Below are 144179 nucleotides of genomic sequence, written 5' to 3'. Positions count from 1 at the left end.
TCATTCACATTGATATCTATTAATGGGCATCTCCATAGCCTATTGATACGCTGAGTCAATGTGACCATCTCCTTCTTTTTGTCTCACAACCACCACCACACTCTATTCCACTTATAGTGCTATATCCATGGCTCGCGCTCATGTATTGCGTGATAGTTATAAAAAGTTTGAGAAAGTAAGAGTGCGAAAACAATTACTTGGCCAATTCCGGGGTTGTGCATGATTTACATTAGTTGTGTGAGGATGATGGAGCATAGCCAGACTATATGATTTTGTAGGGATAACTTTCTTTGGCCTTGTTATTTTAAAAGTTCATGATTACTTTGCTAGTTTGCTTGAAGTATTATTGTTTTCATGTCAATATCAAACTATTGTTTTGAATCTTACGGATCTGAACATTCATGCCACGTGAAAGAAGTTTCAAAGGACAACTATGGTAGGTAGAATTCCACCTGAAAAATTCATTCTTTATCACTTCCCTACTTGAGGACGAGCAGGAATTAAGCTTGGGGATGCTTGATACGTCTCCAACATATCTATAATTTTTATGGTTTATGCTATTATCTTATCAAACTTTGGATGTTTTGCATGCCTTTTATTCATTTTCTGGGACTAACTTATTAACTCAGTGCCAAGTGCCAGTTCCTGTTTTTTCCATGTTTTTGACCCCTTTCAGAGGAGATTTTGAAACGGAGTCCAAACGGAAGAAAATCCCCGAAAAGATTTTTTCTGGAACGGAAGAAGATCGGAGGACTTGGGGGCCAAGCGAGAGGAGCACTAGGGGCCCAACAAGCCCCCACCCCGCGGCCAGGGGGGTCGCGCCATCCAGGCTTGTGGGCCCCCTGGAGGTCCCCTGACCTAGATCTTGCGCCTATAAGTTTCCAAATATTCCCAAAAAAATCAGGGGAGCATCGTAATCACTTTTCCGCCACCGCAAGCTTCTGTCTCCGCAATATCCCATTTGGGGCACGCCCTGGTGCCCTGCCGGAGGGGGGATTCGGACACGGAAGGCTTCTCCATCAACACCATGACCTCTCCGATGATGCGTCAGTAGTTCACCATAGACCTACGGGTCCATAGCTAGTAACTAGATGGCTTCTTCTCTCTCTTGGATCTTCAATACAAAGTTCTCCATGATATTCATGGAGATCTATCCGATGTAATCTTCTTTTGCGGTGTGTTTGTCGAGATCCGATGAATTGTGGATTTATGATCAGATTATCTATGAATATTATTTGAGTTTCTTCTGATCTCTCTTATGCATGATTTCATATCCTTGTAATTCTCTTCGAGTTGTGGGTTTTGTTTGGCCAACTAGATCTATGATTCTTGCAATGGGAGAAGTGCTTGGTTTTGGGTTCATACCGTGCGGTGACCTCACCTAGTGACAGAAGGGGTAGCGAGGCACGTATCGTGTTGTTGCCATCAAGGGTAAAAATATGGGGTTTTCATCATTGGTTTAAGATTATCCCTCTACATCATGTCATCTTGCTTAAAGCGTTACTCTGTTCGTCATGAACTCAATACACTAGATGCATGCTGGATAGCGGTCGATGTGTGGAGTAATAGTAGTAGATGCAGAAAGTATCGGTCTACTTGTCTCGGACGTGATGCCTATATGCTAGATCATTGCCTTAGATGTCGTCATGACTTTGCGCGGTTCTATCAATTGCTCGACAGTAATTTGTTCACCCACCATAATACTTGCTATTTTGAGAGAAGCCTCTAGTGAACACTATGGCCCCCAGGGTCTACTCCACACCATATTTTCAGCCTTACACTTTTTACTTCGTTGCACTTTCCGCCTTTAGATCTCACTTTGCAAACAATCTTGAAGGGATTGACAACCCCTTTGAAGCGTTGGGTGCAAGCTTGTTTGTGTTTGCGCAGGCACTCTGGACTTGACGAGACCCTCCTTCTGGATCGATACCTTGGTTCTCAATCTAAGGGAAATACTTACTGCTCCTGTGCTGCATCACCCTTTCCTCTTCAAGGGAAAAACCAACGCAAGCCCAATCTCCGTCAACGTGTCAATTTCTGGCGATGTTGTTTGAGAAGTAGCATGCTCCTGACCTCCTTGGTCCACGACCACCGCCTCATGTCTACACTGCCACGACCTCTGCATCGCCAGTCGTCCAAGGATCACACCACGGCTACCTGCCGGTGCCCTATGCTCCCTACGCCTACGGTCCTACTTCACCCATGCCGTATGCGCACGCGCATGCACCTGTGCCACCAGCTACTCAACATCAGCCAGCCTGGGATCAAGCCGCCTTCATCGTCGCCATGAACGACTTTACACTCAATAACCAAGGTATGGATTGGATATTCGATTCGGGTGCATCTTCGCATATGTCTTCAAATATGGATATTCTGCCAGCTTGTTTACCTTCCGGTTATCCTTCCATCACCATAGGCAATGGCTCTCTTGTTCCCGTTTCTTGCACCGGTCACTCTTCCATACAAAAAGATCATGCCAACTTTTAACTACGCAATATTCTTGTTGTTCCCTATTTAATCAAAAAACTAATTTTGTTCGCCAATTTACCATAGATAATCTTGTCATCCTAGCTTTTGATCCTTTTGGTTTATCTATGAAGGATCTGAGAACGGGGATACTTCTCGCTCTCTACAATAGCACGGACGATCTCTATCCACTTCATGGCGCTCCTACATCCTCTCCTCGTGCCATGCTTGCTTTCGTAGATCTGTGGCATCGTCGGCTCGGTCACCCTAATAAATCAACATTGTCCTCTCTACTACAAGAATTTTCTATTCATAGCACTAGTTTTTCACATGATTCTTATCTTTGTAATGCATGCCAATGTCGACTCTCACCCCAATGATTCGTGTTCAGGGGCAAGTTTTCTTTACTAGCCTTCTGTTGGGTTACGTAGCATAAATTCAAAATTTTCCTACGCCATATTCAGATCTTCCTATGGAGAGACCAGCAACGAGAGAGGGGTGAGTGCATCTTCATACCTTTGAAGATCGCTAAGCGGAAGCGTTGCAAGAACGCGGTTGATGGAGTCGTACTCGCGGCGATTCAGATCGCGGTGTGATTCCGATCTAGTGCCGAACCACGGCACCTTCGCGTTTAACCAAATTATGTATGAACTCCCACTTAAATCGACATCCCTCTAGTCATCTAAGTGATACATAATCCATGTTGACTAACCCGTGTCTGATCATCACGTGAGACGGACCAGCCGTCATGGTGAGCAACTTCATGCTGATCGTATTCAACCATACGACTCATGTTCGACCTTTCGGTCTCTTGTATGCGAGGTCATGTCTGTACATGCTAAGCTCGTCGAGTCAACCTAAGTGTTTCGTGTGTGTAAATCTGGCTTACACCCGTAGTATGCGAACATTAGAATCTATCACACCCGATCATCACGTGGTGCTTCGAGACAACGATCCTTCGCAACGGTGCACACTTAGGGGAATACGTTCTTGAAATTTTTAAGAGGGATCATCTTATTATGCTACCGTCGTTCTAAGCAATAAGATGAAAAACATGATAAACATCACATGCAATCATATAGTGACATGATATGGGCATTATCATCTTTGCTCTTTCGATCTCCATCTTCAGGCATCGCATGATCATCATTATCACCGGCATGACACCATGATCTCCATCATCATGATCTCCATCATCGTGTCTCCATGAAGTCGTCACGCCAACTACTACTACCACTACTACTATAGCTAACCGTTAGTGATACGTCTCCATCGTATCTACTTTTCCAAACTCGTTTGCCCTTGTTTTGGACTCTAATTCGCATGATTTGAATGGAACTAACCTGGACTGACGTTGTTTTAAGCAGAATTGCCATAGTGTTGTTTTTGTGCAGAAATGAAAGTTCTCGGAACGTCCTAAAAATTTACGGGGAATATTTGTGGAAAATATGAAAAATACCTGCGCAAAGATCCACCGGAGGGGATGGGCCAGTGGGCCACAAGCCCTGTAGCCGCCGCCCCCTGGTGGCGGCTAGCAAGCTTGTGGGGCCCACGTGGCTCTGCCGCCCCCAAACTCAGCTCTTTAAATTCACTTTCGTCCCAGAAAAAATCAAGAGAGAAGATTTCGTCGCGTTTGCGATACGGAGGCGCTGCCACATCCTGTTCTTCATTAGGAGGGCAGATCTTGAGTCCGTTTTGGGCTCCGGAGAGGAGAAATTGTCGCCATCGTCATCATCAACCTTCTTCCCTCTCCAATTCCATGAAGCTCTTCATCGTTCGTGAGTAATCTATTCGTAGGCTCGCTGGGCGGTGATGAGTAGGATTAGATCTATCATGTAATCGAGTTAGTTTTGATGGGGATTGATCCCTAGTATCCACTATGTTCTGAGATTGATGTTGCTACTACTTTGCCATGCTTAATGCTTGTCACTAGGGCCCGAGTGCCATGATTTCAGATCTGAAATTATTATGTTGTCACCAATATATGTGTGTTTTAGATCCGATCTTGCAAGTTGTAGTTACCTACTATGTGTTATGATCCGGCAACCCCAGAGTGACAATAACCGGAACCACTCCCGGTGACGACCATAGTTTGAGGAGTTCATGTGTTCACCAAGTGCTAATGCGTTGTTCCGGTTCTTTATTAAAAGGAGAACCTTAATATCCCGTAGTTTCCTTTTGGACCCCGCTGCCACGGGAGGGATGGACAATAGATGTCATGCAAGTTCTTTTCCCTAAGCACGTATGACTACACACGGAATGCATGCCTACATCACATTGACGAACGGGAGCTAGCCACATATCTCTCCATGTTATAACTGTTGCATGATGAATATCATCCAAACGAATCACCGACCCATTGCTTACGAGTTTGTCCCACTGCTGCCGTTACTTGTTTTGCTCTACTATTGTTACTTGTTTTGCTCTGCTGCTGTTACTATTGTTGCTGTTGTTGTTACTTGCTTTGCTCTGCTGCTGTTACTACTGTTGCTACTTGCTACTGCTGTCACTACTGTTGTTCCTTGCCACTGTTGTTACTCGTTACACTGCTGCTACCTGCTACAATACTTGTTCGCACGATGTTGACGGGAAAGAATATTTCTCGTCCACGGGCAACTTCTGGCGCCATTGATACGACAGTTAGGAATAGTGTGCCTTGTCAACAAATCGTTTCTGGCACCGTTGTTATCATACTACTTTGCTTCTGATACTTTGCTTGCAGATACTAATCTTTGAGGTGTGGTTGAATCTCACACATTCAGCTGCTAATACTTGAGAGTATCCTCTCACTTCCTATCCGGCGAACCAACAAATTTGGGTTGAATACTCTACCCTCGAAAACTATCGCGAACCCACGCGCTCGTGGGCCATTGCAAGACAATTGCTAATTGTTGAGCAACTAGGAGCAGTTCTGGCTCTGTTGCCGCGGAGGCATCAAGTCACGAACACGTCAACAACATTTCTCTAGTGTCGTTGCTGGGGACTGCTAGCAGCAGTTAGCAATGAAGTAAAAGTAGTAAACACATGGCGTTGCATCTCATACAATAAACTAAGACAACTCCTATGGCTCCTGCCGGTTGTCATACTCATCGACATGCAAGTCGTGAATCCTATTACAATAACATGATCATCTCATACATCATACATGCAACACCACAACTTTGGCCATATCACATCACATGTCAAACCCTGCAAAAACAAGTTAGACGTCCTCTAATTGTTGTTGCAAGTTTTACGTGGCCGATTTGGGTTTCTAGCAAGAACGCCTTCTTACCTACGTGACAGCCACAATGATGATATGCCAAAGCAATTTACCCTTCATAAGGACCCTTTTCATCAAATCCAATCCGACTAGAGTGGGAGAGACAGACACCCTCTAGCCACCTTTATGCACGGTGTGCATGTCTGTCGGTGGAACCAGTCTCACGTAAGCGTACGTGTAAGGTCGGTCCGGGCCGCTTCATCCCACAATACCGCCGGAAAAGAATAATACTAGTACCGGCAAGCAATTGACAAATCATCGCCCACAACCATTTGTATTCTACTCGTGCATAGAATCTACGCATAGAAAACCTAGCTCGGATGCCACTGTTGGGTAACGTAGCATAAATTCAAAATTTTCCTACGCCATATTCAGATCTTCCTATGGAGATACCAGCAACAAGAGAGGGGTGAGTGCATCTTCATACATTTGAAGATCTCTAAGAGGAAGCGTTGCAAGAACGTGGTTGATGGGGTCGTACTCGCGGCGATTCAGATTGCGGTGTGATTCCGATTTAGTGCCGAACCACGGCACCTCCGCGTTCAACACACGTGCAGCCCGATGACGTTTCCCACACCTTGATCCAGCAAGGAGGAGGGAGAGGTTGGGGAAGATCTCCGGCAGCACGACGGCGTGGTGTCGATGGAGAGACGAGGTCTCCCGGCAGGGCTTCGCCAAGCACCGTGGGAGAAGAGGAAGGAGGGAAGGAGGGCTGCGCCGAGGGAGATGGAAAAATGTGTCCAAAACAGCCCCAAAACCCTCCCTATATATAGGAGGAGGGGAGGGGGTGCACCACCCCTAGGGTTCCCACCCTAGGTGGTGCGGCAGCCCAGATGGGAGAGGGGGGCGGCGGCCAGGGCACGGAAAGGGGGGCGGCGCCCTAGGTGGGCCTTAGGCCTCTCCTGCGCATAGGGTTTCCCCTCCCTCCCTCCCTATCTGGTGCGCATGGGCTGGGTGTGGGGGGCGCACCAGCCCACCTAGGGGCTGGTTCCCTCCCGCACTTGGCCCATGTAGCCCTCCGGGGCTTGTGGCCCCTCCCGGTGGGCCTCCGGAACCCTTTCGGTGGTCCCGGCACTTTGTCGGTGGTGCCCGAAACATTTCCGACGTCCAAACCCATCCATCCTATATATCAATCTTTACCTCCGGGCCATTCCAGAGCTCCTCGTGACATCTGGGATCTCATCCGGGACTCCGAACATCCTTCGGTAACCTCGTATAACAATTCCCTATAACCCTAGCGTCATCGAACCTTAAGTGTGTAGACCCTACAGGTTCGGGAGGCATGCAGACATGACCAGACACTCTCCGGCCAATAACCATCAACGGGATCTGGATACCCATGGTGGCTCCCACATGTTCCACGATGATCTCATCGGATGAACCACGATGTCAAGGATTCAATCAATCCCGTATACAATTCCCTTTGTTTGTCGATATCAAATTTGCCCGAGATTCGATCGTCGGTATGCCTATACCTTGTTCAAACTCGTTATCGGTAAGTCTCTTTACTCGTTCCATAGCACGTCATCCTGTGACTAACTCATTAGTCACATTGAGCTCATGATGATGTTCTACAGAGTGGGCCTAGAGATACCTCTCCGTCACACGGAGTGAAAAATCCCGATCTCGATTCGTACCAACCCAACAAACACTTTCGGAGGTACCCGTAGTGCACCTTTATAGTCACCCAGTTACGTTGTGATGTTTGATACACCCAAAGCACCCCTACGGTATCCAGGAGTTGCACAATCTCATGGTCGAAGGAAAAGACACTTGACATTAGGAAAGCTTTAGCATACAAACAATACGATCTAGTGCTATGCTTAGGATTTGGTCTTGTCCATCACATCATTCTCCCAGTGATGTGATCCCGTTATCAATGGCGTCTAATGCCCATCAGGAAACCCTGATCATCTATTGATCAACAAGCTAGCCAACTAGAGGCTTGCTAGGGACACATTGTGATCTATTTATTCACACATGTATTACTGTTTCCTGTTAATACAATTATAGAATGAACAATAGACGATTATCATGAACAAGGAAATATGATAATAACCATTTTATTATTGCCTCTAGGGCATATTTCCAACACCTTCAACCTTCTTTCCAATACCAATGCTTGTCTTAACTTTGTTGCTTTTACATCTCAGAGCGCAAGCAAAGAAAAGGAAAACTAGCGGCTCATCTTCTGCTCCTAAGGCAACTGAAGTATTTGGTATGAGCGGCCATGTCCCGGAATTTGGTGCAGAACCAGCGGCGACTCATGATGACCTTGCGAATGATTTTCCTGATGTCCGGATTGATCCTTCAAGCCCTCTGAAGGAAGCAACTGAAAATGTTAACCCGCCAAGCACTTCCAAGGCGGCTGAAGACCCGGATACCATAGTTGTTACTGGTATTGGTTACCCTAAGCCTGCAACTGCGGTGTTAACAAAACATGCATCCAAAGAGACCCATTCTTGTGCAGAACAAGACATCACCAAGCTGAAGATTCCCAATTATGAAAAACTTGAATTTGAGCAACACTACTCTGGTTTCGTAAGTCGCCTAGAAACAAGCTATGAAAGGGAAAAGAGCTTGGCCAATATGATGCGGATCAAACATGAGGTACGTCCTTTGTTATTTGTATTTCCACCCATTAGCCTTCCAGAAGACTAGTTTTGTTTGATGAATTGTATTTTTTGCGTTATGTGTGAGACCCATATCTGCATGTAGCCCCCAAGGGGTGGGTCATCTTTTGAAAGATGAGCCGGGTCTTGAATCTGTAGCCCCCAAGGGAAGGTTCATCTTTTGAAAGACGAGCCGGGTCTTGAATTTAGTAAAAAACTTCAACCTGTAGCCCCAAGGGCCGGGTCATCTTTTGAAAGATGAGCCAGGTCTTGAATTTAGTAAAAAACTTCAACCTATAGCCCCCAAGGGCCAGTCATCTTTTGAAAGATGAGTCGGGTCTTGAGTTTAGTAAAAAACTTCAACATGTAGCCCCCAAGGGTCGGGTCATCTTTTGAAAGATGAGCCAGGTCTTGAATTTAGTAAAAAAAAACTTCAACATGTAGCCCCCAAGGGCTGGGTCATCTTTTGAAAGATGAGCCGGGTCTTGAATTTAGTATGACTTGAAAAGAATCATACATTAGCCCCCAAGTGTCAAGGATATTGCTTGCAATAATTCTGAAACTTGCTTCCCCAAAATTTATTTGCAGGAATCCTTGACTCGGGCCGACTCAACCTTGGCCAGTTTGAAAGAAAACTTAGCCGAACAGCAGAATGCTCGAGCTAAGTCGGAAGAGAAATACCTCCTAGCCCTTGCTGACATGGAGAAGATGAAAGCTGAACATCAAAAATTTGAAAAGAAAGCCAATGCTGATCAAGCCACCATCATGAAGCGGGCGGTACAAGCCGAAGAAAAGCTAGAAGCCGCTCTGCAAGAACTCTCCGGCTTAAAACAGCATATCTGCAACATGACTCAAGCCATCTTTGGTAAGGATCAAGTCCCCTCATCTAAAAAGGGTTGCAAAGTGTTTCAAATGCTAATCATCTCATTCTGTCCTTTGTAGGTCCGCGAGCCGCCCATCTGCAGAATGACTGCATTTTAAAGCTGAAGACGATTTATGTTGGGGAACGTCGCATGGGAAACAAAAAATTTCCTACGCGCACGAAGACCTATCATGGTGATGTCCATCTACGAGAGGGGATTTCCGATCTACGTACCCTTGTAGATCGCACAGCAGAAGCGTTAAGAAACGCGGTTGATGTAGTGGAACGTCCTCACGTACCTCGATCCGCCCCGCGAACCGTCCCACGAACCGTCCCGCGATCCGTCCCACGATCCGCTCCGATCTAGTGCCGAACGGACGGCACCTCCGCGTTCAGCACACGTACAGCTCGACGATGATCTCGGCCTTCTTGATCCAGCAAGAGAGATGGAGAGGTAGATGAGTTCTTTGGCAGCGTGATGGCGCTCCGGAGGTTGGTGGTGATCTAATCTCAGCAGGGCTCCATCCGAGCTCCGCAGAACCGCGATCTAGAGGTAAAAACGTGGAGGTATGTGGTCGGGCTGCCGTGGCAAAAGTTGTCTCAAATCAGCCCTAAAACCTCCGTATATATAGGGGGAAGAGGGGGAGCCTTGCCTTGGGGTCCAAGGACCCCCAAGGGGTTCGGCCGAGCCAAGGGGGGGAGTCCTCCCCTTCCAAACCGAATCCAACTAGGTTTGGAAGGAGGAGTCCTTCCCCCGTTTCTTTTCTCTTTGATTTTCTTCCTATGGCGCATAGGACCTTCTTGGGTTGTCCCACCAGCCCACTAAGGGCTGGTGCGCCACCCCCAAGGCCTATGGGCTTCCCCGGGGTGGGTTGCCCCCCCCCCCCCGGGTGAACACCCGGAACCCATTCGTCATTCCCGGTACATTCCCGGTAACTCCGAAAACCTTCCGGTAATCAAATGAGGTCATCCTATATATCAATCTTCGTTTCCGGACCATTCCAGAAACCCTCATGACGTCCGTGATCTCATCCGGGACTCCGAACAACATTCGGTAACCAACCATATAACTCAAATACGCATAAAACAACGTCGAACCTTAAGTGTGCAGACCCTGCGGGTTCGAGAACTATGCAGACATGACCCGAGTGACTCCTCGGTCAATATCCAATAGCGGGACCTGGATGCCCATATTGGATCCCACATATTCTACGAAGATCTTATCGTTTGAACCTCAGTGCCAAGGATTCATATAATCCCGTATGTCATTCCCTTTGTCCTTCGGTATGTTACTTGCCCGAGATTCGATCGTCATCCGCATACCTATTTCAATCTCGTTTACCGGCAAGTCTCTTTACTCGTTCCGTAATACAAGATCCCACAACTTACACTAAGTCACATTGCTTGCAAGGCTTGTGTGTCATGTTGTATTACCGAGTGGGCCCCGAGATACCTCTCCATCACACGGAGTGACAAATCCCAGTCTTGATGCATACTAACTCAACGAACACCTTCGGAGATACCTGTAGAGCATCTTTATAGTCACCCAGTTACGTTGCGACGTTTGATACACACAAAGCATTCCTCTGGTGTCAGTGAGTTATATGATCTCATGGTCATAGGAACAAATACTTGACACGCAGAAAACAATAGCAACAAAATGACACGATCAACATGCTACGTCTATTAGTTTGGGTCTAGTCCATCACATGATTCTCCTAATGATGTGATCCCGTTATCAAGTAACAACACTTGCCTATGGTCAGGAAACCTTGACCATCTTTGATCAACAAGCTAGTCAACTAGAGGCTTACTAGGGACAGTGTTTTGTCTATGTATCCACACATGCACTGTGTTTCCAATCAATACAATTATAGCATGGATAATAAACGATTATCATGAACAAAGAAATATAATAATAACTAATTTATTATTTCCTCTAGGGCATATTTCCAACAATTTACACGTTCACAGAGGAGTTGTATACGGGCGGCATGATGACCCCGAAGGCTGTGATGGGCAACAAAGAGCCCATAAAGTCCATAAAACACATGCTGGGTTGTCTATCAACATTGCGGCCACAAGTGGAAGAGTTGAAAAGATCAGCCGCCCGAAAAGGAGCACTCACCACTTTAAGCCAGTGTCTGGCATATGCTCCGAACTTAAGCCAGAGGAAGTAGCCGTTGGCTTTCCAGAATTGAAGGATGACGAGTCGGAGTTCACCGAACAGGACTACCACCAATGTGTGAAAGCTTCTCATACTGCAGCGACTCGGCTAGCAGCCAGCCTGGACTTAGGAAAATACCATGCTGCTTATGATGAGAGCAATAAAAAGGTGACTCCTCCTTCGTACGAAATCACCAGCCTGACTCATCAATGCCATAAGAATCCCTTTGACTTTGATGTCGATCTGTTTGTCATCTTGAGCGATGAAGACGAGTTCGTCGCCTTGACCAATTGCAATTGGAAACTCGGCGACTTACAGATCGAAGATGGAGAAAGCTCAAAGCAGGGTGACTCGAGGGCCGCTTGAACTGACTGAGCACGAAGTCAACTCTCCAAGAATATGGTGATCGGGAGATGACTCCCGATTGGCCTAATGAGCCATGTAATAGTCTTAGGTATCTGGAAAACAATGTCACAACCATACCTTATGTTGTTTGGAAGTTTTAACTTTCAGTAATATGAATCGCCCTTTCCAAGCCTCTGTCATAGTTTGACAAAAAATAATATTTAACCTGTTTACCAGGGGAAACCTCATAAGGTGACTCAAATGAGTCACGGCAAGCAATAAACCGGCCCAGTGGGTCATGGCGAGTTATAAACAAGGAGCCGGCTCAGTGAGTCATGACAATTTATAAAAAAAGGAGCCGGGTCCGTGAGTCGCGGCGAGTTATAAAAATGTTTTATGAAACCTTGCGGCAATGCCATGAAGATAGTCATAAAATTTTGTCGGATCGATGAGTTGCGACAGGGTAGGACGAGTTTGCAAAACTCTAGTGCTACCCGAGGAAGGCTTTTGCAACAGCCCAAGTTATTTAGTCCGGCTGATCAGGCGCGAGTCAAGCTTCGGTGAAGCAGGTTTAGTGAACCAATGATTTGTCTATTTCCAATGTGTTGGTTCTTGCCGGTACCTTTCATGTTTTAACCAAGGCAAGTTCAGGGCCCAAAAAGTGGATTGACTCGCCAAGAGTACATGGGTCCATAGGGCGATTCGTCCAGCACATAGTCCAGTATAACCATTTGTAATGCGGTAATTTTTCGCTAGCCAAGAGGGTATTCAGGCTGAACTCAATGAATGGAAGCCCCCAAGTGACCTATGATTAGGGGGGAAACCAGACATAGGATTGCAGAAGCGTATTCGCTCTTACTACAAAATGACTTGGGAGCTAGTAGCCCCCAAGTAAGCTGGATTAGTTCTCGAAATCATATAAGGCGCCCATGTTTGAACCGTGTAACGTGGCAACATTGGTCCTCTTTGGCTTACCAGTATCCAGTTTTGAAATAAGTGCAGCATGGTGACTTATGCTCTTTGATACTAATAGCGTCCATGCTTGGACGTCTTATGGAACAATAAAGACTCATGCTTTCAAGAAGCTGAAACGGCAAAGGACCCCGAAGTTCGTGGGTGCCGGCTTTATTGCTTTATAAATAAAAGATTACAAATTTGAAATTGTAAAAATAAGGAGCCCGTGGCTCTAAGTGTAGTATGGCCGCAAGTGGGCGATGTTCCATGGGTGAGTTGTCTCAACCTCTCTCGTTGGCCTATCCGGGCGAAGATCCACTGATGTCCCACAAGCGTATGGGATCGCAGCAGTTTTCGAGGGTAGAGTATTCAACCCAAATTTATTGATTCGCTCACAGGGGGAAGCTAAAGGATATTCTCAAGTATTAGTAGCTGAGTTGTCAATTCAACCACACCTAAAAGATTAGTGTCTGCAAGCAAAGTATCAATAGCAAGGTAGTATGATAGCAATGGCACCAGAAAAAGCTTTGGCAATTCCCAGCAATGGCGCCAGAAAAAGGCACGTTGATGGGATGTTAGCGCCAACAAAGTCTTGCAACAAGTAACAGCGGAGTAGCAAGGAACGGTAGTAGCAGCAGCAGCAAAGTAACAACTAATAGCAGTAGCAACAGCAGCAGCAAAGTAACAACAATAGTGACACCAACAAAGTGGCCCAAACCCTCTTGTAGCAAGGGACAAGCCTAGGCAAAGTAACGTAGCGAGGACCAGTAGTAAAAGACTCGTAGGCAGTGGATCGGTGATGGATGAGTGTGACGGATGTGATTCATCATGTAACAGCTATAACATGGAGAGATATGTGGCTAGCTCCCGTTCATCAATCTAATGTAGGCATGTATTCCGTATGTAGTCATACGTGCTTAGGGAAAAGAACTTGCATGACATCTATTGTCCATCCCTCCCGTGGCAGCGGGATCCTAATGGAATCTACAGGATATTAAGGTTCTCCTTTTAATAAAGAACCGGACCAACGCATTAACACGCGGTGAATACATGAACTCCTCATACTATGGTCATCTCCGGGAGTGGTTCCGGCTATTATCACTCCGGGGTTGCCAGGTCATAACACATAGTAGGCGACTACAACTTGCAAGATAGGATCTAAAACACACATATATTGGTGACAACATAATAGGTTCAGATCTGAAATCATGGCACTCGGGCCCTAGTGACAAGCATTAAGCATAGCCAAGTAGTAGCAACATCAATCTAGAACATAGTGGATACTAGGGATCAATCCCAGTCAAGAACTAACTCGATTACATGATAGATCTCATCCAACTCATCACCGTCCAGCAAGCCTACGATGAGATTACTCACGAACGATGAAGAGCATCATGGAATTGTCGAAGGAGAAAGGTTGATGATGACAATGACGACGATTTCCCCTCTCCGGAGCCCGAAACGGACTTCAGATCTGCCCTCTAGATGAAGAACAGGATGTTGCGGCGCCTCCGTATCGTAAAACGCGATGAAACCTTCTCCCTGATTTTTTTTCCAGACGAAATGGAAGATATAGGACTGAGATTGGGGGCGGTGGTGCCACGTGGGCCCCACAAGCCTGCATGGCGCGGCCTAGGGGGTGGCCGCGTCGTGTGGGCTTGTGGCCCACTGGCACAGCCCCTCACGTGGAACTTTGCCCAGGTATTTTTCTTTTATTTCAGAAAAACATCTCCGTAAATTTTCAGGACGTTCCGAGAACTTTCATTTCTGCACAAAAACAGCACCATGGCAATTCTGCTGAAAACAGCGTCAGTCCGGGTTAGTTCCATTCAAATCATGCAAATTAGAGTCCAAAACAAGGGCAAAAGAGTTCAGAAAAGTAGATACGACGGAGATGTATCATCCACCAAGTAATATGAACCGTTCCGGAGATTCTTGCTGATGACAAACGGTCCTTCCCATGGCGGGGATAACTTGTGCATACCAGTGTGGTCTTGAATCAACCGGAGCACTAAGTCACCCTCTTGAAAAGTTTGGCTCTTGACGCGGTGGTTGTGATAGCTTCGCAAGTCTTGCTGATAGATCGCCGATCGTGATGCGGCCAAGTCTCGCTCCTCCTCCAAAGCATCCAACGATTATTGACGTGCTAACTCGTTGTCTTGTTCCACATACGCAGCGACTCGTGGTGAATCGTGTCTGATGTCACTTGGTAATACTGCCTCTGCCCCGTAGACCAGAAAAAGGGAGTAAAACCCGTAGAGCGATTTGGGGTGGTTCTGATGCTCCATAAAACTCAGGGCAGTTCTTCAAGCCAACATCTCGCGGTACGTTCCAAAGGTACCATAAGCCGGGGCTTGATTCCTCGCAATATTTCTTGATTCACCATCTCTTCCTGTCCATTATATTGGGCGTGTGCGAATGCAAAAACGTCAAGCCGGATATGCTCCCTTCTGCAAAACTCTTGCATTGCACCCTTTGATAAATTAGTACCATTATCAGTAATGATACTATGAGGATATCCGAAGCGGGAGATCAACTTTTTCAAGAATTTGACTGTCGTGTCTTCATCACAGCTACTAACCGGCTCTGCTTCAACCCACTTGGTAAACTTGTCAACGCTACCAATAGGTGAGTCTTTTTGTTGGACGAAATTTTGAAAGGACCAACCATGTCCAGCCCCCAGACCGCAAACGACCATGTGATTGGAATCATCCGTAACTCCTGAGCCGGCACATGCATCTGACGCCCAAATTTTTGGCAACCATCACATCAGCAAACTATATCTTCAGCATCTGCATGAGCCGTCAGCCAATAAAACCCATGCCTAAAAGCTTTGGAAACCAGGGAGCGTGACCCGGCATGATGACCACAGTCGCCTGCATGAATTTCATTGAGAATCGTACATCCTTCCTCGGAAGAGACACACCTTTGAAATACTCCTGAAGTGCTTCGCTTATGCAACTCGCCATTCTGTATGACCATGGACTTCCATCGATGGACGATTTGGCGGGCCAACAACACATCAGTGGGTAACTCACCTCGTGCGAGATACGCCATGTAGGGAACTGCCCAATCCGGGGTAGCACGAAGAGCCGCCACAAGTTGAAACTCACGGTTTGGCACCGCCAAATCTTCCTCTGAAGGCAGCCTTACCGACGGGTTATGTAACATATCCAAAAATACATTAGGGGGAACCAGCTTACGTTCTGAACCAAGACGTGAAAGGGCATCTGCCGCTTCATTAAGTTGACGATCAATGTGATCCACCTGATAACCATGAAAATGACCCGCCACGTCCGACACAGCTCGCCTGTAAGCCGACATCAAGGGATCTCTGGAATCCCAAGTGCCAGAAACGTGTTGTGCCACTAGATCTGAGTCGCCCAAACATCTGACTCGGGTGAGATTCATCTCCTTGGCGAGTCGCAACCCATGGAGCAGAGCTTCATATTCTGCTGCATTGTTGGTACATGGAAACATGAGTCGGAGGACATAGCAGAATTTGTCACCTTGAGGCGAAGTCAACACCACGCCAGCCCCCGAGCCTTCCAACTGCCTAGACCCGTCAAAATGGATGGTCAAGTATGTGTGATCAAGCATGTCTTCTGGAATCTGCAACTCGGTCCAGTCGTTGATGAAATCCATTAGTGCTTGAGACTTAATGGCCGCACGAGGGGTTATATCGTACATGGTGAGGTTCTAACTCGATGGCCCACTTAGCAATCCGTCCAGTCGCTTCTCGATTCTATATAATATCACCGAGGGGCCAGAACTGACCACCGTGATGGGATGCTCTTGAAAGTAGTGTTTCAGCTTTCGGCTCGCCATAAACACCCCAAAGACCAGCTTCTGCCAATGTGGGTAGCGTTGTTTGGAGAGGGTCAGGACTTCGCTGATAAAATATATTGGTCGTTGAACCGGATATTCTTTTGCTTCTTCTTTTCGCTTGACGATCACTGTCATGCTCACTGCTTTAGAATTGTCCACGATGTACAAGAGCATAGGCTCCTTGTCAGTCGGAGCAGCCAAGATGGGAGGCTTAGCGAGTTGTTGCTTTACGGCTTCTAAGGCTTCATCCGTCCAAACAAAACGATCAGTTTTCTTGAGCAACTGATAAAGAGGGATGACTTTCTCCCCAAGGCGACTTATAAAACGACTTAGAGTCGCGATGCGACCCGCCATGCGCTGAACCTGATTGATATTGGTCGGCTTGCCTAATGAAGTGATCGCTTCAATTTTATCCGGGTTAGCTTCAATGCCTCGCTCTGACACCAGAAAACCCAATAACTTTCGTGCGGGAACACCAAAAACACACTTGGTAGGGTTAAGTCTCATCTGGTATACGCGTAAATTGTCAAAAGTCTCCCTGAGGTCCTCCAAAAGTGATTCCTTCTTGTGGGATCTGACTACGATATTGTCAACGTAGGCGTGAACATTGCGTCCGATCTGGCCATGCAAGCAATTCTGGATGCAACGTTGATAAGTCGCCCCGCACTCTTGAGCCCAAATGGCATGGACACGTAACAGAAGGCTCCAAAGGGGGTCATGAAGGACGTTTTCTCCTGGTCTGCCACGGCCATATTGATCTGGTGGTATCCTGAGTAAGCATCCAAAAAACACAAACGCTCGCAACCCTCGTCGAGTCAATGATTTGATCAATGCAGTTAAGGGCGAAGGGATCCGTTGGACAGGCTTTGTTGAGGTCGGTGTAGTCGATGCACATGCGGTATGTGCCATTATTTTTTAGCACCAGGACCGGGTTAGCCAACCATTCAGGATGAAAAACCTCAATGATGAACCCCGCGGCCAAAAGCCGGGCGACTTCCTCTCCAAATTGCCTTACACCGTTCTTCATTAAACCGGCGAAGATACTGCCGAACCGGCTTTACTTTGGGGTCAATATTAAGATGGTGCTCAGCGAATTCTCTCAGCACATCCGACATGTCTCAAGGTTTCCATGCAAAGATGTCCCGATTCTCACGGATGAATTCGTTGAGAGCGCACTTTCCTATTTGGGATCCAGACCCGTCCCAATGGTGAACTGCTTGGTTGAGTCGCCTGGCGTGAAGTCTATCACTTTTGTGTCATCCGTGGGTTTAAACTTGAGGGGCGGCTCTAAGTCGATTGTTGGTCTCTTGAGGGGCGTCATATCTGCCGGGTCAACATTGGCTTGGTGAAACTTGAGCTCCTCGGCCACGCAAGCCGTCTCGGCATAAGTTGTGTCTCCTTCCTTGCATTCTTGGGCTATTTTCCTGTCCCCATTGATTGTGATAGTTCCCCTAGGACCACGCATACTGAGCTTGAGGTAAACATAACATGGGCGGGCCATGAACCGAGTGTAAGCTGGCCTTCCAAACAATGTGTGGTAAAGGCTCTTGATCTTGACCACCTCAAACATGAGGGACTCGCTCCTGTAATTGGACTATGTGCCAAAAGCTACGTTAAGTTTGATCCGCCCAACGAGGTATGCCAACTTACCTGGAACAATATCGTGGAAAGCCGTGGAAGATGGCATCAAGTCTTTCTCTGAGAAATTCATCCTTCGAAAGGTATCGAAATGTAAGATGTTTATGCTGCTGCCACCATCCATAAGGACTTTGGAAAGGGTGTAACCTCCGACCTGGGGAGCCACGACCAAAGCTAAGTCGCCAGGGTTATCAACTCGGGGCGGGTGATCTTCCCTACTCCAGGTGATGGGCTGCTCACACCAATTGAGGTACCTAGGGAGCGCCGGCTCAACCACGCTAAAAGTTCTATGTTTCACCTTTTGGTCCCGTTTGCAAGTGTTGGTGGTGAACACGTGATATTGTCCACTGTTCAACTGCTTAGGATTATTCTGAAAGCCGCCATTGTCATCCTGCCGCTGGGGATCTCCTTGCGGGGGTGGTTGCTGAAACACGCCATGTGGGTTGTACCACTGTTGATTGTGAACTTGGTACTTTCCGGCATTAGACTGTGACACGCCCTACGGGCCCGGGTTAGGGAACTCACCAAACGGGTTTCGGTGTGACCCGGGCGTGCTGAATTGTTCCTGTCGCCCGCCTTGATCACCTCCTTGACCTTTCTTGAGCGCCTCAGCTCGGAACTCCTGCATCACGTAGCAATCCTCCCAAGAGTGGGTAGACGGTCCTTCGGCGGGGGCGTGCTGTGGGCAGGGGCCTTTGAGCATCTCGTGATAGTTGTGTGGCTTCTTCCCGCTGAAGCCCCGTTTCTTCTGGTGTTGTTTCCCGTTGCCGGCATTTGTATTGGCGATGAAGTCTGTGGCACCTTCTTGTTGTCTCCTCTTACTTTGCCCGGCGTGGTTGTGGTTGCCCCGCCCCTAGAACTGGGAGTGACCTTTTGATGACTCGCCTCTCCTGGCGGTGCTAACCTTGTCATCATCTTCCCCGGTATCCTTAGTGTCCTTGACTCGGCATTCATGGTCAGGGTGTCCATCAACTCACCCATGTCCTGCACCTTACGCTTGAGTCGCCCAAGCTTCAGCACCAAAGGCTCGTAATGACATTTTTTCTCCACAATTAGCACTGCCTGAGCCGCCGAGATGCCATCTGATGAATGAATGACCTCTGCAACCCGCCGTGTCCAATGATGGGCCGAATAGTTCGATCGTTGGATGCAGTGTTGTAGGTCAATGATGGTCATCGGGCGTTTGCAAGTTCCTCGGAAATTCTTGATGAAACATTCCTTAACCTCTGCCCAAGTGTTGATGGATTTGGGCGGCAGGTTTTTCAACCATGTGTGCGCCATTCCTTCGAGCATCATGGTAAAATACTTGGCGCACACCGCCTCATTCACATTGAGCATATCCATTGCAAGCTCGTAACTCTCGATCCATGACCCTGGCTCGAGATCTGGTGTGTAATTGGGTACCTTTCTCGGTCCCTTGAAATCCTTTGGCATACGTTCGTTGCGGAGAGTGGGCATGAGACAGGGCACCCCAACGTGCCTGCCGCCTGTATCGATTGATGCGGGAGGGGACTGGGTATAAGCCGGATAGCCTTGACCCGCCGCAGCTGCCATCTCCCTCAGGCGGGCGGCTTGTGCCGCATCCACAAGGTCTTGGGCTCGGGTATTGTGCATCCCGGGCGGGTTGGTCTACGGTAGACGTCGTTGCTCGTTGGTCACTGCAGGCAGATCGTCATGGCAACTCCTGGTGTGACTCACCTGGCCCGTGGAGTGTAGCCGGTCACGGCTATGCGAATATTGTGTTGGAAATATGCCCTAGAGGCAATAATAAAATGTTTATTATCATATTTCCTTGTTCATGATAATCCTCTATTGTTCATGCTATAATTGTATTAACAGGAAACAGTAATACATGTGTGAATAAATAGATCACAATGTGTCCCTAGCAAGCCTCTAGTTAGCTAGCTCGTTAGTCAATAGATGATCATGGTTTCCTGATCATGGGCATTAGATGTCATTGATGACGGGATCACATCATTGGAAAATGATGTGATGGACAAGACCCAACCATAAGCATAGCACTAGATCGTATTGTTCGTATGCTAAAGCTTTTCTAATGTCAAGTGTCTTTTCCTTTGACCGTGAGATTGTGCAACTCCCGGATACCGTAGGAGTGCTTTGGGTGTATCAAACGTCACAACGTAACTGGGTGACTATAAAGGTGCACTACGGGTATCTCTGAAAGTGTCTGTTGGGTTGGTACGAATCGAGATCGGGATTTGTCACTCCGTGTGACGGAGAGGTATATCTAGGCCCACTCCGCAGAACATCATCATGAGCTCAATGTGACTAAGGAGTTAGTCACATGATGACGTGCTACGGAACGAGTAAAGAGACTTACCGGTAACGAGATTGAACAAGGTATAGGTATACCGACGATCGAATCTCGGGCAAGTTCTATACCGACAGACAAAGGGAATCGCATACGGGATTGATTGAATCCTTGACATCGTGGTTCATCCTATGAGATCATCGTGGAGCAAGTGGGATCCACCATGGGTATCCAGACCCCGCTGATGGTTATTGGCCGGAGAGGCATCTCGGTCATGTCTGCATGTCTCCCGAACCCGTAGGGTCTACACACTTAAGGTTCGATGACGCTAGGGTTATAGGGAATTGTTATACGAGGTTACCGAAAGTTGTTTGGAGTCCCGGATGAGATCCCGGACGTCACGAGGAGCTCCGGAATGGTCCGGAGGTAAAGATTGATATATAGGACGGATGGTTTTGGACACCGGAAGTGTTTCGGGCGTCACCGGTAACGTACCGGGACCACCAAGACCACCGGAGGTGGCCCCGGGAGTCCACCGAAGGGGGGCAACGACCCAAAAAGGCTAGATGGGCCTAGTGCGGGAGGGAACCAGCCCCTAGGTGCTGGCCTCTCCATAGGAAGATCTGAATATGCGTAAGAAAATTTTGAATTTATGCTACGTCACCCAACAGTGGCATTTGAGCCAGGTTTTCTATGCGTAGATTCTATGCACGAGTAGAACACAAAAGTTGTGGGCAATGATTTGTCAATTTGCTTGCTGCTACTAGTCTTATTCTTTTCCGGCGGTATTGTGGGATAAAGCGTCCCGGACCGACTTTACACGTACGCTTACGTGAGACTGGTTCCACCGACAGACATGCACACCGTGCATAAAGCTGGCTAGCGGGTGTCTGTCTCTCCTACACTAGTAGGATTGGATTTGATGAAAAGGGTCCTTATGAAGGGTAAATAGCTTTGGCATATCATCGTTGTGGTTGTCATGTAGGTAAGAAGGCGTTCTTGCTAGAAACCCAAATCAGCCACGTAAAAATTGCAACAACAATTAGAGGACGTCTAACTTGTTTTTGCAGGGTTTGACATGTGATGTGATATGGCCAAAGTTGTGATGTTGCATGTATCATGTATGAGATGATCATGTTATTGTAATAGGTTTCACGACTTGCATGTCGATGATTATGACAACCGGCAGGAGCCATAGGAGTTGTCTTAATTTATTGTATGAGATGCAACGCCATGTGCTTACTACTTTTACTTCATTGCTAACGGTTAGCTATAGTAGTAGTGATAGTAGTAGTTGGCGTGACGACTTCACGGAGGCACGATGATGGAGATCATGATGATGGAGATCATGGTGTCACGCCGGTGACAATGATGATCATGCGATGCCTGAAGATGGAGATCGAAAGGGCGAAGATGATAATGGCCATATCATGTCACTATATGATTGCATTGTGATGTTTATCATGTTTTTCATCTTATTGCTTAGAACGACGGTAGCATAATAAGATGATCCCTCTTAAAATTTTGAGAACGTATTCCCCTAAGTGTGCACCGTTGCGAAGTTTCGTTGTCTCGAAGCACCACGTGATGATCGGGTGTGATAGATTCTAACGTTCGCATTGACGGGTGTAAGCCAGAATTACACACGCGAAACACCTAGGTTGACTCGACGAGCTTAGCATGTACAGACATGACCTCGAATACAAGAGACTGAAAGGTCGAACATGAGTCGTATGGTTGAATACGATCAGCATGAAGTTGCTCACCATGGTGACTAGTCCGTCTCACGTGATGATCGGACACGGGTTAGTCAACATGGATCATGTATCACTTAGATGACTAGAGGGATGTAGATTTAAGTGGGAGTTCATACTTAATATGATTAGATGAACTTAATTGTCATGAACTTAGTCTAAAAGGTTTGTCTTTATAAATATTGTAGATGGCCAACGTCAACCTCAATTTCAATGCATTCCTAGAGAAAAACAAGCTGAAAGATGATGGTAGCAACTATGCGGACTGGGTTCGCAACTTGAAGCTCATCCTTGAAGCAGCTAAAAAGGCTTATGTCCTTGATGCGCCGCTAGGTGACCCTCCCGCTCCCGCAGCAGCCCAGGACATTCTGAACGTCTGGCAAACGCGGAGTGATGACTACTCTCTGGTTAGGTGTGGCATGTTATACAGTTTAGAAATGGGGCTCCAAAGGCGTTTTGAGCAACACGGAGCATATGAGATGTTCCAAGAGCTGAAGCTAGTTTTTCAAGCTAATGCCCGTGTCGAGAGATATGAAGTCTCCGACAAGTTCTTTAGCTGTAAGATGGAGGAGAACACTTCTGTCAGTGAGCACATACTCAAAATGTCTGGGTTACACGGTCGCCTGACTTCACTTGGAGTCGAACTTCCAGATGATGCTATAATTGACAGAATCCTCGAGTCTCTCCCACCAAGCTACAAAGGTTTTGTGCTTAACTACAACATTGTTAGAGCATATATCTCCATATGTGGTTTTGGTAATTGATGACAATTCCTATGGACTAATGGTTGCCTTAAGTTACATTTATAGGATTTGTCCATAGGCACTTCTTGAAGTCCATCTGTTGGGTTCAAGGAGTTTATATGATGACCAAGATGGTATTCAAGGTATTATCCAAAGAATGGTCATAGAGACACATGGTTGATCAAGATCTCAGACAAATAGTAAATCAAGATGATCAACACACAAAGCGTACAAGATGTACCGAGAGGGATCAAGTGATCCCATGGTATGGTAAGCATTGTCCATTACGTGTTTGTGTACTAACCCATGGTCTTTGTGAGAGTTCTATGTGGGGGTTAGGTGTGTTTCCATGGGCTTGCGTCAAAGCGAAGATCTCATACAACCCATGAAGTATGACGTCAAGTTGTGATCGTCATCAAGATTGCGATGTGCAAGTTCAAGTGGATTAGCACGAAGATATCATGCTTGAAGCTTGCCGTCCATTGTGGTGGCAATGGACTTGTAAAGATATGCTGAAGAGTGGCTCACCCATAGTGGGTATGGGGGAGCAATCAACTAGTCTTCATCAAGCCAACGCAATCAAGAAAGGTAGTCCATCTTGAGGAAGCCAAGATCATCATCATCTAGCTCAAGAGGACGAGGTGCAAGGTATAGGTTTGCCCTTGATAGGTTTTCTGTTTAGGATAGATTGTTGTACTATCAAGGGGGGCTCTCCAGTGAGTAGCTTGATCATATCGTTCGTTGAGAGCTCAAACCATTTGCATCCTTGCATCATACTTCTTGGTTCTTGTTTGGTGTTTCTCTTTGTGAGTTTTATAGCTTATGGTCATCTTCGTGACAAGCTCGAGTTCATCGAAAACGGAGTCCATATGCATCTACTATGATGTTTTCGATGTTGGAGTTTTTGCCGGTTCTTCATTCATAGAGGACTCGCATCTCTATATCATTGGCATTTCCATAGCTGTTTGGATAGCTCTTGTCGTCCTGAATCCAACAAGCTTGGGTTTGCTCGATTCGGAGCTCGTATGCGAAAGTTATGGCTGTTTCAGTGGCGAGCGGTAGTACCGCTGGACCTAGCGGTGGTACCGCTAGAGTTGGCGGTAGTACCGCTAGCCCTAGCGGTAGTACCGCTAGAGCTGGCGGTAGTACCGCTGTCCCAGCGGTAGTACCGCCCCTGGTCAGCGGTAGTACCGCTCCAAGATTTTAGTACCGTCATCTTTGCGGTTGTACTGCGTCGGACATTTTTGCGAAGACTTTCTTGGCGGTGGTTGGCCCGGTAGTATATTTGCGCTACCATGGGCTCAGCCGTAGTACCGCTGCAGCCAGCGGTAGTACTGCCGGAGGGTCAGCGGTAGTACCGCTGGAGCCAGCGGTAGTACCGATGTGCTCGGGCTGTAAGTGGGGGTAACGGTCTGATTCCTTCCCCCCACTATATAAAGGGGGTCTTCTTCCCCCTTGGTCTGATCTATCCGTTGAGCTCTTGTTCTACCTCCATTGTTGACATTCTTAGAGCTTGCTTACTCTCAATCCCTCCAATGATTCTTGCTTGTTCTTGAGGGAAAAGAGAGAGGAGATCTAGATCCACATCTCCACCAATCACTTTCTCCTCTATGTGAGGGGAACCCCTTGGATCTAGATCTTGGAGTTCTTTGTGAGCTCCTTGTTCTTCCTCTCATATTTCTTCATAGCTTTCGTTGTTGTGGAGGGATTTGAGTGTGAGGGACTTGACCACTTCGTGTGTTCTTGCCATTGCATTGGTTGCATCGGTTTGAGTTCTCCACGGTGATACGTGGAAGTGAAGTTTGAGAAGCTTATTACCTTTGGTACTTAGTACCCTAGATATTGTTCTTCATGGATGCTTTGGCGTCCTAGAAGCTTGGTGGTGTCTCGGAGCTCAATCATTGTGGTGTGAAGCTCCGGGCAAGCGTCGGGGTCTCCAATTAGGTTGTGGAGATTGCTCCGAGCAATTTGTACGGGTACCGTTAACCGCCCCCAAGGGTTGCCATGTGTACGGGTTAGGTGACCGCCCCCAAGGTTTGCCATTTGTACGGGTTCGGTGACCGCCCTCAAGGGTCCCTTAGTGGAATCACGGCATCTTGCATTGTGCGAGGGCGTGAGGAGATTACGGTGGCCTTAGTGGCATCTTGGGGAGCATTGTGCCTCCACACCGCTCCAACGGAGATTTGCATCCGCAAGGGTGTGAACTTCGGGATACATCATCGTCTCCGCATACCTCAGTTATCTCTTACCCAAACCCTTTACTTATGCACTTTACTTTGTGATAGCCATATTGTCTCTTGTCATATATCTAGCTATCACTTAGTTGTTTAGCTTGCTTAGCATAAGTTGTTGGTGCACATAGGTGAGCCTAGTTGTTTGAGGTTTTGTGCTTGACATATTAAACGTTAGTTTTATTCCGCATTTGTTCAAGCCTAAACCTTAATTATTTTAAAGCGCCTATTCACCCCCCTCTAGGCGACATCCACGTCCTTTCAAACATGCAAGGGATGGAGAAGACCATTCCCGAGTTGTACTCGATGCTCAAGTCTGCAGAAGTAGAAATCAAGAAAGAGCGTCAAGTGTTGATGGTCAACAAGACCACTAGTTTCAAGAAGGGCAAGGGTAAGAAGAACTTCAATAAAGACGTCAAAGTTGTTGCCACGCCCGGTAAGCCAGATGTCAGAAAGAAGAAAAAGAATGGACCCAAGCCTGAGACTGAGTGCTTCTATTGCAAGGGAAAGGGTCACTGGAAGCGGAACTGCCCCAAATACTTAGCGGACAAGAAGGTTGGCAACGTTAAAGGTATATGTGATATACATGTTATTGATGTGTACCTTACCAGCGCTCGTAGTAGCTCCTGGGTATTTGACACTGGTGCTGTTGCTCACATTTGCAACTCAAAGCAGGAACTGCGGAATAAGCGGAGACTGGCCAAGGACGAGGTGACGATGCGCGTCGGGAATGGTTCAAAGGTCGATGTGATCACTGTCGGCATGCTACCTCTACATCTACCGTCGGGATTAGTCTTAAACCTTAATAATTGTTATTTAGTACCAGCTTTAAGCATGAACATTGTATCAGGGTCTTGCTTAATGCGAGACGGCTACTCATTTAAGTCAGAGAATAATGGTTGTTCTATTTATATGAGTGATATGTTTTATGGTCATGCTCCGCTGGTGAATGGTTTATTCTTGATGAATCTCAATCGTGATGTTACACATATTCATAGTGTGAGTACCAAAAGATGTAAAGTTGATAATGACAGTCCCACATACTTGTGGCACTGCCGCCTTGGTCATATCGGCGTTAAGCGCATGAAGAAGCTCCATTCTGATGGACTATTAGAGTCTCTTGACTTTGAATCATTTGACACATGCGAACCGTGCCTCATGGGAAAGATGACTAAGACTCCATTCTCACGAATAATGGAGAGAGCAACCGACTTATTGGAAATAATACATACTGATGTGTGTGGTCCAATGAACGTTGAAGCTCGCGGTGGTTATCGTTATGTTCTCACTCTCACCGATGATTTGAGTAGGTATGGGTATATCTACTTGATGAAGCACAAATCTGAGACATTTGAAAAGTTCAAGGAATTTCAGAGTGAGGTCGAGAATCAACGTGACAGAAAAATCAAGTGTCTACGATCTGATCGTGGAGGAGAATATTTGAGTCACGAGTTTGGCACACACCTAAGGATGTGTGGAATCGTTTCACAACTGACGCCGCCTGGCACACCGCAACGCAACAGAGTGTCTGAACATCGTAATCGCACTTTATTAGATATGGTACGATCTATGATGTCTCTTACCGACTTACCGCTATCATTTTGGGGATACGCATTAGAAACTGCAGGATTCACTTTAAATAGGGCACCGTCTAAATCCGTTGAGACGACAATGTATGAACTATGGTTTGGCAAGAAACCTAAGTTGTCGTTTCTTAAAGTTTGGGGCTGCGATGCTTATGTGAAGAAACTTCAACCAAAAAAGCTCGAACCCAAAGCGGAGAAATGCGTATTCATAGGATACCCTAAGGAAACTATTGGGTATACCTTCTATCTTAGATCCGAAGGTAAAATCTTTGTTGCCAAGAACGGATCCTTTCTAGTGAAAGAGTTTCTCTCGAAAGAAGTAAGTGGGAGGAAGGTAGAACTTGATGAGGTAATTACACCCCCTCTCGAACAGGATAGTAGCGCAGCGTGGGAAGTTGTTCCTGTGGCGCCTACACCAACTGAAGAGGAAGTTATTGATAATGATCACGAAGCTTCAGATCAAGTTACTACTGAACAGCGAAGTTCCACGAGGGCACGCTCCGCACCAGAGTCGTACGGCAACCCTGTGATGGAAATCATGTTGTTAGACAACGGTGAACCTTCGAACTATGAAGAAGCGTTGGCGGGCCCGGATTCCAACAAATGGCTTGAAGCTATGAAATCCGAGATAGGATCCATGTATGAGAACAAAGAATGGACTTTGGTGGACTTACTCGATGACCGGCGAGCCATAGAAAATAAATTGATCTTCAATGAAAGGATCGATATGGTTGACTAGAGGGGGGTGAAAAGGCAACGACCACTTTTTAATTAATCTTAGCAAGTTAAGGTAAACAACATATGGGTTCACAAATAATACAACAATGGGGTGAACCCTAACGAAGCTAATAACGAGAGTTACTAAGACAAGTAAGAGATAGACGACAACATAAGCATACACAAAGTAAAGGTTAGAGATAACCACAAGTGGAACCGATGGAGACGAGGATGTGTTACCGAAGTTCCTTCCCTTTGACAGGAAGTACGTCTCCGTTGGAGCGGTGTGGAGGCACAATGCTCCCCAATAAGCCACTAAGGCCACCGTATTCTCCTCACACCCTCGCACGATGCAAGGTACCGTGATTCCACTATAGGTGCCCTTGAAGGCAGCGACCGAACCTTTACAAACAAGGTTGGGGCAATCTCCACACAAAGCTTGGAGGCTCCCAACAAGACCACGAAGCTTCACCACAATGGAATGTGGCTTCGAGGTGACTCCAGCGGTACTACCGCTAGGGGACCATTTGCAAAGAAGAAAGAAACACCAAGGCGGGAGCCACTCCAAAGTTGCCGGCAAGGGGGAAAAGAGGTGAAGTGTGCGTGTGCAAGATTGATTCCACCCAAACCTTTCCACTACGGTTCTCCTCTTAATAGTATGGCTTTCCTATGACTCAAATAAAGAGAATCGTAGAGAACGCCGGCCTTCTGTTCCACGAACGAGGGGGCGAGTCGTCTTGTGCCGTTGACGTGTGTTATCTGAAATCTTAATCACGCACACGGTTAGTCCTTTGCGGTATTGTCATCAATTACCAAAATTACTTAGGCATAACTATGCCCCAACAATCTCCCCCTTTTTTGTGGATTGATGACAATACCGGATTTGCACAGAGGATAATATGAGAACTAAAAGATAGAGATATATGACAATAAGGAGCATATGACTCACAACATATGATGGAAATAAATCTCACATAAGTTCATGTCTCACAAAATATAGAAAAATAGAAGCAAACCATGTTCGAAGCAAAACACGAAAGATAAGCAAAGCAAAGCGCAAAGCAAAGCAAAGTTCGACTCTCAAAGCAAATCTCCTAGACTCTCTCCCCCTTTGGCACAAGACACCAAAAAGGGGCACACCTAACGCCACAGGTGGTTACTCCTCATCCTCAGCATCGCCAGACTCGTCCGTACCCTCCGGATCAACCTGCTCCTCCTCTTCCTCCTCAGCGCCAGACCACTGGTACCCTTGAGCCCGCATCCAAGTAGCCTCTGGAGTTATGTCGTCCTCTGATCCGCTGGAGATGTCAACATCAAGAGTCCTTAGGACACGCTTGTGCCTCTGACGGTTCTCCTTCTGAGCCACGTGCGTCTGGTACTGGCCCTTAGCCTGCATACAGAAGAGAGTCTTCATCTTATCCTGCAGTTTGATGGCCCAAGATGGCATGGCAGAAGGGCGGGACTGAGAGGCGGTTCCTCTGTCAGCAGCAATCTCTGTGTTAGTGTCCATGTGCTGAGAGGAAGTTGATGGGTTGGCCCATTTATCCTTGACGCGAATCTTGACAGGATCGTGCATAATGTAGTCAGCCTGAATGTATAACTCCTCCTGCGGATAGGTGTCTTGCCACTTCTAACGGATATAAGCAAACAGATAGGGCCCGTAGATGGGAACCTTGCGCATCATGATGCAGTTCCAGAGCTCAATGAACATCACATCAGAAATATCAAGAGGGGCAGACTCCTTAGTCATAGCCTCCTCACAGAGCAGTGGCATCTCAGCCAGAGAGCCATGTACCTCGTCGAAGTTGCCAATGCGAGGAAAGAGGGTGTTGCGGAAGATCCGATGCATGATGTCCAGATGCTTGGGGAGCACACCCTTCTTCACATAGAGTAGCTGCAATCTGTCCTTGGCGGGGGCCCTATCAGTGGAAGCTGCAGCATGAGGACGCGACCCAAGTGGAGTGTCAGCTCCCTGGAACTCAACCTTGAGGAATGCCATGAATTCACGCCAGGAACCGGTCATCTTCTGAGTCCCAGTCATCCACACCATGGAGCGCTCGTCATCAGGAGAGAAGTGAACCGTGACATAGAACTGGGCAACAACATTGGGGTCAAAGTCTGTCTTGAAAGAGATGATGTCCTTGATGCCCAGTTTGTCAATCAGAGAGAGAGCATCACCAAAGTAGTCCATGTTCCGTTGAAGGTGAGTCAGGTCAATCCACTGAACGGGGACAAAGTTCTTCTTGAAATGGTTGATGATACCACGGTAGATCCTGCAGTGATCCCTTGTCCACACATGCTCGACATTCTTGATCACAGCCCGCTCTTGGAGATAGTGGTTTTTGATGCGGAACCGCAGAAAATCCTTAGGGGGCATGGTGCGAACGTTGAGCCCCTTGTCCTTGTGAGCGGTCTTCTTGAAGGCCTGCTTTTTGGGTTGCAGACCTGAAGTGGCGGAACCCTCTGGAGCCTCTGGATTGCGAAACTGCTTTGACTGTGTGTCCCGTGGGGGGTTCGAGCGGTGAGCACCACCTGTGACACAAAACGCACACCGAAAAAGAGCGACAAAAAGAGTCAAGGCAATGAACAAGAGAAGGCAGAAAAGTAAACACACATTGCCAAGCATATGAAAAGAATACACAGAGAATCCTTCTGGCGGTAGTACTGCTACCCCTGGCGGTAGTACCGCTGGGGTTTGATTTTCAGATCTATAATAAAAATAGACCCCATAGATATGGCTACACGGATTTTACGAGGGGCATGGGCTGTGTATGAACACTAAGAACTCCACCACAACCCTAATCACATGAGGAACACAAGTACCATCTAAATAAGCACATGCCTAGTCAAGAGAGAGCAAGTTTTAGATCTAATCCAAACATAGTTCAAGTGCTTGATCTAAAACATGTAAATCCTAGGGCATGGCAAAATAAACAGCAACGATTCATAAGACCTACACTCCCCTCAAATATCTCCTTCATGCCATCCAAGAACAAGGCAAAGACATGGATCCAAACCACCAATGCTCCTAACCCTAGAACAAGAACATCAACCAAGAGAAGAAGGAGAGGAGCTTTACCGCGGTCCATGGCACTTGGAGGAGGAAGGAGAAGTGAAGCAAACCCTCCAACTCAACGGAGAGAAGGGGCTCCACGAATAGAGATCGAAATAGGAGGAGTTCGGGGTTGGGGAGGGAGGAGACGCAAGGAAGAAGAAAGAGGCGGCAAAAAAATGGGCTCCCCTCCTTTATATAGCCCAAGGGGTACGGGCCAGCGGTAGTACCGCTATGGTCCTGGCGGTAGTACCGCTACCTGGCGGTAGTACCGCTCCCCCTGAGACAGCCCTAAAAATTTCCTAGTTAGGTCGTGGTAGATTGGGATCCTGGCGGTAGTACCGCTATCCCTAGCGGTAGTACCGCTGGGGTCCTGGCGGTAGTACCGCTACCCCTGGCGGTAGTACCGCTGCAAATGTCACAACGGGACCTACGAGAAGAGAAGAACGTGGGAAAATGACAAGTAAGTGGAAAAAGAAGATAGCACCAGAAATATATACTAACTTGTCATTTTATATCCTTTCTTCGATATGAGAGAAAGGTGGGGGGCGGTGGCCGAGGCCACCTATGTTTGAGACAAAGGTATGACACCGCGAAGAATTATCCTTGGGTTCATGACCAATGCTCGTCTTTGAAGCACAAGTGCCATTTGACGATGGCTAAAGTGAAAAACTAGATCGATTTATGCATAATGGGGGGAGGAAAAGTTCATTGAGAGAACAACACTCCCCCTATGTCCATGCCTACATCTAGACCAAGATAGAATGCATAGTGAGGTGCAACATGCCTAGCTTCAATCCACATTACTTGAATCAATGATATTTAGCTCATGCCTTAACTCCCGGAACCTTGCTTCATCTAGAGGCTTAGTGAAAATATCTGCAAGTTGCTCTTCAGTGTGGATGAAGTGAACCTCAATATCACCTAGCTTGATATGTTCACGAATGAAGTGATGACGAATATCAATATGCTTGGTTTTGCTATGTTGCACTGGGTTGAGGGAAATCTTGATAGCACTTTGATTGTCACATAGAAGAGGCACTTTGTCACAAGTGACACCGTAATCCTTTAAAGTTTGCCTCATCCATAGAAATTGTGCACAACAACTTGCAGCTACCACATACTCAGCTTCGGTGGATGATAGAGAGACACAATTCTGCTTCTTTGAAGACCAACTTACCAATGAGCGACCAAGGAATTGGCATCCTCCAGAAGTTGACTTCCTCTGCACACAATCTCCTGCCCAATCTGAGTCAGAATAGCCAACTACATTGAAGTTTGCTCCTTTGGGATACCAAAGACCAAAGTTTGGGGTATGAGCCAAATATCAAAAGATTCGCTTAACAGCCATATAATGACTTTCTTTTGGTGCGGATTGAAACCGTGCACATATCCCTACACTCAACATAATACCCGGTCTAGATGCACAAAGGTAAAGGAGGGATCCAATCATGGAGCGATATACCTTTTGATCCACTGCTTTACCATTGGGATCACTGTCAAGCTTGCATCTTGTTGGCATGGGGAACTTGACCGGTTTGACATCTTCGAGCTCGAACCGTTTGAGCATGTCTTGAGTGTACTTGGCTTGTTTTATGAAGGTCCCTTCTAGGCCTTGTTTAATCTTGAACCCGAGGAAGAACTTCAACTCTCCCATCATGGACATCTCAAATTTCTCAGTCATTAGTGCAGCAAATTCTTCATTGAAGGAAATGTTAGGAGAGCCAAAGATAATATCATCAACATATAGTTGGCATATAAACAAATCCCCTTTAACCCTCTTAGTAAAAAGAGTGGGATCTATCTTCCCAATTTCAAACCCACGATCTTGTAACAACTCAGTAAGATACTCATACCACGCACGTGGGGCTTGTTTAAGGCCATAGAGTGCCTTATTAAGTTTGTACACATGATTGGGGAGCTTGGGATGTTCGAATCGCGGGGGTTGTTAGACATAGACCAACTCATTTAAAGGACCATTAAGAAAGGCACTTTTCACATCCATTTATTGTAATTTGAAGTTATGATGAGAAGCAAATGCAAGCAACATGCGAATAGATTCTAGACGAGCAACAGGGGCAAAGGTTTCACCATAGTCGATACCCTCGACTTGGGAGTAGCCTTGAGCCACCAGTCTTGCCTTGTTTCGAATCACAATCCCATTGGCATCTTGCTTGTTCTTGAATATTCATTTGGTCCCGATGACATTATGTTCCTCCGTTGGCCTAGGCACTAAATCCCAGACTTGGTTGCGCTCGAAGTTGTTAAGTTCTTCATGCATGGCCATAAGCCAATCCTCATCATCGAGCGCTTCCTGTACCTGTTGAGGTTCACAATACGAAACAAACGCGTGATGCTCACAATAATTCCAAATCTTTTGACGGGTGGATACTCCCCTTTTCAAACTGCCAAGTACGTTCTTCATAAGATGTGACTTGACTCTCAGCTTGTTCGCAATCTTGGCTGCTGGACGCTCCAAGAGTTCTTCATTGGATAACAGGGGAGCATCGACTTGTTTACTTTGCTTGCCCTTGCGTCTTGATCCTCCCTTGGCACCGGCTGTTGGTGCTGCAGAAGGGAATTGTGAGACAGTATCCTGATCATCTTGTCCTTCGACTTGAGCAGGTTCACTAGTTTGTTCTTGTATTTGTGGTTGCTCTTGATCTTGATCTTGTGCTTCTACTTGGTCTGGATCTCGTGGTTGCACTTGATCTTGATCATGAGCAGGTTCGGAGTCTTGGGAGAGTGCTTGAATATCATGAGACACATCATCATTGTTGGGCAATTTATCTTGACCTTGAGCTTGTTCATTTTGTTGAGAGTCTTCTCTTTGTTCATCGGAAGCGTGTGGGGCTTGTGGAGGTGATGGCTCCACTTGAGTAGAGCATTGTCCTTCTCCTTCGGCCACAAGGGGTTCCTCAACGGGGAGTATTTGACCAATCCCCATTCTTATTATGGCTTGGGGAGGAATTTCATCACCTACATCACAAAGACCACTTTGCTCCACTTGGGAGCCATTATTTTCATCAAACTCCACGTTACATGTCTCCTCAATGAGTCCGGTGGACTTGTTGAGGACACGGTAAGCATGAGAGTTTGTAGCATAACCAACAAAGATGCCCTCATATGCTCTAGAATCAAATTTAGCTAAACGTGCACCTTTCTTGAGAATGAAACACTTACAACCGAATACCCGGAAGTACTTGAGATTGGGTTTGTTTCCAGTTAGAATCTCATACGGAATCTTGTTCAAGCCTTTGCGGATATAGAGCCGATTGGATGCATGACATGCTGTGTTGATGGCTTCTGCCCAAAAGTTATATGGAGATTTGAATTCTGCCATCATTGTCCTTGCAGCGTCTATCAAGGTCCGGTTCTTCCTTTCTGCCATGCCGTTTTGTTGAGGGGTATATGGTGCAGAATATTGGTGTTTTATTCCCTCATCACCTAGAAACTCATCCAAGGTGTAGTTCTTGAACTCGGTGCCATTTTCACTTCTAATCATCAAGATCTTTGCTTCATGTTGACGTTGGGCTGCATTAGCAAAGTTGATGACAGTTTGTTGAGTTTCACTCTTCTTTTTGAAGAAATATACCCAGGTATATCTTGAGTAGTCGTCAACAATCACCAAGCAATACTTTCTGCCTCCAAGACTATCAAATGATGGAGGGCCAAACAGATCCATATGGAGAAGCTCCAATGGCCTCTTGGTGTAGATAAGAGTCGTTGGACAATGAGCAGTTTCATGAATCTTTCCTTCAATGCAGGCACTGCAAACGCGATCTTTAGCAAAACTCACATTTGTTAGTCCACGAATATGGTCCCCTATCAGAAGACTTTGCAAAGATCTCATATTGACATGAGCTAAACGGCGATGCCAAAGCCAGCCCACATCAACTTTAGCCATTAAACATGTCGCGGTCTTAGGGGGTCGCTTTGAGAAGTTCACCACATAAAGACCATTTTCGACATATCCAACATAGGCTACTTTAAGAGTCTTGCTCCTCAGGAGGACCACATTATCAAGATTAAAGAATGTGGAAAAACCCATAATTGCAAGTTGACGAACCGAAAGTAAATTGTAGGCAAGTGACTCAACAAGCATGACCTTCTCAATAGATAACTCTTGAGAGATGACCACCTTACCAAATCCCAATACCTTTGACGAGGATGCATCGGCGAATTGGATATGGATGGGCATAGATGGAGAAGGATGCACATCCACCACTAAGTCCTTGCTTCCGGTCATATGATTTGTTGCTCCACTATCGAGCAACCATGACACCCCACCGGAAGCAAACTCCTGCAATAGATCAATGCTTGGTTTTAGGTACCCATTTTTTAATGGGCCCTTTCATGTTAGAGACAAGGGTCTTAGGAACCCAGATAGCCCATTCAATATACTCATCGTAGGAACCAACAAATCTGGCATAAACATGCCCATCACTAGCACAACATAAGACATAAGAAGAATTGAGTTTGTTGGCTGTGTTAGTAGGAATGGTTTTGCCCTTCTTGAGGTTTCCATAGTCCACCTTGTTCCTATTCACCTTCTGAGTCCCCTCACCCTCTTTGACAAAGATGTCCATGAGGGTAGGAGATCGTTTGTTCCTGTTCCTCCTTTTACCTTTTGACTTGGAGGTAAGTCCAAGTCCCTCCTTTCCTACAACACCCTTTTGAGTGCTCAAGAGGTCGTTCAGGCTCTTCTCACCTTGTACGCATGCCACAAGGCCCTTCTCAAGTTTCTCCTTTAACTTGGCATTTTTCTCCACAAGATGTACATGCTCACAACAGGGATTAGTTGCACAAGCATTATCAATTAACACAAAGGGAGGACAAGTAGAGATCTCCTTGGTAAGCTTTGCTTGGAGTTGATCATGAGACTCTTTCAGAGAGAAATGAACACCTTTCAAGACCTTGTGGGCCTTGTCAAGTGTGTCAAACTCCTCTTTGAGTCTGTCATGGCCAACCCCAAGAGCATACTTTTCATACTTAAGCATACGAGTAAGAACAACATCATGATCTAGTTTCTTTTGCATTTTAGCGCAGTCATTGTTATATGACTCCTCAAGAGCCAAACGAAGAGTGCGCTCCTTTTCTAGAGCATTAGATAATTCAGCAATTTCATCGGCATAGTCACGACTGTGTCCCTGAAGCTCGGAGATGGTCTCCTCATGAGACTCAATGAGGTCAGTGGCCTCACCTAGTTGTTCCAAGAGAGCAACAAAGTGCTTCTTGGGTTCTCCCTTAATAGTGCACAGAAACTTGTCAAGATCATGCTCATTAAGTTCCCCAACATCACTATCTTCAACACAATTTAACAATGAAGGAGCAGTAGCGATGTTGGTCTTAATGATGGGAGTTACCTGATTGATACCTTTTGCCATGAGGCACTTGGTGATGTTGTTCTCGTTGGGGGCGTTGAAGAGAGACACCTTCTGGGGAGAGGTAGTGGCAATAGCAACAGTTGCCGTTGCCACTGTATCATCATCATCGAAAGGGTACTCTTCAAGGGCCACCATCCCTTTTGGGTGGGGTTTCTTCACAAAGTTGTTATTGATTGGAAATGATTTGGTTTTGTCTTTGTGAATGAGCTTGCCCCCGTTGTCTTCCCTTTTCTCATAGGGACATTCGGCCACGAAGTGACTCACGTTACCACAGTTATAACATGTCCTTACTCGTTGTTTGGGTTTGAATCCACTCGAGTTGTTCTTGGTGAAGGTGGGTCTTGAGTTCCTCTTGTTGCCCCAGAATTGCCTTGATGCAAGAGCCATGTGCTCATGATAGGCATACTTTGTGTCTTCAGGGCAGCTCTCCTCTTCATCATCCTATTCTTCTTCTTCAAGCATTGCTTTTGCTTTCAATGCAAGGTTGGGTGAAGTTGTCTTTGAGCGAACACGAGCAAGTGCATTGTCGGTTGTTTCGTTCATGATTGACATTGCAATGAATTCATCCAACACCTCACTGGAAGACAAGGAGTGGAAGTCTGGCCGCTGACGAATGACAGATGACATGGCTTTGTTGAAAGGCATGATGGCTTTGAGAAACTTGCGCTTGACCCATGTATCATCCACATCCTTGCTCCCATGATCCTTGAGTGCCACAGCAATAGCAGTCACCCTCCGATAGAGATCACGAGGGTCCTCGTCTTCCTTCATCACAAACTCATCGGCCTTATCAAGTATCACTTCATAGTTGGATCGTTGAATGCTTGAGCTTCCCTTGTACAACACCATAATATGCTCCCAACAATCCTTGGCCAATGTGAAGGGACGCAAGTGAGGAAGATCTTCAGGTGGCACTGCGGACTGGAGAATAAACAAAGCGGAGTGATTGTATTGATTGTCTGCATCTTCTCTTGGAGTGAGGTTGCTTGGATCATGGGGATAATATCCTTGCTCGATGATTCTCCACAAGTTTGTTGAGCTGTGATTCAAATGAGACTTAATAGAAAATACCCAGTTAGCAAAGTCACCTTTTACAAGCTTAGGAGGAGGACCAACAGGATTAAGACGCGGTGCGGGAACGGATCCTCCATAGGCCATGGGGGTGGAACTGAGGCATATGTTCCAGTCCCATCCTTTTCGTGAGATGAGGAAGGTCGCATACCTTTAGTCGCTTCCTTAGAGGAGTTGGCCTCCGAATCGGTGACGGTGGGTTTAACCACTATAGCCGGTTCGGGAGAACTTTTAAATCCCTCAATTAACTCTTTAAGCATGGTCTTGACTTCGTTCGTCAAGGACGTCTTGAGGGCGGCCATAGCCGTATTCAAGTTGTCCCTTGTGACCGAAGTCAAGTCCATGGCCTCGGGTTGCCCATGGTTAATTCCCTCTTCGCCTTCCATACTCTTCGGGTGGTTAAACCCTTAATAAAGAGACGTGGCTCTGATACCAATTGAAAGGATCAATATGGTTGACTAGAGAGGGGGTGAATAGGCAACGACCACTTTTAAATTAATCTTAGCAAGTTAAGGTAAACAACATATGGGTTCACAAATAATACAACAATGGGGTGAACCCTAATGAAGCTAATAACGAGAGTTACTAAGACAAGTAAGAGATAGACGACAACATAAGCATACACAAAGTAAAGGTTAGAGATAACCACAAGTGGAACCGATGGAGACGAGGATGTGTTACCGAAGTTCCTTCCCTTTGACAGGAAGTACGTCTCCGTTGGAGCGGTGTGGAGGCACAATGCTCCCCAATAAGCCACTAAGGCCACCGTATTCTCCTCACGCCCTCGTACGATGCAAGGTACCGTGATTCCACTATAGGTGCCCTTGAAGGCGGCGACCGAACCTTTACAAACAAGGTTGGGGCAATCTCCACACAAAGCTTGGAGGCTCCCAACAAGACCACGAAGCTTCACCACAATGGAATGTGGCTTCGAGGTGACCTCAACCGTCTAGGATGCTCAAACACCCAAGAGTAACAAGATCCGCAAGGGATTGGTGGGGGAATCAACTTTTCTCTTGGTGGAAGTGTGGATCTAGGCCTTCTCAACCAACCCCTAAAGAATCAACAAGTTTGATTGGCTAGGGAGAGAGATCGGGCACTTTTGAGCTTAGGGAGCAACAATGGAGCTTAGGAGGGGAAGAGATAAGGTTCCACAGCTAGAAGAACCCTTTATATAGTGGGGGGAAAGTCCAACTGTTTTCCCCACTCTCTGCCCGAGTCTAGCGGTACTACCGCTGGCACTCCAACGGTACTACCGCTGGCTGCAGCTGTACTACCGCTGGCCCCCTGGTAGTGCATAAGAACTACCACCGCCAAGAAAGTCTTCGCAAAAAGGTCCATCCACGTACGACCGCTAGGCAGGCGGTACTAAGCTCCTGGAGCGGTACTACCGCTGACCAGGGGTGGTACTACCGCCAGCTAGCGGAACTACCGCTGTCTGCAGCGGTACTACCGCTAGGACTCCAGCGGTACTACCGCTAGGGCTAGCGGTACTACCGCTAGGCCCAGCGGTACTACCGCTGGGGGACCATTTGCAAAGAAGAAAGAAACACCAAGGCGGGAGCCACTCCAAAGTTGCCGGCAAGGGGGAAAAGAGGTGAAGTGTGCGTGTGCAAGATTGATTCCACCCAAACCTTTCCACTACGGTTCTCCTCTTAATAGTATGGCTTTCCTATGACTCAAATAAAGAGAATCGTAGAGAACGCCGGCCTTCTGTTCCACGAACGAGGGGGCGAGTCGTCTTGTGCCTTTGACGTGTGTTATCTGAAATCTTAATCACACACACGGTTAGTCCTTTGCGGTACTGTCATCAATCACCAAAATTACTTAGGCATAAACTATGCCCCAACATTCAAGAAGAAGACTGATGCAAATGGTAATGTAACCGTTTATAAAGCTCAACTTGTCGCAAAGGGTTTTCGACAAATTCAAGGAGTTGACTACGAAGAGACTTTCTCTCCCGTAGCGAAGCTGAAATCAGTCTGAATCATGTTAGCAATTGCCGCCTTTTATGATTATGAAATTTGGCAAATGGACGTCAAAACAACGTTCCTTAACGGGAACCTTAAGGAAGAGTTGTATCTGATGCAACCAGAAGGTTTTGTCGACCCTAAGGGTGCTAACAAAGTGTGCAAGCTCCAGCGCTCCATCTATGGGCTGGTGCAAGCATCTCGGAGTTGGAACATTCTCTTTAATGAGGTGATTAAAGCGTTTGGGTTCATACAGGTTTACGGAGAAGCCTGTCTGTACAAGAAAGTGAGTGGGAGCTCTGTAGCTTTCCTCATACTGTATGTGGATGACATATTATTGATGGGGAATAATATATAGATGTTGGAGAGCATAAAGGCCTATTTGAACAAGAGTTTTTCAATGAAGGACCTTGGAGAAGCTGCATACATATTAGGCATCAAGATCTATAGAGATAGATCAAGACGCCTCATAGGTCTTTCGCAAAGTACATACCTTGACAAGATATTGAAGAACTTCAATATGGAAAACTCAAAGAAAGGGTTCTTGCGAGTTTTGCAAGGTATGAGATTGAGTAAGACTCAGTCGCCGACCACGGCAGCAGATAGAGAGAAGGTGAGTTATGTCCCCTACGCTTCAGCCGTAGGCTCTCTAATGTATGCCATGCTGTGTACTAGACCTGATATAAACCTTGCCATAAGTTTGGTAGGGAGGTACCAAAGTGATCCCGGTATGGAACACTGGACAACGGTCAAGAATATCCTTAAGTACCTGAAAAAGACTTAAGGAAATGTTTCTCGTTTATGGAGGTGAGGAAGAGCTCGTCGTAAAGGGTTACACCGACGCTAGCTTCGACACAGATCCGGATGACTCTAAGTCACAGAACGGATATGTATATGTTTTGAATGGTGGGGCAGTGAGTTGGTGCAGCAGCAAGCAAGAAGTCATGGCAGCATCTACATGTGAAGCGGAGTACATAGCTGCTTCAGAAGCGGCTCATAAAGGAATTTGGATGAAGGAGCTCATCACCGACCTTGGAGTGGTTCCAAGCGCGTCGGGTCCAATGACACTCTTCTGTGATAACACTCGGGCCATTGCCATAGCCAAGGAGCCCAGGTTTCACCGGAAGATGAAGCACATCAAACGCCGCTACAACTCCATCCAGGACCATGTCCAGAGTGGAGTAATAGATATTTGTAAAGTACAAACGGATCTGAATATTGCAGACCCGTTGACTAAACCTATTCCACGAGCAAAACATGATCAACACCATACTGCTATGGGTGTTCGATACATCACAATGTAACTAGATTATTGACTGTAGTGCAAGTGGGAGACTGTTGAAATATGCCCTAGAGGCAATAATAAAATGGTTATTATCATATTTCCTTGTTCATGATAATCGTCTATTGTTCATGCTATAATTGTATTAACAAGAAACAGTAATACATCTGTGAATAAATAGATCACAATGTGTCCCTAGCAAGCCCCTAGTTAGCTAGCTCGTTAGTCAATAGATGATCATGGGCATTAGATGTCATTGATGACGGGATCACATCATTGGAGAGTGATGTGATGGACAAGACCCAATCCTAAGCATAGCACTAGATCGTATTGTTCGTATGCTAAAGCTTTTCTAATGTCAAGTGTCTTTTCCTTCGACCGTGAGATTGTGCAACTCCCGGATACCGTAGGAGTGCTTTGGGTGTATCAAACGTCACAACGTAACTGGGTGACTATAAAGGTGCACTACGGGTATCTCTGAAAGTGTCTGTTGGGTTGGTACGAATCGAGATCGGGATTTGTCACTCCGTGTGATGGAGAGGTATCTCTGGGCCCACTCGGTATAACATCATCATGAGCTCAATGTGACTAAGGAGTTAGTCACACGATGACGTGCTACGGAACGAGTAAAGAGACTTACCGATAACGAGATTGAACAAGGTATAGGTATACCGACGATCGAATCTCGGGCAAGTTCTATACCGACAGACAAAGGGAATCGTATACGGGATTGATTGAATCCTTGACATCGTGGTTCATCCGATGAGATCATCATGGAGCAAGTGGGAGCCACCATGGGTATCCAGACCCCGCTGATGGTTATTGGCCGGAGAGGCGTCTCGGTCATGTCTGCCTGTCTCCCAAACCCGTAGGGTCTACACACTTAAGGTTCGATGACGCTAGGGTTATAGGGAATTGTTATACGAGGTTACCGAAAGTTGTTCGGAGTCCCGGATGAGATCCCGGACGTCACGAGGAGCTCCGGAATGGTCCGGAGGTAAAGATTGATATATAGGACGGATGGTTTTGGACACCGGAAGTGTTTCGGGCGTCACCGGTAACGTATCGGGTCCACCGAAGGGGGCAACGACCCCAAAAGGCTAGATGGGCCTAGTGCGGGAGGGAACCATCCCCTAGGTGGGCTGGTGCGCCTCCCACACCCAGCCCAATGCGCAAGTGGTGGGGAGAGGGGGCAACCCTAGGCACAGGTGGGCCTTAGGCCCACCAGGTGGTGCGCCACCCCCTCCCACCCTAGCCGCCGCCCCCCTTTCCCATATGGTGGCTGCCGCACCACCTAGGGGGGAACCCTAGGGGTGGCGCACCCCCCTCCCCCTCCTCCTATAAATAGAGAGGGGTTTTGGCCCTTGGGAGATAGACTTCTCCCTCTCCCTCGACGCAGCCCTGCCCTTCTTCCTCCTCCTCTCTGCCGGTGCTTGGCGAAGCCCTGCCGGGAGACCTCGTCTCTCCATCGACACCACGCCGTCGTGCCGCTGGAGTTCTTCCCCAACCTCTCCCTCCTCCTTGCTGGATCAAGGTGCGGGAGACGTCACCGGGTTTCACGTGTGTTGAACGCGGAGGTGTCGTAGTTCGGCACTAGATCGGAATCGCTGCGAGTACGACTCCATCAACCGCGTTCTAGCAATGCTTCCGCTTAGTGATCTTCAAAGGTACGAAGATGCTCTTACCCCTCTCTCGTTGCTGGTCTCTCCATAGGAAGATCTGAATATGCGTAGGAAAATTTTGAATTTATGCTACGTCACCCAACATACTGCGCATGTTGGACCACCGCCGTTTTCAGCATCTCGATGGCGTTTCTCGCCTCCACTTCGGCCGAGAGTTTCCGTAAATTGGGAGAGACTCCAAGTGGCTGGTTGCCGCCAGCACGTTATCCACGGGATTCGAGAAGTGGCCCCGTGGTGTGTGGAAGCGAGGCGCGTGGGCCTCCGTTGGCTGAGGTGGTGGCGGGTTAGGCGGTGGGTGAGCCGGACCATCCCCTCGAGCGGTGTGTCAAGGCCAATCGGGTCCCATCCCGGTGGTGTGCGGGCTATCGAAGAGTCGAGTCGGATTTAGATCAGCTGGGAGGCGACCATGATGTCTCCTCTGGTGGATAGCATTGGGCGCACGCTGTTGTCGCTCGAGCCGCCAGCCTTCGGTGTTCACCCGCTTTGTCTCCGTGGTGATCCGGGCCTGCTGTGTCGCCATCCTGGCGGCTTCCGCTTCCACGCCCCGCTGAGTCTTGGCCATCTCCTCCCGCAGCTTTGCCAGTTCAGCATTGATTGTTTCCTGATTCTCTGTCGTTACAACGATCGCCATGAGTTTGGATGTCTCCGCCGCCAAGTCCGCCATGACCTGAGCCGGAGCTTTCGACGACCCGCCAGTCTCATTCTTGCCCGCCGGGTTTGGCTGAGGCGGTGCCGCCCCCGCTATGTAGATGGCAACTTGTCGATGGGGTCCCGCAAAGTCCTCGGAGTTTGCCGCCCGCGGCAACCCTCCAAGTTGTCCCTCGTAGAGAGGGTGAATTGAATTTGTGTCGCCCATAGATGACTCGTCGTTAGAGTTGACGGGGTGATCTCCTGGACCACCGGTTCGTCGTGTAGGCTGGCTCCCTACGTAAAGCTGACGAAAACGTGGCGTCCCCTGTCCTGATGTGTGGTGGGGTGGGCGTACCGGTCCGGCTCTACGATGTCGGTGAAGGTGTCCGGCTCAGGTACGGGCGCCCCAAACATGCCGATGAAGACGTGGATCTTGCCTAAGGGGACCCTGTAACCAGATTCGACTGAATCGGCTTCAAGCCCCCACTGCGAGTTGTCGATGTAGTATTTTCCACAACGGCTTTTCGTCATGATGCCGACCGCATAGCTTCCTGACCCTCGAAGGGCTCCCTTTGAGAACTCAACTCCACCGTGCGCTAGCCCCACGATGGGCGCAAACTGTCGTGGTTTTGTCACGGCAGATGTCCTCGTGAAAGGACTTAGTGAAGGAGCCATCGCACCTTGGTGGTGACTCAAAGGGGGTGAGCGGAAGCGAGACTCAGATTAACCCAGGTTCGGCCCCTTGTGTGGAGGTAAAGGCCTACATACTGCTTTGTGTATATTGATGATGGATTCAATTACAAGGGGGGTCGTAACTCGCCTGACCTAGCTCTCGATGATTTCTAACTTGATCTATCTGCCCCAGAGACTCGCCTTTATATATAGGTCGAGGTCCTAGGGTTTACAAGAGTCCTAGCCACGTTACAGATCGTGGTCTTCCATATCTCTAAGTCGCCGTGTTTTCCAAGCCTGGAAACCTCCTTGGCGGCTTATCTTCTTCATCAATCCTGAACCGCCATCCGGTTCATGGGCCCCTGTGCCAAGGCTTACATTAACCATGTATGAGTCGCCGCTTTTCTGACCCGACCCAATTAGGGCGGGTTACACCGCAGGTAATATCCCCAACAGAACTCGTGATTGCTGGATTGAGAGGTGGACAAGAGTGGTGGTGATGAGTCGAGATTTTAGTGTTTCAAGGAGTCACATAGGACGTAGGAGGAGTGAAAAGTTGGTGGTTACGTGGCTATGAGTTATGGACCATTTAGGGAATAAGGGATTTAGGGTCGGCCATAGTAGTTGGATGTTGAGCCCACATGTCATAGGAGTTATTCCCGTTTATGGAAAATTTATGTTCCCCATTGAGTTACTCATTGGTTTAATTTCATAGTCATTTCCAATCCATATAGTTTGTGAGTATCGATACTCATTCCACGTGGGTCTAAAATGTCACCAACTCTTGCCCATGCCCGTTGTTTTCCCATGGAAAAGCTCTTGTTCGTACTTTGTCTTCATACCTTTGCAACCATTTTAATTTCTCATGTTTCAAAATTCTGGCCAGTAGTTCTCTAAGCTCTTTCTGTTCTTTTCTATCACAAGCAGAAATGACATATTCTCAGCATTTTTATCGATATTGTCTATTTGGTCAGGATTTAAAGTTTATTTTTTATACAAAGCATCAACATTTTATTCCATCCCCTGACCTTTTTTTCCTCGAGATTCCCAGTCTTTTTTGCCATTTGTCTAGGTAGATCCAAAGTAGTCATCACTCCAAATTTTGGTGAAAAATTCTCTAGAACCATCCCTCATCAGCCAAGCATTTTCAAATTTGAAAATAGGTTGAGCAGTAAAATGGTTTCCATATTCCAAAAGCGGAGTATTGTCAGAGACTTTCCTACCAAAAGCATGTAAAACAGACAAAGTGTAATGTTCCTCCCATTCCGGGAAAAAGAGAACCATGTCCAACTTTTCAAAATTAGGACCCTCTAGGTTACTAGACTAAGTGAAATTTCTAACATGAAGTAGCATTTATCTCAACCCAGCATGTTCAATAATAAGATTGAAAACAAAACTCTAATGATAATTTTCATTGGTTTTTTTCCACAACTTTTCCTTATAATATTGGAATCATGGTCCACTAAACAAGATAAAGGGTATCATGATATACATTGGCCAGTACGGCCGAAAAACTAGCTTTACCCTCCAACTGTGCATCTCCATAAATAATAATAAGATTTCAGCTAAATTTTGCAATTTTGTCAAACAAAATACTTTTTCACTCAAGTTGCATCACATAAAAGACATAATTATTAATGCAAACCAAAATCCGACCATACCTCCCTCTAGGAGGATTCTAGTGCCGCCCAAAATTTCTTCCCCCACAAAGAAACTCGAGTTCATTTTTGGTGAATTGTGTTTTAAAGTTTCCTCTAGACCAATGATGTCCATAATCATTTATCTCACATATATTTTTAACATCTGGCCCCAACCCCCTCATGTTCCAAAAGAAACTCTAATGGCTAAAAATAAAGTATTATGCTTTTATTTTTATTTAAGACCCCAATAGAACATAATTCTTCACATAACTGACTATTAGTGAGTTTTCCATTTTTTACTTTGCCATTAGAGAAGATATTTTTGCAAAAAATAATCTTACTCCAATTCAATATTTGAGTGCTCCATAGCACATCAAAGCTCGTCAACATTTGCATCACCAGCGTCAATAGGACTTGCTGGGCCAATATTTTCCCTTTTATTATTCTTTTTAGATCAACGTTTTCTAGAAAAAAAATGTCCTACTTGCTCCATTTTTTATGATATCTAAATTATGACCAATCATCTCAATGAAACACCCAAATCAACACGAACCAAACCATTCATGTGTAGTAAAGGGGCATTTGAGGAGGAAGGATCAACATTCATATCGTGATTGTCTTTGGCCGCCGCACGGTCCTTAGCAAGACCATCAACCCACAAGTCCTCCTTACTCTATAGATGAGGACATCTTATAGGAACCCTTTTAGTCTCACCACCTTGTTCATCAACAGGGCACCCCAGATAGAAGTAACATAGTTGTTGTATTCACCACAAAAAAACCAAGGATTCTCTCTATAGAGATATGTGTGTCGCAGTTGTCATAGACACACAAAAATAGTGCACAAAATGGGCCATAGAAAACCCGTTTTCCAATCTTACAAATCTATACACCTCTATATGCAAAGTATGTAAGTACATAATTCTACTTTTTTCTTACAGATCTATCTTTAGCTTCGCTTTAGTACTCTTTCATATTATTTTCTTGGGTAGCTGGGGAGGAGCCCTTAGTGAGCTTCTTATGTAGGGAAGCGACTCTACAAACTATTTGTGTCACCAAGACATGTAGACTTATATAAATATATCCAGGGTGAACGATATCTTTAGTCTCTCAACTAACGCTAAAGTCTCTCTCTCTAAACAAAAAACTATTAACACTAAAGTTTAAATTTGGTCCCTCAAATTTGTATTGAGATATGCCGCAAAAAAATTGTATTGAGATATACATTCTTGGTCCATGAAGTGTCAAAACCCTCACATAACTTGAATAGAGAGCCCTGTTTTAATGATGGTGAGGTGGCAGTTTAGCACACATGACAGCCCAATCATCGCATAACTAATACTAATCACATAAATGGAAAATAAAAAGAATTGAAAAAAAACCTAAGTTTCCCATATTTTTTTTGCAAAAATTACTCATAGTTATTATTGAAAATCGATGGGTTTCGATAAAAAAATAAAAAAGCATCATTTCCAACATTCCGAATTGATTTATCTTATGAATTTGTAGGTTCTTAAGTTACAGCTATGAAATTGTCCTATTTAAAATTCATGTTTCTTGTACGTCCTTTCAAGAATATTATTATTTTAGTCTTCCATGAAAAGTTTTGTTCCAAATTTTCTTATCAATTTGGTTATCTAAAATAATTATCTTCCCATATGTAATTTTTAAAAACTCGTTATTTTTGTGCGAAAAGGGCAAATTTCATATATATGAAGTACCACAAAGACACTCATACATAAGTTGAAAAAATACATCTGAATCCTGAACATGCGTAAACCTTCTTCCTCCTGCATCCACCTACGGTGCACCGTCAGCAAAGCGTGTTGCAAGCTCTGGGTCTCCGTTTCTGTGGAGCAAACTTGTTAAAACCCATAAGCTTGTAGAAGCAAGAGTCGAGAAGTCATCATTGTATACCGGAACAACCGACAACCAAGATCTTCATAGCAAATCACTACTTTGGAGAAAAAATCGTGGGATGATGTGTGTAGACTGCCTCAGTTCTGGACAAGCGGAGTTGTGAAATATGAAGTCTCACATGCTCCTCAACAAGGCCGAGCTTGTCCAACCTTTGTTGATTGGAAATGGAGCTGGAGATTGAGGACGCACAACCATGTTATCCGCTCCAGAGGACAACATGACTGTGAAAAATCTACAAAAACAAGAACACGTACCCAGTATAACTAGATTTGGGGAGGCACCATATTTCACACGTCTCCTCGTGATATACAGAAGTACCACTAAAACAAGGCGTGAGGCAAGAATAATTCATCTCACACCGATGATGGCACCGTCGTATCCTTATCGTTGAATGGGGACAACCCTAAATGTATCCGTAACCATACCACCACCAGACCAAAGCCCTAGTGTCGGGGGGGGGGGGGGGGGGGGCTCCCCTCGCCAGAGCGACGGGCTGAGGGAGAGGGGGACTTCAGACTCCCCAAAGAGTAAGGTATATCAGCCGCGTCCGCCGTCACCTAGATCAGAGAGTAAGAACAAAAAGAACAGCCCATTGGAAAGCTTTAATGATTATATTTTGAAATTTTATACAGATTTTGCAAACTTTTTTTTGGAATGACATGTAGAAAGAAGCGCTCTCGGTTGGGTGAGCGAGTGATTAAATCTAGATTGTTTTGACACTTAAGAAACCAAAAGTGACAAGCATAGAATCAAGAGAGCAAACTTAGAATTTGGCAAAACAAAATTCTGGTATCCTAACAGTGGAGCAATTTAGATATAAATATTTCTATAAGAGAACCAACTAGTGATCGAATGGTTAAGAGGGCATACCTCAACTCACCATGGGTCAAACCACGGGACACATGTTTGAAGCTTTGGTGTCGAGATTATTCTTTTGGTGGGAGACGATGTTCTCATCCATAGTGAGGCTCCCTGATGACTTTGTCAATCTTCAAGCTGCACAACTTCAACTAGTTCTCCACTAGACGATATGTGTGTGTGTAGTGATGCGAGTGTGTGTGTGCGCATCTATATTGAAACGGAGGCAAAAAAATTGCCTCATGCATTAATTAAGAAGAGAAGAGTATGAGTTGTCGATTACATAGCCACACATGCCAAATGCTACAAGATACAAATTGATTACTCTTCTGGGATAATGTTCCGAGATATTTAACTCCTGCTTTTATCCATAATTGTGCCTCTACCTTAATGGATGTAACAACGTGGGTAGGCAAAGATGCCTTATTTTCAAATACCCTAGCATTTCTCTCATTCTAAATTGCCCAACGGATTAACATCTCCAGAGATTTTAAAGCCCTTTTATGTGTGTCGTTAATGAGTCTGTCAACATCCCAACACTTCTCAACAGACGGAAGGTCTGCCCACGCATACCTCAACTAAGAGGTTAAGAGGGCATATATACCTCAACTCACTGTGTGTCAAACCACGCAACACATGTTGAAGCTTTGGTGTCGAGATTATTCTTTCGGTGGGAGACGATGTTCTCATCCATAGTGAGGCTCCCTCATGATTTTATCAATCTTCAAGCTGCACAACTTCAACCCGTTCTCCAGATATGTGTGTGTGTAGTGATACGAGTGTGGGTGTGCGCATCTACATTTCTTCTACTCCATTTATATAGTTTAGAGTCTTGTCATTACAATGAGCAGGCACACATGCCATGTACACGTGAAATGGCACGTACGTGTGACGAAGCTCATTGCGGGTGCACGCGAGCACCCCGCTGTCCGCCAACTGAAACCGCCCCCACGGATCGAACGCAGGAAAAAAGAAAAGAGTGAGAGAAAACGGCTTCTCTTCCTTTTTCCCCGACGCAAAAAGAAACAGATCCGGCCAGCCACGCGGCTCTCAGCCTCTCAGGGCCGGCTATATAAAGACGACGCCCATATGCCCAGCCATCCATCCGCCCCGCAGGAGGAGGACCATCCTATTTCCTAGCAGCTAGCTTCGCTGCACACTTGCAGTTGCACTTCGTCGTCCCCAGCAATCGAGAATCTTTCACAGATCGATCGATCGATCCACCGGCCGGTGCAGCCCACCCCCCAGTTTTAATTCAGGTACTGTAGTCGTGTGTGCGCCACTGCCTCCACCATGAATTTATGGCTTGCTTTTCTTCATGCTGGTTTGCTAGTAATTAGCATGTTTAGGGCTTAATTTGTGCTCATCTTGTTCTCTTCATTTCGTCGGAAAGACTGCTTCCTTGTGTTCGTATGTTAGCTTTGAGCTTATTGATCATCGTTAATTGGTTGGGATTCACCACTGATTTGCTAATTGGCATGCCAGCTTAATTTGTTTCTCATCGATTAATTGGATGTGTTTCTGCTGGTGCAATCGAGCTCACTTCGATTAACTATTTGCTTGCAGTGCTGCGCTTGTAGCATCTACCACTAGCTTTGATAGTACAGCAGCAGAACTAGCAACGTTGGGATCGAGTCTTGCTGGCCGGACCGCCGGAGGCAGCGGCGCACGTACAGTACATGGACGCCTTCGGCTGGAGCACGCAGCCTACTGCGACCGTGCCGAGCTGCCCGAGCGACGACGCCCTCCTCGCCGCCTTCCTGGGCGCGGGCAGCTTCGAGGACCTCCGCTCCGCTGGCGCCGGCGATGGCACCGTGAGCTCGGACGCCTACCACGGCGGCCTCGACCTGACGTCGTGCCACAGCGACCTGAGCCTCCTGCGGTGCCAGGACGGACCCACGCTTCCCTGCCACGGCGACGCCTCGTCCCACGCCTTCCTGGACTCTGTCGGCTGTCTCTTCCCGGCTCTCGCCGGCGCGCACGACGGGCTCCATGACCGGTTCGCGTTCGTCCCCGATGAGGCAGCACGGGCTGCTGGCTCGAACGCCGCCTTCTCCGGTTACAGCACCACCACCGGCGGCGGTGGTGGGAACGTCTCCTCCGGTGAGTCCAACACGTACGGCGGTGGCGGGCACGAAACGGAGGTGGCGTCGCCGCCGTGCGCCGTGTCTCGGCGGGCGCAGCAGATTACTCAGCTTGCCCCGCCTCCGACGAAAAGGAACAAGGTGCCGGAAAAGCACCTGGCACCGGCAGCAAGCTTAACGGCGGCGGTGACGGTGGAGGCCACAGAACGGTGGGGTACGAACCGAGCCGCCTCGCCGACGACCAGCATCGCGTTCGGGCATAGCGGCGGCCGGCGCGGGTACGAGCCGGACACGGAGGCGATAGCGCAGGTGAAGGAGATGATCTACCGCGCGGCGGCGATGCGCCCCTTGCCCAGCCTGACAGGTGCCTCCGCCGGAGATCCGACGCATGAGCCGTCTCCGTCGAAGCCGCGGCGGCGCAAGAACGTGCGGATATCGAGCGACCCGCAGACGGTGGCGGCGCGGCTGCGGCGGGAGAAGGTGAGCGAGCGGCTGCGCGCGCTGCAGAGGCTGGTGCCGGGAGGGAGCAAGATGGACACGGCGTCCATGCTCGACGAGGCGGCCAGCTACCTCAAGTTCCTCAAGTCGCAGCTCGCCGCCCTGGAAGCCCTTGGCGGAGGCGGCGGCGGCAGCGCCGACGACGACGGACGGTACTCGTCACTGCAACGGTACACGGGAAGGAACTTCAACCCTTCGTCCCATGGTATCGGCGGCGCCGGCAGCACCGTGCTCTCCTTCGGAAGAGACGGCGTCGCTGGCTACGTGAAATCCAGTAGGAACATGAACATGCAGTTGTAACAAAAACACAAGTTGCTATGTTGATGTCAGTGTGGTGACATGAGAAGTATATCCATCGAGATGCCTCGATCTGGCGTTTCATGAAGGATTGATTGATTGATTGATATAGTAAAATGTTCAGATTTACCATATGTTGACAGGAATAAAAATGTGTGATTTGGGGACCCTGTGATTTGTACACTTAGGAATCGACGGAAAGCACTGTAACTTGTAATCATGGATGGATTCTAGGTAGGTAGATATATCATATATAGTGTGCGTAGTTACATCTAAGATTGATGGCTTGCTAATCACCTTGTTTCGGATGATGTAAAGCTTAAGAAAAGAAAATGATGGAAAGGTGTGAGCTTTTGTCTATCTGAATTCTGACATCGCCGAACTTTTTTGCATGCATGCTACTCCTACGATGAATGACTGATGCTGCATGCATGCACAGCACAGCACAGCACAGCACAGCACAGAAAGTTTGCTTTTTCTTGTGCAAACTCGAAAACTTTTCTCCATTGCATGCATGCAGAGTAGCATGTGTGCTGCATTGAACTATGCATGATAGGTGTGATGATTAATTAGGCTGGTCATAATGGGGAGGAACTTAGCAGTAACATCACACACTCCAATACAACTTTGCTTATGTGACACGTATTTAGTGAAGAGAGAGGTGTTTGTGGTAACTAGCTAAGTTACCGAAACATCACACACTCCAAGAAACAATGAGTCTATAGCCTAATAAATGCATTGTTGCATGACACTACATACATGTTACTCCCCATTATGAAGGTAGGAACATAGTCTAGAAAAACGTGTAGGTTCCTACCTTATATTACTCTCCGTTGTGACCAGCCTTAGTACTCCTAGCTACTAATGCTAAGCTAAAGCTAATCTCATGCATGAAGACGTGTGTCCTATGACCAGGGCAGGAATTTGAGTCTCTAATTTTTTTGAGCATAACTCAATAAGTAGAACGCGAGAACGCCATGGAAATGTGTAATGCAAAACATTTTCCCTCGCCGAAGAAATACAAATCGTTTTTCAGTTTAGCTAGCTAAAAATTGGGGGGGGGGGGGGGGAATATAATTTGGATCAATGGGTGTTGTTTGGGAAGGAAGAAGGAGGCACGGCGGAGCACTAAGGTCGCTGGCAAGGCCTCGGCCAGGAACGAAACATGGTCGATGGCAAGCTGGCGAAAGCGAGTTTGAAGGTAGGCGGTTCAGGGTGCGAGGGGTGCATGTTTGGTGGAAAATCCGGGTGGTTTGCCAGATCAGAAAGATGGCAGGGGGTGGCACTAGCACGACGGTGAAGGAAGGGGGAGGGACATGTTGTTGAGGCTGACACGGGAGCGCCGCGGGTGGCAGATGCGGGCGATTCAGATGCCGGTGGAATTTTTTAGTGTTTTGACCCTTTTGCAAAAGTTTAGCCGGATTCGACCCCTGCACGAAAATATTTCGGGATCTGATCGTTTTCCAAACGCCAGAGTCAATGGTGGTAAGATATATATGTCTAGCGTCGAGGCATCTCGCGGTAGGCAACTTATCCACGTCAACGCGGCGCATCTCTATCTTCAAATAGGCTTTCGGTAGCATGTGCAACCCTGCTGTCGAGGTGTTCGACGTAGGTGCATACAAGCTCTGTATTTGATCTTTAGAAAAAAAATCCAGTAGAGGTAACATGTGCCTTGATAGTAGGCTGGTATACCCTACCACTATCGATCCGGACGATAGGAAAACGACTACACTTTTGCAATATACTCTCTCCGTCTTAAAATAAGTGTTTCAAATTTAATACAACTTTATATTAAAGCTAGTATAAACTTGAAACACTTATTTTGAGACGAAGGGAGTAGTCAAAACATCAAATTTTGCGGCCGGTGGTCATGGGCGGTTTTGGGGAAACGAACAAAGAGATCCGGAGGTCGAAGAAGGCCATCTAGCCGTTGGTTTTTTATATTATGAATGAATCTACTCGCACAAAAAATCGGTCGAGTACCATGGAGCGGCAAGGCATCACTGTGGCGGCATTGTTGCATTGGTACCACTGCGCACTTTGGGGCTGGCTGGCTGCCCGATGCCAAAAAGACATTCCCTGTGCATGGCCGCCGCCCGCCTCGTTCGGTGCCAAAGTGAGGGCACCACCCTCTGACCGCAGTCGTCCCCGCGTACGTACGTGATTGCCCCTCACATGCGATGCACCCTCTCGATCGTCCTCATCCTCTCTCCCAGTACGTCTCCCCGAACGTTCGCCGGCTTTACGTGGCGGTGGCGGTGCGACTTTCTCACGCCGCCGCCACCGCGTCCGGACTCCGGACGTAACAGACTCGGCCGCCGGTGGCTGCGTCACCCGGGAAGGCCGCCGGAGAAACGAAGGCGTGGCTTGATTTGACCGTGCAGAAAGTCCAGATCGGGGACAGAGGAAGAAGAAGAAGAAGAAAACGATAAGGTCAGATGACGAGTGGGCGTAGGCTGAATTTCTGCTGGGATGGACCGATGGAGTGCACCACATGTCAAACGCCATGTGAGAGGTGACGACGGCGACGGGATGGATCGACCCGGGCGCGCGCAACTTGGCTCGGTGCTTTGGTGACGCGTGCTGAACGGCTTGGGGTATTCACTACACCAACCGAGCCTTACGTTGGCAACTGACTTATATTGATCCATCCATCGATTTTTTTTTTCCCTCTCCTTCTTCTTCTTCTTCTTTTCCTCTCCTTCTTCTTCTTCCTTTGGCGCGTAAGTCCAACCTGATGTATTTGTACGTTCCACTTTCACCCAAGCAATTTTATGAAGTCAGCCCCAAAGGATCTCATTCATTATGGAAAAAAGAAATAATTGCCGAGCTAATTTACAATACTCCCCCCGTCACGTTTTATAATGCGTGCAGACAAATTCTTTAGGACCTAGGTGATTATTAATTGGCTGTGAAATTAGTTAAAAAATAGCATTCACACTACGTATGCATATAGAAGTAGTACAACGATGTACTAATTAGCTGCTAGGAGTAAATGCAACGCGCCTTAATCTTTGACATCTTATTTTAGCTTATTCTAGAAGCTACGAAAAGAACTGGCCCTAAGTAGTTCTTCTTGTTCAGTCATAAAATTTATTTTGAAAGGACTGTCCGTGTATCAATGATTCAAGTTCTTTGGCAAGTTAGTCTGAAGTGTTTGGAATTAAACTTTCAGTTTTTGGTTACAATATCTTTCACGTAATTCATTTAATTTTGAACTCCTACCAACTACAACTACATCCAATTCTCATCTAGAATAAACATTTGCTAATACAAACTAAAGTTCTTCCTCAGGGAGTAGTAACTTATTAGCATAGCTATGGTAGGTATACATGTATACTTGTTGAAAACGTTTATGTGTGCTGCTCCTGGTCATTATATGCATCCACATAGCTCCACACAATTCAAGTTCATATTCTGGATGGATGTTGATCCACCAACCTGGTAGTAATGGTACAGATAAATTGGGTGTTTTACTTCTGTCAGAATAGAATATTTCTAGCAACCATTAGTTGTTATCTTTGTGGGGTTTCACAAAAAAAACTAGAGATAGATAGATAAGTGAAAAACCGTGCTTGTCGATGTGTGTTCATGCTTGATTACATTACCATATGCAAGTTGATTCTTGCTTCTCCTCTGTACCTGTTGTTTGAACCCGTCTAAGTATTATGTGTTGCGAAAATCTTCCTTTGCTGCAAATATTGTCATTGTCCTTCCCATTCTCGAGATAAAGATCTAGGATAAGAATACCAAGGTCAGGGCAATTTTTAAGGATGATAGCAGCACATTGCTTCTTATTATTTTAGGGTCAAGACGAGTGAATGGTATCTGTGATCCATATGGCGGGTTTCACCTTATCAACTTGAGAGATGCATGCACTCACAACCCCATTTATTCATTCTCTAATTTTTTGGACCATTTTCTAAACTTCTGATCGATTAATTTATTTGCATTACATAGTGTCGAGAATACTCAGGGATAAGAAGATAGACATTTTGTTATTGCAAGTGCATCTTATCTATGAAAGCTAACATACCTTTTATTTTCTTACATAGTGTCTCAACCAATCCCGTTGGGTACCGCGAACACCCTCGGTGACACCTAAGTCGCGGCCTACTCGGCCATGAATGTCCATACCTGACGTGGGGATAACCCCGGGGTAGTCCAAACGCAAGGACTCCTCCGGCCTCCCTCCCCTCTGAAAAATATACGCAGGACGGCCGACCCCTCATGAAGGGCGACTATGCCTGGCCGGCTGTGCCTGGCCGGATGCACGGTCGAGACGGCTCAGGCAAGGCGCCCCCCTCCCCAACTCGACTGCGCCCTGCTAGCCGGCGGGTCAGCCCCAGTCGCATCGCCCCGACGAACCATATGAGGGCCATCATCATCAAAGGTACGGCTACAGCATTGCAGACACCGCTGACCTGACCGAGCGAGTCTACAGTGGAGGGGATGTGCCACTGTCCGTCGCCGACTGTGACCAGCCGAGATGGCATAGTGGTGAGCACGCCCCCATCCACTCCATTCCCCGCCCCGGCGTGGGCAACAGTGCAGTCGGTTGTACGATGACCGAAGTCAGCTACGCAAGGCGACGCGCATAACGCGGCGCACGCCGCTGCGTAACAAGCACGCACCAATGGCGACGCCCGACCGGCGGGCCCCAGCGCCAGGCGGGACCTAACAGAAAGCTATGTGTCCGACACTGCATGTGCTAAGCACCCCTAGCGCGCCAACTACTAAACCGACCACGGCTGCGGCCGAGCTGGAGGCGGCCTGCCAGCAGCTGCTCACGGAGGTCAACACTTCAACGTCTGGCAAACGTCGGATGAAGGCAGCACAACGCGAGTACAACTCCGCCTACGACCTCACACCGGCTAGCGACAGACCCAGCCGGCGCGTTGCGGTTCGTAGCCACGGACGCATAGTGGCCGACATCCTCGACGACAAGCTTCCCACCTACAACACCCCTACGGCCAACATGAGGGCTGCCCATGTGGTCTACGAGGAGCTGGCCACCTTGGAGGGCGAGGAACGTGCACAGGAGGAAAGGCAAATCCAAGACCTCCTCACCGGTGCCAACTCGCAGTAAGCTCGCTTTGAGCCGGATTATCCCTGCGGCGAGTCGCCTTCGCGAGGAGGCGAGGACCTGCGGACGGCCTTTGGCCGCCAGCCGGCCCATCACTCTTCATCCCCCGCGGCTCCGACCGATGCACTGACGGGAGCCGTGGCGGACGGACCCGGTGCACCGCGCGAGCAGCCGACAGTCTCCAACCGGCGTTACGACGTCGTCGAGGATGACAACCAGTCGGCTTGTGGCCACACCCCGCCTCGGAGGCGGGAACGAGCACCCCCGGCTGGTTCCTTCCATTCGGTCCGAGCTCATTCGCCGCCTAAGGCAACGCGCCTCCTCGTTCTTACCTTTGTTAAAATTTCTATTTAATGCAATGTGGACTCGTGAGACTATCGTCGGCCTTTGAGGCCAAAATTAATATTTAGTTAGCATTTATTATATTTTTAAAGTATTCATTGTGCTTTTTTTTTCGCTTCATCTAAAAAGAGTCATGTCAGTGTTGGACGCAAGTACCAGCTAAATTCTAAAAGAGGACATAGATGTTCGTCGGATTGAACAAACGAGGGACAAAACACGGTTGAAGTTGCTCTCAAAGATCCAAATGTTTTGATTTGAGCTGCCATGCGCCTCACCGGACATGTAAAAGCTAGAGCCACGTCAGCGATCCCCAAATCTGGAGAACACGACACAGCAGTTCTGAACGAACACCGGGCCCGCGCCCACAGCCCAAATTTTTTCGAGCTGCCGCCACAGCTCCGATCCAGCCCGCCAATCCACCGGTCCAAGCTTTCGGCCAGGTCACCGATCCGCGGCATCTCTCCCCCGGATCGCGGTCTCGACCGTCCACTCCATCCGCATCCAACGGCAGGCAGATGCCTCCTCAACCTCTCGTCCCCTTTAAAACGCCCTTCGCCCCTCTCCCCAAATCACAGCAGCAGTCACCACCACCGTACCTCAGATTCCACATCCGCTCGCTCGCTCGCTCACAGGTCGAGATCGTCAGCCATGTCCGGGCGCGGCAAGGGAGGCAAGGGGCTCGGCAAGGGCGGCGCCAAGCGCCACCGGAAGGTGCTGCGCGACAACATCCAGGGCATCACCAAGCCGGCGATCCGGCGGCTGGCTCGCCGTGGCGGCGTGAAGCGCATCTCGGGGCTCATCTACGAGGAGACCCGCGGCGTGCTCAAGATCTTCCTCGAGAACGTCATCCGCGACGCCGTCACCTACACCGAGCACGCCCGCCGCAAGACCGTCACCGCCATGGACGTCGTCTACGCGCTCAAGCGCCAGGGCCGCACCCTCTACGGATTCGGCGGCTAGGCCACCGGACCACCAGCTAGCTTTGTTTGGCGCACCGCGGTAGTAGTGTTCGTGGCCGGTCCTTGGGTGTAATCGCCGCATCTCGCTGCTGTTTGCCCTGGCCTTGTTTAGTTTGTCGTCTGGATGTGCTAGGATGGAATGGAAACTGTAGCGGTTTGTTTACCCTTGAATTCTTGTGTGATCCGTGTTGCCTGTCGATGTCTGTTCGTGCAAGTGGTCAGATATTAACCGTGTTCTTCAGTTGTCCATATTCCCCCTTTTGAATTTCTGCCCCCCAAATCCGATTCTGTTGGCGCCAGTGTTTTGGAGTAGACTGAACCATTTGTGTTGGCTTCAGTGTTTGGTGGATCGAGGCTGAACAAGAGTTCTTCGCTGCTCCATCCTGGTGTCGAACTTGTGCTGGAATTATTCTCCTAGCTGGAATGTGTTTGGACTATCTGTGGCGTCAAAGTTGTGCGATGTGTGCCTTTGTTGGTCTGTTGAACTGCTTGCTGCTTTGCTGAACATGTGCATCTGAAGTACTGTATTTGTTTTGTTGTGGCTTGTGCGTTATCAAGTTATTAGTATTGCTGGTGATGCCGTGAAATGTTATACAGTAGTACATGTGTTGTTCGTGCTGATTGCTGAGAAAAAATATGTTTTATCAAGTTATGGTGTTGCCGCTGAGTGATGAAGTAGCTCTTGTTCAAGCTTTTATTGCCAATTTATGATATGCACTACCCGTAATTGCTGTAACCCTGCTGGTGAGTGATGGAATTTATTTAAGTTTGTTTGCTGACCGATACAGCAAGGGCAGGTATTCCTGCGGGCAAATTTTACCCACGGGCAGCGGGCTTGCCAGAATTTCCTGCTCGGAACAGGCAAAATTTGGGCTCGCAGGCTCAAGCTCTACCCGTGCCCGACTGCCATCAATCTTCGAGCCTTCTTTCTTTCTTCATTTTTTTTAAAATATAACATTCAATACTGCATAGCAATTTCAGAATCCTGAAGGCATTAGATCTTTCAAATATTTTGTGATTTGCTACATGGCAACTGGCAAGTGTCACTGTACAACACACTCCACACACACACACAAACATCCTGAGTTCAGGCACATGCTGCATTTGAAATGGCTCAGGGGAAGCTCAGCTCTAACGAGCGAACTTGAAGTACAATATGAAGAGGATGGCGAAGACGAGGGTCGCAATGATGCCGCCGACGATCCACTTGTTCCTGTCCATCCTCTTGGACATGGACGCCAGGATCTTCTTGCTCTTGCCGATGTAGTCGTCCACGCCATGCAACTGTGTGAGCAAGAGCAGCAGGATTTCATTAGTACACACCACACAGCAGGTAATGGAAGATGTGATCTATAGCTGACATGAGGATCATTCTCTCAAGTCATAATTAGCAGGGTCCGGTACTAGTTGCTTTTCTTTTACTTGACAAATCCAGGCAAACTTACCCCCAAAATGATGCCAGAGATAAGCTAAACAGCAGGCACACAGGGTCACAGTGTTGTTGTACCCAATGCATAAAAGCTAAAGTTCCACTAGTTTGGGAAATTTTGCCTCTCAAATCAAAAGGTCAAATATTTGTTTCATTGTAACGAGCAGACACGCATGATATGTTTCTTCACCAGAATATCAAAGTGATCAAGTGGGATAAATCTCTTTCTTGATAATGAAAACTGCATATTACCAGTGGGAGAAATGTTCCTTTAACGATTTGGCATCATTAAGTAAATGTCCAAAGAAGCAGGATGCTTGTGCGGTATCCAGATGTAACTCATCTAGCATCAAACCATGGTCTAACTCCTGTAAAAAAGTTCGGATAACTGTATGCTTACAGCTATCACGCCTAGTATACACCTATTTTCGCAGCGAAGGTACCTTTCACTCTTTCACTATTAATACTTCATAAAGAACGTGCCAGTTTCCATTACGCATATAAGTGAAAATGCATCAGGACCAAAATAGAAACTAACCAATGGCATTCTTGTCTATGTAGTTTGCTAGCTAAGGTTGTTGCTGCCAATCAATAACTAAGCCAGAAATGATCAATTCATAAATAATTGGACAAGAGAAGGTAAAAAGAACAAATTAGCTCCAACGATGGCTCAAAGTACCGAATAAAAGGAACTTGAAAGATCAAAGCACATACTGTTGTGTGAGCATGGAGCAGTGATTGTCGTTGATTGTGAAGGTCCTGAAGGATCGACACTCCGATTTCTTCTGTCTCAAACACTGTTCTTTGGCTTTCTCTAATTCTGTCTGAAGATTGGTTTAACCTTTCTGATGTCATCATCAATCTTCCTCTCTGATCAGATGACGCCTGAGCCATGATATAATAATTGCATAAGTACATCAGAAAGGAATTGGTGACATGGTATAAAAAATGCAAACAAGGACGAATAAAAGGAAATGTAATAAAACACAGGAATAATACAACAGATGTAGCGGTATCCAGTGATAAGTTAACATAATACTAATATATATTTCCTCTTAGTATGTCCACTTAAATACGAACCAACTAAATATCTAGAAGATCATATATAGGTTTACTTGAAAATTTATGAAAATGAAGCTTTCCTGCAACGAAAATCATACATATTCAAGAGCAACAACAACAACATATTCAAGAGCAACAGTATCAATTAATAATTAAAGTGATAGATATGATGAAATGAATGTGCTCTGTTATTTTGCTCATACTTTGCACGGCAATACATAATACATCCTAGACTGTTCAACCGGGGACATTAGATTAAAAAAAGTACAACTGCAATCACTTATTGTCAACAAAGTCCAAATGTGGTCCTGAGTTCAAGCACAGCCCGGTTCTGTATTAAGGGCCTGTTCGGCAACTGCCCAGCTCCTGGCTTCTCTGAATCAGTGGGCAAAGCTGGGCTGAACGGGTTAGCTCCCAGAAGCTAGCTTCCCGGATCTAAGGCGGGTTGTAGTGCAAAAACAAGGAGCTGGTGTTTTAGCAACCAGAAATTGCAAAAGGTGGAGTTCAGGTTATCTACAGAGAGATGCCACCCGAAGTGAAAGAAAACGATTCGTACCAGGGAAGAATAGAACGGAGCAACTACCTTCGCTCCCTACCAGGCCAAAATCAAGGTTAATGGGCCAAGCGGCTACCAGCCCAAGACTAGCGATCTGGGATCTGGGAATTCTGTTGCCGAATGGTGTTCTGACCCATGATTTTCGTCGGGAAGCTGGAAGTGAGATCGACAAGCCAGATTTGAGGACTTCTGGGAGCTGGGCAGTTGCCGAACAGGCCCTAACTATTAACATAGCTCTAAACTGCTTAAAAAAGGCATGTATCTAATACTCCCTCCGTCCGAAAATACCTGTCCTAAAAATGGATATAATGAATGTATTTATAACTAAAATCAGTCTAGATTCATCCATTTCTAGGACAAGTATTTCCGGATGGAGGGAGTACTAAGTTTCTGACGATAACCAGAGCACCAGACTTAATAACAGTGGAAAAATTCAAATTACAGATATAACTGAAGTTCATCAAACATTGTTCGACATTATATCTACCGACTAAAGCCGTCAAAATCCATAATAGTAGCAGTGCTCACTTCATGGATATCCATGCCAAACATTTAAAATCAAATAAACGATATCGAACACTTCTTTGGACACCACACTACTACACAGCGTTCTACATACCATGTTTTAGAGGTCCACATTGCACTGTAACCCATTCATTTCCCAATTCAAAGTCTAATAGTGTCAAGCATTCTGATCTCCAAACCCACAATATTTACCCTTTTGCTTGAAAATTTTGCCTTTCCAAGCAAAATTTCATCCCACCTTCCCCGCATAGTGGGATAACCAAGTTAACCAACTAACCACACAACATAATTGAATATCATACCATAACTAACACTATCGGAACCACTATCGTTAACACAAAATTCTAGCATCAAACAGGTCAACAACACCATCAAGTATTCAAATGAATGCGGAAAGTGTGGAATACAAGTACCAATATGGACAATATGGGCTCAACTCACAGCAACAAACCTAACTCAGCCACTTGAAAACAATACAGGTACAAAAGGGGCTAAAAGGAACATGAAACCACAGGGCACCGCAATATATCAAGCAAACAGGTTTCAAACACATAAGCCAGGATGGTAATAATACACTGGGGTCACCCAGACACACTATTTGCTGATGGAACACACGGACACACCACATCAGCAAAATGCGTTAGAAGTCCATGTGAGTACTTAGAATATCAGATAGCATGCCAGAGAGGCGATATACATAAAACGTAAGGTATAGGGAGCTCACCGCGAGCGTGTCCGACATGCCAGACTCGAGGAGCTCCTCCCGGGTGGCCTGTTGGGCATTAGGCGCCGAGACCCTCTTGATCTCACCCTTGACGTTGTTGAGATCAGACTTGTACTCCCGCAGTTTAGCCAGCAGCCCGGCCTTGACGCTCGGCTGCAGGCTCCGCGCCTCCAAATCCATCCTCCTGATCTACGGGAGGCTCAGCCAAACGGAAATTGCAGGCACGATTAGATAACTACACGCACCATAAATCCACCCTCCTTACCTACGGGAAGCACAGCTAGAACTGACAACTGAGCACGGAAGGAAGACTAACAAAGCGAAAAATTGCACGGAGCTCAGTCGGTTTTTACCAGCGATTCAGACTCCTGCACGTCGGCCTGGATCTCGGAGAGCTTCTGCTTCTTCTTCTCTGGCGAAGGGAAGAAGCAGGGAAGAGGGTCAGACCAAGGCGCGGAAGCAACCGGAAACCTGGGGTTCTGGGCGAGAGAGAGAGAGAGAGAGGCGTGCGTACCGCCGTCGAGGGCGGAGGCGGCGGCGCACTTGCGGGAGAGGGCGGCGGAGATCTCGCAGTACTGCCGCTCGTAGCCCTCGAAGACATCGCTCATGGTCGCTCCCCGGCGAATCGGACCAGCGGTCGCGCGAGACAGCCGGACCGGATCGAGGCCCGCGGAGCCTCCGGCGGAATCGAGGGGAGGGGAGGCGAGAGCGAGTTGGTTGGCGAGGGGGAGGAGACGGCGGGTCAGTTGGGGTGCCGTGTCGGGAACCAACCGGTGCACGGAACGCTGACGAGTGATGGATGTGTGTACTCGTGTCCCATGAGGCTGCTGGGTGGGCCCGCCAAATTTGCACCAGGAGTCGAATGATCGTTCTTCCCCCTCGCTACCATAAAAAATGGATTACACGTCAAGAAAAAGAAATTACGCGCACACCACCACCCCCACCGTCACTCTCATCCCTTTTCTTTTTTCCTTTTTAAAGGGAGTGTCCATGAGACGAACCTTTTCTTTTTTCCTTGTTTAACATCGAATCACCGTGATATCAAAGGGGGAAAGACTAGAGTAAAAGCTGGCCAAGTGATAGAAAAATAGAAAAATAAAGTTGAAGCCGTTGGATCCTTAATGGATGCTTCAGATCTGAAATGTCAGACTGGTTGATTCTCTGTACCTTCAGATCCTTTTAATAGCATCAAACAAATTATATTAAGAACGCAGTAACATCCAGCAAGGGTCATCCCTTTGATGACTTCGAATGATCGCTACCGATGAATGCGTTTCATTCAGGAGCTGGTTTTGTACCAAGCGCCAACTATCACCGTTTCTGCAAGTCCCAAGTGGTCTAGGATGTTTTTTTTTGTTTGGGAAAAAGTCTATTCTAAACCCTGAACTGGTAGCGCTCCGACGAAATGGACCCTGATGTCCAAATCTCTGTCGATTGTACCCTAAACTTCTTAATCTTGGTTTAAATCGAACCTTGCAGTGGTTTGAGGCTAACAAGCGCTGATGTGGCGAAAGTCAACCGGTATTCTGACTTGTGGGGCCGTTGCGCTGACCGTTGTCGTCTTTTAACTGCACCACACGCAGGCAGATCGAGCAGAGCAATTGGGGAACGAAATTAGGGTTCATCCCGCCGGTGAGAAAAGCAGAGCAGGGCGGGAGGACAAATCAGAGCGGGGCGGCGGTGGCTGGCGCCGGCGGTAGAGAGGGAGATGTCGTGGTCGTCGAGTACTTCTGTCGCGCCCGGCTTCCGTCGAGCTTCAGGAAGGAGTGGGGCGGATGTGCGCTCGCCGGTCCGCTACCGCGAAGACGCCATGGCGTATGAGCCTGCTAAGTACTGCAGGTGCGACCCTCGTAGGAAGGCGCCTCGTTGGATCTCGTGGAGCCGTCAGAATCCAGGCAGGCGATACTACGCCTGCGTGGATGCACTCGTGAGATTCCATCCGATTCGATTTCTCCCCTTTTAATTGTTGGACTGTTTCTTTCATTTCTTTCTTCTCTGATTGCCTCTCTTCTCATTGCTCTCCTCGAACACCATGGTGGCTGCGGTTATGTTGAGTGGCACGATGGTGAGTTGCCCAAGTTTGTTAGTGACCTCATCGGTGATCTGCGTGATGAGGTGTGGAGGCTTAAAGGGCAAGGCAATGTGGGTCAGGATCATCAGCAAGCTGCAATGGTGGCTCCAAATGAAGATGCTACATCACTGATGCTTGTGTTTGTGCAAGATGATTTGAGAAAGAAAAATGCAGAGATAGCTGCAATGAAGGCCAAGTTTGACAGGCTTGTGTTTTTGTGCATTGTGTTTGTGCTGGGCTTAGTTGCAGGCAAGATGTTAATGTAGTGATGCAATGTAGTTGAACTATGCGTGTGCTGGGTGTGTGTTGGACAAGATGATCACAGTTGTGATGTATCCAGTGTGTTGTTTATGTTCTGATGTATGCATGATGGTAATGCAGTGAGTAGAACTTGCAGTTTGAATAATGGAAGCATAAATATTGCCATAACATCCATAGCATAAATGTCCACAGAGCATAAATATCCAGAGCATAAGATATCATCCATAACATCCATAACCTGATACATGTCTGTATTCAGGATTTCACAAAATAGATGTTTGCAATATAACATTATACATGTTTCAATACTGCAACATCATGTACTAGAGAGGTAGCTGCATCCACAACTAGTAGTTCCCACTACAAGTGAAGTAGCTGTAACTTGGAATTGATGATGCAGCTTTCCTTCTTCCTCTCTTTGCTCCAGTTCCTGTCACTCCAGAAGTAGATGGTCCTGCTTCAGTAGTTGCAGCTCTTTTTCTTGGTGGCTTGAACCTGCTGGCCTTGGTACCAGGAGCAGAAGCTTGTGGAACTATAGTTGTTCTAGCTGATGCAGTTGCAGAACCTGATGAAGTTGCAGAACCAGATGCTTGTGCTTGAGGGGCAGTTCCAGAACCTGATGCTTGCTAGCATTTGTTGAAAACAGAAAATAATTTGGTATATAAGAAATTAGAGTGGCAAATGGTATACAAGCAAATAAATACATGTAAATAGGCAGAGTGGCAATTTAATCATGCAATACCTCATTTCTGCTGTTACTCTATCACTCTCTGATTTAATGAATCTGATACTCCTCTTAGTAACGAGGCCATATCTTCTCAAAGCTTTGCAGAATTGGTTCTTGATTCTAAAAACCATGCTCAATGCAAAATGTGGTATCTCAGTGTCATTGTTATACCTGATGAACTGGCTCTTCCTCTTCACTAACTCTCCATCTGAATCTTCATCATAGCTATAGTCCTCATCAGAAGAATCATACTTCGAGTCATCTTGTTCTGCTGCTATTTGTTGCTCCATGTTGGCAATAAGGTCAATTGGTACTGCACTTGTTGCATCACTTCCAATCCAGCTCTTGCTATCTCTCATTCTTTTCTTGAACTTTCTCGCATGTTTCCTTAGCTCCACAACCTCTGAATCTTCTCCACTGTCATCACTGTGTGGAATGTACACAAAGTCACTGTCTGAATCAGAAGCAGATGTTGGAAATATGCCCTAGAGGCAATAATAATTAGTTATTATTATATTTCTTTGTTCATGATAATCGTTTATTATCCATGCTATAATTGTATTGATTGGAAACACAATACTTGTGTGGATAGATAGACAAAACACTGTCCCTAGTAAGCCTCTAGTTGACTAGCTCGTTGATCAAAGATGGTCAAGGTTTCCTGGCCATAGGCAAGTGTTGTTACTTGATAACGAGATCACATCATTAGGAGAATCATGTGATGGACTAGACCCAAACTAATAGACGTAGCATGTTGATCGTGTCATTTTGTTGCTACTGTTTTCTGCGTGTCAAGTATTTGTTCCTATGACCATGAGATCATATAACTCACTGACACCGGAGGAATGCTTTGTGTGTATCAAACGTCGCAACGTAACTGGGTGACTATAAAGATGCTCTACAAGTATCTCCGAAGGTGTTCGTTGAGTTAGTATGGATCAAGACTGGGATTTGTCACTCCGTATGACGGAGAGGTATCTCGGGGCCCACTCGGTAATACAACATCACACACAAGCCTTGCAAGCAATGTGACTTAGTGTAAGTTGCGGGATCTTGTATTACGGAACGAGTAAAGAGACTTGCCGGTAAACGAGATTGAAATAGGTATGCGGATACTGACGATCGAATCTCAGGCAAGTAACATACCGAAGGACAAAGGGAATGACATACGGGATTATATGAATCCTTGGCACTGAGGTTCAAACGATAAGATCTTCGTAGAATATGTGGGATCCAATATGGGCATCCAGGTCCCGCTATTGGATATTGACCGAGGAGTCACTCGGGTCATGTCTGCATAGTTCTCGAACCCGCAGGGTCTGCACACTTAAGGTTCGACGTTGTTTTATGCGTATTTGAGTTATATGGTTGGTTACCGAATGTTGTTCGGAGTCCCGGATGAGATCACGGACGTCATGAGGGTTTCTGGAATGGTCCGGAAACGAAGATTGATATATAGGATGACCTCATTTGATTACCGGAAGGTTTTCGGAATATGTAGGATCCAATATGGGCATCCAGGTCCCGCTATTGGATATTGACCGAGGAGTCCCTTGGGTCATGTCTACATAGTTCTCGAACCCGCACGGTCTGCACACTTAAGGTTCGACGATGTTTTATGCGTATTTGAGTTATATGGTTGGTTACCAAATGTTGTTCGGAGTCCCGGATGGGATCACGGAAGTCACGAGGGTTTCCGGAATGGTCCGTAAACGAAGATTGATATATAGGATGACCTCATTTGGTTACCGGAAGGTTTTCGTGCATTACCGGAAAAGTTTCGGGCTCATCGGTAGTGTACCGGGAGTGCCGGGAGGGGTGTCACGCCCCAAGGGGTCTCGTGGGCTATGGGAAGAGATAAACCAGCCCCTAGTGGGCTGGAATAAGTTCCCACTAAGGCCCATAAGGTTTGAGAAGGAAAAAACACAAGGTGGAAAGAGTTTCCAAGTGGGAAGGTGGAATCCTACTCCAAGTAGGATTGGAGTAGGACTCCTCCACCTCCAATTTCGACCAAACCTTTAGGTTTTGAGGCTGCCTCCTCCCCTCCCTCCCTCCTATATATACTGAGGTATTAGGGCTGATTTGAGACAACTTTTGCCACGGCAGCCCGACCACATACCTCCACGGTTTTTCCTCTAGACCGCGTTTCTGCGGAGCTCGGGCGGAGCCCTGCTGAGATTAGATCACCACCAACCTCCGGAGCGCCGTCACGCTGCCGGAGAACTCATCTAACTCTCCATCTCTCTTGCTGGATCAAGAAGGCCGAGATCATCGTCGAGCTGTACGTGTGCTGAACGCGGAGGTGCCGTCCGTTCGGCACTAGATCGGAGCGGATCGTGGGATGGATCGCGGGACGGTTTGTGGGACGGTTCGCGGGGCGGATCGAGGGACGTGAGGACGTTCCACTATATCAACCGCGTTTCTTAACGCTTCTGCTGTGCGATCTACGAGGGTACGTAGATCGGAAATCCCCTCTCATAGATGGACATCACCATGATAGGTCTTCGTGCGCGTAGGGAAATTTTTGTTTCCCATGCGACGTTCCCCAACAGTGGCATCATGAGCTAGGTTCATGCGTGGATGTCTTCTCGAGTAGAACACAAAAGTTTTTTGTGGGCGGTGATGTGCGTTTTTCTGCCCTCCTTAGTCTTTTCTTGATTCCGCGGTATTGTTGGATCGAAGCGGCTCAGACCGACATTATTCGTACGCTTACGAGAGACTGGTTTGATCGCTACGAGTAACTCCGTTGCTCAAAGATGACTGGCGGGTGTCGGTTTCTCCAACTTTAGTTGAATCGGAATTGACCGAGGAGGTCCTTGGATGAGGTTAAATAGCAATTCATATATCTCCGTTGTGGTGTTTGCGTAAGTAAGATGCGATCCTACTAGATACCCATGGTCACCACGTAAAACATGCAACAACAATTAGAGGACGTCTAACTTGTTTTTGCAGGGTATGCTTGTGATGTGATATGGCCAACAATGTGATGTGATATATTGGATGTATGAGATGATCATGTTGTAATAGTTAATATCGACTTGCACGTCGATGGTACGGCAACCGGCAGGAGCCATAGGGTTGTCTTTAAACTAACGTTTGTGCTTGCAGATGCGTTTACTATATTGCTAGGACGTAGCTTTAGTAGTAATAGCATGAGTAGCACGACAACCCCGATGGTGACACGTTGATGGAGATCATGATGATGGAGATCATGGTGTGACGCCGGTGACAAGAAGATCGTGCCGGTGCTTTGGTGATGGAGATCAAGAAGCACATGATGATGGCCATACCATGTCACTTATGAATTGCATGTGATGTTAATCCTTTATGCACCTTATCTTGCTTAGAACGACGGTAGCATTATGAGGTGATCTCTCACTAAAATTTCAAGACGAAATTGTGTTCTCCCCGACTGTGCACCATTGCGACAGTTCTTCGTTTCGAGACACCACGTGATGATCGGGTGTGATAGACTCAACGTTCACATACAACGGGTGCAAAACAGCTGCACACGCGGAACACTCGGGTTAAGCTTGACGAGCCTAGCATGTGCAGACATGGCCTCGGAACACATGAGACCGAAAGGTCGAGCATGAATTGTATAGTTGATATGATTAGCATAGAGATGCTTACCACTGAAACTATTCTCGACTCACGTGATGATCGGACTTGAGATAGTGGATTTGGATCATGTACCACTCAAATGACTAGAGAGATGTACTTTTTTGAGTGGGAGTTCTTAAGTAATATGATTAATTGAACTAATTGTCATGAACATAGTCTAAATGGTCTTTGCGAATTACGATGTAGCTTGCGCTATAGCTCTACTATTTTTATATGTTCCTAGAGAAAATTTAGTTGAAAGTTGATAGTAGCAAACTTTGTAGACTGAGTCTGTGAAACCGAGGATTGTCCTCGTTGCTGCGCAAAAGGCTTATGTCCTTAATGCACCACTCAGTGTGCTGCACCTCGAGCGTCGTCTGTAGATGTTGTGAACATCCGACATACACGTTTCTGATGACTACACGATAGTTCAGTACAAAATACTTAATGGCTTAGAAGCAAGGCGCCGAAGACGTTTTGAAACGTCACGGAACATAAGAGATGTTCTAAAGAGATGAAATTGTGATTTCATGCTTGTGCCCTTGTTAAGGGGTATGAGACATTCGACAAGATTCTTTGTCCACGAAGTAAAGGAGAAAAGCTCAATCGTTGAGCGTGTGCTCAGATTATCTGAGTACGTCAATCGCTTGAATCAAGTGGGAGTTGATCTTCCAGATAAGATAGTGATGGTTCTCCAAAATCACTGCCACCAAGCTGTGAGAGATTCTTGATGAACTATAGCATATCAAGGATAGATACAATGATCCTTGAGCGATTCGCGATGTTTGACACTGCGAAAGTAGAAATCAAGAAGGAGCATCAATAGTTGATGGTTAGTAAAACCACTAAGTTTCGAGAAAGGCAGGGGCTAGAAGGGATACTTCGTGAAACGTCAAAGTAGTTGCTGCACTAATGAAGAGACCCCAGATTAAACCCAAGCCCGGGACTAAGTGCTTCTGTTATGAGGGGAACGGTCACTGAGGCGGAGCAACTCTAGATACTTGGTAGATAAGAAGGCTGGCAAAAGTCGAAAGAAGTATATTTGATATACATGATGTTGATGTGTACTTTACTAGTACTCCTAGTAGCACGAGGGTATTGGATACCGGTTCGGTTGCTAAGTGATTAGTAACACGAAATGAAAGCTACAGCATAAACGGAGACTAGCTAAAGGCGAGGTGACGATACGTGTTGGAAGTGTTTCCAAGGTTGATATGATCAAACATCGCACACTCCCTCTACCATCGGGATTGGTGTTAAACCTAAATAATTGTTATTTGGTGTTTGCGTTGAGCATGAACATGATTGGATCGTGTTTGTTGCAATACGATTATTCATTTAAAAGAATAATAGTTATTCTATTTGCTTGAATAATTACCCTCAATGGTTTATTGAATCTCGATCGTAGTGTTACACATGTTCATAATATTAGTGCCAAAAGATAAAAAGTAATAATGATAGTACCACTTAGTTGTGGCACTGCCACTTGAGTCATGTTGGTGTAAAATGCATGAAGAAGCTCCATGCTGATGGATCATTTGGACTCACTTGATTTTGAATCACTTGAGACATGCAAAACATGCCACATGAAACAAGTAGAGTAACTTGTTAGGAGTAATGCATTTTTGATGTGTGCAGTCCAATAAGTGCTAAGGCATGCAGTGGATATCATTATGTTCTTACTTCACTGACGATTTGAGTAGATACAAGAGTATTTACTTGATGAATCACAAGTCTGAAATGTTGAAAAGTTCAAAGCTATTTTAGAGTGAAGATCGTCGTGACAAGAGGATAAAGAGTCTACGATATGATCATAGAGATGAATATCTGAGTTACGAGTTTTGGTACGCAATTAAGACAATGTGGAAATTGTTTCGCAGTTCATGCCACCTTGAACATCATAGTGTGATGATGTGTGTGAACGTCATAGCCACGCACTATTTGGTATGGTGCATGCTATGATGTCTCTTATTGAATTACCACTATCGTTTATGGGTTATGCATTAGAGACAACCACATTCACTTTAAATAGGGCACCGCATGTTTCCGTTGAGATGACACAGTATAGACTGAGGTTTAGAGAAATCTAAACTATCGTTTCTTGAAAGTTTGGGGCTTCGACACTTATGTGAAAAAGTTTCAGTCTGATAAGCTCGAACCCAAAGCGGATAAATGCAACTTCATAGGATATCCAAAACAGTTGGGTACATCGTTAGGTTTTCTCTCTCCTCTCGGCGACGGTGACAATCGCCCTCATCGTAGATATGGATATCCCTCGCAACTTTCACTCCCGATGACAGGCTCTCGGTCGTCGGGGCGGGGCATGCTTGGGAACCTCACAACCCACGAACCAACTCTTCGGGCAAGAGATATCATGGATAAGGGAGCCTTTGGGTCGAGCTCGGTGACAATTGATGTGCTTGTCGTGGGTATAAGTCTGACAGTAGATGTGTAGGGTATGAAAGGATGGGCAGAGCCTTAGCTACGACGAGGTTGTATGAGTTCAAGCCCCTCTACGGTGGAGGTAAAGGCCCTACGTCTCAGTGCTCTTGGGAGCTTGATGTCGAGTGGAATATGGGTTATCGTGAAAAGCCAACCCCTGCACCAGTGGGGAAGGGCGGCTTATATAGAGTGCGCTGCCCTTCACAACGGTTTGGTGCACAGGGATGGAGTAGTGGCGAATAAATGCCTACGTTACAGGTAACGTATGTCTTAAATGCTAATAACGGCACATGAAAACGTATGTCCGTTGCCCTCCTGGGGGGGGGGGGGTTACGATATACAGAGTGGAATCCAGTTGGTAAGTTTGATACGCTTTGAATGCTCATTTCCGACTGGATGATGGAGGAATCGTCACCAACTGGATGATGGGAAGTCCTTAATTCAGTCGGAACTGACTAAGGGCCTTGTTCCTTATGAAGGGTAGTCCTTGGGTAGGACCTATAGGGCAGGCCTATGACCCTACCCTAGGACTATAACCCCATCATTAGTCCCCGAATGGATCGGGGTTGGAACAACGAAGCGATGCTTGGAGTACGGATCCGACTGGTATGGATGCGACTTTGGCGTTGTTTGCCTCGATCCATTTTATCCTCTTGACCAGTGATCCGAGTGGATATATCTGTGAAACAACCGTCAGAGACCGAGTGCTTCCGCAGAATCTTTGACGTGACCAGTCAACTGACAGCGGCGGATTTTCTGGGATCCTCAAATTTCGGTTGCCGCGCGCTCAGCGGGGATGACGACATCGTCATCGAGTAGTTTCTACCGCCTCGATTACCGCGCCTTCATCTCCTCCACTAATATCGCAGCAACCGGTTGGGGGATAAGATTTTGGGGCCACCTGCTAGTGACCCAGTCGGAACCTTATTTAAACCTCCCCAATGAGGGTTTCTCGTTGTGCTCTCCTGATTACTCGCACTCGCCCCGCTTCTCTCGTAGCTCCCTGCGCACTCCACGCCTCCTCCTTCCTCTCCTCCCCTGCAGATCTGCAGCCTCCACCATGACGAAGGGGCAGACGAGCAAGCTCGAGTCGCAGAAGAAGAAGAAGAAGGTGGCGGCTCCTACTCAGCGGCGACAGTGTGCTCTGCCAGCGGGTTGGATCTAGGGGGATTTCCTCCCTTCCACGGTGACGAAGGATGACCTGCTGGAGCTGGTGGAGCAAGGTTTGATCGAAAACAAGTCGTGGAGGCTGCCGGCGGAGGGCGAGACGGAGCCGGCGCCCCAGGAGGGGGAGCGCGTCTTGTTGCTCAGTCACGTGTACCGAGGCTTCTCTCTGCCTCCTCATCCCTTCTTCAGAGGTATCATGAATCACTTCGGGGCGCAGCTCCACCATTTCCCCCCCAACGCAATAGCTCATCTCTCTGCGTTCGTAGTGCTTTGCGAGTGCTTTATCGGTTGTCCTCCCCATTGGGGGCTCTTTAAGTACATCTTCTCCGCTAGATCCCAGACTGTCAAAAAGCTTAGCCAGTCGGATGATAAAACCCATCTCCTCCAGCTCTGCGGGGGCTTAGGCTTCCAAAAGAAAACGAAGAGTAGCTACCCCCCTCTCCAGTTGTCCGAGTCAGTTAGGAACTGGCAGTCGACCTGGTTCTACTGCCAGGACATAGCTTGTCCGAATGTTGCGACTGGGTTGCCGCCCTTTAGTCTAGACCGACCGGCTCCGCCCAGGCAGCTTGCGCTCACGAAGATGGAAAAGATCCAGATCCAACCTCTGGTCGAAGCGCTGATAGATGTCGTCCGCAAGGGAGTCACCGACACGGATCTGCTGGAGACTTTTCTGGGTCGGCGCATCCAGCCTCTGCAAGCTCGACACCACGCCATGTGGCACTACGCGGGGCCTGGGGACTCCACTCGGACTCATCCCGAATGCGTGACCGGGGAGGTTGTGACGGCGTGGGTCCGCGGCATCACAGGCGCCTGCGATAACCCCAGAGGAGCCCGGCGAGTGAAGCCCTTCCGCGCAGACAACCCTCCTCCGAATGAGGTGAGCATATCTTGCCGAGTGTTTACAATTCCCTTAGATTTGCCACTTTTTCTTGCATCACCGTCTGACGTATGATGTTGTCGACTGTATCTCGTGCAGGCGTGGACCAACTGATATTCTCCCGTCTCGAACGGGAATCCGGCTGAGGAAGAGGAAGGCAGCCAGGAGGGCAGCGTGGACAGCGTCGAGTACGTCTCTGACAATGGGGAGACGGAGGAGGAGTCCGAAGAGGGGGAGGGGGGAGATGGGGAGCGGAGCTCGCCACCCCCACCACCAGAGCCTTGAACTAAGCGCCGTCATGAACCCGTGACTCCGTCGGCTCCTCCAGCGGCCCCGAGTGCCCCGCCACCTCCTCCCGTGGTTCCGAGTGCCTTGCCAGCTACTCCCGTGGCTCCGAGTGCTCGGAGCACAAAGAGGACCAGGGACGCTGCCGCTGAGCCCGCAGGCCAACCTCCCAAGGTGGCTAAACCGAGTGGATCCAAGCCTCGGAAGGCTTTGCCTCGGATGAGGATCGCCGTTCCCGTTGCCTCAGCGTAAGTGTCTTGTTCTCCTATCTTCTTTCAATATTTGATTGAACTCATGCTTATTGGTCAAGTGGATTTTACTCGACAGAGCTGCTACCTCCACCACTTCTCCACCACGCCAGGAAGACGATCCCATGGATACGAACAACGTTGCCACATCCCAGCAAGGTACGTCGTGAAGACTCCGAGAGCTTACATTGTTGTTTCGCGAATTCAGTCTTTGATCTTGCCCTTTTTTCTGTGGTCTCACGTCGTTCAGTCGGGCTTCCTTCAGAGATGATTCATCTGGAGGAGGACGACCAGAAGAGGTCCGAGCAAGCTTCGGTGCCTGTCCTTGAGGTTGTTCCATCTGCTACCGCTCCCGCCATGGACGTGCCGCCAACCGAGACGATGCCGTCGACTGAAACGGTGCTCATCGTGGCTGAACCGACTGGAGCAGGCTTGGGATGCCCAAGGAGTCTCTTGTCGCGCCAGGTCCATCAACCGTCCAGTACGATGCCCAACGCCCCCCGGAAGATCAAGTGGGAGCTGCCAAGGAGGCCATGGTGCAGGTGGAGTTGATGGCGGGTGATGCCAAGAGCGCGTACGACTCCATCGCATCTTTGTACAACCGAAGCTTGGAACTCCGGGACGATATCCGAGTAAGTGCGCTAGTAAGTATTTGCTTTTCTCTTGTAACCCAGTGGGTGTTTAAGCGATATACTCGGATACAGTAGGATTATTTTGCAGTGGGTTCACTCTGAGTGAACCCAGTGGGTGTAGTCCCCGAGACTTCTGTCGAGTGCTTGCACCGGCAGTTGTCTTTATATACATTTTCTTTAACTTGATCAGATCAAAACTAATCTGTCCGAATGGTACCAGTGGGAGCACTCCGAATGCACCTTTTGGAAGTAGTCCCCGAGAGTAATTTTACTCAGGTCGGGTAGTAGTAGCCTCGTAGGCTTGTTTTTGTTATGTAGCTCAATAGGGCGGACCTGTTCGAGCTTCATGCCAGTGGGGTCACTCTTAGTGAACCCACTGGGTGTAGTCCCTGAGACCGCTGCCGACTGCTTGCGTCGGCAGGGGTCTGAAGAACTTTGAGCTTTTATTGTTTTCCTTGTTGAATGTGTCTGATCTTCTCTTCGCGCTGATTTGCAGAAGACTTGCGAGATGGGATCAGCGTACAATGCTCTGAAGGACGAAAAGGTTCAGCTTGCTATGGAACTGGAGGCAGCTGTTCATGACTTAACTGGTGTGAAGGGTGCTCTTGCTGAACAAGAGAAGTCCTTGGAGGAGTCCCGTGAGGCAAACAAGGCATTGATGGCCGAAATTGAGAAAATGGGGAAACAAAGAACTGAGCTGATGGGTCAGATGAAGGTGATGAACAGTCGATGCATATCGCAGGAGAAGTACGTCAGTGACTGGGCTAGGAAGATGATTGCGCTGCTCGGTGGTAAGTTTATTCCGAGTGCTTGTTGACTTTGTATTTCATTCTATCCTTACTTTCTGCTCGTCTTGTCTTTGCAGATTTTTGTATGGACGTTGAGGCTGAAGCAGCTGACGTTGAGCGGTCGGTTATTCCGAACGTTCCACTCGGCGATGATGCCAATCGAGACATGCTCCAAGCGCACATTCGCCTTGGCAAAGTGGGACCTTTCATTGGTCGCGTGAGAGAGGTCGTCGGCCGAATCGACAAGGAGCTGTGGCTCGAAGACAAGTCCCGGCGGGAGATAGAAGGGTTGATGACTCGGCTGGAGGACGTCCCGAACCGAGTGCAGGCGTGGAAGAAGTCTGCTGCTCGCTGTGGTGCGGACGTGGCGCTGTCGCTGGTCCGAGTGCACTGCAAGGAAGCTCGCGAAGAGAAGCTGAAAGCGTTGCAGGTCGCCAACACCAAGAAGCTTCGATTCGAAGATTTCATGGAGACCTTCCTTGAGAGCGCCACTCGCATCGCAGACGGGATCGACCTCGACACTTTCGTGGAGCCTGCCAGTCCCAGTGCCAGTCCTGACGACACTTGAAAAACTTAACCTCAGTATGCCGAGTGGTATTTGTATCAAACTTTGGCCACTGCTGTTGGCCGTCACATTCGTGGTTCGGTGTGGATAAGCTTGATCTACACCGAACCGACTATCGTTGAACCAACAATGAATTCGAATCGAATATTTTGCTGTTCTTTCGCCAAGTTTATTTTCTGACACGATTTGAGCCCGTGGTTTTTGTTTGGCGTTTTCTGACACCAAGAAGCTTTTTTACTTAGGCGATTCTGGATCGCAGCTAAGTCCCCGAGTGCGGCATCTCGTGCGCACTCGGAGCGAGTTGATACTCATGTAGTTGTCAGTTGTCTTGACATCCACATGAGTCTCGATGAGGGTCTGCTAAGCCTCCGAGTGGATCTCGAGGATACACTCGAAGGAAGCTTTTTACTTAGGCGATTCTGGATCGCAACTAAGTATCCGAGTGCGGCATCTCGTGCGCACTCGGAGCGAGTTGATACTCATGAAGTTGTCAGTTGTCTTGACATCCACATGAGCCTCGATGAGGCTCTCCTAAGCCTCCGAGTGGATCTCGAGGATACATTTGAAGGAAGCTTTTTACTTAGGCGATTCTGGGTCGCAACTAAGTCCCCGAGTGTGACGTTTAGTGCACACTCGGAGAAAGTTTGTACTTAGGCGATTCTAGATCGCAACTAAGTCCCCGAGTGTGACGTGTAGTGCACACCCGGAGAAAGTTTGTACTTAGGCGATTCTGGATCGCAGCTAAGTCCCCGAGTGTGACGTGTAGTGCACACCCGGAGAAAGTTTGTACTTAGGCGATTCTGGATCGCAGCTAAGTCCCCGAGTGTGACGTGTAGTGCACACTCGGAGAAAGTTTGTACTTAGGCGATTCTGGATCGCAGCTAAGTCCCCGAGTGTGACGTGTAGTGCACACTCGGAGAAAGTTTGTACTTAGGCGATTCTGGATCACAGCTAAGTTTTTTTTGAGACCGGAGTGTGCCTACGCGGAAGAATCTTGAATCTGCAAAAAATCAATCTGCTTTGTATTACTTCAATGATACTTGTCCTTTACATTGCCCCATTTGGCGGTCACGTGTAGAAGCGCTTCAGGAGATCTCCATTCCATGCTCGCGGCTAATCCGTTTCCCTGTCGAGGTTGTAGAGTCGATATGCACCGTTGTTCAGCACCTTGGAGATGATGAAGGGTCCTTCCCAGGCGGGAGCCAACTTGTGAGGTCTCTGCTGATCCACTCGGAGCACTAGGTCGCGTGCTTGGAATGTACGACTCCTGACGTGCCGCGCGTGAAAACGCCGCAGATCTTGTTGATAAATGGTTGAGCGAGTCAGTGCCATCTCGCGCTCTTCTTCTAGAAGATCCACTCCATCTTGCCTGGCTTGCTCTGCTTCGGCTTCGGAGAAGAGTTCGACTCGTGGAGCGTTGTGAAGCAAATCACTCGGAAGGACTGCCTCTGCTCCGTAAACGAGGAAGAACGGTGATCGCCCTGTAGATCTATTTGGGGTTGTGCGGAGACCCCACAACACCGAAGGCAGCTCGGTGACCCATGCGCCAGCAGCATGTCCCACTTCTCACAGGAGTCGAGGCTTCAACCCTTGAAGAATAAGTCCATTCGCCCGCTCTGCTTGCCCGTTTGTTTGGGGATGCGCCACAGATGCAAAACCCACTCGGATACCTTGGCCTGCACAGAAACCTTTGAATCTGTCCGAGTCAAAGTTTGTGCCATTGTCAGTGATTATGCTGTGCGGTACCCCGAATCTGGAGATGATGTCCGTGACAAATTTGATGGCCGTAAGGGCGTCGAGCTTCTTGATGGGCTTGGCTTCAATCCACTTTGTGAACTTGTCGACTGCCACCAACAGATGTGTGAATCCCCCTTGGCCTGTCCTGAATGGACCGACTGTATCCAATCCCCATACCCCAAACGGCCAGACAAGAGGGATTGTCTTCAGCATGGATGTTGGCTTGTGAGACTTGTTCGAGTAGAATTGACAGCCTTCGCATCGGTCGACCATATCCTTCGCCATTTCATTCGCCTGCAACCAGAAGAAACCAGCTCTGAATGCTTTGGCGACGATTGCTCTTGAGGAGGCATGATGACCGCAAGTTCCTGAGTGAATTTCTTCCAGGATTAACTGCCCCTCCTCAGGGGAGATGCATCGTTGAAGGACGCCTGAAACACTTTCTTTGTACAACTGGCCATCAATGACGGTGAACGACTTCGACCTGCGGACGATCTGTCTGGCTTGGACCTCATCTCCTGGTAATTATCGCCTTAGGATGTACGCAATGAACGACACAGTCCAATCGGGGATGATAGCAAGAATCTCCATGATCAGATCAACCACAGCAGGGACCTCGACTTCAGTCGGATCTGTCGAGCTCTTTGGTTGTACTGGTTCCTCTGTGAAGGGATCTTCTTTAACTGAGGGAAGGTGAAGGTGCTCGAGGCAGACATCACTCGGGACTGGTCTCTGAGTGGATCCAAGTTTCGCCAATTCATCAGCTGCTTGGTTTTTCAGTCACGGAACATGGTGGAGTTCCAAACCTTCAAACTTTTTCTCGAGCTTCCTCACCGTGTTGCAGTATGTAGTCATGGTGGGGTTCCTTACGTCCCCACTCCTTCATCACTTGATTAACCACCAAATCTGAATCGCCATAGACCATCAGGCGACGGACGCCGAGTGCGATGGCCATGCGCAATCCATAAAGGAGAGCTTCATACTCTTCCTCGTTGTTGGAGGAATCGAAATGTATTTGCAACACATACTTGAGTTTATCACCCTTTGGCGATATGATCACAACACCAGTGCCGGAGCCATTCAACATCTTGGACCCATCGAAGAATATTGTCCAATGAGCCAAGTAGATGTGAGTCAGTTGCTGTTGTTCTACTCATTCTGCTATGAAGTCAGCCAGAGCTTGAGACTTTATAGCTTTCTTGGCCTCGAACTTGATGTCGCGGTATAACATCTCCATTGCCCACTTCGCCACTCGGCCTGATGCGTCCCGATTGTGGAGGATTTCCGACAACGGAGCATGAGAAACGACAGACACCGAGTGGTCTTGGAAATAATGAGCCACCTTCTTCGCAGTCATGTAAATCCCGTAAATAAGTTTTTGATAGTGGGGATACCTCTGCTTGGAAGGAGTTAGGACTTCGGAAACATAATACACTGGCCGCTGAACCTTGTATGCTTTGCCTTCTTCTTCGCGTTCGACTGTGAGAACAGTGCTGACGACTTGATTTGTAGCCACGATGTACAGAAGAAGGGGTTCTTTACTAAGCGGAGCAGTAAGAACCGACTGGGTGGAAAGTAGGACTTTGAGGTCGTCGAATGCGATTTGGGCTTTGTCTGTCCACTCGAAAGTATCTGATTTCTTCATGAGTCGGTACAGAGGTAGTGCCTTCTCGCCAAGTCGACTGATAAACCTGCTCAAAGCCGCTAGGCAACCTGCGAGCCTTTGAACATCGTGTATTCTGACCGACCGCTCCATTCGGACGATGGTCCCGATCTTTTCGGGGTTGACATCGATCCCTCGTTCGGAAACGAAGAAACCGAGTAACTTTCCGCTGGGAACACCGAACGAACACTTGGCTGGGTTGAGCTTGATATCGTACCTTCGAAGGTTGGCGAATGTTTCTGCCAAGTCAGTCAGCAGGTCGGAACCTTTGCGTGACTTGACTACGATATCATCCATATACGCCTCCACATTTCGACCGATCTGGTCAAGGAGGCATTTTTGGATCATGCGCATAAAAGTTGCTCCTGCATTCTTCAAACTGAAAGGCATAGTGATGTAGCAGAAGCACCCGAATGGGGTGATGAAGGCTGTTTTTAATTCATCGGGGCCATACAGACGGATCTGATGATAGCCCGAGTAGGCATCAAGGAACGACAAACGCTCGCAATCCGCAGTCGAATCGACAATTTGATCAATGCGGGGGAGCGGGAAATGGTCTTTCGGGCAGACCTTATTGAGATGCTTGAAGTCGATGCACATTCGGAGAGACTTGTCCTTCTTGGGCACCATAACAACATTGGCGAGCCACTCGGAGTGGTGTACCTCGCGAATGAAGTTGGCTGCCAAAAGTTTAGCCACCTCCTCTCCGATTGCCTTCCTCTTGTGCGCGGCGGACCGACGCAGGCATTCTCGGACAGGCCGAGCAGCAGGATCCACATGCAGTCGATGCTCAGCCAACTCCCTGGGTACACCTGGCATGTCAGCGGGCTTCCATGCGAAAATGTCCCAGTTCTCACGGAGGAATTGGATGAGCTCGGCTTCCTATTTTGGATCGAGGGTGGTGGAGATGTTCGTCGGGGCAGCGGTATCGTCCGTCGGATGGATGCTGGCCTTCTTCGTTTCTCCCGCCGACTGGAATGTGGACTCGGAAGCTGGCTTCTTCGAACGCATCAAGTCAGCGGGGTCGGCTGTCTTCTTGTACTCGTCGAGCTCGAGGACAGCCATCTGCTGATCGGCGATCCTCGACCCCTGTTGTAGACACTCCTCGACCCGCTGCCGATTGCTGGTGATAGTGATCACACCTTTGGGACCTGGCATCTTCAGCTTCAGGTACACGTAACATGGACGGGCCATGAAACGCGCATACACCGGACGGCCCAGAATCGCGTGGTATGCACTCTCGAAGTCCACCACCTCGAACGTCAGCTTTTCCTTATGGAAGTTCTTGTCGGAGCCGAAAACGACGTCCAACGCGATTTGACCGAGTGATTTGGCCTTTCGTCGAGGGACGACTCCATGTAACTGCATGCTGCTCTCGCTAAGTTTGGACATCGAAATGCCCATCCCCTTGAGAGTGTCGGCGTACATGATGTTCAAGCTGCTGCCGCCGTCCATGAGGACTTTGCGCAGTCGGACTCCTTCCACCACCGGGTCGACGACCAGAGCCTGCCTCCCTGGGGTGGGCACGTGTGTTGGATGATCCGACTGGTCAAAGGTGATCACAGTCTGAGACCATTTGAGGAACGTGGGGTTGGTTGGGGTGGCCATGTTCACCTCCCTGTTCACCAGCTTTAGTCGACTCTTGCTTTCCACGTCAGCAAAAATCATCAGTGTTGCATGGACTTGGGGGAATGGATCCTCCTTGTCCTCCTCATCCTGTTCATTGTCCTTTTCACTCGGCTGCCCTTCGCCGAACCCTTGGATCAGGAGGCGACATTGCCGAGTGGTATGCTTCGGAAATATGGCGTTGCCTTCTTCATCCATCTTCGTGTGGATTGGACATGGCTGATCCAGGATGTGGTTTCCGAAATGCTTCTTCTTGGGGGTGAACTGAGCCTTCCCCTTGCCCTTGAATTTGGCATTGGTAACGGGTGCGGCCTCTGCCTGCGGAGTGGACGGAGCTTTCTGCTTCTGCTTCCGAGTGCTGTTCCCATCTCCATCGGCGACTGCTTTATGCTTGCCGCTACGAATGCGGTCCTCTTCTTCACCATTTGCATAGCGTGCCGCTATCTCCATCATCTTGCTCATGGAGATGTCGCCTGTCCGACCGAACTTCAGGTACAGATCTCTGTACCGCACGCCTGCCTTGAAGGCGCAGACTGCTTGGTGCTCTGTGACATTCTCCACCGTGTGGTAGAGGGTTGTCCAACGCTGGATGAAATCGCGCAGGGGTTCATTCTGCTTCTGGACACAGTGCTGGAGCTCCACGAGACCAGCAGGGCGTTTGCACGTCCCTTCGAAGGTCCTGATGAAGACTCGGGCCAGATCTGCCCAGCTGTAGATGCTTGAAGGGGCTAGCTGGTTCAGCCACGCCCATGCCGAGCCGTCGAGCATCAGGGGGAGATGTTTCATGGCAACCTGGTCATCTCCGCCACCAATCTGGACTGCCACTCGGTAGTCGTCTAGCCACGTTTCTGGCTTGGATTCTCCTGTAAACTTGCTGATCCCCGCCGCCAATCGGAAGTTGGGAGGGATGTCAGCCGAACGGATGGCCCGACTGAAACACTCGGGATCAGAGACGATGGTCCTGCTTCCACTCGGACGGTCTCTATCGTGACCATCACGGTGGGCTCGGCTCCTGTCGACCTTCCTCTGGGCGATGTATCCTCTTGCGTCGGGCCTTGGATCGTAAGTGTCACCGACCGAACGCCGATCATCATGATGTCGGGGCCCGTAGGGCCCACCCCGCGGAGGGGTGCGTGAACGACGACGATCTTCGGGATTCATGGAACGGCTGCCTCCTCTGTGTCGCTGATGAGAATCGGGGCTGAAAACTGACCGATGCGTGTTCGCATGAACAGAACCATTGTGGATCCTGTTGTGCGACTGGGAGACCGCCGAATTCTGCTATTGCGCTGTGTGCAACAAGGCACGGATCTGCTCGATCCCTCTGCCAGCCTCTGAATTAGTCGGCTGGAGGGAATCGGCTATCTTGGCGGCGGCAACCAAGTTGAGGACGGGTGTGCGGAACACCTCCACGTTGCTGTGACGAGTGCGTCGACTAGCAGAACGGCGGGGCTGACGGCGAGCACCAGATGTCTCGCCGACCTCGTGCTTGTTCCGACCAGTTTGGCGGGGACTTTCATGGGAATTGGCCATGTGAACTTCGGCTGCAGGCCCGCGACCCAAGTACTCGGAAGGCAGCTCAGTCGAAACTGAGTCCGAGCGCTGGGACGGCGGCGCAACCACAACCGACTCGAGGACCGCCACTTGAGAGGACGCGTTCTGGCGCGCCTGGGCGTGTTGCACCCAATGCTGGAGCCGTGGACGGCGAGACCGCTTGTTGCGGCGTGTGACGGGAGCGAAGATCGATGCTGGAGCCGACTACTGGAGAAGAAGGATGCCGCGGGCGCCGGCACGGAAGTGCGTAGCCCCGCGACTGAGGAGCGCCTCGACGTCGAGAGGCGCATCCCGAAGCCATGCCGAATCATCGATGATGAAGGAGAGTGCGCCGAAGAGGATCTCACGACCCATGCACAAATCTCCACCGGACGACATGACGAAAGGATGTAGTCGCAAACTCGTCGGAAGTCGCCTAGATGCCTGCCCCACGGTGGGCGCCAACTGTCGTGGGTATAAGTCTGACAATAGATGTGTAGGGTACGAAAGGATGGGCGGAGCCTTAGCTACGGCGAGGTTGTATGAGTTCAGGCCCCTCTACGGTGGAGGTAAAAGCCCTACATCTCAGTGCTCTTGGGAGCTTGATGTCGAGTGGAATATGAGTTATCATGAAAAGCCAACCCCTGCACCAGTGGGGAAGGGCGGCTTATATAGAGTGCACTGCCCTTCACAACGGTTTGGTGCACAGGGGTGGAGTAGTGGCGAATAAATGCCTACGTTACAGGTAACGTATGTCTTAAATGCTAATAACGACACATGAAAACGTATGACCGTTGCCCTCCAGGGGGGGGGTTACGATATACAGAGTGGAATCCAATTGGTAAGTTTGATACGCTCCGAATGCTCATTTTCGACTGGATGATGGAGGAATCGTCACCGACTGGATGATGGGAAGTCCTTAATTCAGTCGTAATTGACTAAGGGCCTTGTCCCTTATGAAGGGTAGTCCTTGGGTACGACCTATAGGGCAGGCCTATGACCCTACCCTGGGACTATAACCCCATCAGTCCTGCTTGCTTGCACACAATTTCTTCCAATTGCTTACTTTCGGCAGGACTCTTGAAGACACTTCTCTCTATAATCCCTTCCAATAAATCGTTTTCTTGCTCAAGTGTAACTTGTCTAAGAGAATCATTAGTGTAATCAAGAGAGCTACTAGCAACAACATCATTTGATCTAGCTTTAGCATTGTTGTTACTAGATGAAGATTTTTTTTGCCTTTGTTTCTAGTGTTCTTAGGTTTAACTTATGGAACAAAAGTAGACAAGAGTAATCGTTTGGATAGATAATAAGAACTCTTCTTTCGAAGATCATCATTTATTGCTTTTAGAAACTCATGCTCTTGCTCTAAATTTAGCTTCTCGAAGCGTAGCTTCTCATGAGTTCTTGCAAGATCTCTATGATCTTCTAGAGTGGTTTCATGATCTAACTTAAGAGTGTTTAATTCTTTAGTTAATCATTCAATCTATTTTTTATCATCATCATTGGATTTCTCTTGACTAGCATGAATATTTCCAAGTTCATTTTCAATGTTATCACTAGTCTTATCAAAGAGAAAATCGTCTTCCCCTAACAAGTCATCCTCATCATTATCAAAGTCAAAATATTCGGGGTGTGATACCTTGGGGCCTTTTACCATGAAACATTTTGCAATCCCTTCATTTGGTGAATCAAATAAGTCAGAGGAGTTGGAGGAAATGAGTGCAATGTCAGCAACACCTTCATCTTGACTATAGTCGGAGTTGGAGTGATAGCTTCTCTCGGATTGGTTGTCACACTCGGAGCCGGAAACCCATTCACCAATGTGAGCTTGCTATCTTCTTCTTGAACTTCTCTTGGTGTACTTGTCCTTCTTCTTTGATTCTTTGCCTCTCCGGGAGTGTCTTTGTTCATAATAATCTTGTCTACTCCTTCTCTCTCTCCTAGGTGACTCATCTCTTGAGCTTCATCTTCTAGGTGACTCTTCTCTTCGTTTCTAGGGAGCCAAGCACTCATTGCAATAGTGTCACGGCTTTCCAGAGTTTAGCAATTTCGATCAGGACTAGACGAACGCTTCTCATCATATCTTGAGCTTGAGCTTCTCTCTTTGCCTCTACTCTTGTAGAACTTGCTGAATTTTCTGACCATGAGGCTGACCTCTTCATTGGTAACAAGGTTGTCACTTCAAGTAGCGGGAGCATTGGTTGAAGCTTTGTAAGTACCGCTTGACTTGTTGTGCAACTCATCTGTGTCTTTGTGAGACATTTCATGAGAAACAATCCTTCCAATGACACCAGTTGGCTTGAGATCCTTGTAGTTTAGCATCATTTGGATTAATGCACACATGGTGTTGTATCTTCCATCCAAGTATCTAAGTATCTTCTTGATGATGAATTTGTCGATCGTCTCCTCACTTCCTAAGCTGACAATCTCATTTGTGATGAGAGCTAGCCTAGAATACATCTCAGCGACTCCTTCACCATCCTTCATCTTGAACTTGTCAAGCGGACTTTGAAGCACATCCAACTTAGTTTCCCTGAAAGAATAGGTTCCTTCGTGCATATCAATCAAAGTATCCCAAATTTCCTTTGCATTCTCAAGGCAACTGATTTTGTTGAATTCTTCGGGACACAAGCAGTTGAACATGATATTGCTAATTCTTGAGCTTACGTTGGTTTTCCCTTGAAGAGGAAAGGGTGATGCAACAAAGTAGATAAGTATTTCCCCTAGTTTGTTGAGAACCAAGGTATCAATCCAGTATGAGGAACAAGCAAGGCCCCAATCTTAGCACCTACACAAACAATCAAACACCTGCACCCAACGCTAAAAAGGGGTTGTCAATCCCTTCAGAGTTATTTGCAAGGATGAGATCTGATAGAGGTAGATAAAAGATTGCTAAAACTAAAAGTAAAACAAAAGTATATAAATGGCAGCAATATATTTTTGGTATTTTTGGTTTATAGATCTGAAACTATAATATGGAAAATAGACCCCGGGGCCATAGGTTTCACTAGAAGCTTCTCTCATGAAGGAAAATAATACGGTGGGTGAACAAATTACCGTCGAGCAATTGATAGAAAAGCGAATAATTATGAAGATATCTAAGGCAATGATTATGCATATAGGCATCACATCCGTGTCAAGTAGACTGAAACGATTCTGCATCTACTACTATTACTCCACACATCGACCGACTCCTGCCTGCATCTAGAGTATTAAGTTCATGAAGAACAGAGTAACGCATTAGGTAAGACGACATGATGTAGAGGGATAAACTCAAGCAATATGATAAAAACTCATCTTTTTATCCTTGATGGAAACAATGCAATACGTGCCTCGCTAACCATACTTTGTCACTGGGTGAGGATACCGCAAGATTGAACCCAAAACTAAGTACTTCTCCCATTGCAAAAATTACCAATCTAGTTGGCGAAACCAAATCAATAACTCAAAGGAACTTGCTGAAAAGACCTCGATGACGCCTAGAGGGGGGGGTGAATAGGCTATTTAAAAACTTCTTCGGATTTGGCTTGAACCTAATGCGGAAATAAACTAAGAGGGTACTTGTCAAGCACAAATCCTAATTGCACTAGGCACTGCAACGTGTATCAACAACACGATCTACCAAGATGGACACAATACAGTTACTGACAAGCACAAGTAAGTTACACAAACTTACTTGAGCTATATCGCACGACAAGTAGGTGAACAACACAAGATACTAGATCACACTATATCAACACAATATATCAAGGGCTGCAAGTATGAACGTGTGAATATAGAGGGTATGCTTGAATGATTAATCTTGTACAAGAAATAGCCAACACAATATAATGAGCACAACCAATATGCAATGTATGTATGCTCAAATAACACAAGTAAACCACAAGTGAGGAGTTAGGGTTAAGGATAACCAAGGTCACTGAGACGAAGATGTATCCCGATGTTCACTTCCTTGGGGGGAAGCTAGTCACCGTTACAGAGGTGGATGTTACCATGAAGGCACACCAACGCCACAAAGGCTCACCCTATTCTACCTTTGAGATAACACCACGAAGGCGTTTCTCAACCACTAGTGGTAAGCCTTTGAGGTGGCTTCCAAACCCTCACAAACTTTTTCGGGGGAAATCACACGAATTGATTCCTCTCCGAAGAACTCCTACCGCCTAGGAGTCTCCAACCTCCAAGAGTAACAAGATCACGGGGAATGCTCAAAACTTGCTCAAATCACAAATAGCTTGGGTTGAGAGAAGGAGAGGGAGACGATCTATCTTTTGATTGGAACAACTCTCAAAGGGGCTCACAAATGCTCTTGGGATCTAAGATTTGGAGTGAGCAAATGTGTGTGAGGTGGAAATGTGTTCTTATGAGGATAAGGCTGTGTTGGGCAGCCCTCTCACGAAGTGGGAGGGGGGTATTTATAGTGGGGAGAGAAATACAGCCGTTGGGGATACTTTAAGTCACACAGGGTCCGGACGTCCGACAGTTGTCGGAAGTCCGGGCGTCCGCGAGGGGTCGGATGTCCGACAGGGGTCGGTCGTCCGAGGCTTGTAGATACGACTGACACTATTTTGAATTACACAGCGACCGGACGTCCGGAGAGGACCATAAATCCGAGTTATACAACTCAACTTCTACTGATGGTAGGTTCCGGATTTCCGACGAGGGTCGGACGTCCGGCCCTCGGACGTCGGGAGGGAGCCGGAAATCCGAGTTATAGAGCTCATGTTCTTCTGGTGCAGGGCTCTGGATTTCCGAAGCGTGTCGGTCGTCCGAGCCTTGACCGGCCCTCGGACGTCCGGAGGGAGCCGGAAGTCCGAGTTATATGGCTCAAGTTTCTCTGGTATAGGATTCCGGATTTCCGAAGCTGTCGGTCGTCCGGCCCTGGGACATCCGGAGGAGGCCGGATGTTCGAGGCACTGGTTCTGTTTTCAGATAACAGCAGAGCAGTGGAGATGTGGTCTGAACAGAAAGTGAAGATGTAGTTTGAGCAAGTTCATCGCAAAACCTGTGATCCCCTCTTAATAGTGCGGGATCCCTAAGGACTCAAGAATCATAAAAGAGTACTGATGATCCATACTTGAGTGTATACTTTTATTCGCTGATCATTACTCCGCACCACTAATGTCAAAGGAACTGATACCTTTGAGTTAGCCCTTTCACCTGAGCTTGATTTGTTGTTCCTTCTTGGCTCAAGTTGAAAGCAAGACATGATGAAGTCTTCAAGTAGCTTTCCCATACACAATGCGGAAAGCCTAGCTTATATATTCATCTTCATTTGTCCACCATGTGAACATCCACAAGAATCAAGCATGAAGTTCTCAAGAATGCTTATCTTGATCTTGTCCTGTCCACCATGTGAACACCCACAAGAATCAAGCATGTAGTGCTCAGGAATGCTTATCTTGATCTTGTCCTTGTTAGCACATGAGGTTGTCCTTGTCAGCACATGATCATTGACAATAGTTTCAATGATATATTCGTGCTGATCCGCTTGAACTTGCACACCACAATCTTGATGACAATCACCACTTGACGTCATCCTTCATGGGTTGTATGAGATCTTCCTTTTGACGCAAGCCCAATGGAAGCACACCTAACCCCCACATAGGAGTCTCACAAAGACCATGGGTTAGTACACAAACACGTAATGGACAATGCTTACCATACCATGGGATCACTTGATCCCTCTCGGTACATCTTGTACGCTTTGTGTGTTGATCATCTTGATTTACTCTTTGTCTGAGATCTTGATCAACCTAGTGTTTCTATGACCATTCTTTGGATAATACCTTGAATAACATCTTGGTCATCATATAAACTCCTTGAACCCAACAGATGGACTTCAAGAAGTGTCTATGGACAAGTCCTATAAATATAACTTAAAGCAACCATTAGTCCATAGGAGTTGTCATCAATTACCAAAACCACATATGGATATATATGCTCTAACACTTGCGAAGATATGAAATCATGCATATAAGAATTCAGAAAAGATTCAAATAATATTCATAGATAATCTGAACATAAACCCACAATTCATCGGATCTCGACAAGCACACCGCAAAAGAGTATTACATCGGATAGATCTCCATGAAGATCATGAAGAACATGGTATTGAAGAAAAACGAGAGAGAATAAGCCATCTAGCTACTAGCTATGGACCCGTAGGTCCGTGGAGAACTACTCACGCTTCATCAGAGGGGCAATGGACTTGATGTAGACGCCCTCCGTGATTGATTCCCTCTCCGGCATATTACCGGAAAAGGATCCCAGATTGGATCTCACGGGAACAGAGGCTCCCGGCAGCGGAAAAGTATTTTTTGATCTCCTTCTGGCATTGGGGGAATATTTGGGAATTTATAGGCCAAGGATTGGGGTTAGAAGAGCTGCAGGGGGCCCACAAGCCAGGGTGGCGCCCCCTAGGGCGTGCCCTGCAGGCTTGTCGTCTCTCGGCAGGTCTCCTGCCCCCTTCTCCAAGTCTGGCACGTGTCTTCTCGTCCAAGAAAAATCCTTCCAGAGATTTTATTCCATTTGGATTCCGTTTAAATTCCTTATTTTGAATACTCAAAAACATGGAAAAACAGAAACTGGCACTAGGCTCTAGATTAATAGGTTAGTCCCAAAAATAATATAAAATAACATATTAATGCATATAAAACATCCAAAACAGATAATATAATAGCATGAAACAATAAAAAATTATAGATACGTTGGAGTCGGATCAATCATCCCCAAGCTTAATTCCTGCTCGTCCTCGAGTAGGTAAATGATAAAAACAGATTTTTTGATGTAGAATGCTACCTAACATATATATCCATGTAATATTCTTTATTGTGGCATGAATATTCAGATCCATAAGATTCAAAGCAAAAGTCTAATATTGAGATAAAAACAATAATACTTCAAGCATACTAACAAGGCAACTGTGTCCTTTCGAAATAAAATGGTCTTAGAAAGTTATCCCTACAAAATCATATGGTCTTGCTATGCTCCATCTTCCCCACACAAAGTATCTAAATCATGCACAACCCCGATGAAAGTCAAGAAAATTTTCACACTTTTTATGTCCCCAAACCTTTTCAACTCTCACGCAATACATGAGCGTGAGCCATGGATATAGCACTATAGGTGGAATAGAATATGATGGAGATTGCAAAAAAGAAAGAGGAGAATATTGTCTCACATCAACTAGGCGTATCAACTAGCAATGGAGATGCCCATCAATAGATATCAATGTGAGTGAGTAGGGATTGCCTTGCAACAAATGCACTAGAGCTATAAGTGTATGAAACCTCAAAAATAAAACTAAGTGGTTGTTCAAAAGACGAAATTCCACTAGTTATATGAAAGTGACAAAATAGGAGACTCTCTATGAAGAACATGGTGCTACTTTGAAGCACAAGTGTGGAAAAAGATAGTAGCATTGTCCCTTCTCTCTTTCTCTCATTTCCCCCTTTTTTGGGGGGCATCTTTGGCTCTTTTATTTTTTTATGGGCTTCGTTGGCCTCTTTTATGTTTTTGTAAAGTCCGGAGACTCACCCCAACTTGTGAGGGAATCATAGCTTCCATCATCCTTTTCTCACACGGGACAATGCTCTAATAATGAAGACCGTCACACTTCTATTTACTTACAACTCAATGATTACAACTCGATATCTAGAACAAAATATGACTCTATGAGCAATATGGAAGTGATGGCGCGTGTCATAAAAAAAGGGACAGTGCTGTTGCATGGCAATATATCTTGGAATGACTATGAAAATGCCATAATAGGTAGGTATGGTGGCTGTTTTGATGAAAGTATATGGTGGCTATTTTGAGGAAGGTGGGTTTAATGTACCGACGAAAGTTGCACGGTACTAGAGAGGCTAGCAAAGGTGGAAGCGTGAGAGTGCGTATAATCCATGAGCTCAACATTAGTCATAAAGAACTCACATACTTATTGCAAAAGCCTATTAGTTATCGAAGCAAAGTATTAGACGCATGCTCCTAGGGGAAGGGTTGGTAGGAGTTAACCATCGCGCGATCCCGACCTCCACACAGAGGTTGACAATCATTAAACAAATTATGCTCCGACTTCATCACATAACGGTTCACCATAAGTGCATGCTACGGGAATCACAAGCTTTAACACAAGTATTTCTTCCAATTCACAATTACTTACTAGCATGACTCTCATATTACCATCTTCATATCTCAAAACTATATGCAAGGAATCAAACTTCTCATCATATTCAATACACTTAATATGAAAGTTTTTATTATACCCCTCTTGGATGCCCATTATATTAGGACTAAATTCATAACCTAAACCAATTACCATGATGTTTAATGACTCTCAAAATAATATAAGTGAGGTACGAGAGTTTAATAATTTCTATAAAATAAAACACCGCCGTGCTCTAAAAGATATAAGTGAAGTACTAGAGCAACATTGCCTAGCTCAAAAGATATAAGTGAAGCACTAGAGCAACATTGCCTAGCTCAAAAGATATAAGTGAAGCACATAGAGTATTCTAATAAATTCACGATTAAGCATGTCTCCCTCAAAAGATGTGTGCAGCAAGGATGATTGTGGCAAACTAAAAAGTAAAGACTCGTATCATATAAGACGCTCCAAGCAAAACACATATCATGTGGTGAATAAAAATATAGCCTCAAGTAAATTTACTGATGGATTGAAGACGAAAGAGGGGATGCCTTCTGGGGCATCCCCAATCTTAGGCTCTTTGGTATCCTTGAATATGGCTTGGGGTTCCTTGGGCATCCCCAAGCTTAGGCTCTTTACACTCCTTTATTCTACAGTCCATCAAATCTTTACCTAAAACTTGAAAACTTCACAACAAAAACTCATGACATCCATTAGTATAAGAAAAATATATCACCACTTTAGGTACTGTTGTGAACTCATTATTTATTTATATTGGTGTAATATTTAATTTATTCCAACTTCTCCATGATTCATACCCCCCGATAAAACCCATATATTCATCAAAATAAGCATCCAGTACAAAGAAAACAGAATATGTCAAAAATAGAAAATTATGTACCAATCTATAAACTTAGAATACTTATGTAACTCCAAAAATTCTGAAAAATTAGGACAATCTGGGCAATTTCTATATAAATCTTGTGTAAAAAATTCAGATCAAAAGCACGTTCGAGTGAAAAAAATTCCTGGACTTAGAGCGAAAGTTTATGTTTTTCAGCAAAATCAACTTGCAAACACCATAGACCATCCCAAAGGTCTTAGTTGGCTCAAACACTAATTAAAACAAAAAAACATAGAGCTAATAATGTGTACAGAACTCAAAAACAGAAGCAAAAACAAAAACATAAGCCTCCCAACAAGCGCTATTGTTTAACGCCCCTAGCTAGGCATAACGATTTCAATGATGCTCGCATAAAGGTAAAGAACTGAAACATAAACAGAGCATCATGAATCACATGGCAAGCATATTTAAGTCTAACCCACTTCCTATGCATAGGTATTTTTCAAGCAACAAATTATGTGAAGAAGAATTAATTAGCATAGGAAGGGAAAACAAATATAACTTCAAAATTTCCAACACATAGAGAAGAAACTTTATATTATTGCAATATGTAAAACCATATGTTCATCTCTGATAGTAATTTTCAGTAGCATAATGAATAAATTCAACAATATAGCTATCACATAAAGCATTATTTTCATGATCCACATGCATAAAAGTCTTACAATCTTCCAAGATAGTGGGATTAACATTAACTAAAGTCATGACCTCTCCAAACCCACTTTTATCAAAAAATTCATAAGATTGAACACTCTCCAAACATGTGGGATTGTTTTTACCTAAAATTGACACTCTTCTGAACCCACTTTCGATATCATATTCATCAAGAGTATTAAATAAATTATCAAGATCATAAGAAGCATTATCACCCCAATCATGATCATTGCAATAAGTAGTGGTCATGGCAAACTCATCAAATATAGCATCCCTAAGCTTGTGGGTTTGCATATCATTAGCAAAATTGATACTAATATAATTTATAACAATATCATTGCAATAATGCTTTTTATTCAAGGAAACATCGTGAATCATTTCATCACAATTTTCAGATTCACAAATCTCAAGCAAAACTTCATGGAAATAATCAAGTACACTCAACTCACTAGCAATTGGTTCATCATAATTGGATATCTTGAAAAGATTAGCAAGTGGATGAGGATCCATATCAATAGTTTTTTAGCAAGCAAAGATGCAATCAAATAGAAGGCACATGGTAACACAAGTAGATAAAAAGAGATCCAGCGAGAAAAAGGCGAATAAAATGACAAATCTTTTTGGTATTTTTTGAAAATTGTTTTAGAAGTGGGAGAGAGGAAAACGAGAGGAAAATGACAAATAAAGTATATGCAAGAGATGAGTTTATGATGGGTACTTGGTAGGCTTGATCTTGCTATGTATCTTCCCCAACAACGGCGCAAGAAATCCTTCTTGCTACTTCTTGAGCTTACGTTGGTTTTCCCTTTAAGAGGAAAGGGTGATGCAGCAAAGTAGATAAGTATTTCCCTTAGTTTGTTGAGAACCAAGGTATCAATACAGTAGGAGGAACAAGCAAGTCCCCGATCTTAGCACCTACACAAACAATCAAACACCTGCACCGAACACTAAAAAGGGGTTGTCAATCCCTTCACAGTTATTTGCAAGGTTGAGATCTGATAGAGATAGATAAAAGATTGCTAAAACTAGAAGTAAAACAAAAGTAAATAAATGGCATCAATATATTTTCGGTATTTTGGTCTATAGATCTGAAAGTCTAATATGGAAAATAGACCCAGGGGCCATAGGTTTCACTAGAAGCTTCTCTCATGAAGGAAAATAATATGGTGGGTGAACAAATTACCGTCGAGGAACTCATAGAAAAGCGAATAATTATGAAGATATCTAAGGAAATGATTATGCATATAGGCATGACGTCGTGTCAAGTAGACCAAAACGATTCTGCATCTACTACTATAACTCCACACATCGACAGACTCCTGCCGGCATCTAGAGTATTAAGTTCATGAAGAACAGAGTAACACATTAGGTAAGATGACATGATGTAGAGGGATAAACTCAAGCAATATGATGAAAAACCCATGTTTTTATCCTCGATGGCAACAATGCAGTACGTGCCTCGCTACCCCTACTTTTTCACTAGGTGAGGACACCGCAAGATTGAACCCAAAACTAAGCACTTCTCCCATTGCAAGAATTACAAATCTAGTTGGCGAAACCAAATCAATAACTCAAAGAGACTTGCAAAGATATGAAATCATGCATATAAGAATTCAGAGAAGATTCAAATAATATTCATAGATAATCTGAACATAAACCCACAATTCATTGGATCTCGACAAACACACCACAAAAGAGTATTACTTCGGATAGATCTCCATGAAGATCATGAAGAACATGGTATTGAAGAACAATGAGAGAGAAGAAGCCATCTTGCTACTAGCTATGGACCCGTAGGTCTATGGTGAACTACTCACGCTTTATCGGAGGGACAATGGAGTTGATGTAGATGCCCCCCGTGACCGATTCCCTCTCCGGCAGATTACTGGAAAGGCTCCTAGATTGGATCTCACGGGAACAGAGGTTCCCGGGGGCAGAAAAGTATTTTTTTGGTCTCCTTCTGGTATTGGGGGAATATTTGGGAAATTATAGGACAAGGATTAGGGTTAGGAGAGCGGCAGGGGGGCCACAAGCCAGGGTGGTGCCCCCCTAGGGCATGCCCTGCAGGCTTGTCGTCTCCGGGCAGGTCTCCTGCCCCCTTCTCCAAGTCTGGCAGGTGTCTTCTAGTCCAAGAAAAATCCTTCCGGAGATTGGACTCTGTTTAATATTTCTTATCTAGCAATACTCAAAAACAGGAAAAAACAAAAACTAGCATTAGGCTCTAGATTAATAGCGTAGTCCCCAAAATAATATAAAATAAAATATTAATGCATATAAAACATCCAAAATAGATAATATAAGAGCATGGAACAATAAAAAATTGTAGATATGTTGGAGACGTATGAGATATCACAGGCTTGAGCATTGTATTGCAACATCTTCACCTCATCCGTTGTCGGATCATGATCCGGTTCTTTTCCTTCTCCGAAGAAATCACCTTGCACACCAATACGAACAACAACCCAAACGACAAGATTATGACCAAGAATATGCATTTTCATCTTATACTTCCAACTACAGAAATTAGTGACATCAAAATATGGACCTCTACGGTGATAATTTCCCTCACCGGATGCCTGCTACTGCAACAGAAGACCTTCCAACGGCGCCAGAAATAGGTGTGTTGACGGCGCCAGGAATCCTTCTGCTACGGCTACGCCTTAAGGGACTTCCTAGGCAAATATGCAAAGGATTTCCCCGTGGCCTTGGAGCCTTGCGTTGGTGTTCCCTCGAAGCGGAAAGGGTGATGTAGCGCAGCGGTGGTAAGTATTTCCCTCAGTTTGAGAACCAAGGTATCGATCCAGTGAAGGAGTATTACAAGAGCCTGCACAAACACAAAAAGCTTGCTCCCAACGCTATGAAGGGGTTGTCAATCCCATATAGATTGTTCGCCAAGTGAGAACTGAAAGCAACAAAGTAACAAAGCAAACTAAAAGCAAAAGTGGAAACGATAGGTGTGAATAGACCCAGGGGCCGTAGTGTTTACTAGTGGCTTCTCTCATGAAAGCAAATAGACGGTGGGTGAACAAATTACTGTCGAGCAATTGATAGAACCGTGCAAAGTCGTGACGTCATCTATGGCAATGATTATATCTATAGGCGTCACGTCCAAAACAAGTAGACCGATACTTTCTGCATCTACTACTATTACTCCACACGTCGACCGCTATCCAGCATGCATCTAGTGTATTAAGTCCAAAAGAACAGAGTAACGCCTTAAGAAAGATGACATGATGTAGATGGACAATCTCATATCTACGACAGAGCCCACCTTGTTACCCTTGATGGCAACTACATGATGTGTGCCTTGCTACCCCTACTGTCACTGGGAAAGGTCACCACACGGTAAGAACCCAAAACCAAGCACTTCCCCTATTGCAAGAATCATAGATCTAGTTGGCCAAACAAAACCCAAGACTCGAAGAGACTTACAAGGATATCAAATCATGCATATAAGAAATCAGCAAAGACTCAAATATATATCATAGATAATATGATCACAAATCCACAGTTCATCGGATCTCGACAAACACACCGCCAGAGAAGATTACATCGGATAGATCTCCATGAAGATCATGGAGAAATTTGTATTGAAGATCCAAGAGAGAGAAGAAGCCATCTAGCTACTAACTACGGACCCGTAGGTCTGAAGTGAACTACTCACGAGTCATTGGAGGGGCGATGATGTTGATGTAGAAGCCCTCCAATTCCAAAGTCCCCTCCGGTAGGGCACCGGGATGGGTCTCCAGATGAGATATTGCGGAAACGGAAGCTTGCGGCGGCGGAAAAGTATTTTGGTGGATCCCTTGAATTTTTTCTGTATTTTAGGGAATATATAGGCGAAAGATCTAGGTCAGGGGGGCGCCAGGGAGGCCACAAGCCTGCCCACCGCCGCCCCCTGGTGGCGGAGTGGGGGCTTGTGGGCTCCCTGTAGCCCTCCTGGCTTGGACCACAAGCCCCCTGATCTTCTTTTGTTCGGGAAAAAATCATTTTGGGGATTTTATTCCGTTTGGACTCCGTTCCAAAATCAGATCTGAAAAGAGCCAAAAACACAAAAAACAGGAACTGGCACTTGGCACTGAATTAATAAGTTAGTCCCAAAAAAGATATAAAAGGTACATAAAACATCCAAAGATGACAAGATAACAACATGAAACCATCAAAAATTATAGATACGTTTGAGACGTATCAATGCCATACTCTCCTAGGTTGTGAAACCAATGCAATGGAGACCAAAGCTCTGATACCACTTGTAGGATCGAACTTATGTCTAGAGGGGGGTGATTAGATTACTTCACAAGATAAAGACTTAGCCTTTTCCCAATTTTAAGTGTGGGCCAGTTTAGCAATTATGACTAGTCAAGTACACCGTACACATACATATCTAAGAGTATAGCAGCGAAAAGTAAAACATGCTAGTGTAAAGTAGAGGGTAAGGTAGGGAGATCAAACGCAAAGGTGACGATTTTTGGCATGATTCCGATAGGTGGCGCTATCGTACATCCATGTTAGTGGAGACTTCAACCCACATAGGGTAATGGCTGCGAGAGTCCATGGAGGGCTCCACCCACAAGGGGTCTACGAAGAAGCGACAATGTTTATTCCACCATAAGACTAGCCTCACTCACCATAGATCTTCACGAAGTAGGCGATCTCCTTGCCCTTACAAACATCTTGGTTCAACTCCACAACACGAAGTAGGAGGCTCCCAAGCGACATCTAACCAATCTAGGAGGCACCACCCTTCAAAAGGTAATAGATGTGGTAGAACAATGAACTCCTTGCTCTTGTGCTTAAAAAGATAGTCTCCTCAACACTCAATCACTCTCTCTCAGATTTGGCAGGGGTAGGAGAGATTGATCTTGTGGAAAGCAACTTGGGGAGGCTAGAAATCAAGGTTCAAATGGTTGGAATGGAATGTCTTGATCTCAACAGATGATTAGGTGGCTCTCTCTCAGAAAAATGGATTTGGCAAGTCTAAGTGTGTTCTGAGTGCTTCCTCTACGAATGAGAGGTAGGTGGATGGGTATATATAGGCATCCCCCAAAATTCAAGGGTTACAACATTTTTGCACAACTCGGTGACACCGAAATGAATCTCGGTAGTACCAAGTTGCACTAAATGTGGCAACTTTTGAATTCACGGTGAGATTGATATATGAATCTTGGTGGTACCGGTACGATGACCTAGACTAGTTTCCAAATCTAGGCGAGACCGATTTCAAACTCAGAAATTCTAATTTGTGAAATCTTCCTTACAGAAAGTTGGTCACTGAATGTTGGTGGCACCGATAGGAATGTTGGTGGTACCGAGATGATAGGGTTTGGCATAGGTTTTGTCAAGTGTAAAATCGGTAGGGCCGAATGGAAATAGTTGGTGGCACCGATTTTGTAGGTAAGGGTTTGGACAGAGATATTTTGTGGGATAATGGCCAAGTATTTTTGGTGTCTATCTCTAAGCACTTGAGCAACCAATTCAGCATAACACCTCATCCCCTTTTAATAGTATTGACTTTCCTATGGACTCAAAGTGATTTCTCACAAAGTATAAAATGAAGAGTCTTCTTGCTTGAAGCTTGAGCCGATCCTATTCCTTCCTTCCTTCATCAAGGGGCATCTCCTCACAATCCTATAGACAAAGAATCTTTGAACTTTTCTGAAATATACTTGAATAAACTCATTAGTCTAATGATGCATATGTTGTGATTAATTACCAAAACCACCTCAGGGAGCAATTATTCTTTGAGTAGAGTTTTGTAGGACAGTAGCAATTTTCCCTCAAGTGGATGACCTAAGGTTTACCAATCCATGGGAGGTATAGGATGAAGATGGTCTCTCTCAAACAACGCTGCAATAAAATACAAAAAATCTCTTGTGTCCCCAACAAACCCAATACAATGGCAAATTGTATAGGTGCACTAGTTCGGCGAACAGATGGTGATACAAGTGTAGTATGATAGTAGATGTAGGTTTTTGTAATATGAAAATATAAAAATAGCAAGGTAGTGATGACCCACAAGTCTAGGGGATCTATCGTAGCCTTTTTGATAAGTAAGAGTGTCGAACCCCACGAGGAGCAGAAGGTACCGACAAGTGATCTTGAGCAAGGAATAACTGCAAGTACTGAAAGGTAACTTTTTATGGGTTTTCTAGTAATAGCAACAAGGAAATAAATGTAAGTAAAGTAAATGGTGCCGAGGTGCAGCAAGTAGCCCAATCCTTTTGAACACAAAGGATAAGCCAAGGGACTAAACTTATAAAGACTAAGGCGTTCCTGAGGACACACGAGAGATAGTCAAGTGCTTTCGCCATATTCTGTCTAGTACTATGTTTTGTATTGATAAGTGTTATGTGGGTGGATCTTAACTAGTGCATCGTCTAGGCTAAGACAAGTGCACTCTTATGATTAATCCCTCTTGCAAGCATCCGCAAATACAAGATATAAATTAAGGCAAAACCTAACCATAGCAATGAACTTTAGGATCCAATACTCCCTCATGCAAAAGTATGCGAATTGGGGTTCAGGTTTCTGTCACTCCGGCAACCCACCATAGGCATTCTTTATACACGATGCATTCCCCTAGGTCCTTAAAAAGGCGAAGTGTTATGTAGTCGACGTTCACATAACACCACTAGAAGAATAACACCGTAACATAAATATCAATCAACTCATATTACTTCAACATCGTATGACTACTAGCATCTAGACTTTTCCCATGTCCTCAAGAACTAACGGAACTAATAACAAGGCATAAAATAGATCATGATCAGAGGTGATGAAAATATGATTAACAATATGGTCATAACAATAATCCTCCAACAAAACTCAATAGCATTCACCACAAAGGAGTAATCAACACCGATATAGTAGAGGGGACGAATAGTGCAAGGTACAACTCCGATTGCAATGGTGAAGTAGATGGGATGAAGGTGGAGATGGTGCTGGTGCTGGTGGTGATGGTGATGATGATATCGATGATGCCCGGGACGATGGTGATGACGATGAGGACGATCTCCCCTTCCGGGAGGAGTTCTCCCTCGCGGAATCTGCCCGCCGGAAAGGTCTTTTCTTCTCTGTAGGTTTCCGCCACGGAGCGGCAGCAGAACTGCGAAAACTCTTCTGTCCCCATAACTTTTAGGTCAAGAGGATGATATAGGACAAAGGAGAGCGTCGGAGGCGGGACCCAGCACCCATGCGGCCTCTGGGCACGGACTAGGGGTGGCCCGTGCCAGCAGGTCGCCTGGGTGACCTGTGGCCCCCCTTCGTCCCTCCTTCGGCCAGTCTTTGAGATATGTTTGGAAATTCCTTCCCTCAAAATTTCAGTGCACTTGGAGATGTTATGATATGGTAACTCTTCGTGCTATTTTCTCCGCTAAATCCTGCGTCTGCTGTTTCGGCATCGGAAAGTTGTAAACTGTGTAAAATAAGCCAAAACACTATAAGTGCATCATCATAATGTGAGATATATTAATAAATAGAGACAAATTATAATACAAAATAGTGATGCATTTTGGACGTATCAGGTAGCAAGTGGAAAACAGTGAACAAAACATTGTATAAATGCTTGGAAATAAGGCCTAGGGTTCATACTTTCACTAGTGCAATCTCTCAACAATGCTAACATAGTAAAATCATATGATCATTCCTCAACGTGCAACAAAGAATCAGTCCAAAGTTCCTATCTAGCAGAGAACAATAAGATGAAATTGGTGTAGGTAGTAGAAGCACCTCAAAGTTATTCTTTCTGATCAATATTTTGAGCTATTCCTGTAAGTGTCACAAACAACCCTAGAGTTTGTACTAGAATAACACCCATGATACATATCAATCAACCCTAATGTCACGTAGATACACCAATGTCACCTGAAGTATCCATGGGTAAATTATGCGACATGCATCAAACAATCTCAGATTTGTCATATTCAATCCAACACAAAGAACTTCAAGGAGCACCCCAAGATTCCTATCAGAGAACATAGTATGAAAACACGCAATCAACCCCTATGCATAGATCCCCAAGGTCACCGGAATCTGCAAGTTGATGCCATAACATATATCAAGTGAATCACTTGAATACCCTAATGTCACTACGGGTATCCGCATGCACCACATACATCAAGTGTTCTCAAACCAAAATATTCAATCCAACATAATGAGATCTTAAAGGGAAAGACTCAATTCATCACAACAAGGTAGCAAAGGAATACCATCATATGATCCAACTAGATTAACAAGGCCCGTGATACATCAAGATCGTGTCATCTAAAGAACACAAGAGAGAGAGAGAGAGAGATTGAACACATAGCTACTGGTACATACCCTTAGCCCCAAGGGTGAACTACTCTCTCCTTGTCATGGCCTCCGCCGGGATGATGAAGATGGCCACCGGAGATGACTTCCCCTCTCCGACAGGGTACTGGAAAGGATCCACATGTTTTTTTGCCAATACGGAGAGTTGCAGCGGCGGAGAGGAAGTTCTCTCTTTATTTCTTGGTTTTTTTGTTAGATATAGGATTTTTTAGTGTTGGAATCATGTCAAACGGAGCACATGGCCCCCACAAGCCATCAAGGCGCGGCCTAGGCGGTCGTCATGTTGGCTTGTGGCCCACAAGTTGCTCCCCTCCGGCTTTTATTCACTCTAATATTGCTTAATTTCCTCCAGAAAAATATAAAAAAGTTTTAGGCGATTCCGAGAACTTTCATTTTCTGCATAAAAACAACACCATGGTAACTCAGTTAAAAATAACTTTAGTCCGGGTTAGTTCTAAATAAATCATATAAAGTGCATAAAAACATATAAAATTATTGTAAACATAGGCAAACATGGCATGAAAACTTCATAAATTATTGATACGTTGGGGACGTATCAGATGGGTACTTCAGACACATAGCACACTGGCTTCTGCACCCGGAGCTTGTGGCCTTCCGTCTATCGTTCAACAATGAGGACTACGCTGATCACTTGGTTGGTGGCCGAGATGTACAAATGCGCTAATATGTGGCGCTGATACGTCCCAAACGTATCTATAATTTTTGCTTGTTCCATGATCTTTTAGGTGACATTGTTATATGTTTTGCTACACTTCTATATCATTTTACACATATTTGGACTAACCTACTCGCACGTTGACGGGAGACTATTCTTGACTTGGTCCTCCCTCGCAACGGCGCCAGAAATTGGCACGTTGACGGGAGACTATTCTTGACTGGATCCTCCCCGGCAACGGCGCCAGAAATTGACACGTTGACAAGAGACTATTATTGACTTGATCCTCCCCAGCAACGGCGCCAGAAATTCTTCTTGCTACCTCTTGAGCTTGTGCTGATTTTCCCTTGAAGAGGAAAGGGTGATGCAGCACAGTAGCGATAAGTATTTCCCTCAGTTTGAGAACCAAGGTATCGATCCAGTAGGAGTATCAAGATGAGGCACCAATGTACCTACGCAAAAACAAACAAACTTGCATCCAATGCTATAAAGGGGTTGTCAATCCCTTCACGATTATTTGCAAGGTGAGAACTGAAGGTGGAAAGTGCAACAAAGTAAAAGTGTAGATCTGAAAATATGATGTGAAGTAGACCCGAGGGCCATAGTGTTCACTAAAGGCTTCTCTCATGATAGCAAGTATTACGGTGGGTGAACGAATTACCGTCGAGCAATTGATAGAATCGCCCAAAGTCATGATGATATCTAAGGCAATGATCATACATATAGGCATCACGTCCGAGACAAGTAGACCGATACTGTCTGCATCTACTACTATTACTCCACACATCGACCGCTATCCAGCATGCATCTAGTGTATTGAGTTCATAACAAACAGAGTAACGCTTTAAGCAAGATGACATGATGTAGAGGGATAAATTCATGCAATATGATATAAACCCCATCTTTTTACCCTTGATGGAAACAACACGATGCGTGCCTCGCTACCCCTTCTGTCACCAGGTGAGGACACCGCACGGTATGAACCCAAAACCAAGCACTTCTCCCGTTGCAAGAATTATAGATCAAGTTGGCCAAACGAAACCCACAACTCGAAGAGAATTACAAGGATACGAAATCATGCATATAAGAGATCAGAGGAGACTCAAATAATATTCATAGATAATCTGATCATAAATCCACAATTCATCGGATCTCGACAAACACACCGCGAAAGAAAGTTACATCGGATAGATCTCCATGAAGATCATGGAGAACTTTGTATTGAAGATCCAAGAGAGAGAAGAGGCCATCTAGCTACTAGCTATGGACCCGAAGGTATGTGGTGAACTACTCACGCATTATCGGAGAGTCAATAGTGTTGATGAAGAAGCCCTTCGTGTCCGAATCCCCCTCTGGCAGGGCACCAGAACGGTCCCCAGATGGGATCTTGCGGAGACAGAAGCTTGCGGCGGCGGAAAAGTATTTTCGTGGCGGAGAAGAGAAACAGCTTCTACCAAAATATTTTCCTCTCTCAAAGCAATTACATGTGGGATCATATTCAAATTCAATAATATAGCTATCCCATAGGATATTCTTTTGATGATTCACATGCATGCAAAGTTGACGCTCTTCAAAAATAGTGGGATTATCATCAAACAAAGTAATGACTTCTCCAATCACACTTTCAATATTGTTGCAAATATCATATTCATCATGAGGTTTGAACAAATTTTCAAGATCATAAGAAAGATCATCACCCCAATCATGATTATTGCAATAAGTAGGGGACATACCAAAACTAGCATCCCCAAGCTTAGGGTTTTGCATAATTTTAGCATGATTGTCACTAATAGAATTTATAGTGAAACCATTGCAATCATGCTTTTCATCCAAGGAGACCTCGTGAATCACTTCATGAATTTCTTCCTCACAATTTTCAGATTCACGCATCTTACGCAAAACTCCAAAGAAATAGGCAATTGCCCTCAACTCACTAGCAATTTGTTCCACACGAGTGGGTCTCTTAAAGAGATTAGCTAGTGGATGATGATCCATATCAATGGATTTTTAGCAAGCAAAGATGCAAGCTAAAGGAAGGCACATGGTAACACAAGCAAACAGAAAGCGAGCGGAAGAAGGGCGAACGGAAAAAGGCAAAGGAGAAAGGCGAATGAAAACGACAAATGTGAAGTGGGGGAGAGGAAAACGAGAGGCAACTGGCAACAAAAGTAAATGCAAGAGAAGAGTTTGTGAGACCTACTTGGATAGATCTTGATTTCTCCTCCCCGGCAATGGCGCCAGAAATACTTCTGATGTTTTGCTGTGTATCCCTTGCAACGGCGCCAGAAATAGTTGTATCGACGGCACCAGGAATCCTTCAGCTACGGCTACGCCTTAAGGGACTTCCTAGGCAAGTATGCAAAGGATTTCCCCCGTGGCCTTGGAGCCTTGCGTTGGTGTTCCCTCGAAGCGGAAAGGGTGATGTAACATAGCGACGGTAAGTATTTCCCTCAGTTTGAGAACCAAGGTATCAATCCGGCGGAAGAGTATCTCAAGATCCTGCACAAACACAAAAGCTTGCACCCAACGCTATGAAGGGGTTGTCAATCCCTTATAGATTGTTTGCCAAGTGAGAACTGAAAGCAACAAAGTAACAAAGCAAAGTAAAAGCGGAGATGTAAACGATGGATGTGAATAGACCCGGGGGCCGTAGTGTTTACTAGTGGCTTCTCTCATGAAAGCAAGTAGACGGTGGGTGAACAAATTACTGTCAAGCAATTGATAGAACCGTGCAGAGTCATGACGATATCTATGCAATGATTATTTCTATATGCATCACGTATGAAACAAGTAGACCGATACTTTCTGCATCTACTACTATTACTCCACACGTCGACCGCTATCTAGCATGCATCTAGTGTATTAAGTCCATAAGAACAGAGTAATGCCTTAAGCAAGATGACATGATGTAGAGGGATAATCTCAAACCAATGATAAAACCCCCATCTTTTTACCCTTGATGGCAACTACTTGATGTGTGCCTTGCTGCCCCTACTGTCACTGGGAAAGGTCACCACATGGTAGAACCCAAAACCAAGCACTTCTCCCATTGCAAGAATCATAGATCTAGTTGGCCAAACAAAACCCAAGACCCGGAGAGACTTACAAGGATATCAAATCATGCATATAAGAAATCAGCAAAGACTCAAATATATATCATAGATAATTTGATCACAAGTCCACAATTCATTGGATCTCGAAAAACACACCGCCAAAGAAGATTACATCGGATAGATCTCCATGAAGATCATGGAGAACGTTGTATTGAAGATCCAAGAGAGAGAAGAAGCCATCTAGCTACTAACTACGGACCCGTAGGTCTGAAGTGAACTACTCACGAGTCATTGGAGGGGCGATGATGATGATGAAGAAGCCCTCCAACTCCAAAGTCCCCTCTGGCAGGGCGCCGGGAAGGGTCTCTAGATGAGATCTCGCGGAAACGGAAGCTTGCGGCGGCGGAAAAGTATTTTCGAGGCTCCCCTGATTTTTTGCGGAATATTTGGGAATTTATAAGCCAAAGACCTAGGTCAGGGGCAGCCAGGGAGGCCACAAGCTTGCTCACCGCCGCCCCCTGGTGGCGTGGTGGGAGCTTGTGGGCTCCCTGGAGCCCACCTGGCTTGGCCCAAAGGCCCCTTGGTCTTCTTCCGTTCGGGAAAAAATCATTTCAGGGTTTTTATTCCGTTTGGACTCTGTTCCAAAATCAGATCTGAAAAAGTCAAAAACACGGAAAAAACAGGAACTGGCACCTGGCACTGAATTAATAAGTTAGTCCCAAAAAGATATAAAAAGGTACATAAAACATACAAAGAAGGCAAGATAACAGTGTAAAACCATCAAAAATTATAGATACGTTTGAGACGTATCGATAGCCCCCTGTCACCACATGAGCGGTTCAGGCATGCAAAACAGATTATTTCTTGAAGGTTTAGAGAGTGGTACATGCAAATTTACTTGGAACGGCAGGTAGATATCACATATAGGTAGGTATGGTGGACTCATATGGAACAACTTTGGGTTTATGGAAGTGGATGCACAAGCAGTATTCCCGCTTAATACAAGTGAAGGCTAGCAAAAGATTGGGAAGCGACCAACTAGAGAGCGACAACAGTCATCAAAATGCATTGAGATTAACCAACATTGAGTGCAAGCATGAGTAGGACATAAATCACCATGAACATGAATATCATAGAGGCTATGTTGATTTTGTTTCAACTACATGCGTGAACATGCGCCAAGTCAAGCCACTTGAAACATTCAAAGGAGGATACCATCCTATCATACTACATCATAATCATCTCAAAATTCATGTTGGCAACCAAGACAAACCATTATAAGCTCCTAGCTAATTAAGCATGGCATCAGAAACTATGATCTCTAAGTTGTCACTGGAAACATGTTTCTCTCACAACAAAGCTGAATCAGGAACGATGAGCTAGTCATATTTACAAAAAAAAAATATATCGAGTTCATACCAGCTTTTCCAGGCTCAGTCACTTCATCATATATCGTCATTATTGCCTTTCACTTGCACGACCGAATGATGTGAACAATAATAAGAGTGCTCGTGCATTGGACTAAGCTGGAATCTGCAGGCAAACACAAAGGAGAAGACAAAGTAATATGGCTCTTTAACAGATAAACAAGTATGCATGCGAGAGCCACTAAACATTGTAACCATGGTCTTCTACCTTGACCCAAAGAAAAAGAAAACTATTTACATGGGAAAGCTCCCAACAAGCAAAAGAAGAAAAAGAAAATCTTTTTGGGTTTTCTCAAACTAGACAGACACACGAAAAGAAAACGAGAAAAAGAAAATAAACTAGCATGGATGATACAATGGCAAAGTGTGAACACCGACAAACAAAGGGAAAGCATAAGCAAGAATGCAAAGTCGGTGATAAACACGTACTCCCCCAAGCTTAGGATTTTGGCCTAAGTTGGTCTACTCCCAAGGAGGGAAATAACTATCTCCGGGGTACTCCGGAGTGGAATGAGGATGCCACTGCTGTATGAGCTCCTCTGGCTCCCACTGATAAACTGGCGTCTCATACTCGACTGGTGGCTCGGGCATGGGCACCTGTGGTTGGGCTAAGCCCCAATATGCGTAGATGTCCGAGGGCATAATAATGTACCTGCCTGCATGAAGATTGAACAAAGAAGGTGCAGGCAAAGTAATAGTCTCACGAGTACCCTGACTAAATACCAGGTTATAAATCATCCTTCTATTTATATCTCTATCAAGAAAGTCATGGCGAACCATGCTATCATAATCTAGATATCTCTCGGGAAGAAGAATCTCTTCTTCCTCGTACAGTATAATAGGTATCTCAAAATGTCTAGCAAGACGGGTAGCATAGATACCTCCATAGACAACGCCTTTAGAACGGTTCGTGTTCAACCGTTGAGCTACTATAGCGCCCAAGCTATAAGTTTTGTCGTTATAAAGGGCTTCGCACAAGACCGCAAGATCTGGGGAGCTAAGGGACCCAACTTTCCCACGGCCAATAAAACATTTTCCCATGAATAATGAGAAGTACCGAAGCACGGGAAAATGTATGCTAGCAACTCTAGCACAAGACACTCCTCTCTCCTCTCCTACAACAATAGTATCGATGAAAGCCTCCAACTCCCGTGGACGAGGTTCATGAATATCCCCAACATAAGGTAATTTGCAAACATTGCAAAAATCCTGGAGTGACATGCGCTAGGGGATATCATATAATTTGAACTCAACCATAGGAGGATTCTTCCTTGGATAGAAGTTAAAGCTTTGCACGAAAATATTAGTGAGGAGGAGGTATTGCACACACTTATCTTCAACGAAGGCGGTAAGGCCTGCATTCTCCACCAAGTGACAAAAGTCCTCATAAAGTCCGGCGGCGCGTAAGAACACATCGCTTGGCCATTCGCATGCTCGAACTTCTGCAACTCGAGGGACCGGATACTTGGGCTTCTTATCACTTCCATCATCCTTGGGGTCACGGCTTGAAGAGCCTCTTAAGAACCTCCTCATCTTTTCCCTTTTCTATCTCTGAAAATTTCTGAAATTTTTAGTGACTCTAAGGAAAAGTGAACAAGGCTCAACAAAACTCATAACAACTACTCCCACAAGTGCCTAGAGGCCATATTACGCATCAAAACTACTTGGGACCAGGTAAAATTAGCATGCAAAGCTCAAGAACAAGGTCACCAAGGTAGAAAAAATACGCGAAGTATAAGGCACTAGAGCAAAAACTAATTGGACCAATGGAGGAGTCACTTACCAAGGAGTAATTTCCCCAAAACAGTTTGGTGAATGGTGCTTTGCACAAGGAGATCGAAAATCCCAGCAACAAGAGCAAGAACACGGGTTTGAGCTGCGAAACAATTTTTTCTGGAGGTAGGAGAAGCAGATGGGAGCTAGAATGAGTGGAGGGGGTGCACGTGGGCCCCACAAGACTGGTAGGCGCGGCCAGGGGGTGCCCGCGCCTCCAGGGCTTGTGGCCCACTAGTGCAGCCCCCAGACTAGCTCTTCGTCTTAGTATTTTTCAAAAATTCCAGAAAAAATCATACTTGATTTTCAGGACGTTCGGAGAACTTATATTTTCAGGGTACTTTTCTACGGCACGCTAAAACAGAAAGAAGGGAAAACTAAACTAAATCTATCATTTTTCTTCTAAGCAACCGAAGGTGAAAGCTTGGAACAGAGGTTTGTGACTCCTCGATTCATCCATCTCATGGTCATCGAAAGAAATCCGTCAATGAGGTTGATCAAGTCTCCTTGACAAACCTTTTCGAATCGCAAAAGAGAACGGAGAATTTTCGAATAGTCACTAGGTTGCCTCAATGGGGATGTGTATCTCCCCAACAAGCAAATCATACTTCATCTTAACAGGAGGAATAGGGCATTCAAAGCTCCCAATAAGAATCGATGAAGTTTTTTCGACAGCATTGATGCAATGTACTCGATATTGTTTCTTTGGAAAGTGCACCGTATGCTCATTACCGTTGACATGGAAAGTGACATTGCCTTTGTTGCAATCTATAACAACCTCTGTAGTGTTAAAAAAGGGTCTTCCAAGGATGACCGCCATGGCATCGTCCTCGGGAATATCCAGAATAACAAAGTCTGTTAAGATAGTGACGTTGGCAACCACAACAGGCACATCCTCGCAAATCCCGATAGGGAAAGCAGTTGATTTGTCAGCCATTTGCAGAGAGATTTTAGTGGGTGTCAACTTATCTAGTTCAAGCCTACGATAAAGAGAGAGAGGCATAACACTAACACCGGCTCCAAGGTCGCATAAAGCAATTCTAACGTAGTTGCCTTTAATGGAGCAAGGTATAGTGGGCACTCCAGGATCACCTAGTTTCTTAGGAGTTCCACCCTTGAAGGTATAATTAGCGAGCATGGTGGAAATCTCAACCTCAGGTATCCTCCTTTTATTAGTCACAATATCTTTCATGTACTTAGCATACGGAGACATTTTGAGCATATCTGTCAAACGCATTTGCAGAAAGACATGTCTGACCATTTCAACAAATCACTCAAAATCCTCATCATCTTTTTCCTTGGATGGTTTGGGAGGAAAGGGCATGGGTTTCTGAACCCATGGTTCCCTTTCTTTACCATGCTTCCTAGCAGCGAAGTCGTTCTTATCGTATCTCTTATTCTTAGGCTATGGGTTATCAAGATCAACAGGTTCAATCTCCACATCCTTATCATTGCTAGGTTGAGCATCATCATGAACATCACTATTGATATTATCATTAGGCTCATGTTCATCACCAGATTGTGTTTCAGCATCAGAGACAGAGACATCGTTTGGACTCTCAGGTGTAGTAGCAACAGGGTTGCTAGCGTGCATGTTCCTATCATCTTTCTTCTTCTTTCTAGGATGACTAGGTGCATCAGTGCTAACTCCTTGAGAATCTTGTTCAATTCTCTTCGGATGACCCTCAGGATACAAAGGTTCCTCGGTCATTCTACCGCCTCTAGTGACCACTCTGATAGAATTGTCATTCAACTCATTGATCAAGTCATTCTAAGCTTTAAGTACTTGTTCTACTTGAGTAGTAACCATAGAGGCATGTTTACTCAAGAGCTTAAGATCATTGATGTTTCTGTCCACACAAACACTTAAATGACTAAGCATACGAGCATTCTGTTCCAATTGTCTGCTAACATAATCATTGAAACTTTTTTGTTTGGCAACAAATTTATCAAATTCATCCAAGCATAAGCTAGCAGGCTTATCAAAAGGAATATCACTCTCATCGAATCTACTAAGAGAATTTACTTCTACTACCTGTATCGGGTTATCAAGACCATGGATCTCTTTGGTAGGTGGTAGATTTTTGACATCTTCAGATTTAATGCCTTTCTCTTTCATAGATTTCTTAGCTTCTTGCATATCTTCGGGACTGAGGAATAGAATACCTCTTTTCTTAGGAGTTGGCTTTGGAGGTGGTTCGAGAATAGTCCAAGCATTCTCATTGCACAAGATGTTATTCAATAGGATCTCAGCTTGTTCTATGGTTCGTTACCTAAAAACACAACCAACACAACTATCTAGGTGGTCTCTAGAAGCTTCGGTAAGTCCATTATAGAAGATATCAAGTATTTCATTATTCTCAAGAGGGTGATCAAGCAAAGCATTCAGTAGCTGTACGAGCCTCCCCCAAGCTTGTGGGAGACTCTCTTCTTCAATTTGTGCAAAGTTGTATATTTCCTGCAAGGCAGTGATACGTCTCCAATGTATCTATAATTTTTGATGGTTTCATGCTATTATCTTGTCAAACTTTGGATCTTTTGTATGCCTTTTATATCTTTTTTTGAGACTAACTTATTAACTTAGTGCCAAGTGCCAGTTCCTATTTTTTTTCATGTTTTTGACCCCTTTCAGAGGAGGATTTTAAGCGGAGTCCAAACGGAACGAAACTGCCAACAAGATTTTTTCCAAAACAGAAAAAGATCGGGAAGCCTAAGAATCAGGGCACGGGGCCACTGCTACGTCGACAGAAACCTTTTGTCTTCTCTTGAGCTTGCGTTGGTTTTTCCCTTGAAGAGGAAAGGATGATGCAGCATAGGAGCAGTAAGTATTTCCCTCAGTTTGAGAACCAAGGTATCGATCCAGAAGGAGGGTCTTGTCAAGTCCAGAGTACCTGCACAAACACAAAGAGCTTGCACCCAACACTATAAAGGGTTGTCAATCCCTTCAAGATTGTTTGCAAAGTGAGATCTGAAGGCGGAAAGTGCAACGAAGTAAAAAGTGTAAGGCTGAAAATATGGTGTGGAGTAGACCCCGGGGCCATAGTGTTCACTAGAGGCTTCTCTCAAAATAGCAAATATCACGGTGGGTGAACAAATTACTGTCGATCAATTGATAAAACCGCGCAAAGTCATGACGATATCTAAGGCAATGATCATACATATAGGCATCACGTCCGAGACAAGTAGACCAATACTTTCTGCATCTACTACTACTAGCAAAAGGCCCGTGCGTTGCAACGGAATGTTTTTCCTAATTCCCAATGGAGATGACCATATTTTATTGCATCACTGAGATACACTATCACTCTTAATGTCGTGAAATCATGAACAGTTTAGAAATCATAACATTTTCTAAAAATCATGAACATATTTAAAATCATGAATATTTTTTATCACTTATAGGTGATATTTGACAATGGGTTAAGGTTGATAATTAAGCGACAATTTTGCGAGATGGCCTTTGTGAAAAAAATAACATGTTAAATTTGAAATTGAGGTTTGAAAGATATGAATATTTTAAAAATACTTTAATCTGTAAAATATTTGAGGTTTGATAAAAGGCTTGAAGAAATGGGGAGTACCTTGGGTGAAACCCAGGTCTCCCGGACGGGATTGATACGGCGTAGCCAATAGACTCGCTAGTGCCCTTGTTGTAGTCAAATGGCAATAACGGTTGATGAACCAGAAGCTAGCGGCGGCGATTTAAGGGAAAAACAAATCATTTTCCACTTATTGGATTGAGGCCCTCCAACGATGCAGGCATGCTTCCCAGGAATGGAACGCTCTTAGGTGTGACCTTGGGACAGCCGGACAGTGAGAGGAGACGGAGCTTGATCCACTCCGCGGATGCCAATGATTATAACACCATAGTCGCGGATGCAGGCATGCTTCCCAATGGAGATGACCGTAACACCATAGTCGCTGACTATGCAGTTTAAAAGATCAAGCTTGGCGAGCTCAGGGCAACTCTCGGAAATGGCAAACAGGCTTGCATCAGTTATCTTACTGCAGCCCTCTAGGCTCAGATGTGCAAGAGAAGTGCTATGAACGTGATTTCACTTTACCTTCATCGTGGTGGAATATGACTCCCTTGCTTTTGTAGACCTTCCTTTCCGAAGCTTGACTCTCAGCTTTCCAATATGAAATACATGGACGGATTTTGATGCGTAGTCATTCCCATTCATTTGGGTGACGACCACCTACAAAGCAGCACATATGCAAGCCTCGATTAATAATATCCAGTAACCTAAGCGCACGGATTTCCTACCACAAAATAACAAGATTGTGCAGTTTACAGCTGGTCCAATGTTAATGCAGTAAAATCATCAACGGTAAAGTGTTTGAAGAAGTTTTATACTGAATTACTGGTAGCCTGTAGGCAAAGAAGATGCATACATACATTGAACTCAATATCTGCCCTTTTCATTAGCGACTCCACATAATGCTCCAGTCTTGAAGCTGTTCAAAGTACACAATAGAGTCAGCCATTACACTTGCTTGTACCCAATACCGATGTCTTACTGTTATAAGGAAGTGTGACAAAACATGCAGTTAAACAAGCAGGGCCATTGGCAGATTGTAGCATGAGGCTAATTCATATAATACCACAACACAAATCAAATGGTGCCTATGCCTTGTCAGGTCAAAATAGATGTTAGTGTTATTAAGGTCTACCAAAAGAAGAAAATCAGTGTGAGGCTCAAATGTAGGAAGAGGATGACTGGCCAAGTTGGAATTATAAATATCAGGTCTGGGATGTGTGGAAGTTTCTAATGCTTGATATTGCACAAAGAAAGCAACAAAGTTATTTTCTGGAAGATATAAATATGTCCAACATCAGTTATTTCCCCCATAATTCGGCAGATAACACATGTTAAAAGAGAAGTGGGGAAATGCCTAACCAGGATTTATAGGGCAGTCTGTCTGAACCGTAACTTTAGCTACTTTCAAAACTATTTCTGCTTGCAACAATTGGCCAACATCAAATGGCTCTGGAGCATAAGTAAGTTTCATTGCACCTGCAGCAGAAAATTAAATACATGAACATATAAATGAAGGAAAACAATGACCCAAAAAGGTATTAGATGTTCTCATTATACATGGTTTAATGCAGAGTTTTTTGCCGGATGAGTCTTTTCCTTTCAATGCTCATGGAAGATGTCTACCAAGCTCTAGGAACTATTTATCAGATTGCATACCCGATATGAGCTCTCTGTTGCCTCCAGAAATTACACGGTACCACTAAGCTGGACAGCTTGAGATGTCTGGAGCACCATCAACTCGATGGACAATACGAAACTGTGATCCAAATGTCCTTGATACCAGTACACTTAACCAAAGAGAGAGCCTTGGACTTTGGGCTGCAGTTCAGGAGGAAAGAAAGGATGCCCGTGAGAGTAACCCTGTTGCATTCCTCAATCTGCAAATTCTCCAAAACCTTGGATGCTTCTGTGAAATCCTTGAGAAGACCATCCGAGATTTGGCTGCACTTCCTGAGGTAAAGCTGCTTCAAGCTCGGGCAGAACTTGGCAATGGAAACAAGTGCCAGCTGGATGACTCCTCGGCAGGAGGTGATGCTCATACATCGAAGCTTCTGCAGGCCAAGGGCGTTTGCCATCACCCAAAAAACCCTCTCGCCGACCGATGACAAGCGAGTGAGGGTGAGGTTTGTGATCGCCTTTCCGTAGTACCCAATCACAGCAAGAGAAGGATCAGTGATGCTCAAACCCTGAAGGCAGACCTTGGCAAGCGAGGCTGTCGTGGAGCAGATGAGACCAGACACTCCCTGGTCACCAACATACGCACAATTCTTGATGTTCACCGCCAGCAGCTTGGAGCACCTGCCAATGGACTTGAGTCCTTCGTTGGCAACGTCAGAGCATGATTCAATGGTGAGCGTCTTCAAATCCGGGCAGCCTTGAGCGACGGCGACGAGGCCCTTGTTGGTGACCAGCGGGCAGCCGACGATGTCGAGCTTCTCGAGGGAGGGGCAGCCGGCGGCGATCTCAGCGAGCCCGGCGTCCGTCACAAGCGGCACGTCCCACAAGGCGAGCGAGCGGAGCGAGGGGCACCCACCAGCGACCGCAGAGATCCCGCTGTCGGTGACGCCGCGCGTCGGGTGGCTCCCACGTACAACGACGCTCTCCAGGCTGCTGCGGAGGCCGTCCGTCGCGATTAGGGCGACGTCCGTGGCGGCCTCGCCCTCGAGGGTCCTCTCGGAGCGGCTCGGGCGCGCGGAGGCTGCCTCGGCCCCGGCCTCGTCCTCATAGACGAAGACCTAGTTGAGGTCCGGCATGGCGAGGGCCTAGGCCCGCTTGATCTTGAAGGCGCGGATGCCGCCGAGAAGCGCGAGCCAGCGATGGGAGATGCAGGAGGAGGCGCCCCACGCGCAGGCGCCCTGCACGTGGCGCAGGACCTCGAAGAGGCACCCGTCCGGGAGCGCATCGAGGGTGTCGGCGCCTCTCTCAGCCTCTGCCTCTTGGCCGTCGGCGCTGCCCAGAGTGCCTCCTCCGCAGCGGAGAAGACGCGGGGGGGTGCACGGCCGTGACGCGCGCACGTTCCCGATGTCGCACGCCGCCGAACAGAGCCGCCGCCGCCGGGTCCAGGACAAGTAGACCGCCATCTACACGAACAAACAAACACACAGAAAATCAACACGCCGAACTAGAAAATACCTCCAGATCTCCAGCGAAACAAGGAACAAACAGGCAGGCGATCCCAATTCAATTCGGGGCCCTTGCTTACCGCGACAATCGTGGAAGGGAGGCATGGCGAGGAAGAGATCGAAGAGCTCCTGCGAGGAAGAGATGGAAGAGCGAGCGAACGAACGAACCCTGTCGAAGGGAAAAATCGGGGGAGGAGGAGCGCGGGGTGGGGTGGTGGGTTGGGGGAAGGAGGGCAGCGGTTGCTTTTGGCCTGTGAACCAGATTTATCGCTTGCCGATTTTGTTTATGTGGGAGGTGGGATCGCTGGGAGCCGATTTTCTTTATGTGGGAAGTGGGATCGCTCGGAGGTCGAACCATCGCTGGTTGAACCATCACGACGGCACATCCTGCTTTAATAGTAGAGATTACTCCACACATCGACCACTATCCAGCATGCATCTAGTGTATTGAGTTCATGACGAACAGAGTAACGCCTTAAGCAAGATGACATGATGTAGAGGGATAATCTCAAACCAATGATGAAAACCCCATCTTTTTACCCTTGATGGCAACAACACGATGCGTGCCTTGCTACCCCTTCTGTCACTGGGTGAGGTCACCGCACGGTATGAACCCAAAACCAAACACTTCTCCCATTGCAAGAATCATAGATCTAGTTGGCCAGACAAAACCCACAACTCGAAGAGAATTACAAGGATATGAAATCATGCATAAGAGAGATCAGAAGAAACTCAAATAAGATTCATAGATAATCTGATCATAAATCCAAAATTCATCGGATCTCGACAAACACACCGCAAAAGAAGATTACATCGGATAGATCTCCATGAAGATCATGGAGAACTTTGTATTGAAGATCCAAGAGAGAGAAGAAGCCATCTAGTTACTAGCTATAGACACGTAGGTCTATGGTGAACTACTCACGCATCATCGGAGAGGTCATGGTGTTGATGAAGAAGCCCTCCGTGTCTGAATCCCCCCTCTAGCAGGGCACCAGAACGTGCCCCAGATGGGATCTTGCGGAGACAGAAGCTTGCGGCGGCGGAAAAGTACTTTCGATGATCTCCTGATTTTTTTTTGATTTTTTGGGAATATATAGGCGCAACCCCTAGGGCAGAGGGTGTCGAGGGGGCCCACAAGCCTGTGGGCCGCAGCCTCCCCCTGGCCGCGGGGTGAGGGCTTGTGGGGCCCCTAGGCCCCCTGCCTTGGATCTCAAGTCTCCTGATCTTCTTCCGTTACGAAAAAATTCTTTTCGGAGATTTTATTCCGTTTGGACTCCGTTTCAAAATCTCCTCTGAAAGGGGTAAAAAACATGGAAAAAACTAGAACTGGCACTTGGCACTGAGTTAATAAGTTAGTCCCAAAAAATATATAAAAGACATGCAAAACATCCAAAGTTTAACAAGATAATAGCATGAAACCATCAAAAATTATAGATACGTTGGGGACATATCAGTACACGCTATAGAAGAAATTAACTCGTTGAGTGCTAAGATGGATGAGTTAATGAATTTGGTTGCTAGTAGAAGTGCTCCTTTAGATCCTAATGATATGCCCTTGTCTTCCTTGATTGAGAGTAGCAACGCTAGCTTGGACGTTAATTTTGTTGGTAGGAAATTCTTTGGCAACAACAATGCTTTTAGAGGAAACTATGTTCCTAGGCCTTTTCCTAGTAACTCCTCTAATAACTTTGGCAACTCCTACAACAATACTCATGGAAATTACAATAGATTACCCTCTGATTTAGAGAGTAATATCAAAGAGTTTATCAACTCGCAAAAGATTTTCAATGCGTCCATAGAGGAAAAACTACTCAAAATTGACGATTTGGCTAAGAGCGTTGATAGAATGTCTAGTGATATTGATGCTTTGAAAGTTAGGTGTGCTCCTCCCAAGATCAATATGGATGAAACTTTGAAAGCTATGCGTGTTTCCATGATTGAGAGCAAAGAAAGAACAACCCAAATTCGTGCTAGACATGAATGGCTTAAAAAGGCGTGTTCTCGTGATAAGAATCGCGAAGATCTTAAAGTGCTTGGTGTGACTTACATTGAATCTTTGTTTTCTTGTGCCAAACCTAATGATGATGGGGCTGGATATGAATCCACTTTGGTTGAAAAATGCCGCAATTATTCGGAGTCCATCTATCTTGATGCTAAAAGCATTGAAAGTGGAGTAGAAGACATTAAAACTTTGAGTAGTAATGAAATTACTACTTTGGATTTCAAGGAATTCAATTATGATAGTTGCTCCTTGATCAAATGCATTTCCTTGATGCAATCCATGCTAAACTCTCCACACGCTTATAGCCAAAACAAGGCCTTTACCGATCATATCGTCGAAGCCATGATAAAATCTCTTGAAGAGAAACTTGAATTGGAAGTCTGTATCACTAGAAAGCTTCATGATGAGTGGGAACCTACTATCAAAATCAAAATCAAAAACTATGAATGCAATGCTTTGTGTGATTTGGGTGCTAGTGTTTCCACGATTCCAAAGTCTTTATGTGATGTTCTCGGTTTTAATGACATTGAAGAGTGTTCTCTTAATTTGCATCTTGCGGATTCTACTGTCAAGAAACCCATGGGAAGGATCAATGATGTTCTTATTATTGCAAATAGGAACTATGTACCCATGGATTTCATTGTGCTTGACATTGATTGCAATCCTACATGCCCTATTATTCTTGGGAGACCTTTCCTAAGGACTATCAGTGCTATCATCGATATGAAGGAAGGGAACATTAGATTTCAATTTCCTTTAAAGAAGGGCATGGAGCACTTTCCTATAAAGAAAATAAGATTGCCTTATGAATCCATGATGAGGGCCACTTATGGTTTGAGCACCAAAGACGACGATACGTGATTCTATCGCCTTATGCCTAGCTAAGGGCGTTAAACAATAACGCTTGTTGGGAGGCAACCCAATGAATTTATTTCTTTTTCTTTCTGTTTTGTTGCGTCCACACCATCATAATTCTGTTATGATTGTGTTTTTTGTGTTTCTTTTTGTGTTTGAGCCAAGCAAAACCTTTATGATTAGTCTTGGTAATGGTTGTTTGATCGTGCTGGAAAAAGACAGAAACTTTTCGCTCACGAGATGATTTTTCATTTTATTCAGAAAGAGCTTTTGAGTTGATTCGTTTTGCTGCTGGTTGATATGCCTTTTGCCCAGGCAGTCGTATTTTTTCAGAATTTTTGAGGTACCAGAAGTATACGAAGTATACAGATTGCTACAGACTGGTCTATTTTTGTTGAGTTGGTTGCTTGTTTTGATGAAACTATGCTTAGTATCGGGGGTACTAGCCATGGAATAGTGAGAATACAGTAGCCCAACACCAATATAAATAGAAATCAAGATTGCTATAGTACCTAAAGAGGTGGTAGTTTGTTTTCTTGTGCTAATGATATCATGAGTTTCTGTTTAAGTTTTGTGTTGTGAAGTTTTCAAGTTTTGGGTGATGTTCTCATGGACAAAGAGATAAGGAGTGGAAAGAGCTCAAGCTTGGGATGCCCAAAGCATCCCAAGCCAAATTCAAGGACACAAAAAATCCTAAGTTTGGGGATGCCCCGGGAAGGCATCCCCTCTTTCTTTTTCAATCCATCGGTAACATTACTTGGAGCTATATTTTTATTCACCACATGATACACGTTTTGCTTGGAGCGTCTTTTATCTTAGGCGTCTTTCCTTTTTGTTGTGTCACAATCATCCTTGCTGCACACCTTTGGACACAGACATGCACTCATCGTGATTTTGCTAGAATGCTCATCGTGCTTCACTTATATCTATTGAGCTAGATAATTTTTCTCTATGTGCTTCACTTAGATCTTTTAGAGCACGGCGGTGCGTGACTTGGTAGTTGGCTTATGCTATGAAAGTAGTCCCAAAGGTGATAGGTACCCAAAGAGGATACAAAATCCTCCATCTTCATGTGCATTGAGTAGAAAGAGAAGTCTTGATTCCTCTCAATTAGTTTTGAGACGTAGATTTGGTAATATTAAGAGTTATGTTAGTAGGGTGTTGTGAATCTAGAAATACTTGTGTTGAAGTTAGTGATTCCAGTAGCATGCATGTATGGTGAACCGCTATGTTAGGAAGTCGGAGCATAATTGATCTATTGATTGTCATCCTTTGTGTTGCGGTCGGGATCGCGTGATGGTTAACACCTACCAACCCTTCCCCTAGGAGTATGCGTTTAGCACTTTGTTTCGATTACTAATAAAAACTTTCGCAACAAGTATGTGAGTTTTTCATGACTAATGTGAGTCCATGGTATAGATGCACTTTCACCTTCCACCATTGCTAGCCTCTCTAGTGCCACACAACTTTCGCCGATACACAAACCCACCATATGCCTTCCTCAAAACAGACACCATACCTACCTACGATGGCATTTTCATAGCCATTCCGAGATATATTGCCATGCAACTCCCACCGTTCCATCTCATGACTTGTGTCGTCTGATACGTCTCCAAAGTATCTACTTTTCCAAACTCTTTTGCCCTTGTTTTGGACTATAATTTGCATGATTTGAATGGAACTAACCTGGACTGACGTTGTTTTCAGCAGAATTGCCTTGGTGTTATTTTTGTGCAGAAATCAAAGTTCTCCAAACGTCCTGAAAACTTACGGGGAGCAGTTTTGGAAAATATCAAAAATACCTGCGCCAAGTTCCACCTCAGGGGGTGGGCCAGTGGGTCACAAGCCCCTGCTCTGCCACCACCCCCCTGGTTGCGGTGGGCAGGCTTGTGGGGCCCACAAGCACCTGCCACCCCCAACTCCAGCTCTATAAGTTGTCTTTCGTCCCAGAAAAAATAAAAAGAGAAGTTTTCGTCGCGTTTGCGATACGGAGGCGCGGCCACCACCTGTTCTTCATCTGGAGGGTAGATCTAGAGTCCGTCTTGGGCTCCGGAGAGGGGAAATCGTCGCCATCGTCATCATCAACTTTCTTCCCTCTCCAGTTCCATGAAGCTCTTCGTCGTTCGTGAGTAATCTATTCGTAGGCTCGCTGGGCGGTGATGAGTAGGATGAGATCTATCATGTAATCGAGTTAGTTTTGATGGGGATTGATCCCTAGTATCCACTATGTTCTGAGATTTGATGTTGCTACTACTTTGCCATGCTTAATGCTTGTCACTAGGGCCCGAGTGCCATGATTTCAGATCTGAAATTATTATGTTGTCACCAATATATGTGTGTTTTAGATCCGATCTTGCAAGTCATAGTTACCAACTATGTGTTATGATCCGGCAAGCCCAGAGTGACAATAACCGGAACCACTCCCGGTGATGATCATAGTTTGAGGAGTTCATGTGTTCACCAAGTGCTAATGCGTTGGTTCGGTTCTTTATAAAAGGAGAACCTTAATATCCCGTAGTTTCCTTTTGGACCCCGCTGCCACAGGAGGGATGGACAATAGATGTCATGCAAGTTCTTTTCCCTAAGCACGTATGACGACACACGGAATGCATGCCTACATCACATTGACGAACGGGAGCTAGCCACATATCTCTCCGTGTTATAGCTGTTGCATGATGAATATCTTCCAAACAAATCACCGACCCATTGCCTACGAGTTTGTCCTACTGCTGTTACTTGTCTTGCTCTGCTGCTGCTACTACTGTTGCTACTGTTGTTACTTGTTTTGCTCTGCTACTACTGTTGCTACTACTGTCGCTTGCTACTGTTGCTACTTGCTACTGCTGTCACTACTGCCGTTCCTTGCCACTGCTATTGCTCGTTACACTGCCGTTACTCGTTACTTTGTTGTTACTACTGTGCTTGCAGATACTAATATTTCAGGTGTGGTTGAATCTGACACATTCAGCTGCTAATACTTGAGAGTATTCTCTCACCTCCCGTCGTGCGAATCAACAAATTTGGGTCGAATACTCTAGCCTCGAAAACTGCTGCAAACCCACGCGCTGGTGGGCCATCAACGACATTCTTCGAGTTTCATTGTCGGGGAGTGCTTTAAGCATTCTTCTGGTGCCGCTGCAGGAGAAGGTTCGTTGTCATAAGCATTCGTCTAGCTAACACTAGAGATTGCAGGATCAACACTTTTCTGACACTATTGCTGGGGAAGCACAGCTAACGTCAGCATTTTTCTCGCGCCATTGCCGGGGAGGTATTCTATATTCTCTGAGTCACTTGGGATTTATATCTGCTGATCACTATAAAGAATCTGAAGGATCCGAAGACCAAAGTCTTGCCCTCAACTACGAGGGGAGGTAAGGAATTGCCATCTAGCTCTGCACTTGATTCACCTTCAGTTATGAGTAAGTTTGCGACTTCACCTCCTGCTAGAAATCTTGATTTGTCGCCTGTGCTTGATGATGCTTGTGATACTACTGCTAGAGATGCTATGCTTGATACTGCTTTGCCTGATGATGCTAGAGATGCTATTTTGCCTGATGATGCTATGCTTGATACTGCTAGAGATACTCCTTTGCCTGATGTTCCACTAGGAGTGTTCCTTGATGCTCATATTGCTATCGTTACTGCCAATGCTCGTGATGCTGCTGAAACTGCCAATACTATTGAGATAGAACCTGCTTTTGCTCCTGCTAGATCTAGCTCTCCTAGATATGAATTGCCTGATATACCTGAGGGTTACGTTATGGAGGGAGAGATAGCTGAGGATTTTCTTGCGTGTAAGGATGCCTATGATGCTGAGAAATTAATTCTCAAGTGGAAGGAAAATCTCGGGAAGTTAGGATGAAAAATGATCCAAAGTTTGCCACTTCGCCTATCTTTGTCACCGAAAAGGATTATGAATTCTCTGTCGACCCTGAGATAATCTCTCTGGTCGAATCTGATCCTTTTCACGGCTATGAGTCTGAGACGGTCATAGCCCATCTTGCCAAACTATCTGAAATAGCCAACCTTTTCACTAATGAGGAGAAGATCCGCCACTACTATATCCTTAAGTTGTTTCCTTTCTCTCTAAAGGATGATGCTAAAGCCTGGTTCACCTCTCTTGCTCCTGGATGTGTGCGTAGTCCCCAGGAGATGGTCTATTACTTCTGTGAGAAATATTTCCCTGCCCATAAGAAACAAGCTGCCTTGCAGGAAATATACAACTTTGCTCAACTCCAAGAAGAGAGTCTTCCACAAGCTTGGGGGAGGCTCGTCCAGCTACAGAATGCTTTGCCTGATCACCCTCTCAAGAAGAACGAGATACTTGATATCCTCTATAACGGACTTACCGATGCCTCTAGAGACTACCTAGATAGTTGTGCCGGTTGTGTTTTTAGGGAACAAACTGTAGAACAAGCTGAGACTCTACTGAATAACCTCTTGATCAACGATAATGCTTGGACTATTCCCGAACCACCTCCTAAGCCAACTCCTAAGAAAAGAGGTATTCTATTCCTCAGTCCCGAAGATATGCAAGAAGCCAAGAAATCTATGCAAGAGAAAGGCATTAGATCCGAAAATGTCAAAAATCTACCACCTATCGAAGAGATCCATGGTCTCGATAACCCGATACAGGTAGTGGAAGTGAATTCTCTGCGTAGGTATTCCTTTTGATAAACCTGCTAGCCTATGCTTTGATGAATTTGACAACTTTGTTGCCAAACAACAGAGTTTCAATGATTATGTTAGCAGACATTTGGAACAAAGTACTCGTATGCTTAGCCATTTAAGTGCTTGTGTAGAGAGAAATGTCAATGCTCTAAAGCTTCTGAGTAAACATGCCTCTATGATTACTACTCAGGTAGAACAAGTACTTAAAGCTCAGAATGACCTGCTCAATGAATTGAATGACATCTCTGTCAGAGCCAATACTAGAGGAGGCAAAATGACTCAGGAACCTTTGTATCCTGAAGGTCATCCTAAGAGAATTGATCAAGATTCTCAAGGAGTCAATGCTGATACACCTAGTCATCCTAAGGACAAGAAGAAGGATGATAGAAACCTGCATGCCAGTTCACCAAATACTATCACACTTGATGAACCTAATGATATTTCTGCGTCTGATGCAGAAACACAATCTGGTGATGAACATGAACCTGGTGACAATATGGACAGTGATGTTCGTAATAATGCTCAACCTAGCAATGATGAGAATGTGGAGATTGAACCTACGGTTAATCCTGATAAGTCACAACCTAAGAGATACGACAAGAATGACTTTACTGCTAGGAAGCATGGTAAAGAAAGAGAGCCATGGGTTCAGAGACCTATGCCCTTTCCTCCTATGCCATCCAAGAAAAAGGATGATGAGGATTTTGAGCGTTTCGTTGAGATGATAAGACCCGTCTTTCTGCAGATGCGGTTAACTGATATGCTCAAGATGTCTCCGTATGCCAAGGACATGAAAGATATCGTGACTAATAAACGGAAGATACCAGATCTTGAGATCTCCACCATGCTTGCCAATTACACTTTCAAAGGTGGAACTCCTAAGAAACTTGGTCATCCCGGAGTGCCCACTATACCTTGCTCTATTAAAGGAAACTACGTAAGAACTGCCTTATGTGACCTTGGAGCCGGTGTTAGTGTTATGCCGCTCTCTCTTTATCATAGACTTGACTTGGATAAGTTGACACCCATTGAAATTTCTGTGCAAATGGCCGACAAATCAACTGCTTTCCCTATCGGCATTTGCGAGGATGTGCCTGTAGTGGTTGCTAATACCACTATCTTAACAGAACTTGTTATCTTGGATATTCCCGAGGACGATGCCATGGCTATCATCCTCGGAAGACCCTTTTTAAACAATGCAGGGGCTGTTATAGATTGCAACAAAGGCAATGTCACTTTCCATGTCAACGGTAATGAGCACACAGTGCACTTTCCGAAGAAACGATATCAAGTACATTGCATCAATGCTATCGAAAAGACTTCATCGATTCTCATTGGGAGCTTTGAATGCCCTATTCCTCGTGTCAAGATGAAGTATGATTTTCTTGTCGGGCAGATCCATATCCCCATTGAGGTGACTTAGTGACTACTCGAAAATTCTCCGTTCTCTCTTGCGATTCGATAAGGTTTTGTCATAAGGACTTGATCAACCCCATTGACGGATTTCTTTCGATGACCATGAAACGGATGAATCAGAGAGTCACATACCTCTGTTTTGAGTTTTCCTTTTCTATTGCTTAGAAGAAAAATGATGGAATTAGTTTAGCTTTTCCTGTTTTCTGTTTTAGCGTCCCGGAGAAAAATACCTCAAAAATAAAAGTTCTCCGATGGTCCTGAAAATTTAGTATGATTTTTTCTGGAATTTTTGAAAATTTCTAGGCCTGAGAGCTGGTCAGGGGGCCTGACCAGTGGGCCACAAGCCCCCCCACAACCACCTACCCCCTGGTGGCGGGGTGCAAGCTTGTGGGGCCCACAGGCACCCCCTCCACTCATTCCAGCTCTCAGCCTCTTCTTCCATCTCCAGAAAAAAATTGTTTCGCAACTCAAACCCGTGTTCTTGCTCATTTGGCTGTGATTTTCGATCTCCTTGCTCAAAGCACCATTCTCCAAACTGTTTTGGGGAAATTACTCCTTGGTAAGTGACTCCTCCATTGGTCCAATTAGTTTTGCTCTAGTGCTTTATCCTTCGGGAATTCTTGCTACCTTGGTGACCCTGTTCTTGAGCTAGAAAAGTTGATTTTAGCTGGTCCCAAGTAGTTTTAGCGCGTGATACGGTCTCTAGGCACTAGTAGGAGTAGTTGCTACAAGGTATAGTTGGTCCTCATTCACTTTTCTCTTGAACTTCAAAAATTTCTGCATAAGGAAATTATGTTCAGGAGGAAGTTTCATGGTGGTTCCTCAATTAAGAAGGGTCTCTGTCTCTCCTTTCTGGAGCCCGAACCTTTTAAACTAAGGGACGCACCGGTGCAACCATGTGAATGGCCTTCTGATGAGTTCATGATCGAAGCAGGCTTCAAGGATGAGTTTGATGCACTTGTCCGCAATGCTGGGTTAGAAGAATTCCTCTCAGATAAATGTGAACAGTATGCTATGCTCACTGCCTCTTTCGTGCGTAGATTTAAATTTTTAGCTGGACATGAATCATCCATACTGTTTGATCTGTACGATAAATCCTATACCGTGGGTCTGGAGGATTTCAATAGGATTTGCAAGATACCCGATGGAGGTAGTGTTATTGATCCTCCTAAGTCTTCGGTCAGAGACTTTGTCTCCAGTATAACTGTTGGAGAAACCAGAGATATCACGCAAGCCACCATAGGAAGCATCCATTTCCCTGCCTTGCACTACCTTGCCCTCTTCATAGGTAGGTGCATTAACGGCAAGGGTGCACATTGTCACCTATGCGCTTGCGACCTCAGTATCCTTAAGAGCGCAGTAACAGGTGACACAAGCTTCAATATGGGAGCTATTATAGCAAGGAGGCTGAATAAAAATGGCAGTGAGGGGGATTTCTTTGGTGGAGTTTATGCTACACGCTTAGCAGATTTTCTTGGGGTATCCATCCGTCGAGAAGACCCTCCTCTCCGTACAGCCTACCTTGATTGTGTCGCTCTAACACGCTACCAGTTCCTTGAGAGAGATCATGGATCTCTCCTATACCGCTTGATATTTAACCGACATCGTGTTTTCCATATTACCCTTCCTGCTCCTGCTTTCTTTGATTTTAAGGTTAAACGAAGATACTACATAACCATAGGAGAGGCAGAGGAGTATGAGAGGGAGGCGACTGCTGCTCGACTTCGTGAGGCAGCTATTCAGGCAGTGGCTGCAGCACTCCCGTATAATATCCATTATGACTTTGGGTATGGCCAGGACCCACCATGGGAGTAGACCAAGCTAGGCCAAAAGCCTAAGCTTGGGGGAGTACGTGTTCTCACCGACTTTACATTCATGCTTATGCTTTCGCTTTGTTAGCCGGTGTTTACACTTTGCCACTGTATTATCCATGGTAGTTTCTTTTCGTTTTCTTGTTTTCTTGTTTTGTGTCCTTTTGAGAAAACCCAAAAAGATTTTTCTTTCTTCTTTTGCTTGTTGGGAGCTTTCCCGTGTAAATAGCTTTCTTTTTCTTTGTGTCAAGGTAGAAGATATTGGTTACAATGTTTATTGGTTCTTGCATGCTTACCTGTTTAGCTTTCAAAGAGCCATATTATTTTGTCTTCTCCTTTGTGTTTGCCTGCAGATTCAGCTTAGTCCAATGCGCTTATTATCGTTTTCATCGTTCGATCTTGCAAATGAAAGGCAACAATGATGATATATGATGAAGTGACTGAGACTGAAAAGCTGGTATGAACTCTATCTATTTTGTTTTTGTAAATATGACTAGCTTGTCGACCCAGATTTAGCTTTGTTGTGAGAGAACCATGTTTGCAATGACAACTTAGAGATCATAGTTTCTGATGCCATGCTTATTTAGTTGAGAGCTTATAATGGTTTGTCTTGATTGCCAACATAGATTTTGAGATGACTATGATGTAGTATGATAGGATGGTATTCTCCTTTGAATGTTTCAAGTGGCTTGACTTGGCGTATGTTCATGCATGTAGTTCAAACAAAATCAACATAGCCTCTATGATGTTCGTGTTCATGGTGATTTATATCCTGTTCATGCTTGCATTTAATGTTAGTCAAACCCATTGCATCTTGATGACTGTTGTCGCTTCCCAGTCTTTTGCTAGCCTTCACTTGTACTATGCGGGAATGCTGCTTGTGCATCCACTTCCATAAACCCAAAAGTTTTTCCATGAGAGTCCACCATACCTACCTATTTGCGGTATCTACCTGCCGTTCCAAGTAAATTTGCATGTGCCACTCTCTAAACCTTCAAGAAATAAATCTGTTTTGCATGCCCGAACCGCTCATGTGGTGACAGAGGGCTATTGGTATCTTCCATGCTAGGAGTGTTATCCTCGACATGTGTTTATTCACAGTCATTCACGAGAAAGGGGCCGGTATTTGGGATGCCCAGTTCCATGCTTAAATCGAAAACATAACTGTAAAACAAGACTCCCCCCAGATTTATGTTAGTATGGACGGTACCCAAGGATTCAGCTAGCCGTGGAGTGTGATTGATTGGTGGTGGGGGAGTTAAAACTTTACTTTTCTATTTGGGAACCGCCTATAGTATGAGTAGCATGGAAAATATTGAGAACTCTTGGTCATTGCTTTGACAATGAAAGCATGCCACCCAAAATTATTATCTCTGTTTTCAAAGCTTGAGCTCTGGCACCTCTACAAATCAATGCTTCCCTCTGCGAAGGGCTTGTCTGTTTATTTGCCTCTTGAGTCATCCTCCTCTTATATAAGCACCAATTAGAGAGCACCTCTGTCATTTTTATGCTTTGCTTTTGATTGATATTGAGTATGACTATGACTGGATCTTCGTTGCTATGAATTACAATGTTTAGTCAGCCCTTGATCTTTGATAGTGCTCTGCATTTATGTTTTGCGGTCTCAGAAAGAGCTAGCGAGATACCACCTATTCGTATTGCTTCATGCTTGCTTTGATTGAAGTGTTGGTATTTGAGACTCATTATTATTTGCTCGTTAGCTGATTATGCCATTGATATTAGTTTACCGTGAGACCTTTGTGTCATTTCCTTATGTGGTTAACTTGTGACCTTGCTGAAATTCTGGTTATGAGTTAGACATAGTTGCAACAACAAGATCAAACAGAGTTTGTCAAAGTTTTTCTTTCTCTCTGAGTTTGTCAACTGAGTTGCTTGAGGACAAGCAAGGTTTTAAGCTTGGGGGAGTTGATACGTCTCCAACGTATCTACTTTTCCAAACTCTTTTGCCCTTGTTTTGGACTATAATTTGCATGATTTGAATGGAACAAACCTGGACTCACGCTGTTTTCAGCACAATTGCCTTGGTGTTATTTTTGTGCAGAAATCAAAGTTCTCCAAACATCGTGAAAATTTACGGGGAGCAGTTTTGGAAAATATGAAAAATACCTGCGCCAAGTTCCACCTCAGGGGGTGGGCCAGTGGGCCACAAGCCCCTGCTCCGCCACCACCCCCTGGTGGCGGTGGGCAGGCTTGTGGGGCCCACAGGCACCTGCCGCCCCCAACTCCAGCTCTATAAGTTGTCTTTCGTCCCAGAAAAAATAAAAAGAGAAGTTTTCGTCGCGTTTGCGATACGAAGGCGCGGCCACCACCTGTTCTTCATCTGGAGGGCAGATCTGGAGTCTGTCTTGGGCTCCGGAGAGGGGAAATCATCGCCATCGTCATCATTAACCTTCTTCCCTCTCCAATTCCATGAAGCTCTTCCTCGTTCGTGAGTAATCTATTCGTAGGCTCGCTGGGCGGTTGATGGGGTTATAGTCCGAGGGTAAGGTCATAGGCCTGCCCTATAGGTCCTACCCAAGGACTACCCTTCATAAGGGACAAGGCCCTTAGTCAATTCCGACTGAATTAAGGACTTCCCATCATCCAGTCGGTGACGATTCCTCCACCATCCAGTCGGAAATGAGCATTCGGAGCGTATCAAACTTACCAACTGGATTCCACTCTGTATATCGTAACCCCCCTGGAGGGCAACGGTCATACGATTTCATGTGCCGTTATTAGCATTTAAGACATACGTTACCTGTAATGTAGGCATTTATTCGCCACTACTCCACCCCTGTGCACCAAACCGTTGTGAAGGGCAGCGCACTCTATATAAGCCGCCCTTCCCCACTCGTGCAGGGGTTGGCTTTTCACGATAACCCATATTCCACTCGACATCAAGCTCCCAAGAGCACTGAGACGTAGGGCTTTTACCTCCACCGTAGAGGGGCCTGAACTCATACAGCCTCGCCGTAGCTAAGGCTCTGCCCATCCTTTCGTACTCTACACATCTACTGTCAGACTTATACCCACGACAGTTGGCGCCCACCGTGGGGCAGGCGTCTAGGCGACTTCCGGCGAGTTTGCGACTACATCCTTTCGTCATGTCGTCCGGTGGAGATTTGTGCATGGGTCGTGAGATCCTCTTCGGCGCACTCTCCTTCATCGTCGACGATTCGGCATGGCTTCAGGATGCGCCTCTCGACGTCGAGGCTACGCACTTCCGTGCATGGCTTCAGTCGCGGGGCTACGCACTTCCGTGTCGGCACCCGCGGCATCCTTCTTCTCCAGCAGTCGGCTCCGGCGTCGATCTTCGCTCCCGTCACGCGCCGCAACAACTGGTCTCGCCGTCCGCGGCTCCAGCATTGGGTGCGACACGCCCAGGCGCGCCAGAACGCGTCCTCTCAAGTGGCGGTCCTCGAGTCGGTTGTGGTTGCGCCACCGTCCGAGTGCTCGGACTCAGTTCCGACTGAGTTGCCTTTCGAATACTTGGGTCGCGGGCCTGCAGCCAAAGGTCACATGGCCAATTCCCATGAAAGTCCCCGCCAAACCGGTCGGAACGAGCACGAGGTCGGCGAGACATCCGGTGCTCGCTGTCAGCCCCGCCGTTCTGCCAGTCGACGCACTCGTCAGAGCAACGTGGAGGTGTTCCGCACACCCGACCTCAACTTGGCTGCCGCTGCCAAGATAGCAGATTCCCTCCAGCCGACTGATTCAGAGGCTGGCATAGGGATCGAGCAGATCCGTGCCTTGTTGCGCACAATGCAACAACAGAATTCGGCGGTCTCCCAGTCACACAACAAGATCCACAACGATTCTGTTCATGCGAACACGCATCGGTCAGTTTTCAGCCCCGATTCTCATCAGCGACACAGAGGAGGCAACCGTTTCAGGAATCCCGAAGATCGTCGTCGTTCACGCACCCCTCCACAGGGTGGGCCCTACGGGCCCCGACATCATGATGATCGGCGTTCGTTCGGTGACACTTACGATCCAAGGCCCGATGCAAGAGGATATATCGCCCAGAGGAAGGTCGACAGGAGCCGAGCCCACCGTGATGGTCACGATAGAGACCGTCCGAGTGGAAGCAGGACCATCATCTCTGGTCCCGAGTGTTTCAGTCGGGCCATCCGTTCGGCTGACATCCCTCCCAACTTCCGATTGGCGACGGGGATCAACAAGTTTACAGGAGAATCCAAGCCAGAAACGTGGCGAGATGACTACCGAGTGGCAGTCCAGATCGGTGGCGGAGATGACCAGGTTGCCATGAAACATCTCCCCCTGATGCTCGACGGTTCGGCACGGGCGTGGCTGAACCAGCTGGCCCCTTCAAGCATCTACAGCTGGGCAGAGCTGGCCCGAGTCTTCATCAGGACCTTCGAAGGGACGTGCAAACGCCCTGCTGGTCTCGTGGAGCTCCAGCACTGTGTCCAGAAGCAGAATGAACCCCTGCGCGATTTCATCCAGTGTTGGACAACCCTCTACCACACGGTGGAGAATGTCACAGAGCACCAAGCAGTCTGCGCCTTCAAGGCAAGCGTGCGGTACAGAGATCTGTACTTGAAGTTCCGTCGGACAGGCGACATCTCCATGAGCAAGATGATGGAGATTGCGGCATACTATGCAAATGGTGAAGAAGAGGACCGCATTCATAGCGGCAAGCATAAAGCAGTCGCCGATGGAGATGGGAACAACACTCGGAAGCAGAAGCAGAAAGCTCCGTCCACTCCGCAGGCAGAGGCCGCAACCGTTACCAATGCCAAGTTCAAGGGCAAGGGGAAGGCTCAGTTCACCCCCAAGAAGAAGCAGTTCGGAAACCACATCCTGGATCAGCCATGTCCAATCCACACGAAGATGGATGAAGAAGGCAACGCCATATTTCCGAAGCATACCACTCGGCAATGTCGCCTCCTGATCCAAGGGTTCAGCGAAGGGTAGCCAAGTGAAAAGGACAATGAACAGGACGAGGAGGACAAGGAGGATCCGTTTGTTGGGGAACGTCGCATGGGAAACAAAAATTTTCCTACGCGCACGAAGACCTATCATGGTGATGTTCATCTACGAGAGGGGATGTGTGATCTACGTACCCTTGTAGACCGTACAGCAGAAGCATTAGTGAACGCGGTTGATGTAGTGGAACGTCCTCGCGTCCCTCGATCCGCCCCGCGAACCGTCCCGCGATCAGTCCCACGATCTAGTGCCGAACGGACGGCACCTCCGCGTTCAGCACACGTACAACTCGACGATGATCTCGGCCTTCTTGATCCAGCAAGAGAAACGGAGAGGTAGAAGAGTTCTCCGGCAGCGTGACGGCGCTCCGGAGGTTGGTGATGATCTTGTCTCAGCAGGGCTCCGCCCGAGCTCCGCAGAAACGCGATCTAGAGGAAAAACCGTGGAGGTATGTGGTCGGGCTGCCGTGGAAAAGTCGTCTCAAATCAGCCCTAAAACCTCCGTATATATAGGGGAAGAGGGGGAGCCTTGCCTTGGGGTCCAAGGACCCCTAAGGGTTTTGGCCGAGCCAAGGGGGGCAGCCCTCCCCTTCCAAACCGAGTCCAACTAGGTTTGGAAGGAGGAGTCCTTCCCCCTTTTCCCACCTCTTTTTTTCTTTTCTCTTTGATTTTTCTTCCTATGGCGCATAGGTCTCTTTTGGGCTGTCCCACCAGCCCACTAAGGGCTGGTGCGCCACCCCCAATTCCTATGGGCTTCCCCGGGGTGGGTTGCCCCCCCGGTGAACTCCTAGAACCCATTCGTCATTCCCGGTACATTCCCGGTAACTCCGAAAACCTTCCGGTAATCAAATGAGGTCATCCTATATATCAATCTTCGTTTCCGGACCATTCCGAAAACCCTCGTGACGTCCGTGATCTCATCCGGGACTCCGAACAACATTCGGTAACCAACCATACAACTCAAATACGCATAAAACAACGTCGAACCTTAAGTGTGCAGACCCTGCGGGTTCGAGAACTATGTAGACATGACCCGATAGAGTCCTCGGTCAATATCCAATAGCGGGACCTGGATGCCCATATTGGATCCTACATATTCTACGAAGATCTTATCGTTTGAACCTCAGTGCCAAGGATTCATATAATCCCGTATGTCATTCCCTTTGTCCTTCGGTATGTTACTTGCCCGAGATTCGATCGTCAGTATCCGCATACCTATTTCAATCTCGTTTACCGGCAAGTCTCTTTACTCGTTCCGTAATACAAGATCCCGCAACTTACACTAAGTCACATGGCTTGCAAGGCTTGTGTGTGATGTTGTATTACCGAGTGGGCCCCGAGATACCTCTCCGTCACACGGAGTAACAAATCCCAGTCTTGATCCATACTAACTCAACGAACACCTTCGGAGATACCTGTAGAGCATCTTTATAGTCACCCAGTTACGTTGCAACGTTTGATACACACAAAGTATTCCTCCGGTGTTAGTGAGTTATATGATCTCATGGTCATAGGAACAAATACTAGACACGCAGAAAAACAGTAGCAACAAAATGACACGATCAACATGCTACGTCTATTAGTTTGGGTCTAGTCCATCACGTGATTCTCCTAATGACGTGATCCAGTTATCAAGCAACAACACCTTGTTCATAATCAGAAGACACTGACTATCTTTGATCAACTGGCTAGCCAACTAGAGGCTTGCTAGGGACAGTGTTTTGTCTATGTATCCACACATGTAAATGAGTCTTCATTCAATACAATTATAGCATGGATAATAAACGATTATCTTGATACAGGAATTATAATAATAACTATATTTATTATTGCCTCTAGGGCATAATTCCAACAGTCTCCCACTTGCACTAGAGTCAATAATCTAGCCCTCACATCATCATGCGAATTACATTGTAATAAATCTAACACCCATACAGTTCTGGTGTTGATCATGCTTTGCCCGTGGAAGAGGTTTAGTGAGCGGGTCTGCTACATTCAGATCCGTGTGCACTTTGCATATATTTACGTCCTCCCCTTCGACGTAGTCGCGGATGAGGTTGAAGCGTCGTTTGATGTGTCTGGACTTCTTGTGAAACCGTGGTTCCTTTGCTAAGGCAATGGCACCCGTGTTGTCACAGAACAAGGTTATTGGATTCAGTGCGCTTGGCACCACTCCAAGATCCGTCATGAACTGCTTCATCCAGACACCCTCCTTAGCCGCCTCCGAGGCAGCCATGTACTCCGCTTCACATGTAGAATCTGCTACGACGCTTTGCTTGGAACTGCACCAGCTTACCGCACCCCCATTAAGAATAAATACGTATCCGGTTTGCAACTTAGAGTCGTCCGGATCTGTGTCAAAGCTTGCATCGACGTAACCTTTTACGGCGAGCTCTTCGTCACCTCCATACACGAGAAACATCTCCTTAGTCCTTTTCAGGTACTTCAGGATATTCTTGACCGCCGTCCGGTGATCCACTCCTGGATTACTCTGGAACCTACCTGCCATACTTATGGCTAGGCTAACGTCCGGTCTAGTGCACAACATTGCATACATGATAGAACCTATGGCTGAAGCATAGGGGACGGTGCGCATATGCTCTCTATCCTCATCAGTTGCTGGGCACTGAGTCTTACTCAATCTCGTACCTTTTAAAAGTGGCAAGAACCCTTTCTTGGACTGTTCCATTTTGAACCTCTTCAAAACTTTATCAAGGTATGTGCTTTGTGAAAGTCCTATCAGGCGTTTTGATCTATCCCTGTAGATCTTAATGCCTAGAATGTAAGCAGCTTCTCCTAGGTCCTTCATAGAGAAACTTTTATTCAAGTAATCCTTTATGCTCTCCAAAAACTCTACGTTGTTTCCAATCAGCAATATGTCATCCACATATAATATTAGAAACGCCACAGAGTTCCCACTCACTTTCTTGTAAATACAAGATTCTCCAACCACTTGTATAAACCCAAATGCTTTGATCACCTCATCAAAGCGTTTGTTCCAACTCCGAGATGCTTGCACCAGTCCATAAATGGATCACTGGAGCTTGCACACCTTGTTAGCATTCTTAGGATCAACAAAACCTTCGGGTTGCATCATATACAACTCTTCCTTAAGGAAACCGTTAAGGAACGCCGTTTTGACATCCATCTGCCAGATTTCATAATCGAAAAATGCAGCTATTGCTAACATGATTCTGACGGACTTAAGCATCGCTACGGGTGATAATGTCTCATCGTAGTCAACTCCTTGAACTTGTGAAAAACCCTTTGCCACAAGTCGAGCTTTATAAATGGTTACATTGCCGTCAGCGTCCGTCTTCCTCTTAAAGATCCATTTGTTCTGAATAGCCTTGCGGCCCTCAGGTAGTACTTCCAAAGTCCACACTTTGTTTTCATACATGGATCCTATCTCGGACTTCATGGCTTCTAGCCATTTGTTGGAATCTGGGCCCACCATTGCTTCTTCATAATTTGCAGGTTCATTGTTGTCCAACAACATGATTGATAAGACGGGATTACCGTACCACTCTGGAGAAGCACGTGGTCTCGTCGACCTGCGTGGTTCGACAGAAACTTGAACCGGAGTTTCATGATCATCATCATTAACTTCCTCCTCAACCGGCATCGCAGCGGTAGAGGTTTCCCCTTGCCCTGCGCCACCATCCAGAGGGATGAGAGGTTCGACAACCTCGTCAAGTTCTATCTTCCTCCCACTCAATTCTCTCGAGAGAAACTCCTTCTCGAGAAAAGCTTCGTTTTTAGCAACAAACACTCTGCCCTCGGATTTGAGATAGAAGGTGTACCCAACTGTCTCTTTTGGGTAACCTATGAAGACGCACTTTTCCGCTTTGGGTTCCAGCTTTTCAGGCTGAAGCTTTTTGACATAAGCATCACATCCCCAAACTTTAAGAAACGACAACTTTGGCCTTTTGCCATACCACAGTTCGTATGGTGTCGTCTCAACGGATTTTGATGGTGCCCTATTTAAAGTGAATGCAGCTGTTTCTAATGCATAACCCCAAAATGATAACGACAAATCGGTAAGAGACATCATAGATCGCACCATCTCTAATAAAGTACGATTACGACGTTCGGACACACCATTACGCTGTGGTGTTTCAGGCGGTGTCAACTGTGAAACAATTCCACATTGTTTTAAGTGAGCACCAAACTCGAAACTCAGGTATTCACCCCCACGATCAGACCGTAGGAACTTGATCTTCTTGTTACGATGATTTTCCACTTCACTCTGAAATTGCTTGAACTTTTCAAATGTTTCAGACTTGTGCTTCATCAAGTAGACATAACCATATCTACTCAAATCGTCAGTGAAGGTGAGAAAATAACGATATCCACCGCGTGCCTCTACGCTCATCGGACCACACACATCGGTGTGTATGATTTCCAACAAGTCACTTGCACGTTCCATTGTTCCGGAGAACGGAGTCTTAGTCATCTTGCCCATGAGGCATGGTTCGCACGTGTCAAGTGAATCAAAGTCAAGTGACTCCAAAAGTCCATCAGCATGGAGTTTCTTCATGCGCTTTACACCAATATGACCTAAGCGGCAGTGCCACAAAAATATGGCGCTATCATTGTTAACTCTAACCCTTTTGGTCTCAATGTTATGTATGTGTGTATCGCTATCAAGATTCAATATGAACAATCCTCTCACATTGGGTGCATGACCATAAAAGATGTTACTCATAGAAATAGAACAACCATTATTCTCTGACTTAAAAGAGTAACCGTCTCGCAATAAACAAGATCCAGATATAATGTTCATGCTCAACGCAGGCACTAAATAACAATGTTTTAAGTTCATCACTAATCTTGATGGTAACTGAAGTGACACTGTGCCGACGGCGATTGCATCAACCTTGGAACCATTTCCTACGCGCATCGTCACTTCATCTTTCGCCAGCCTTCGTCTATTCCGCAGTTCCTGTTTCGAGTTGCAAATATGAGCAACAGAACTGGTATCGAATACCCAGGCACTACTACGAGAGCCGGTTAAGTACACATCAATAACATGTATATCAAATATACCTGATTTTTCTTTGGCCACCTTCTTATCTGCCAGATACTTGGGGCAATTGCGCTTCCAGTGACCCATACCCTTGCAATAGTAAGACTCTGTTTCAGGCTTAGGTCCATCTTTGGGTTTCTTCATTGGATTGGCAACAGGCTTGCCGCTCTTCTTTGATTTACCCTTCTTGCCTTTGCCGTTTCTCTTGAAACTAGTGGTCTTATTCACCATCAACACTTGATGTTCTTTACGGAGTTCAGACTCTGCGACTTTCAGCATCGCAAACAACTCGCCGGGTGACTTGTTCATCCCTTGCATGTTGTAGTTCAACACAAAGCCTTTATAGCTTGGCGGCAGTGATTGAAGGATTCTATCAGTGATAGCCTCTTGCGGGAGTTCAATCCCCAGCTCAGCTAGACGGTTTAAGTACCCAGACATTTTGAGCACATGTTCACAGACAGACGAGTTCTCCTCCATCTTGCAAGCATAGAATTTATCGGAGGTCTCATACCTCTCGATCCGGGCGTTCTTCTGAATGATAAACTTCAACTCCTGGAACATCTCAAATGCTCCATGACGCTCAAAGCGACGTTGAAGTCCCGGTTCTAAGCCATACAAGACTGCACATTGAACTACTGAGTAGTCCTCCTTACGTGCTAACCAAGCGTTCTTAACATCTTGATCAGCCGTAGCGGGTGGTTCATCTCCTAGCGCAGCATTAAGGACATAATCCTTCTTCCCAGCTTGTAAGATTAGCTTAAGATTACGAGCCCAGTCTACAAAGTTGCTTCCATCATCTTTCAACTTAGCTTTCTCTAGGAACGTATTAAAATTCAGGGTGACTGTCGCGTGAGCCATGATCTACAACACAAATATATTCAAAGTGGACTTAGACTATGTTCAATATAATTAGAGTTTAACTTAATCAAATTATTCGCTAAACTCCCACTCGAAAAGTACATCTCTCTAGTCATTTGAGTGGTTCATGATCCACTTACACTAGCTCAAGTCCGATCATCACGTGAGTTGAGTATAGTTTCAGTGGTAAGCATCCCTATGCTAATCATATCATCTATATGATTCATGATCGACCTTTCGGTCTCATGTGTTCCGAGGCCATGTATGCACATGCTAGGCTCGTCAAGCTTAACCCGAGTGTTCCGCGTGCGCAACTGTTTTGCACCTGTTGTATGTGAACGTTGAGTCTATCACACCCGATCATCACGTGGTGTCTCGAAACGACGAACTGTAGCAACGGTGCACAGTCGGGGAGAACACAATTTCGTCTTGAAATTTTAGTGAGAGATCACCTCATAATGCTACCGTCGTTCTAGGAAATATAAGGTGCATAAAAGGATTAACATGACATGCAATTCATAAGTGACATGATATGGCCATCATCACGTGCTCCTTGATCTCCATCACCAAGCACCGGCACGATCTTCTTGTCACCGTTGCCACACGATGATCTCCATCAACGTGTCGCCATCGGGGTTGTCGTGCTACTCATGCTATTACTACTAAAGCTACATCCTAGCAAAATAGTAAACGCATCTGCAAGCACAAACGTTAGTATAAAGACAACCCTATGGCTCCTGCCGGTTGCCGTACCATCGACGTGCAAGTCGATATTATTTATTACAACATGATCATCTCATACATCCAATATATCACATCACATCGTTGGCCATATCACATCACAAGCATACCCTGCAAAAACAAGTTAGACATCCTCTAATTTTGTTGTTGCATGTTTTACGTGGTGACCATGGTTATCTAGTAGGATCGCATCTTACTTACGCAAACACCACAACGGAGATATATGAGTTGCTATTTAACATCATCCAAGGACCTCCTCGGTCAAATCCGATTCAACTAAAGTTGGAGAAACTGACACCCGCCAGTCATCTTTGAGCAACGGAGTTACTCGTAGCAATGAAACCAGTCTCTCGTAAGCGTACGAGTAATGTCGGTCCGAACCGCTTCGATCCAACAATACCGCGGAATCAAGAAAAGACTAAGGAGGGCAGCAAAACGCACATCACCGCCCACAAAAACTTTTGTGTTCTACTCGAGAAGACATCTACGCATGAACCTAGCTCTGATACCACTGTTGGGGAACGTCGCATGGGAAACAAAAAATTTCCTACGCGCACGAAGACCTATCATGGTGATGTCCATCTACGAGAGGGGATATGTGATCTACGTACCCTTGTAGACCGTACAGAAGAAGCGTTAGTGAACGCGGTTGATGTAGTGGAACGTCCTCACGTCCCTCGATCCGCCCCGCGAACCGTCCCGCGATCAGTCCCACGATCTAGTGCCGAACGGACGGCACCTCCGCGTTCAGCACACGTACAGCTCGACGATGATCTCGACCTTCTTGATCCAGCAAGAGAGACGAAGAGGTAGAAGAGTTCTCCGGCAGCGTGACGGCGCTCCGGAGGTTGGTGATGATCTTGTCTCAGCAGGGCTCCGCCCGAGCTCCGCAGAAACGCGATCTAGAGGAAAAACCGTGGAGGTATGTGGTCGGGCTGCCGTGGAGAAGTCGTTTCAAATCAGCCCTAAAACCTCCGTATATATAGGGGGAAGAGGGGGAGCCTTGCCTTGGGGTCCAAGGACCCCTAAGGGTTTCGGCCGAGCCAAGGAGGGCAGCCCTCCCCTTCCAAACCGAGTCCAACTAGGTTTGGAAGGAGGAGTCCTTCCCCCTTTTCCCACCTCCTCTTTTTTTTCTCTTTGATTTTTCTTCCTATGGCGCATAGGGCTCTTTTGGGCTGTCCCACCAGCCCACTAAGGGCTGGTGCGCCACCCGCAATGCCTATGGGCTTCCCCGGGGTGGGTTGCCCCCCTGGTGAACTCCCGGAACCCATTCGTCATTCCCGGTACATTCCCGTAACTCCGAAAACCTTCCGGTAATCAAACGAGGTCATCCTATATATCAATCTTCGTTTCCGGACCATTCTGGAAACCCTCGTGACGTCCGTGATCTCATCTGGGACTCCGAACAACATTCGGTAACCAACCATACAACTCAAATACGCATAAAACAACGTCGAACCTTAAGTGTGCAGACCCTGCGGGTTCGAGAACTATGTAGACATGACCCGAGAGACTCCTCGGTCAATATCCAATAGCGGGATCTGGATGCCCATATTGGATCCTACATATTCTACGAAGATCTTATCGTTTGAACCTCAGTGCCAAGGATTCATATAATCCCGTATGTCATTCCCTTTATCCTTTGGTATGTTACTTGCCCGTGATTCGATCGTCAATATCCGCATACCTATTTCAATCTCGTTTACCGGCAAGTCTCTTTACTCGTTCCGTAATACAAGATCCCGCAACTTACAGTAAGTCACATTGCTTGCAAGGCTTGTGTGTGATGTTGTATTACCGAGTGGGCCCCGAGATGCCTCTCCGTCACACGGAGTGACAAATCCCAGTCTTGATCCATACTAACTCAACGAACACCTTCGGAGATACCTTTAGAGCATCTTTATAGTCACCCAGTTACGTTGCGACGTTTGATACACACAAAGTATTCCTCCGGTGTTAGTGAGTTATATGATCTCAATGTCATAGGAACAAATACTTGACACGCAGAAAAACAGTAGCAACAAAATGACACGATCAACATGCTACGTCTATTAGTTTGGGTCTAGTCCATCACGTGATTCTCCTAATGACGTGATCCAGTTATCAAGCAACAACACCTTGTTCATAATCAGAAGACACTGACTATCTTTGATCAACTGGCTAGCCAACTAGAGGCTTGCTAGGGACAGTGTTTTGTCTATGTATCCACACATGTAAATGAGTCTTCATTCAATACAATTATAGCATGGATAATAAACGATTATCTTGATACAGGAATTATAATAATAACTATATTTATTATTGCCTCTAGGGCATAATTCCAACACTATTCCCCCAAGTCCATGCAACACTGATGATTTTTGCTGACCTGGAAAGCAAGAGTCGACTGAAGCTGGTGAACAGGGAGGTGAACATGGCCACCCCAACCAACCTCACATTCCTCAATTGGTCTCAGACTGCGATCATCTTTGACCAGTCGGATCATCCAGCACACGTGCCCACCCCAGGGAGGCAGGCTCTGGTCGTCGACCCGGTGGTGGAAGGAGTCCGACTGGGCAAAGTCCTCATGGACGGCGGCAGCGGCTTGAACATCATGTATGCCGACACTCTCAAGGGGATGGGCATTCCGATGTCCAAACTTAGCGAGAGCAGCATGCAGTTCCACGGAGTCGTCCCTGGACGAAAGGCCAAATCACTCGGCCAAATCACGTTGGACGTCGTTTTCGGCTCCGACAAGAACTTCCGTAAGGAAAAGCTGACGTTCGAGGTGGTGGACTTCCAGAGTGCATACCACGCGATTCTAGGCCGTCCCGCGTATGCGCGTTTCATGGCCCGTCCATGTTACGTGTACCTGAAGCTGAAGATGCCAGGTCCCAAAGGTGTGATCACTATCACCGGCAATCGGCAGCGGGCCGAGGAGTGTCTACAGCAGGGGTTGAGGATCGTCGATCAGCAGATGGCTGTCCTCGAGCTCGACGAGTACAAGAAGACAGCCGACCCCGCTGACTTGATGCGTTCGAAGAAGCCAGCTTCGGAGTCTGCATTCCAGTCGGCGGGAGAAACGAAGAAGGTCAGCATCCATCCGACGGACGATACCGCTGCCCCGACGAACATCTCCACCACCCTCGATCCAAAATAGGAAGCCGAGCTCATCCAATTCCTCCGTGAGAACTGGGACATTTTCGCATGGAAGCCTGCTGACATGCCAGGTGTACCCAGGGAGTTGGCTGAGCACCGACTGCATGTGGATCCTGCTGCTCGGCCTGTCCGAGAACGCCTGCGTCGGTCCGCCGCGCATAAGAGGAAGGCAATCGGAGAGGAGGTGGCTAAACTTTTGGCAGCCAACTTCATTCGCGAGGTACACCACTCCGAGTGGCTCGCCAATGTTGTTATGGTGCCCAAGAAGGACAAGTCTCTCCGAATGTGCATCGACTTCAAGCATCTCCATAAGGTCTGCCCGAAAGACCATTTGCCGCTCCCCCGCATTGATCAAATTGTCGATTCGACTGCGGGTTGCGAGCGTTTGTCGTTCCTTGATGCCTACTCGGGCTATCATCAGATCTGTCTGTATGGCCCCGATGAATTAAAAACAGCCTTCATCACCCCATTCGGGTGCTTCTGCTACATCACTATGCCTTTCGGTTTGAAGAATGAAGGAGCAACTTTTATGCGCATGATCCAAAAATGCCTCCTTGACCAGATCGGTCGAAATGTGGAGGCATATATGGATGATATCGTAGTCAAGTCACGCAAAGGTTTCGACCTGCTGACTGACTTGGCAGAAACATTCGCCTACCTTCGAAGGTACGATATCAAGCTCAACCCAGCCAAGTGTTCATTCGGTGTTCCCAGCGGAAAGTTACTCGGTTTCTTCGTTTTCGAACGAGGGATCGATGTCAACCCCGAAAAGATTGGGACCATCGTCGGAATGGAGCGGCCGGTCAGAATACACGATGTTCAAAGGCTCGCAGGTTGCCTAGCGGCTTTGAGCAGGTTTATCAGTCGACTCGGCGAGAAGGCACTACCTCTGTACTGACTCATGAAGAAATCAGATACTTTCGAGTGGACAGACGAAGCCCAAATCGCATTCGACGACCTCAAAGTCCTACTTTCCACCCAGCCGGTTCTTACTGCTCCGCTCAGTAAAGAACCCCTTCTTCTGTACATCGCGACTACAAATCAAGTCGTCAGCATTGTTCTCACAGTCGAACGCGAAGAAGAAGGCAAAGCATACAAGGTTCAGCGGCCAGTGTATTATGTCTCCGAAGTCCTGACTCCTTCCAAGCAGAGGTATCCCCACTATCAAAAACTTATTTACGGGATTTACATGACTACAAAGAAGGTGGCTCATTATTTCCAAGACCACTCGGTGTCTGTCGTTTCTGATGCTCCATTGTCGGAAATCCTCCACAATCGGGACGCATCAGGCCGAGTGGCGAAGTGGGCAATGGAGATGTTATACTGCGACATCAAGTTCGAGGCCAAGAAAGCTATAAAGTCTCAAGCTCTGGCTGACTTCATAGCAGAATGGGTAGAACAACAGCAACCGACTCACATCTACTCGGCTCATTGGACAATGTTCTTCGATGGGTCCAAGATGTTGAATGGCTCCGGCGCTGGTGTTGTGATCATATCGCCAAAGGGTGACAAACTCAAGTACGTGTTGCAAATACATTTCGATTCCTCCAACAACGAGGCAGAGTATGAAGCTCTCCTTTATGGATTGCGCATGGCCATTGCACTCGGCGTTCGTCGCCTGATGGTCTATGGCAATTCAGATTTGGTGGTTAATCAAGTGATGAAGGAGTGGGACGTAAGGGACCCCACCATGACTACATACTGCAACGCGGTGAGGAAGCTCGAGAAAAAGTTTGAAGATCTGGAACTCCACCATGTTCCGCGACTGAAAAACCAAGCAGCTGATGAATTGGCAAAACTTGGATCCACTCGGAGAGCAGTCCCGAGTGATGTCTGCCTTGAGGACCTTCACGTTCCCTCAGTTAAAGAAGATCCCTTCACAGAGGAACCAGTACAACCAAAGAGCTCGACAGATCCGACTGAAGTCGAGATCCCTGCTGTGGTTGATCTGATCATGGAGATTCTTGCTATCATCCCCGATTGGACTGTGCCGTTCATTGCGTACATCCTAAGGCGAGAATTACCAGGAGATGAGGTCGAAGCCAGACAGATCGTCCGCAGGTCGATGTCGTTCACCATCATTGATGGCCAGTTGTACAAAGAAAGTGTTTCAGGCGTCCTTCAACGATGCATCTCCCCTGAGGAGGGGTAGTTAATCCTGGAAGAAATTCACTCGGGAACTTGCTGTCATCATGCCTCCTCAAGAGCAATCGTCGCCAAAGCATTCAGAGCTGGTTTCTTTTGGTTGCAGGCGAATGAAATGGCGAAGGATATGGTCGACCGATGCGAAGGCTGTCAATTCTACTCGAACAAGTCTCACAAGCCAACATCCGCGCTAAAGACAACCCCTCTTGTCTGGCCGTTTGCGGTATGGGGATTGGATACAGTTGGTTCATTTAGGACAGGCCAAGGGGGATTCACACATCTGTTGGTGGCAGTCGACAAGTTCACAAAGTGGATTGAAGCCAAGCCCATCAAGAAGCTCGACGCCCTTATGGCCATCAAATTTGTGTGGGACATCAACTCCAGATTCGGGGTACCACACAACATAATCACTGACAATGGCACAAACTTTGACTCGGACAGATTCAAAGGTTTCTGTGCAGGCCAAGGTATCCGAGTGGATTTTGCATCTGTGGCGCATCCCCAAACAAACGGGCAAGCAGAGCGGGCGAATGAACTTATTCTTCAAGGGTTGAAGCCTCGACTCCTGCGAGAAGTGGGACATGCTGCCGGCGCATGGGTCACCGAGCTGCCTTCGGTGTTGTGGGGTCTCCGCACAACCCCAAATAGATCTACAGGGCGATCACCGTTCTTCCTCGTTTACGGAGCAGAGGCAGTCCGTTCGAGTGATTTGCTTCACAATGCTCCACGAGTCGAACTCTTCTCCGAAGCCGAAGCAGAGCAAGCCAGGCAAGACGAGTGGATCTTCTAGAAGAAGAGTGCGAGATGGCACTGACTCGCTCAACAATTTATCAACAAGATCTGCGGCGTTTTCACGCACGGCACGTCAGGAGTCGTACATTCCAAGCAGGCGACCTGGTGCTCCGAGTGGATCAGCAGAGACCTCACAAGTTGGCTCCCGCCTGGGAAGGACCCTTCATCATCTCCAAGGTGCTGAACAACGGTGCATATCGACTCTACAACCTCGACAGGGAAACGGATGAGCCGCGAGCATGGAATGGAGATCTCCTGAAGCGCTTCTACACGTGACCGCCGAATTGAGCAATGTAAAGGACAAGTATCATTGAAGTAATACAAAGCAGATTGATTTTTTGCAGATTCAAGATTCTTCCGCGTAGGCAGACTCCGGTCTCAAAAAAAACTTAGTTGCGTTCCAGAATCGCCTAAGTACAAACTTTCTCCGAGTGTGCACTAAACGTCACACCCGGGGACTTAGCTGCGATCCAGAATCGCCTAAGTACAAACTTTCTCCGAGTGTGCACTACACGTCACACTCGGGACTTAGCTGCGACCCAGAATCGCCTAAGTACAAACTTTCTCCGAGTGTGCACTACACGTCACACTCGGGGACTTAGCTGCGATCCAGAATTGCCTATGTACAAACTTTCTCCGAGTGTGCACTAAACGTCAGACTCGAGGACTTAGCTGCGATCCAGAATCACCTAAGTACAAACTTTCTCCGAGTGTGCACTACACGTCACACTCGGGGACTTAGCTGCGATCCAGAATCGCCTAAGTACAAACTTTCTCCGAGTGTGCACTAAACGTCACACTCGGGGACTTAGCTGCGATCTAGAATCGCCTAAGTACAAACTTTCTCCGAGTGTGCACTACACGTCACACTCAGGGACTTAGCTGCGATCCAGAATCGCCTAAGTACAAACTTTCTCCGAGTGTGCACTACACGTCACACTCGGGGACTTAGCTGCAATCCAAAATCGCCTAAGTACAAACTTCCTCCGAGTGTGCACTAAACGTCACACTCGAGGACTTAGCTGCGATCCAAAATCGCTTTCGTACAAACTTTCTCCGAGTGTGCACTACACGTCACACTCGGGGACTTAGCTGCGATCCAGAATCGCCTAAGTACAAACTTTGTCCGAGTGTGCACTACACGTCACACTCGGGGACTTAGCTGCGATCCAGAATCGCCTAAGTAAAAACTTTCTCCGAGTGTGCACTACACGTCACACTCGGGGACTTAGCTGCGATCCAAAATCACCTAAGTACAAACTTTCTCCGAGTGTGAACTACACGTCACACTCGGGGACTTAGCTGCGATCCAGAATCGCCTAAGTACAAACTTTCTCCGAGTGTGCACTACACGTCACACTCGGGGACTTAGCTGCGATCCAGAATCGCCTAAATACAAACTTTCTCCGAGTGTGCACTACACGTCACACTCGGGGACTTAGCTGCGATCCAAAATCTCCTAAGTACAAACTTTCTCCGAGTGTGCACTACACGTCACACTCGGGGACTTAGCTGCGATCCAGAATCGCCTAAGTACAAACTTTCTCCGAGTGTGCACTACACGTCACACTCGGGGACTTAGCTACGATCCAGAATCGCCTAAGTACAAACTTTCTCCGGGTGTGCACTACACGTCACACTCGGGGACTTAGCTGCGATCCAGAATCGCCTAAGTACAAACTTTCTCCGGGTGTGCACTACACGTCACACTCGGGGACTTAGCTGCGATCCAGAATCGCCTAAGTACAAACTTTCTCCAAGTGTGCACTAAAAGTCACACTCGGGGACTTAGCTGCGACCCAGAATCGCCTAAGTAAAAAGCTTCCTTCGAATGTATCCTCGAGATCCACTCGGAGGCTTAGCAGAGCCTCATCGAGGCTCATGTGGATGTCAAGACAACTGACAACTTCATGAGTATCAACTCGCTCCGAGTGCGCACGAGATGCCGCACTCGGATACTTAGCTGCGATCCAGAATCACCTAAGTAAAAAGCTTCCTTCGAGTGTATCCTCAAGATCCACTCGGAGGCTTAGCAGACCCTCATCAAGACTCATGTGGATGTGAAGACAACTGACAACTACATGAGTATCAACTCACTCCGAGTGCGCACGAGATGCCGCACTCGGGGACTTAGCTGCGATCCAGAATCGCCTAAGTAAAAAAGCTTCTTGGTGTCAGAATACGCCAAACAAAAACCACGGGCTCAAATCGTGTCAGAAAATAAACTTGGCGAAAGAACAACAAAATATTCGATTCGAATTCAATGTTGGTTCAACGATAGTCGGTTCGGTGTAGATCAAGCTTATCCACACCGAACCACAAATGTGATGGCCAACAGCAGTGGCCAAAGTTTGATACAAATACCACTCGGCATACCGAGGTTAAGTTTTTCAAGCATCGTCAGGACTGGCACTGGGACTGGCAGGCTCCACGAAAGTGTCGAGGTCGATCCCGTCTGCGATGTGAGTGGCGCTCTCAAGGAAGGTCTCCATGAAATCTTCGAATCGAAGCTTCTTGGTGTTGGCGACCTGCAACGCTTTCAGCTTCTCTTCGCGAGCTTCCTTGCAGTGCACTCGGACCAACGACAGCGCCACGTCCGCACCACAGCGAGCAGCAGACTTCTTCCACGCCTGCACTCGGTTCGGGACGTCCTCCAGCCGAGTCATCAACCCTTCTATCTCCCGCCGGGACTCGTCTTCGGGCCACAACTCCTTGTCGATTCGGCCGACGACCTCTCTTAGGCGACCGATGAAAGGTCCCACT

At 46.4% G+C, this 144179-nt stretch overlaps 2 protein-coding genes and 2 pseudogenes across 3 annotated transcripts; 2 read left to right on the top strand and 2 right to left on the bottom strand.

Moving 5' to 3' along the window:
- The first annotated feature begins 48699 nt into the window (after nucleotides 1-48699).
- Nucleotides 48700-50839, top strand: LOC123417153 (transcription factor LATE FLOWERING-like). The gene is made up of 2 exons (XM_045106884.1): nucleotides 48700-48859; nucleotides 49167-50839. The coding sequence occupies exon 2, from the start codon at nucleotides 49280-49282 to the stop codon at nucleotides 50480-50482; it is 1203 nt and encodes a 400-aa protein (XP_044962819.1). The 5' UTR covers nucleotides 48700-48859; nucleotides 49167-49279; the 3' UTR covers nucleotides 50483-50839.
- A 5335-nt stretch (nucleotides 50840-56174) lies between these two features.
- LOC123401486 lies at nucleotides 56175-57118 on the top strand (annotated as a pseudogene). The gene is made up of 2 exons (XR_006611097.1): nucleotides 56175-56209; nucleotides 56307-57118. The product of XR_006611097.1 is annotated as a histone H4-like (transcript).
- Nucleotides 57119-57844: 726 nt separating this feature from the next.
- On the bottom strand, nucleotides 57845-61938 carry LOC123448155 (vesicle transport v-SNARE 13-like). Its single transcript, XM_045124952.1, has 5 exons — nucleotides 61680-61938; nucleotides 61519-61577; nucleotides 61166-61354; nucleotides 59013-59183; nucleotides 57845-58153 (listed from the first exon to the last, which is right to left on the bottom strand). The coding sequence occupies exons 1-5, from the start codon at nucleotides 61771-61773 to the stop codon at nucleotides 58001-58003; spliced, it is 666 nt and encodes a 221-aa protein (XP_044980887.1). The 5' UTR covers nucleotides 61774-61938; the 3' UTR covers nucleotides 57845-58000.
- A 1906-nt stretch (nucleotides 61939-63844) lies between these two features.
- LOC123401477 lies at nucleotides 63845-113108 on the bottom strand (annotated as a pseudogene).
- Between the last annotated feature and the right edge of the window lie 31071 nt (nucleotides 113109-144179).

This window comes from Hordeum vulgare, chromosome 1H (genome assembly GCF_904849725.1).
Source record: "Hordeum vulgare subsp. vulgare chromosome 1H, MorexV3_pseudomolecules_assembly, whole genome shotgun sequence".
In the NCBI taxonomy this organism is placed as follows: domain Eukaryota; kingdom Viridiplantae; phylum Streptophyta; class Magnoliopsida; order Poales; family Poaceae; genus Hordeum; species Hordeum vulgare.
The sequence above is the reverse complement of the archived record's forward strand: the minus strand, read 5'-3'. Positions and strand labels throughout refer to the sequence as shown.

What these genes read in the sequence shown, in the direction of transcription:
- LOC123417153 (XM_045106884.1), top strand. Translation starts at nt 49,280, where the DNA reads ATGGACGCCTTCGGCTGGAGCACGCAGCCTACTGCGACCGTGCCGAGC.
- LOC123448155 (XM_045124952.1), bottom strand. Translation starts at nt 61,773, where the DNA reads ATGAGCGATGTCTTCGAGGGCTACGAGCGGCAGTACTGCGAGATCTCC. An exon ending in CGCCTCCGCCCTCGACGGCG is followed by an intron (nt 61,578 to 61,679) that starts GTACGCACGCCT and finishes TCCCTTCGCCAG; the next exon opens with AGAAGAAGAAGCAGAAGCTC. An exon ending in TGCAGGAGTCTGAATCGCTG is followed by an intron (nt 61,355 to 61,518) that starts GTAAAAACCGAC and finishes AGCCTCCCGTAG; the next exon opens with ATCAGGAGGATGGATTTGGA.